Source organism: Parasteatoda tepidariorum, chromosome 11 (assembly GCF_982258835.1).
Source record: "Parasteatoda tepidariorum strain Cologne lab strain chromosome 11, Ptep-v5.0, whole genome shotgun sequence".
NCBI lineage: Eukaryota > Metazoa > Arthropoda > Arachnida > Araneae > Theridiidae > Parasteatoda > Parasteatoda tepidariorum.
The window spans coordinates 97,161,747-97,305,925 of record NC_141765.1 but is presented as its reverse complement, the minus strand read 5'-3'; the positions used below and the strand labels follow the sequence as shown (position 1 = coordinate 97,305,925).

Here is a 144,179-nt window from a genome sequence, read left to right as displayed (position 1 = left end):
AGTTGAATACTGCCCTTAAACGGAAAAATCCTTGGCCCTAAAAATTATAAGGATTTATATTCTTAAGTACCTAGGGAAGAAAAAGTACCTCCATTGGTAGTTTTTCCTTACTGAAGAACTCTTTGAGATATTACAGAATAAGTCCCTGCTATATATTTCATTGGAAAAAGCGATTCATGAAATGAAACAATGACCGCAGCAACATTTTACAAATATATTGCAAATGCTACTACCCTTGGCTAATTAAAAATGCTATCAAATTCCCTATTTTGCTTGTTTTGGATAGGTATAAATCACATATCTATTTAAAACTGACTAAGTTATGTTCATCAAAGCAAATTTTCTGGTTTAGTTTTCTACCTAATTCAGGGAAATCTCCCGTTAGATCTTAAGAGAATTGTAAAGCAATATGTCGAGAAAATTTTACAGCCATTTTTAAATAAGATTTTTAGGCATCAACTGATGAAGTTAAAATGCTTTTATGAAATGCGATATTTTTCCATTCGATGTAAAAAACGTTGACTTTAACAAATGCATGCAAAACAGACACCTAGAGTTAATGAGCAAGACAACTTATCAACAAAATACATGCTTCGAGAGTAACGATGCACTATTTCTTCAGAAGCTTGAGAAGGAAGTCTCACAAGTTATGTTGCAAATTTTTAAAGGAACATTGACGACGGAAAAGTTTAATCTCCCAAATATCCAATAGCCTGTGCTTTTCTCAATATTAAAGAATTAATTTCAAACAGAACATTTAGTTAATCAAATTTTGGCACTGCAGCTGATACAACTAACATTGATAATGAAAGTATCTTGAAAACTGATTTTGATATAAATCCTCTTGAGGCATTGTTAGTTGCAAAAACAATTGGTTCCATAAGAAAATGGTAAGAGTACTGCTGTAGACCCACTAGATATAAGTCAATGAGAGATGGATTTTACTCTAACTTCGAAACTCCTTTTTCTCATTTATTATCCAGTGAGGAATTCTAGAAATGGTACTGGAAAATCAAAAGAAATTTCGAAGATACATTTACATTGGCCAAAAATTTGGAAAAAAGAGGAAGGTTAAATCAAAGAAAAACTAATCAAAAGGTTAAGGAAGGTTAAAGAAGGTTAAGGAAGGTTAAATCAAAGGTTAAATTAAATCAAACTTCAGAAAAAGAACGAAAATTTAAAGAGATTGAAAGAGCTGAAAAAAAAGTTAAAGCAGAAAATATGACGAAGAGAAAAAAAATACTTAAAGAGATTAAAAAATAGCTTAAAAAAATATGGGGAAAAGAGTAAACAAAAAAGTGATCTAATTATAATAATAATAAAAACATCATCGGATTACGCAACGATAAACATTCATAATTTAGAACGGACTATTAAACTGTGAGGAAAAAAAATGAAAAACATTTTTTTTTTTGAATTATGTATTCAAACACATTTTACTTTCCATTCCATGACTGAAAAAAAAGTAACATTTTCCACGTTAACTGTGATTATAAGTTGTAATTCCAAAAAAAATCTTATTTTTACACATTTGTGTGGCCTATGGATTCCTAACGAGCATCAAACATTCTCTAAATTAAGTGTTCATTCTCTGGAAAATTTAGTGTTTATTCACTGGTAAGAACTGTTCCTTCACTTGGTTATCTTACTACTTATTATTTAAACCACCAAAAGCTTAAAACAATATTATGTAAGCTATCTAAAATTTTTTTACGTAATTTGTATTTAATAACAAATATGTCGCCACCATCATTTAGTTAAAATTACAAATTTTGAAATTTTTATGATTTTTTCTTAAAGGCAAGCTAAGCTTAAGTGTTCCTTCATTCGTTAATTTACCTTATAAGATGTTGAGAAATTTGCGATGTTGTAAGAGATGCTTAAAAATGTTGACTACGTATTTCTATTAATATTTATAAAATATATATTCAAGAAATTGATAAATATATTATTCCAAATCTATGCATACGTATGTATATTATTGAAATTGTATCAGTTATTGAAAAACAAAATCAAAAAGTAAAAAATAATCACATTAAATAAGCACAATCTGGTGTATAATCATATTATATCAGAAGATCATATCATATCCTATTTTATAAAACTAGACATTCCTTGAATAAAGTGTTTTTTATTCAAAATGTTTTATTCAAATTTCTTTACTTAATTGCAAATAAATTATTAAGCGACTAAAAAAGAAATATCCTATTTTATAGTTTGAAATAAATAAAAATAAAAAGATTAGCAAACGATTATTAGCGAAAAAAATATGAATGAAATTTTACACTACGCGCGCGAAATCAAGTTCCTCGCAAGTTTATCACATTTTAATATTAATCGCCCCATTTAATCATTTCTTTATTGTCGCCAAATTATTTCTTTAAAAATAATTAATTTTAACTTTTTTCAGCTTCTAGTAAATAAAAACAGTTGAAACTTTAGATTTGTCAATTGAAAAATATGTAGATTAATATAGTATAAAAAAATTCATAGCTTATAATTCAAAATGTTTTCATCCTCAATTTAATTAAATAATAAAAAATAATTAACAATTATTAAAAATTATTTTTTTCGTGAAATTATCTTTGGGTAAATGAGTTTTATGACTGGGTGAAATTTTCTTTAAATTGCTTTATTAGTTTTGAAAATATGACTAAAAACGTAAAAAGTGAAATTAACATTAAGGGGTACGAACTTTGAATCGCTCTCCTAACCAAACTATGGGGACCATATTTCCCAGATTGCGGCTACCCCCTATATTTTGAAGGTTAAAAATCCAAATATGTGAAAAAAAATGTATGTTTATTCAGAGAAAGTACGTTTTTGTGTCCGATTTCGTAACTTAATTACTAGTTAGCACTATTTAATTAGCATATTTGAGGTCACCCCTAGGAATCATTAAGATTGACACTTAGTTCGTGAAAATCCGATCATTAGAACGAAAGTTATTCAGGGTGATTCGTTTTTTTTTTTTTTTTTGCGGACTGTACATATTAACAACAGATATTAAAATTCAAAAAAAAAATCGCAAGGTACGATCAGACGATTATTGGCAAGCCTTTTTTTCATTTAAGCTAAAAAATCTTCTTTCATTGTGTCTTAAAATAAATAATTAGATTGATGACAATAAAAAACTCTTTACTTGTATCAGGAACTGGATAGTTGTAATATAGCAAATAATATTGATCTTAAAGTATTAATGGTACCATATTTTTAGCAAAATAAACTAATAGTTTCAATAATTTTTAATATATTTTTATTGATGTTATAAAATATAAATCATCATTATAGCAATAAATAAAATATTGTGCTTCATTTAACTTTGAATAAAATGTCCCCAATGACAAAAAAGCTTTTTGACAGTTATTGAGTCCGGGTTTTCGACAGATTTTGTCAAATTTCGAAAGTTAATGACAGGTTTTTGATATGCTATTTCAAAAACAAATTTTTGACGTCAAAGGCCCTGACCTTAATGGTACCCATAAAGACTAAATTCACATTAATAAACATATTTCCCCTGTAAAAAGGTCAAAGAAGTTAGCACTTATGATGTTTTATATTCAAAATATGGAAGTTAAAATAATAATAAATAATTTACAAAAGAAAATAATAATTAAATGAAGTAAAAATAATCACAGGTTACTCATGGACAAAATGGTAGTTGTCAAACTTTTTTTCCAGGTTGAACTGTAGATTAGAATTTATGATTCCTAATTGAAAAAAAAATATCTCTCAAATGATTAAATTCTCTTTTATTTACAACTCAAGAAATATTTATGGGATCTCTCTGGTCCCATATCTTAAAAATAAACTTACCACCTTAATGCATAACAAAATTAAAAGTGAAAAAAAAAAAGAATTAATCGTTATGTCAACGCATGCAATGACGACACATGCGAACTGATTATATATATATATATATATATATATATATATATATATATATATATATATACATATACACGCTGTTTATAAACGCACATTTCTTTCAAGGCATAAGGAAATACAATTATGAAGTTTTTTTTTTATTTCTTTGCGAATTTAAGAAAAACCATTTTGTGAATAGAGTGCAAAAGTTATAATTTAGTCTACTCACTTGAACTCAAAGAAGAACGAAGAAAACTTTTTAAAAAGCTTTATTTCTTTCTTTTTTTTTAAATTTTTCTTACATTTTTTTTTTAAAATTTTTAAGCAAAAAAAATCTTGCCACTACCTTTTTATTTATCTTGATAATTTGGGGTAGATTTACTTAGTAGAGTGGTATGACACGTTTTAGCAATAAATAAATTTTAAAAAAATATATTATTTATTTTTGAAATTTGAGGTCAGGTTTACTTCTCTGTACGTAATCGCAAGTTAACGCACGAAATTAAAGGCAGTACGACTGCCAAATGTTTCTACCAACGCAAACATTGGCAACATTCCATTTTTTATGCATATCTTCATTTATCTCTGTGGACCCCACTTTAATAATCAGAATTTTATGAAATTTTATTTGAGGGGTAGTTTTTGCACACTAAAATCGAATGCAAATGATATTTTGTTCAGAAAATGCGCGTTTTTTCATCAAAATAAGAAACTATGATTACAGTTAACTGTTGTATACAATTTAAAAGATTTTTTTGAGTTATCGTCATAACACTTTGCAGAATGACAATACAGCCACCCTTCAAAAATTTTCAAAATCATTTTTTTTATTGCTGATTTTGAATAAAAATATGTACGCACACATTTACTGTATTTGCATAAGGTATAGAATCGTAATTTTTTGTAGTCGTATACTTTGATTACAATAATCAAAATTACTTGTTACGATTACCTGGAATCACATATTTTGATCCTTTATAATGTTAATTACACGCAATCATTCTTTTATTGTTATTCTTTGGACGCACAATAACTGTTGTAACTAAAATTATGGGGAATTGTAATCTAGATTTCAAGTAATTTATTGCTGTAATCTACCATTGTAATCACGATTACATCTGTAATCAAAAATATGATAAGGTGATTACGAGTAATTGATTGGTAAAATTGTAATAATGAAATCAATATATTTACATTTCGTAAATACATTTTATCTCTACCCTGGCTACTGGGACAGAAGTGTAGTTTGACAGCTATATTTTATGTTGTACTTTGGGTGATTATTCTTAATCTGACAACCCCTAATTGTTTAGATTCGTCACGTGACTCATATATCGTCAATAAAGCTACTTTAAAATTCCATCTTTTTTGATAAATTATAACTATTATTATTGAAATTAAACTTCAAAATTAATTATATCTGCATAGTTATTATTGTTATAACTATTTAAGTCCCGCAGTGGACTGATCGTTAAGACACGGTTCCCAGCAGATCACCGAAGTCAAGCATCACTGACTACGGTCAGTGTGTGGGTGGGTGACCACTTGGATCAGTCTTCGTAGAGACCGAGGGTGAGCGGTATTGGTCCTCGTTAAACTGTGCTACCGTAAAGTGCTCGATTTCGCGCGCAGGTCTATCTTACCTTTATAAAATTTGGGATCGTCGGGCTACCGAAGCGGGGGTGCCATCCCCTCCGCAGAGGATCAAAATTGTGATGGCATGTCTTCGGATCATCCTCCGGGATGTTTCCCAGACCGTCGCCAATAGCTCATTGTGCAGCTCTAGTGCGACGTAAATTAACAACAACAACAATATAACTATTTAAATTGATTATTTTCTAAAATTTTCGAATCTTTAAATTATTTTTTAAAGTGAGTAAGTACATTTAACATTTTACTAGAGTTGAATTTTTTTTAATCCAATATGCATTAAATCTTAAATGAAATGCTCTGTTAGCAAATGCTTTTTCTGTTCAAATGATAACTTTATTTGATCCTTATTTTGATCTTTTTTGAAGTTTATAATTTAAAACTTTTGTGAAAATTGTAGTTAAAATTTGTAGTTATCGTTAAAAACTAAGCAGAAATTTGAGTTCAAAAATTGATCTTTCATGTAATTTCCGGCAAGTTAATAGTTACTGTGTATCTGTTTAGAATTTTTGCAAAATTAATGTAAATTTATACAAACTGATCTTCTAATCTAAGCAAATCTGTAAGAATATTCCTCAATAATTTAGTTTTATAAAAAAAAGATATCTACGCATGCCAACTATTACGCTTTTTGCAAAATATTTTATAGAGCGGTGAACATCTAAAAACCAAAATTTTCAACATTTAATCAACATAAAATCAACATTTTAAGCGCTGCATATGAATTTCTCATTTACATGTATTTTTGCGGAAAATAAGATTAAAAAAATAAATAAAAAATAATGCATTCAAACATAAATAAAACTACCACTAGAATAAATGTTTACAAAAAACGTAAGAACATAGTAGCCCTGTTCATATAATGACCTTTCATAGTTTTCTTGTCCGGTAATTAGAAGGCATCCGAAAATCATATTTCTATCTGTTTAATTAATAAATAATTAAATTTTAGTTTAAGCTTTTTTTCTATCAGTGTAGTATCAAAACTTAACATATCTTTCTTACAGTTTCCTAAATTTAGTTTTTTTTAAGCCCCACTTATTTTCTGTTTGGAATTTTCGCAATCTTCATAAAATCCGAAATTTAGATATTAATGTATTTAGACGTTGAAGAGTCGAAAAGAAATAACATATGAATTTTAGTTGAATCAAATTTATATTAGAAGCTATGAAATATTTGAGGTCCACTTTTTTATTAGTACTCTGAGATTCACTTTTCTTCGAAGAAGAAAGAGATCTCGAAGTAAGTATCTAATTTTTTACGTTAAAAAAGTGAAGGTAAATTTCGCCTTTTCATAAGCTTCTTACAGACGCGATTCAGTAGATCAGCTTGCGAAGGTACAGAGGGCGCACTGTTCTACCCTAAAGTGCTCGACTTCAAATATAGGCTATCAAAAAGAGAGTCGTCTTTTCTGTATAGGATCAAAATTGTGGTTATTTTTCCTAGAATGTTGGCCATTGTGAAGCAACTAAATAAAGTTTTTTTTTTTTAACATTTAAACTAGGATAGTTGGTATGCGTTTCTACAAAAAATTTTAATAAAAGTCTTAAATGAGATTGCATTTAAATCGTGAATTTTCACTTCAATTGTGAAATTCCAGAATTGAAAACAGTTGAAATAATGGGAAAGCTTAAAAGAGACTACAATGAATACGTTTCTCAAAGGAGTGGGAAAATGGAATTGCGGAAGGCAAACTTTTAAACTGACCTCGCATTTTTATCACTTCTTACAGGAAAAAAGCTTGTAGAACTGTTTCATCGTAATGTTTGATTTCAGTGGTTTGTTTCAATGCAACCAAATTTATTCCCCTAAGTTAATTAAAAAAAGATAATGAAAATGAATAAAAAGTTTCATTTGTAATAATTTTCTTAATTCCAATATATTCACCAATAAATTCCTTTGAATATTTAGGTATGTAATATGTTTAGGCGAACTCATACAAGAAGTTTAAATTTACTCTTTTTCTGCAACGGTTTTTCGTAATTTAAATAGAATAATCTCTAAAGCACCTTGCTTGGAAATTTCGATTAAAGTATAAAAATCCAATCATGACTATAAATATAATTTCTATAAATTTGATTTTAGTTTTTATTTCTATGAAATCCTCATATAAATGAAGTGAACAACATGAGACGAGCCTTTTTAAATCCAGTAGCCCATAGTCAAGCACACGTGATTTCAATTTGGAAAGTTTTATTTAAATTTTCATAATGGCTGTTGAAGTTTCGTTTAATGTCTCACAGACGTTGACATTCAATGTTCTGATTTATTACTATTCTATCTGGTTTAATTAAGCATGAAAATATCTGCACGTTTTTGGCTTTTTTGACAGAATATCGCTGATGAATAACTGAGCTCTGGGGTTTTGTTTATGTATGTTGATGGAATGGAAAAGAATGGGATGCTTATTGCTTTTTTGGGGTGTAGATTTGGGATTTGCTAAGTAGTATTTTGGGTTCGAATCCCAGTCGATACGAATTCCGCATCCGGATTGCACCGACCACAGTGCTTACGTAAAATATCCTCAGTGGTAGACGGATCATGGGTTAGAGTCCCCTTTCCGTCAGGCAAACCTTGGGAGGTTCTCATGGTCTTCCTCTCCATGTACCGCAAATGAGGGTTAGCTCCACCATGCATGTTTTGGGTCAGTATGGCAGTTTCTTTTTCTTTCTTTTGTGAACATTTTAATTCAGTAGTTGATTTTAGATGAATTTTTAAATGAAATTAGGTTTAACGTTTAAAAAAAAAACGAAAACTAGATTTGTCAAGTATATTTTTCGAGTTTAGGCAAAGTGCTTCTTCTTTCTTCGTTCGCTAAGGAAAAATAGGAAATAAAATTTCAATTATTTCACAGAGTTCAATATTCATATCTTTTTACTTAATTTTTCAACTCTAGAAAAAAAAATTAAAATAACATGTTTTTGATATTTTTTTAACTTTATTATTTTTCAGACAAATTTACTTTTTTATGATAAATTTTTCTCTCAAATCGATGAAGATTGTTTTGTTTTAATTTCATCAAACAAAGAGTTCTGAATTTTCTGGAATTGAGAATTTTATAAATTTCTGAAGATATTTAACCTCTATATAATAAACGTCGTAGAGTTGTACAAAACTAATGCTTTATGGAGAATTCATTATAAGTCTAACTCTTTAATATTTATAATCATCACTAATAAATACCATTGTTAAAGCTATTAGCTAAATAAACTAAATAACGAATAAGTTAATTAAGTTATATCTAGTAACTAAAAACATACAAAAAAAAGTGCAGCGAATCAAATTCCTATTTAAGTTAGTACTATTTGTAATCTGAAATTGTTTTTACAAAAGAAATTTTTAAAAAAATCGGGTAATTCAAGCAATTAGTAATATTAAAAAATAATGATAAATAAGAATTCATAATATTGTAGACAGAAAAAATAATTATTGAATGGATAAACCAGAAAAAAAAAAGAATTATAGTGAAAATCTTCTTGAATTAAACTCAGTGTTTCGTTGATAAGTAAGTAATATACTTCTAGGAAGCAGTATCATTAACGATGATTTTACTACTATTCAAATTGTGCCTTCAATTCACAAAATTAGCTTTTATTATTTTAAGGGAAAAACATTCTTAAGGTGTACTTCTAATATATAAGTAGCCTTGTACTTTTGAACCCAATCCAGAAAGAAAGGAAACTCCTGGATCCTTCGTGGGGGACGTTTTGTTGAAATTAACTCACATTTGAGTTACAGAGTGGAAAACCACGAAAACCTCTCACGATTAGCCTGACTGCTAGGGGACTCTAACCCATGATCCGTCTACCACTGAGGGTATTTCACTTCAGCGCTGTGGTTTGTGTGAGCCGGATGCGTATCGACTAGCCCTCGCTGGTATTCGAATCACCTCATTTTGAGTCGAGCACTCTATCCTCTCAGCCCTCACGGCTTATGTGCGACAATTTTGTTTTATAATCATCGTTGAACAGCTGACCCAACTTTCATTTACGACTACTAATTTTCTACTCCATAGAGTTGTAATTTTATCCCTCGTCTCGAAGACACGGGAACTGCGGGATAAAATATTGGGAGGAATTCGCTTTAATGTAGGACTCATTGATGGAACTAATTCCAAATTTACTTTAGAAAAACTACCACGGTTAGCCCGATGGCAAAGGGACTCTAACCCACGAACCGTCTATCACTGAAGATACTCTAAGTTAGCACTGTGGTCGGTGCCAGCTGGGTGAAGAATTCCGATATCTCTTGGATTCAAACTCGTTTTACTTCATTGGAAAGCGACGACGCATCGGGTTCATGAGGCAGCAATTGATGATTTCTCATATTCCTGATAATGTCTGTCGAGTACTTTCAATCAAGTTTTAAAGCGTTTGTACAGCAAGGAATGTAGTCAAGGTTGTACTGCGAGGAATGTGCCTTCAACTATAATCAAAACTGATGGAATGTTTTAGAGACCTATCAAACCTCAAAATGAACCAAAACTGGAGAGGATCGAAGCAATTTTATAACAAACTGCAAAAAAAAAAACGGCGAAGTAAATTCTGTAAAGTAACAAATTTCGTAGGGTTAAGTAACAAGCCTTGAAAATAGAAGCCTATTTCTGAAACATGTCGACTGTTATTTTCAGTCTGTATATTTTCTGAAGAGAATGAAGTTTTTTTAATCAAATATCTTTCCGTTTTAGTTTATTTAATCATAATAAAGTTGTATTTATAGTTATTATAATGCATTATCTATAATATTTGTAGAAATGAATTTTATGAAGAAGATGGCTGCTTCCTGTCTGTCAGGATTCAGGTAAATGTTCGATTATAAATTTATTTATTTATTATTCATTAAATTCTTCAATAAATGTATTTATACAAATGGAATGCAGTAAAAGAAAGTAGCTCCACGAAGGAGGATTTAGAAGGGAAGAAATTTAATTTCTACAAACCTTTATAAAGTATTAAAGAAGCTAGTATATTATTTTTCAGATAAGAATATATATTTTTCATAGATGATAACAAAGGACAATTCTTTCTGTGTGTTATACATAAAATAATATGAAGAGTATTTAAAGATGAGGCAATTTGCGGCATCACGATGAGGATAAAGTAAAAGTTCTTGTAAAAAGAGTTGTAAAAATGTATTAAAATTATTTTTTTTTAATGTGATGACGTTTTACTGAATATTTTTTAAAATCATTTTCCTTTCAATGTTGGTTTATGTTCTTGGTTATGTTATGTATATAAGGGACATTCAAATGAAACCCGGTCATTAGTGTAAAGTAACGGGAACAATTTTATTAACTCACAAATGTACTTATACATAGTACACATACTCAAAAATAGTCGCCAAAACTGTTAGCACACATTCATCCCATTGCGACACTAGCTGGTCTATTACATCTTAGAAGAAGCTAGTAGGCTGCTGTCGGATCCAGGCCTGGATCCAGTCACACACCTCGTCGTCCATTTTGAAAAGATATCCTTGAATAGCTTGTTTCAGAGATCCAAAAACATGAAAGACGCACGGTGAAAGGTCTGGACAGTACGGTGGATGTTCCAGCGTTTCCCACCGAAACTCGTTGCTCCTGCTTACTCGCCTGCATGTTCCGTAGTGGACGATAACTTGCATGACCACCTTCTCTTCGACGTGCAACCACACTGTTCGTTTGCAACCTCAAACGTTGCTCATACGTCAGCCTCTCTACCAATAGATGGTGCAGCCATACACGCAGTTACGTGGCGCCCCATTACGTCTAATGCAAAGTTAGACGCATTGGCCAGGTTTCATTTGATCGACTCTCATATATGGTGGAAAATACAATTATATTGTGGAATTTTAGTGTTGGATTGGCTTAAATTAGTTATTATTTTTTTCTTTCATTAATTTACTTCTGTACTTATTAGAAACGAAGAGAAATCAAGATTAGAAACGGTTTACTTATTTTAGTAAGAGTCAGAAATGTTTTCTGAATGTAATATGAAACTACAGAATTTCAGTTAAACAAGCTTACTAATCAGAGTTTCCTTTTTTTCTTTAAATTTGATTATTTATCTTTATCATAAACATCTGAAATTTATTTATATACTCGTAGTTACTTATTAGATTGTAATAGTTATCCGTATTTTCGCATTTAGTGCACACATAACAGTAAAAAATGAAATAAGTATAATAAAATGTCCAAATAAGTATAGAATAAGGCTAAGAATGAAATTCAAGAATCTTCAAATCCATGAATGAGCAAATTAATAAATGAACGAGTCAGTGGATAATGAATCATTAAATTGAAAAAAAAAACAGTTAATCGATGTATCAAAAATAAATTACCATATTAAAAAACGGATAAAGTGAAATAAACCAAAATTGAATGCATCTGATTATCAGTCAGGGGATGAAAGCAAGAAAAGATGAATTAAATTATTAGTAGGAAAATGAAACAGCGAATTACTGAATTAGAGTATTAAAGAAAAAATGAATCAATGAGAAGCGAATGAGTAATCAGTGATTCTTTGAACTTCTAGTCGATTGAACTCTTAGTCGCATTCAGTAATTGATTCAGTATTAGTCGCATTTATTGATTCAGTAATGTGTTGATTCTCTTTCATTTTCGTTTACATATTTATCGATTCAATAATTCACTCACCTGTTAAATCACGCATTCGATGATTAAGTCTCTGATGAATCGATTGTTGATACATGCATTCTCTTATTTATCAATTCATTAAGTCAAAAGTTTGCTAATTTATTGAATCGCTGATAATCATTGATTGACGACTTTATTAATTCTCTGTTTCATAAATTTGCTCATTCATTGTGTCTATGATTGATTCACAAATTTATTGCTTCAGAGATACGAATTAGTGTTTCGTTTATTTTTCTACGCTAAAATTATTAATAAATTTTTATCAACAATTATAAATGCATATTCACAAAATGCGATAGTTCTTAAATATAAGTTTTATTTCTCAAAAAAAAAAAACAAAAAAAAAATTTATTTTATTTTTTTCAAAAAATAATATTTAAATAAAAACATAATGAGAAGCAATCTAGCAAGATGGAGATTATATTTAAAAAGAAAAAATGAAGAATTGCTATTATCTAAATCAGCGTTCGTGAATTCAATAATATCATGAACCACCAAGTTGAGAATACAGTCAAACCTCGCTATAGTGAACACGGTTTATAGTGAATTCCCGGATAAAGTGAACGAAATGTTCGCTCCCCTGCTTTGCTGCACCCGTATAATGTTATTTTTTGTAGATATAGTGAACCAAAGACAGAAGAGAATTTGGATAGTATGCACTTTTTTTCATCTTATTTTCTTCATTTTTTCGCAATAATTTTGAAATGTCTACCTCAAAACAAATACATATACCGATTTTTAAAAACCATCTATAGCATGGAATGTAGCAATACGCATTTTTTCTTGTGTGCTTCATTATTGAATGGGTTCAGCATTCAAAGAAGCCGCCCTCTTCCAATGTTTGGCCCAGTGGCCCCCATCCCCCCCCCAAGCTTTTGGGTGCATTATTGGGCAAATTCTAAATTCCCCCCCCCCAAAAAAAAACTATTCGTTTTATTTAGAGTAAAAATTCCTCCCCCCCAAGCTTTAAGTGGGCGCATCGTGCGCCCACCTTCCCCCCTGATGGGGGCCCCTGGTCTGGCCACAAGTGATTCAAGTCAAAGCCGATGAATTTGCTAAGCGATTGGGTGAGATTACTTTTAAGTGCTCGAATGGCTGGTTTGACAGGTTTAATAAAAAGCGGAATAACATAAATTCTAGAAAAATTATCGGAGAGTCGGGAAGTGTTTCAATATTCGCGATATTGAGAATTGCTCATCAACTAAAGATAACTAAAAAAATTTTTGTACGCAAGACGTATTATTTTTCAGTCATTTTTGTATTTCGTTCTATGTGTCAATAATTTAAATAATGCGTAATAAAAGGGGGGGGGGTTTGGAACCATTAGTTAAAATCGTTTGCGGAATGGTTATAGAGAAGTCCCGGTTATAGTGAACCGAAATTTCTGTCCTTTGAACGCTCACTATAGCGAGGTTCGTCTGTACAAACTTTAATTATTTCATTTTTTTTAATGTAGTGACAGTTATGCAGTTCATCCAGATAAGAGTTTTCGCTCACATCCCAAATGATAACATTGGTTTTCATAAATGAAATATCGTATTTTCGATATTCTGCCCGAACCACATAATGCGGTGATTGTACACTTCACCACAGTATCCGCATATCTCACTTTCCCCCACCCCCGTAATTATAATAATATACAGTTATGAGTTATAGATATTCATTAATTGCGGCTTGAAAAAAAATAGTGGCATTGTTGGCAGTCACATTGTTACCATAGCGACGAAGGAAGTGACTGTGACCTTGAATCGCCAATTTTAACTACAAGAGAGGACCCAAAATCGGATATAAAAAAAATTACAAGAGAGGGCTAGGATAGCCTAGTTCGTAGGATACTGGGCCCATGTCGAAGAGATCGCCGGCCGATGACTCCCCGTGTAGTAAATAGTGACTGATGCCCGTTAAATCTGTCAGGTCACAAAGACCTCCATGTTCCCATTACAAATCAAAAACTCTGGGGGTACTGATCCAGGAGCTCCCTTGTTTTCTAGAATGTGATCAAAATTACAAGGATACAGAATTGAACATTGGTAATCGAAACCCAGAATTAAGTCAGCTGTTCAACGACGATCATAAAATAAAAATGATAGTATTGAGCCGTGGTGGCTCAGGGGATAGAGAGCTCGCCTCCCGATCAGGTAAACCTGGTAGGATACAATTGCTGGTCGATACGAATTCCGCACCCGGCTCTCACCATCCACAGTGCTGATGTGAAATATCCTCAGTGGTAGACGAATCATGGGTTAAAGTCCCCTTGCCGTCAGGCTAACCGAAATAAGTTTTCGTGGTTTTCCTCTCCATGTTACGCAAATGTGGGATAGTTGCACCAAAGAGTTCTCTACGAAAGCAAATTTCTCTCAATACTTGATCCAGGAAGATAATCAAAGGTAATTTTTTAGCAACTAATATTTTTCTGGGAATCGGCGATAATTTTATTTCAGTCAAAATTGTCTACGAGTTGTTTAGGAAAATTGGTGTTATATTCGAACATTTGACTTCAGTGATCTGCCTGGGAACCACTGCGGGACATATATATACCAGGAAATAGGAATATTTGGAATAAAATCCAGGGTAAAAGGATTCGACCAACAACCTCTACACTAAAGCTATTTATTCTTATTTCTGCTCCCTTTCAAGATGTTTACTTAATAGGTTGCTGCGCGCTTTTATCTTACCCCTTATAAAATTTGAATTCCAAGGAAAACTAAAAACGTCATAGAAAACAAGTAAGCTAAAAGCGTAAATATTTTCGCACAAACTTTGGAAATTGGTTCTAAACCAATATTTATTTTTACCATTTAAATTTGCTATTAGTTTGGATTTTTAAATTAAAGAATTCAATTAAAATAGAAATGCATTTTTTTTAAAAATAGTATCTACCTATTTCAGGGTACACAATCTTTTTTAAATTCACGGCTACGTGTATTGTTGGTTGACTAATGAAAAGTCGCATACTCGAGTATTTAGGCATGTTGGCGACATTTATTGTAATTTTTATATAAATAATATTGTTTTTGGCGCTAAATTCTTTACATGCGTTGACATAGTTACATATTTGCATATCATTTGACTGTTTCTTTTGCTTGATCTGTTGAATGTGCCTTCTGAATGAATCAATTTAACTTAATTGTAATCGCCCTGTTAATGTTAATTTGTGTGGAAGTTCTGTTAAATACGCCTTTTGAATGAATCGTAACTGGTGTGATAGCCCTTGTGCCGTTCTGCTAGATGTTCCTTGTGGATGAATTGTTAAAGTTGAATTATTATTGCCCCAATGAATTTAATTAATTTGCATGTTTATGCAATTATGTAACTACGTCAATTAAGTCCAACGAAATTAGTTTTAAGCGTTTTCAATTTATTATTAAATTTAATATATTATTATTTCGAGTAGCCGTTTTAATTTAAAACGTCATACTTACTGTTTGATTACTTTTAAGGAAGAGTCTGTAGTAAAAGGTATGTGTACAAAAATTGTATATGGATATCATCAGATCGAAAAAATTATGGATTTTTGTTTTTTTTTAGGTGGATTCTGCACTTTTTATTTTTGAGCTAGTTTTAGTTTCAAATTTATTATAAATGTTCTCCTTTCTTTTGAAGTGATAAATAAGTAATTTGTTATTCTGTAACAAAGTAAACAAGAAATTTACTAAGGTAGAAATTATTAATATAAGAGATAAAAATTTAAATAATTCATTAAGTAGCTTAAGACAGTGGTTAATATTCAAGGACCTTGATCTTTTATTTATTTATTTTCTTAATAAATTTGCGTTTATTGTGTAATACTTAAATTTTGTTCATCTGAAATGTTCTGAGCATTGTTATTTCTCAGAATTCCGATTGCTATTTTTAATAGAAATTTTATCTTTAATTCTTTGTTTTGTAACTTTCATGCTAAGATATTAAGTTTGCAATGTTCATTCTAAACCAGTGTTTCTTAACCTTTTTGGTATAATGGACCCTTTTTCAATGGACCCCTGTGAAAAAAATTACTGCAAAAACCATCAATTATTTTTACTTTACTTTATTTTCAATTGAAATAAAATTCGAAGGCTACTTTGTGTTTTTAAAAATGTTAAACTTTTATATGGTTTGCGATTGTGGCTCCTCATATTGTGGAGGATATCTGGCATATCTAAGAGAAAAGAGCGAAGGGACGGCTCATAAAAAATGAGGGGTTGATAGAGGATTATAAAAATAGCAAATCGGATGTAATCAAGGGATTGCCCCGGATGGTTCACATGCAATTTCATATGCGCTATCACACATGCAATTCTAGGTTGGTTTTTTTTTTTAAATCACAATTTTTGGTTTAAAACTTGTGTTTTCAATCAAAATTATTTCCTGCTTGAATTATGGAACACACTGTAGTAAAACAGTATTACTCTTGTAATAGCAACAAAATCTGCATAAACGTGTAGCTGACTAGAAGCATATCTGCTATACTTTAAATTCCAGAGATTTTAAATTTTCTCTCCTTTTTAATTGTGTTTAGTTCTGAAAACTAAAGCTCTTTTGTTATTTGCAGTGATAGGGAGCGAACGGATTGGAGTTCATCAAGCGGTGGCTGTGATTGAGGTCCTGGACTCAAAGCTCTCCTGGTAATATAGGGATGACCGCTAGCACGTTCTATGGGTGTTGTGCCTGACCTCTTGCAGCAGCATGCTTCGAACACGTCTGATCATCAGTCTTAACCACAGCATAGGCTTTAAGACTCAACAATATCAGATGAGGTATTACTTGTGATTTTTATAACTGTTGTGTTACTAAAATTGTAGTAAGACTTAATTATTGTGAACAAGTTTTTTTTTTTTACACTTTTAGCTTTTTAAGATAACTGTGTGTGAAACCATCACAGTGAAAGCTATCAAAAACCTTAAGAATTGCTTTTATGTATTGGTATAACATTAATATTGATATTTTAAATAGCTAAACTTATGAAAAAAAGTGTATTGAAAAATTCCTCTTTTGTTACAGTTAAGAATTCAAATTATATAAAACAAAATTTTCACCATTATTATGCACTATTATCTAAAATAACCAGTGTATATAAATAAACTTTAAGTATTGGTCATAGTATAATAAACAAAAGTTCTTCTGAAAACTCTTTTTATAAAATTACTGACTAAAATTTATATTTTAACACAGATTTTTTAAATTAAAGTAAGAGTTAATTTTGAACTATAATCTCAATTTAAACGTAATTGTTAACTATATTACTATATTTAAGTGTGTATATATTTTAAACTTTAAAATGCATGCATGAGTTAATATTTAATATAATATATATATGGTAACTAATAAAGTTCTTGCTGTCTTTTCTTTGCCATTGAGTGAAAAGTAAATTGGTGTGTAAAGTGGACAAAAATCCTGTCGGTTCAGAGTAGGAATATTGGTTGTTATAAAAGCAGGTACACCATACACTGCTTATCACTAGCTGCATGAAAACTCCGAATATGTCAAGTGTCAGGGGGTAGTGCTGTGAATAAGCACACTGTATGGCATTGGTTTCAAAAATTAAGGTCTATTTAGAAGAAATTTGGGTCCATTAACAAACCCTTAACAAAATATTTTAACTTAAAAGTGGACCCTTCACAGATTTGTTTATCTTCATTATTGTTTTGCTAATCGAATGAACCTTTCCCAGGAAGCGGGGAGGGGGGGGGGAGAAAGACAAATGCAAAGGAACTAAGTATAGACTAAATACCAAATATTTGTGTGTTGCATTTCTAATTTAGTAGCAGCAATAGCTGTTTATTTTTGAAAATTTAATTTGTTTTTATTATTATTTTACAGTGTTGAGCATAATCTTGTATCCATTTACAATTTAAAAACTCACTGTAAAGGATTTTTGCAATAACAGGACCCTATTTGCACAAATTCATAAAAGCAGGACCCTGGTTGAAAGAATGTGACTTAACATTTATTTTTTATTCACAAATTACGATTAATTTTTTCACAATTTTACAAAAACGAACCTTTTACAAAATGTCTGGACAGACCCCTGGAAACATCTAGTTGATTTGTTACTTGATACATTTATTGCACTTAAAATATTCTTATTTGTTTTTAAAGCATAATATTTTTTTTTTCCTTCTGTTTCCCCATTTCTTTAATGTCACCCCTGCAAAATATTAGTTAGAATTAAGAAATTCGTTTTTCCTATTGTGACTTGTATAACTGGTTCATTCAATATATATTTTAAGTAAGATATTCTAGTGACTGAAACATTAATAATTTTTAAAGTTAATTATCAGAAAATATACCCACATGTGCTATTAATATGTGATTTTTTTTTTTTTTAAATAAAATATTCGCTTAAATTTTATGTGTTTCTAGAGAGAGTTTGAGAGAGTTATGCTTTTTAAGTAGGAATTATGATAATTTTGTTTGTTTGCTTTTAGAATTTATAAGTAACATATTTTAAATGGAACAACATAATATAATATTCTAGTTTTAAGTCTCATTAAAATTTTTGTGTATGGTTATCTTTTTTAATAGTAATTAGTTATGTTATTGGAAAGAGAAATTACCAAGTTTTTAGCATTCACTATAACATATGTAACTACATATATATTCATTACATAACTTTTGTTGAAAATATTTAGTTTTTATTTTAACTGAAATGAAAAGTAATATTACTTATGTATAAATTTGACTTTTGCTTTAAATATTCTAAAGAAATCAGTATAATAAAAGTATCTTAATTTTCATTGCAGATATATCAGGAAATAAGTGTTAAAATTTTTTTTATATGTTATTGCAATTGCACTAAATGTTAAAATAAAATCACCACTTTTTTTAAAATAAGTATTGGCTTTGTTTGTTGTGCTAATTTTAAATAATACAGCATGAATTAATATTTATAGTTTCTTGATGCTTGCTTTTTATATTGCTTTATTGTCTGTTGACCTCTTAGTTTTATTTTTTTAATTGAATAACTTTATTCTTTTATGTAACAGTATAGGCAAGCTGTTGAAAAGGCCCCTCCTCAACTACAACTCAAACAGCGCTCTTTTCTCACATTTGGGTTTGGTGATGGTACTGGTCCCTTTCCATCTCCAAGGAGAGAGAGCCATGTTAGTGACAATGTTACACCAACATCGCGCGAGTCATCTGATGACACTCCAGAAATAAGAAAGCACGATTCAACTCTGATATTCTATGTGCTGCCTTATGGAGTGAGAATCGAGCACTTTTTTAAAAATATTTTCTCTGTCTCTTTTTTGATACGTGATTATTTAGCAAAGTAAATTATGTAAATATTATTCCTGAAACCTAAATTCTGTTACAGGGATCCTATAAAGTGCTTATTAGTTCTTATTTTACTCCTCATAATGTGTTCATTTCCTTTTGAAAACAAAATCCTTTTTCTCAAACATCAAAAGTTTATATCCAAATTACCTGATTTAGTTTTAGTGCTAGATTAGTGATAAAATTAGGTGTGAGTTTTTTTAAAAAAAACGTGATACATTTAGAACAAGACTGAATACATTATAGCCCTTTATATTGACTTACGTTTGTATGTACTTGCATATTTTAACTGCTGGCTTTTTTACAAAGAAAAAGACTATAATTGTTTTAAAAATTTTTGGATGGCATTGTTTTGTATATTTTAAAAACTAGGCTTTTAACCATTGATATTTTTCATATAGATTTTATGAGTTTATCTTCGTTAATAATTTCATTATTATTTTCATTAATAGTTATCAAATTAAATTGTTATTTTAAAATATGATTGTTTTTTCAACCTTCTTAAATAAATGAGTTCACTTACAACTAAATAATTTCACTTCAAACAGCGGATCTTGCCTTTTCAAGGTAATTCACCAGGCGATGATCGTTTCTGCTACTCGCAAAAGAAATCAAAATAAATAAATAAAAAACTGTAAAAACATGCCATTTGTTTGAAAGTCAAGCATTCAATAGTGAAATATTTTTTTTAATAATGGTGTTTATTTTTAGTGTGAAAAGTAAACAGTAAACCTTACGTTATTAATTTATTAATAAATTATCACTCATTATTATTGCAACACGATGTTTAAATGTTTTATTGTGTATCCTTCTAAGTTTTCTCATGGGTAACGAACAAGGACATTAAATTTTTAATATGGCATAATAAAATTATAAATTATTTTGTAGAAAAAAATTAATTTGTAATTTGCTGATATTAATTGGAATTAAATCAGGTTAACATTTATTAAAATAGATTAAAAGCTGGTTTAAACTCATTGCATTGTGTAATTTACTTATTTATTTGTTTGTGCTACTAACTGTGACTTAAGCATCAGGTGGAATTTTTACATTGCTGATAGCAATATTTTATCACACTGTTGCTTGGAATTATAATTTTTTATATTAATTTCTTTTTGAACTTAATTTTGTAGCTAAAATTTATTTTATTGTTTTTTTAATATAAACTGTTGTTACTTAGGAGTAAATCTACTGATTGGTACAGAGAATAGACTCATGCTTCTTGACCGTAGTGGTCAAGGTAAGGTGTACCAGTTAATATTGAGGAGAAAATTTCGGCAAATAGAAGTCCTAGATGGCCAAAATATTTTTGTCACAGTGTCTGGCGAAAAATGTTGAGTACGCGTATATTACCTCTCATGGCTGAGGAGCAAAATATTAAGAACTGATGGAGTGAGTATTAGCTAGTGTATAATCAGTTTAACCCATATTCAAGTTCAGGATTCTTTTTTATATATTCCTTAAAGTTATATTTTAGTTATTAATGAATTATTTTTTATTAGCTTATAGGGAAACTGAAATAGCTTTTAATGCATGTTTTATGATTCAGCTTTTGATTTTAATCAATGTAATTAATTTTTATTTGATTTCATTTATTTTTTATTATTAACGGTCACCAAATATACTTTTAAGCTTATTATGTGTAAATCATTAACAATGATCAATTAATCATTAACAAATTAAACAATGACCTAGTTTGGATGGGTGATCTAGTTTCGCCACTGATGTAGTTTCTGACGCATCAGCTAGGTTAACTGTGACTGTATTGTAACGTGCTGTTTTAGTTTCAGTTTGCTTTTATGTTTGAGCTTGTGTTTGTTTATCTTTGGTATAACGCTTCTTTGCTATGCTTTCGTTATGTTTTAAATAATAAACGTTGTTAAGTTTAATAACGTTGTGTTTCTTTTTAAAATAGAGTTGTTATAGTTCTAGTTTTTTGTTTTTTAACACCCTTCATGGATAAATGTAAATGAAAAAGAACATATTATTTTAACGATGAATGGGAACATCTATATTGTTTCGTTGATTACAAAGGGAAGTGTATTCGTTTGTTGTGTAATAATAGTGTTGCGATTCTCAAGAAAAGTAATGTTGAACGACATTCTAAGACTGTTCATACCAATTTTGATACTGACTATCCAATGAACTCTGAAATTAGAAGAAAAAAAATTATTTCTTTAAAATCTTCAATAACTAACCAGCAAAGTTTTTTTACTAAACCACTGCAACAACATAAAGCAGCAATGATCGCGTCATATAAAATATCGCATTTGCTAGCTAAGAATAAGGAACCATTTACAGATGGAGAATTAGTGAAAGAAGCCATGGTAGAAGCTGCTGATTCACTTTTTGAAGAATTTAGAAATAAAAAGGAAATAGTTTCAGCTATAAACACGTTGCAATTATCAGCACGAACTGTTACTAGAAGAATTGAAGTAATTGCGGAGAATTTGGAGGCAGAATTAGCAAATGATATGGAAAATTGTATTTTCTTTTCGCTACAGATGGATGAAACGACAGACGTGACAAATATATCACAATTAGCAATTTGCGTGAAGATGGTATTTTCTGATTTTACAAAAGAAGAATTCCTTAAAGTTCTGCCATAAAAGGGAAGCACCAGAGGAAAAGATATCTTTTCTACTTTTAAAAAGTATATAACAGACGTTAAATTACCTGTACAAAAGTTATTGTCAATTACAACAGACAGGACACCAGCGATGACTGGTAAGAAAAAAGGATTTATTGCCTTATGTAGACAGGATTCCTTATTCCCGAAATTTATTTCTTATCATTGCCTCATACATCAGGAAATGTTATGCGCAAAAACAATCGGTTTTCAACCCGTATTTAGGATAGTAACAAAAATTATTAATTCCATAAGATCGGGAGCTATGCAACACAGATTGTTTAAATTACTTTTAGAAGATGAGGACGTTCAGTTCACAGATCTTCTTTTACATACTGAAGTGAGGTGGCTGAGCAGAGGTAAAATACTTGAGCGGTTTATCATGCTTTTGCCACAAATAAAGGAATTTATTGAATCAAGAGGCGAATTTTACGAGCAATTGGAAAATAAGGATTGTCTAATCGACCTCGGATTTCTGACAGATATAACGGCAAAGTTGAATGAATTAAATTTAAAAATGCAAGAGAAAAATCAGCATATCGCTGACATGATTAGTGCAGTAAATGCATTCTAATGCAAGTTAGTGTTGTTGAAATCCCATCTATTGAAAAAATCATTATCACATTTCCCAAATATAAAAAATGTATTCATATTGTGCAACAACATACAATTGCGAGTCTTTGTTCTCAAATATGAAATATTTGAAATCAAAATACCGAACAAAGCTTAATGACTGACATGTAGATAATTGTTTAAGGACCGGGAACTCTAAATATATCCCCAATTATGAGAAATTAGCTGAAAATATGGACACCCAAGTTTCACACTGAATTATATGTATCATTATGTATGACACCAACAAAATAAAGTTATAAAAATCTGTTTTTTTAATGCCTATTTATACCTGTTGATTATCTGTAAAATATGCGCCCTCGGTGATTTTAAAATTTAGTATTGCGCCCTTAAGGACAAACAGGTTGCCGACCCCTGCCTTAAAAGATATTTCATGTTAAAAGAACTTTAAAGTATTATGTACGTATTCAATTAAGCAGGAAATAAAAAATTAGTTCATGTTAAACAGGGTGCGTAGCATTTTTAAAAAGTGCTTAAAGTTGCTTATTTTTTTGTTTGCGTTTTTTAAACACCCTTAAAGGTGGGTTTTTTTTTACTTCGGGTTTGTAAAAAGTGCATAATTTTCTATATTTTAAAATGAGGTTTTTCTTATGCCTTGTCGATTCTCGTTCTAAATTACAAAAAAAAGCATGATTTTCAAATTTTTCTCTGCAATATTTATCAGAAACTAGTTACTTTATCTTGATTGCGTAATTTTTTCAAAAATTTTCTTGAATTTTATTGTTTGTGAATTTTATTATGATGATTTTGAATTTTTTAAATTAATTTTGATTCTTTTGAATTTTATTATGTTTATAAAGTAAGAACCTTAAACAATAGAAAAAAAATATTTTTATTACTGCACAGATCCTAATTAGAATGCTTAAAAAGTATATAAAAGGTACTTATTTTTTGTTAAAAAATCTGGCTAAGCACCCTGTTAAAAAATTATGTTAAGCATGTTCACATTAACGAGGTACCACTGTGTTTTTTGCTTAAAAAAAACAGCTTGCAGTGTTTATATTTAGACTATTCATTTTAATGACTCACACAGTTATAAATTCTTGAAAAGTGTCTTCTTTTAACAGAAGTATGATTTCTTTGTTTAGTGATGTTAATATTTAAAACTTTATTTTGAATTTTATATTTACATCAATTCTAATTTGTGTAATCTTAAACGATTAATCTTAATCTTAAACCATTTCAAAGCATAACAAATATTATTTATAAACCTGTTAGTAGGTTTTTCCTTAGACTACTTATCACAGCATTGTAATGATGATTAATTCTAATTAAGAGTCCAGTTCTTACCAGTATTTGATTTCTTTATTTTATAATTTTAAGAACTTTATGAGTAATATATCACTACTATACCAAAGAGTGACTGTTTTTATAATTTTTTTCCAGTCGAATTCGAAAGAATAAAGTTCCTTGTGATCGCCTTGAAAGAAAGCATGGAAGCACCAATACCGTATCACAAATTTATGGCCTTCAAGTCTTTTGCAGACTTAGCTCACCGGCCTGCTCTAATAGATATGACGATTGAAGAGGGTGTTTGGCTCAAATAAGTGTGCGGTTCTACTGAAGATTTTCATGCTGTAGATTTGGATTCTGGTGCTGTCTATGATATTTATATACCCGCTCATGTGAGTAAATTATTTTGATATCCTTCTGAGTTTTAATGAATTTTTTTGTAACTATTGTTTGAGTTTTCTGTGGGTCTCTAAACTATGATCTGGTGATAGATCTTCATATCTATTATTTAGTTCTCAAGCATGTGGTTATCAAGATGTCATTGAATTGTGTTTTTGTTTTTTTTGTCTTTGTTTTCTTAGTAGTTTACCTTATTCTTTTTCTGATGTAACTAGAGTAAAAGAATAGTTAAGTGAGTAAAGTTTGTATTCTTTTTGTTAGAGTACTAGACTACATGCTATTTTTACTAGACTAATAGTTTTAATATAATATTTAGCCACAGGAATCTGTTTCTGTGTTCTTGAAGATCACTTTAGTTCATATCTTGACATTTTGTGGCTGATTGTCATGATGTACATAATAACGTGGAAGATATTTATTATAAATTATACGAAATTAGTCTTAAAAACTTACAATAAGTGGCATACTGCAACACAAATATCCCTCACTCCATGGTTTGTTTGAAAATTTGTGCATAGTTTAAAATTACAGAGTTATAAGAGATAAGCTGACACGCATGCTCTACAACTTTAAAGCTTAGAAAAATATCAGTACCAGAGTTTCAAATGAGTTTGAAAACTTTATTGCCTGTAATATAATAACAAATTTTCAAAGTGAAGACCTTTGCATTTAATGCAGAGTTGTATGCAGGTCACTGAATTTTATATGTATGCATGGTGCAGTTTACCTAATATTTTGCCCCATTCCTTATACAAGTATCTTTTTAGACGTGCCAAAATTTTGAGGTGTCACACAAATTCTTATCACCAAGATAAATCATAGGAAAAATTCATTGGAGTTAATTTCCTCGGATTTGATGACAATTTTCAATCTGTAAGAGATTCAAGGAAATGTAAATTTTATGCATAAAGTTTTGTATTTTATTTTTGCTGATAGTTTACACTTGAATAAATAAATTTTTATTTTACATAAAATTAACTTTTTTTAAATCTTTTATTTAGTTTACTTCAAAGCTCTTTTCTTTAAATTAAATGATAGTTTTACATTTTAGAAGCCTTATAGTCACTGTTAAACATTTTCTGCATCTATTTCCACTTCATTAAGCACCTTGATGATTTCTTAATTGAATAATAATATTTCCGTTGATCTTTTTCTTGCGCCCCTTTTGGATAGTTTCGCAATCGGGTATGTTTTAAATATGAATACATTATTTAGCTTTTAGTTTATGTTTCATGCGCTCTAATCCTAATTTTTGATGCAGATAAAAATATCATTGCTGCTTGCTTTTTATATATTTCTTCTCACGTTCCTGAACTGGCCACCGCATTCTCCACATTTGACATGCTTGTATTTCTTCATGTGGGGTCAAATATAAAACAAGTAACCTGTACAATCAATAGTCTTGAAGCATCTAAAGATCTGGTTGCCAGTGAAAATGTGCTGACTGTTTTTGCTAATGAACACCAATTCATGCGCCACTTCTTTGAATCTTGTTGATACTCGCTCTATTAAGTAATTCTATAATTTGATTGTAGACTGGTTGCAAGCTATTAGGAACTGTTAATAAATCTGTTAATATTAGGAACTGTTAATAAATCTTTTATCTAACTTGTTTTTCAATTACTTGGGAGTAATACTGCATTACATGCTAGCACTTTTAACACTGCATTTGAGCATATATTGTACATTCCTATACAAAATCAGTTTATTTAGGTCACCTCTAGCTGCCTTCACATTTTTGACGTATAGTTTTGAACCACCCTGTAATCTTATGACTTCCCCTAAATAAACTGATAATTTTCTGATCAAATACTAGTTTTATTACCAAAAAGTTATTCTTGATAGAGAACTTTGCGAATTAGCTAAAAATAAGCTTTAGTTCTTATATTTAAAGAGCTGACTCAGTTATTCAATAATTTAATCAACTTGGGGTGTAAATATGTATCCTTTGACTAAAAAGTAATGAAATGTGGATTTTGAAGTAGAATAAGAATGGAAACTTCATTAAGTGTTGCAATTTATTTTGCCACATTTTTCTACTACAACCCTAATCTATACAATTGTAAAGCTATTTGTTGTAAAACTCTTTAAGTATAAACCTCTAATATAGATAGTTCAGCTTTGACCTTTTTCTGGGAGAAGGGGTGGCTGTGGGATGTGTTTTATTGTTTTATGCAACACTTTCTCATAAGGGTAGAAAATGTTTTCTACATTTCCCACTTACTTTCAAATATCAATTATAAATTTGGGTATACATCTACTGTTTTCTTTCCTGCTTTTTTTGTAGTTAATTTAAATTTTGTAAATTTTTTTGTTTAAAAAAATATTTTAAAGTTATTTTTCAAAGATAATTTCTTTATTGCTATTTTAATTTAACGAATAGCAATTTTGATTATGCATAAAAATATACAGTAATCATAACCGTCAAAGTAAATTATCTCAAATTGAAATAAATATCGAAGTAAAATATTTTAAATGAACTCAAATAAATAATATTTTTTGAGTTTCTATTCTATTTTTGGTATAAATATGGTGCTTATTGGATTTTTAAAATTTTGAATATAATTGTTGCAGACAAGAAGAAATTATTTTTCTATGAATTTTAATAAAGATATTTATTTTGTAGGAAAAATTCATGTATATATTTATAGTTTTTAGCTCTAACTTCATTCATGATTTCAAAGATTGCAGATTTTGAAATTGTAATTTATAATTCTGTATTTTTTATGCTTTTTTTGTAATGAAATCATAAATGGTATTTTTTTTTCTTCCTAATCTTTTTTCTTTTGTGACAATTTTCGTGTTCCTCCCCTCTCATTATGCTAGATTCAATTTAATTTTAAGTTAGTTTTTATGAAGTCTAATAATATCTCGTTGGTTTATCTTCATTAGATCGATTCATAAATTCATTTCATTCATAAAATACATTAAAGGTTACTAACATTAAAATTTCATAAATCTATTACCTGAATTTTAAAAAAAAAAATTCTATTATAGTTTCTACATAGTTTCTGTAAGATGCATTCATTTATGAAATTTGGTACAAAAAGAAAATGACATGATGTTTTGAATATGAATATTTTATATGAATCATTTGCAACTGAAGCACAATAATTGAAATATTCATGTATTACTTGTTGGGGAGCTATTTTAAAAGAAAATTCTTTGGAAATCAAAGCACATATTTGATTCGAACTAAGAGATTGGAGGAATAAGGTTCTGAGTGATATGTTATAAATAAATTTAGAAACTGGCTAAAGCATTTTTTGAGTTAGTGATTTAAATTATGATATATGCTATTTAGAAAATAAAATTAAATTAAAAATGTTGTATTAATTTTTGTCAATGATTAACCAAGTTATTGTAGTTAATAGTTTTTTTATGTATCACACAATTTATTTAATATAATATTGTAAATAAGATTAAAGGAATTTATTTGATTAAATAATTTTCAATAGTAACGACCATTCTTACAGAAAAGAACAGATCAATCGAATTAGCCAAGAATTATAGTAGAATTATCTTCGTTTCCCCCTCTTGTTTTTATTGTTATTATCATTAATAGTGAAAACATAAAACTGGCAAATAAAGTGGTAAAAACTATTTATCATTGATTGAAGTGACGTATTTTCATAAGTTGAAAAGATTTAACAATTCTAAAGATAAAAAATACATTCAAATAGTTATATTTGTAGTTAAATTGTCTTTTCGTGCATCAAAAATTATTTAAATTTCTTCTATTTTTACTCAGACTTATTGTAGAACAGAGACAAATTGTTTAAAATTTGTTTTAATATAAATATGTTAAAAAACAGCTTGTAAAATTTTTTTGATAGAAATTAAAGGTGAAATGCTTAATAAACGTACTAAAATTGCAAATATTAATTGTAATGTATTAAATAGTTATTATTATAGGTACTGATAATTATAGCTATTAAAACTTTTGTATGTTATTGTAAACTAAGACTTGATTCTTTAAATTTTGCTTTTGCAGAAATTGTTGTGAATGAGGGATTGATATAACAGCAAAAAAGAAAAAGCTGTTTCTATTATTTTTTCCATTCATTAATTTTTTTAAACATAAATGTACCTGTAGACATTGAAATATTATTTATTGAGATTCTGCATTGATAAACTTCAAAACAAAAAGATTGACAAAGTGTTACATGGTGCAAATGAATGAATGCTTGAAGGTGCATAAGTTATAATAACATAGGATAGGCTGATAATTTATTATAGAAAACGATATGTGAAATGTTATTTGTTTAATTTTTTATGCTGAATCTAATAAAACCACTGAAAAAGGATTTCTGCACTTATAAAGTGATACAAAAGCACAAGAGTCCCTCTCTGGTGGCCCTTGTATTATCCCTAAATACGATAGTCAAAGAAGTAGTGAACGGTGTTTAAGAAAAACAGTGACAGTATAAAATTGTTTCATTCTCGTCACCATTTTTTTACGAACAGAGACTACCTTTTCAAATTTCCACCCCCAGTCGCAGAAAGATACCCCTACAGACCTAGATGTCTTGTCGATCCCTCTTGAAAAGGTTAGTAAATAAGTATGATATAATAAGCAGTTAATGTTGTAGTAAACAATACACAAAAATCGTAAGGAAGTTTGGAATTGAAGTAGCTCCCTGATTAAGTGTTTTCATGATTTGTATTTCATTGCAATTATGTTAAATAATCTGAAATGTTTGCTAGTGTGCATGTATGCATAGAGAATAATAAATGTCAGTTAATATATACTTTTTAAAATTCTGGTTTTAATATACGAAGTTCCTATGTTTAATCCCTGTATTCTTGGGTTATTTAAGGTTTTATCAAACTTCATAAAATATAATTAAGATCTGTTTTATAATCAAAAATTGCATTCATAATGTTTTTTCTTCAAAAATTGTCTTTAAAAGCCTTAAAATACTAACATTAAACACTAAATTTTGAAGCATTCTGCTGCAGTGGTAACAAAAAACTTTTTTAATAGGAAATTGAAACTAATTTGGAATACATGTGATTTTTCATATGAAATATATATTAAAATGAACTAATTTGGTTTTTTAAATGTGTGTGACAATTAAAAAGAATTGTTAGTATCATTGAAACATTTATTGGGTCCTAAATTAGAAAGGCATTTATACAAGTATTTTTTTTATTATTATTATTCTATTTTTATATACTTGCTGCATCTTACACATTGGTATTGTATTATTGTTTTATTTTATATTATTTATTTATTTTTTGCTGATGGGCCTTTTTTTACACAATATATTTTCTGCTAGATTGTGCAGAATCTTTTTTTTTCTGTGTATGATTTTTTATAGATATAATTAATTGTTTTGTAATTTTATGTCAGAATTTCTCTTGTTTTAAGTACCTTTATTTATATATATATATATATATATATATATATATATATATATATATATATATATATATATATATATATATATATATATATATATATATATATATATATATATATATAGTCTGCTCCTTTGTTTAGTTTATTTTAATCATTGTCCAAAGCATTTCAAAAGTTTTTAATGTTCTTGTTTATATTTCTTTTAGTCTCAGGGCTCCATTACACCTCACACTATAGTCACTCTTCCCAATTCCAAAGGCTTGCAACTTCTTCTTTGTTATGATAGTGAGTATAATTTCAATGCTTAAAATTTATAACTGAACATAAATTGTTTTACATTTGATTCCAGCTATTTACTGCTCATTTTAAGAATTTATCAAATTTTTTTAAGAAAAAAGTATCTTCTAACTGTATAAATTGTTATTGTTAGAGATTTAAAATTACTGATTATAGTTTTATTGTAATTATTGCTAATCATATGTTGCATTATCAGTTTAAAAATGTACCCGAACAACTAGTTCTCCATTATTTCGAAGACTTCCTGTTTTCTATAATTTTTGTGTAGGTTAATTTGGTTAAAAATGATGGTTTTCTTAATTTTGATAATTTTTCACACAATGCGACAAAATGTGCTATGTCGAGCAGATACTAAAAAGTAACTGAATATTTAATATGTGTTTGAGTTTAATCTGTGCATTTTACATCACACATATTAAAGTTTAGTATTTCTTTCAAATATTTCATTGTACATTAAATTGTTCTGCAGAGTCTTCATTATTATAAAATCAGAACTTTTTGAAATTTGCAGTTTCATTTCTTTGAATGTATTGAACCTGCTGTCAGCACAGTTTCAGCTGAAACTGAAGAAATGCAAGGCACTGCATTCCTTTAGGAAAACTTTGGAAAGATCCCACCACTAAATTCTGTATGCATGCCACATTTGTTGTATTTCGGACAACCTGTATAGAATAAGTTGTTTGTGATGAATTATGAAAGTTTTTTCTTTTTTTAACAATTTTGTATATATCTATACGTATATTGAACCATTAATATTAACATTAAATGTACTTATACAAATATACTTATTACAAATATATGTAAATGTTCTTATTCTTGTTTTTTATAAAGAGACAATTTTTATGTTCAGACTATTTTTTAAAAAAGGTCAATTTTTATTAAAACATATTTATTAACATACTCTTTCTTAAATATTTAATTAAAATAATGAATTTCATGAAAAATTAAATAAACTGATAAAATTAAAATAAAACTTTTTTAATCTGCAATTTATTAAAAAGATTAAATTGTTGAGCTGTTTGTTTTGGATACAGCTAAAAAACATATATAAGAAAAAAAACATAATTTGATAGACATATTTTACAAAATTGGATATTGCTCAAAATCAGTGTTAAACATTTTACAAAATAGGTGTTTAAGCACAATGATTCTTTTCAATATTAAGGATGGAACCGAAAATTCTGACATAAAACTAAACCAATTTGGATTACACTCAATTAATTTTAAACATTAACAGTGATGGAACATGTGCCAAAAAATGTAAAAAGTGGTGTTCAGTAAGAAAGAAAAAAAGTAACTTAAAGGGAATAAAAATTATTTTTATTTATTTCTTTTAATTTATTATTTACTTTTAATGTTTATTAGTTTTTTATTTTAAATATATATCATTGATAATGTTAATATATTGTAGTAGTTATAAATGAAAAGTTAAATTGAGAATTTGTTTAATGCTTTAAGTTTCCATCATATTTTGGTATTATAGGCACATGTCTTATCACTGCACTAGGAATAATCCTTATGCATTAAGATTTTGGACTGCTAGGTTAGGTTGACTAGGATCGTTTGAAAAGTTGCAAATGTAACTTTTCAGATGATCTCAGTGAGTTAAAAAATAAAATCAAATATATTTTTTGAAAACCTTTTAATTTCTCAAAGCTTGAAGTCTGAGGTTCAGAAAATCACTCAACTATTTTGAGAATTTGTAAAAGTCTGTTGAATAATTACTTACAATTAAAATTACATATGTAGAGATTTATGCATTATGAAATTATTTTAGTTCCAGGTAATTCTTTTGAAAAATAATTATAACAGTAGTATAAAAATCGGAATTAAATGCTTGTCTTCTTTGACACTCACATTAAGTTGTTTAAATGCCTATTTTCTTTGAAATATGTTGTCCATTTTTTTTTTGTTGAAAATATCCATTTCGAGCTTTTTCTTCTTTGTTAGCAAAATTCCACCTGACTGTTTATCAGAAAAATTTAGATTTCTCAAGATCCTTCTTTTTATTTCTATTTAAGAATTACAACTTTTTTAAGAGTTGAACAGAAAAAAAGCTTTCTGTTCCAAACATCCTTAAAAATGTTAGTAGTTTGTAATTAAACATCTTCTTTGCTTTCTAGCAATAAAAACATGCAAATACAAAGTATTACATAAATTAGTTTGATTCTTAAATGTTTTAAGATGTTTAAAAAATTGTTGGAATGGAAAATTTACTCAGAACATTCAAGAAGGTGTTGATAGTTTTTATTGTTTTACAAAATTTTTTAAATAATTATATTTTAAAGTGGTATTAACTATATTTAGTAATTGTAACGAGATCAGTGCTTGTTTTCACTTTAACTTTTTTGTTATATTTAAAGAACTCAACATACTTATCTTTCAAAACTTAAGGCATCTCCATTTTTTTTAAAAATTTGCTATGTATTTTTCTTTCTCTTATCTTTTACTGTATTTTGAAATATTTTTTAAGATAATGATTTTTAGCAGAATTTTTTCCATCCTATTTTTTGAGTAGTTTAGGTACTGAAATTATTTATTATGAGTAAAAATAATTTGTTTATTTTTATTTCTAGATGGAGGAGTTTATGTAAATTCTTGTGAGAAAGTTAATATACTAATTATTAAGTGCTAACCATTAATTAAGTTATGAATCAAACACAAAAATGTATTTTCTCTGCATTAACATATATGTTTTTTTGCATCTTTGGATTCTTAACCTTTCAAATATAGGAGGTAACTGGAAACTGGCAGGGTTGCCACTCCACAGGAAGAACAGGGAAAACTTGGAAAATACAGGAAATTTAAAAATCACCTAAAATAGCAGGGAATTTTTATTTTTTCTTTATAAACTGGGAAAATGCAGGGAATTTTTTTTCTTATTTTTGGGTCATTCCATGTCAGTTCATCCAGCCATGGCACCCACCATCTCAGATTTTGATGAAAATTTGTACACTTATAGAATTTTTGATGCTGATTTCAAAAATATCAATTATATTTAAATCAGTTAAGGGGTTTAAAAGTTATAAGCATTTATATTTTTGCCAAAATGGCACATTTGCCGCCATTTTGATTCATACATCAAAGGCTATTAATGATTGTAACTCACCTTATATTTGTCATAGAGCAATAATTTTTTTAAACACATTTGTTTGCAAATAATTATCTTACTTATTTAGTAAATGGATCTGTTTTGCAGTTTTTTGATCAACAGAGTTGAGTAACTTCAGGAGCTGATTTCTGGCAACTCGCCCCCTTCAATTTCAAAAATATTTTAGGCAAAGATAGTTGAAAGTGCAAACTAGCATCTGATATAAAAATTTTGATGGGTGGTTCACTCACTTTTTTTAAAAAATTATTTTTCTTATGAATTATATGCATTAAAAGTACTGGTAGTTTGAAGATTTATAGTCCTTAATTGTAATTGTAACTTGAGTATAATAAAATTATGTAAAAAAATTTGAATGGTAGATTATGATGTAAAACAAAGTGATCATTTATTAAATTATATTTTTTCTTCTTTCTTTGAGCCCCCCCCCCCCCCTTCAGAAAAGAAAAGAAGAAAGGAAAAAATTTGAGAATGAACAAGACAAACGCAATTTCTGCATCACAAACACAATTTCTGGCCAGGGATTGCTGAAATTTTCAATTTAGCTCTATATGTTTTAGCTTGATCTGCACTTATGACATGAAGGGAGACTTTCTTGGTCTTATTGGAAGGAGAATTAAATAAGTCGCAAGAATTAAATAAGTCACAATTTCTGGCCAGGGATTGCTGAAATTTTAAATTTAGCTCTATATGTTTTAGCTTGCATAGTAGTATTATTGCGTCTAGTAACACTTATGACATGAAGGGAGACTTTCTTGGTCTTATTGGAAGGAGAATTAAATAAGTCGCAAGGTTTTTTGTTTTTTTTTATGTATATATATAAATATTTCATTCTGATACTAGATGTGCTCCTCATGTATGAGGCATATAGTTGAACTTTCCTTAAAATTTAAAATGCTCTTTAATAAAATAAGTTCTATGTTCTCAAAAGAAAGTTTCAAAATCTTCTGTGAGTTTAAACTGCATTTAAAATCTTTCAAAGATAATCCAGTACTACATAATACTTGGGTTTCCATAATAAAACTCTTCTTTAAATACCAAATTGATACAAATAAAATTTTTGAAAACTTATTTCTATTCTGTTCTAAATTAATGGAAATACCATTTTATTGGTTTGAAAGAAAATAAATTTTACATGAGACTCAATTCTGATTGGAACAAACAGAAATGTTCTGGCAAATGATACATTCTGATTAGTCAAATTTCTTTTTTGGGAAGGTAGGGATGGAGTGTGTCAATAGTTTTTAGTATTTTTTTTTCTATTCAGACGTTTTTTTTTTTTTTTTTTTTCTAAATTTGGTTGTATCTAATTATAATAAAAGTCTTACAGAATAAAAAAGGCCTGCAAGTGTTAGTGATGAAATAAGAGCATACAAATTATCAGATAGTTGGTGATTTAAAATCATTTCAATATAATTAAAATAAATAGAAAATAAATATTTTGAGCTTTATCAACGTTTTAACTGAAATGTTTTAGGAGTATCTCATTACCATAACAATCATTGTGACCAGGGTTGGGGTTTTGGACGTCCTAAACTGGTTTTGGACAGGACACGTGGGTTAAACTGTCCTAAACTGGATAAAACTGTCTTAAAGTGTTCTAACCCTTGAACTTTGGTAAACGGTAAAAAATCTATAGGTGTAACCATTGTACACATTATAATTACATGAATCAATAAATATTTTATATTTTTTATACAATTTACTTTAACTTATTAAAGGAAAATAATATAATATAATAAGAAAAGGTTTATAATTTTTGAAGCTCCACAATTCATTGAGCAACAAAAGTCAATACCTAACCCATTACAGGATGATAAAAAAGACATCTATTTTAAAAAAAATTGTTTTTAAATATGAATATATTAGTTTAAATTGGAAGTACAAAATAACTGCAAAATGTATTAACAGTTTTGAAGGGCATAACATCAGTTTCAGTTACTGACACTGGTGATGTATCACCACTATGCTAAAAGAATTGAGCATGAATGAAATAAAAGTATTCTTGAATAGTACTATAGATAAATAAACCTGTTTATGAGTAACCAAGCACTTAGTCCCTAATAGCTTAACCTGTATGGCAAAGGTCAAACTTCAGTTATGTACTATTGAATGAGCGGACCAATTGAACTTGATTACTGATTAATCTTCCTTTGTTTATTGTTTAAATTGAAGAGTCAAACAATATTAATAAAACATTATATTTTTAAAGACAAATATTCTCTAGTAGATTTATTATCAATATGTTATTAGTTCTATGTTTATTTTACCTTCTAAATATTGTACAGATAAAATTGTGACATAATTTGAGTAAAAGGGTTTTGGACAGGATGGTTTAAACCGTGAATTAATCCATTCTGTTCTAAACCTTGCCAACCCTGGTTGTGACAAATAAAAGAATAAAATTAACTATAAATATTCAGAATTTGGTCTTGAATTACATTTTAGAATCAAACAAAATGTTTGAATTAAAATAAAGTGTACAATGATTTTCTCACTGATATTATTCAACATCATAAATTCTGATTTTCTCCTTCCATAAAGATCAAAGTTAGTTCAAGTTTTTATTATTGGTATTACCCTCTACTCTTTTAGAGAAACTTTTATTTATCTTTTTTTAGATTCTGATCACTCATTTATCAAAGCTATATGATTCTGGATAATTTTATTTACAAAAAAGGTGAAATTCTGTTCATTCTCAAATTTTTTCGTTTTCTTTTTTGAAGGGGAGGGGGCTCAAATAAAGAAGAAAAAAATGATTTAATAAATTATTACTTTATTTTACATATTTTTCTACCATTCTCATTTATTATACTCTAGTTACAATTACAATTAAGGACTACGAATCATCAAACTACCAATACTTTTAACGCATAATAATTCATCAGAAAAATATTTTTTTTTAAAAGTAAGTGAACCGCCCATCAAACTTTTTATATCAGATGTTAGTTTGCACTTTCAACTATCTTTGCCTGAAATATTTTTTAAATTGAAGGGGGCGAGTTGTCAGAAATCAGCTCCTGAAGTTACTCAACTCCGTTGATCAAAAAACTGCAAAACAGACCCATTTACTAAATAATTAAGATAATTATTTGCAAACAAATGTGTTTAAATGACAGATTATTTTATTCTGAACAAAATAAAAAAAATTTATTGCTCTATGACAGTTATAAGGTGAGTTACAATCATTAATACCCTTTGATGTATGAATCAAAATGGCGGCAAATGTGCCATTTTGGCAGAAATATAAATGCTTATAACTTTTAAACCCCTTAACTGATTTAAATGTAATTGATATTTTTGAAATCAGAATCAAAAATTCTATAAGTGCACAAATTTTCATCAAAATCTGAGACGGTGGGTGCCATTTTTGTAAAATCCTATATGATTTGACGTGGAATGACCCTTTTATCTTTTAAAAAATGGTGACCACTCAAAGTGTAATCTATGGAATATTTAACCATGATATTTCAGCTGTACTAAACTATTTCATATACTATAGCATTATTTAGGTATGCTCAGCTATTTTGCCAGCAATTAAAACTAATAAATATAGTTTACCTAATATAGCTCACACAAGAGTGCAGTAATTGTTGTTTCCTCTTAATATATTGCATATATGTACAGGGAAAATACGGGGAATTTTTTTTCCTTCCAGATTTGAGTGGCAACCTTGTCCGGAAAATAGGGTCCCCATAATTTGGCCAGGAGAGCGTTCCAAAGTTTGGACCCCTTAATGTTAATTTCACTTTTTGTGTTTTTAATCAATTTTCAAAAATACTAAGGAAATTTTTAAAAAAATTGCACCCACTCATAAAACCTGTTTACTCAAACATAATTTCATGCAAAAAAAAAATTTTAATAGTTTATTATTTTTCTTATTTAATTGTAGATGAAAATTTTTTATACCATATATTAATCTATTTTTTTCAAGAAAAATAAAATAGAGATCAAATTATTAAAGTAAAAATTTTGATATCAATATTTTTAAGTAGTAGTTCTATTAAGCAATTTTCATAGAATCTTAAAAACAATTACAATTTACTAATGTTCTAAATTCAGAAAAAACATTGTGAAAATACTTATTTTGATATTCTCTGTAAGTTTTTATGATTCTGTTACAAATTAATGTTGTACCTAAATTTTCAGGCATGAGTTTGAATCATTCAAAAGCAATGAAAATGAATTATCTGCATCTTCAGAGGTAGTTGGTGTGATAGTGACTAGCAAGAGGCAAATTCGATTGCAAAGATGATGCTGGAAATCAGTATGACTTTATATCCCGTTACTTTACACCGTGGTTGGGAGTAACTGAGGACCCAGTTACTGGTATTTATCTTATCTTAATTATTTGACGTTAAATTTACAATTATGCAAAATGAAATAAAAAGTTGAGATTTTGAAATTTTTGCTTTTTTGATGATATATAGCCAGGCCTCAGTTGATCTATTTTTCTTTTAAAATAAATAATCTCAAGAAACAGAAGCTAGAAAATATATTTCATAATGAAAAACAAAAAACTTCATTACCTTTAAATATGAAATAAGAAAAGTTGAAATTATTTTAGTACTCTTGTTACCAGCCTTTAGATAAATCAGATAAAGTCCCATATCTATCTGTTTTGTCTCTTGTCGACCGTAAATTTTTTTAGTCTTTCACTATTATTTATGAATTTCTTTTTTGGACACTTAGCATTTATTCCTTTTATGAGTAAGTCACAACACACTGAATTAAATGTTTGAGAAAGTAAGAGAGTAGATGACAGGGCGACATATAAGGTTGGTTTTTTCTGTAATAGTGCAAATTATTCAATTTTTCACTAATTTTGGCTGCTGAGGGCCATTGTTTTCATTTCCGGTCATTGTTATTTTTAGTTGTATAACATATATTATTGCTTCTATTACTACTTGGATTTATTATAAAATGTGTAATCACAGAAGCTATTAAAGTTTTTTCATTTCATTTTTTATGTCTTTTGTTTGTTTGTTCCGTTTTTGTATGAGTATGCAATGCTATTTAACTTTAACCCAGTGTAGTTGATTTTTCCAAATTCCTTTTTTGAAATAATACAACTGTAAATGTTACAAGTATGCCGATGACAAGTATTGGTTGCATTTACTGTATTTTGTATTTACTATCTGTATAATGATTTGCAACCACAAACCAACAAAGGGGAAGGTTTTGTTAAATGTTGGTTGTCATAAAGATGGAAGCATAGGAATTTTATCTAGAGAAACATATTATGGGTAATTTTTCAAACAGTTTGGGTGCTGAAGGATTAAAAAGAATTCTTTTTGAAGTGAAGGATCTGAGGTCTGGTTATTTAAAGATAATAATTTGTAATATTTTATTTATTTGCTTGATCTTTTTATAAGAGAATTTATCTTTTCATCATAAATTTAAGAGTCCTATTTTTTTCCTGAATTTTTTTTAACCCTTGTTGAACAGCCTACTCAATTTTGGGTTTAGGACTACTAATGTTCAACTCCTTAGCCTTGTAATTTTGAACCCAACCCAGAAGACAAGGGAACTCCTGGATCAAATATTGTGAAAAATTTGCTTTTCTGGAGGACTTTTTGATGGAGCTAACCCATATTTGCGTTACATGGAGAGTAAAACCTCCCACGTTTAACCTGATGGAAAGGGGACTATATCCCATGATTCATCTGCCACTCAGTATATTTTGCGTCAGCATTGTGGTCGGTACAAGCCGAATGCGGAATTTGAATCGACCAGCCATTGCCAGGATTCGATCCTGGTGTACCTCATTGGAAGGCGAACGCTCTATCCCCTCCCTGAGCTATCATACCTTGCATAAAAAATTTTGAGATATTTTTTGTGAAATATGAATATAAACTTCTATTTTGCATCTTTGGTATGTTTTATTACTAAAGAATTAAAATGATGTTGCTAGAAAAATAATATTAACTGAAAGGCAAATAATTAGTTTTCTTTTCAAAAAGATGCATGATTTTAGTTTCGTTAATTCTTTTTTTTTAACCCTGAAGTTTTACTTTCTTTTAGAATAAGAATCATTTTTACTTTTATTCACTTTATCAATTGTTCTAGAGTTGGCTCCAGTTCCAACTTGTTCTGATTGATACTTTATTGCAATCATGGTAAGAAAGTAAGGAAATATAATCACTGGTACAATGAACAAGTAACTTCAGGGATGAGATTCTTCCGCGGAAATTTTTTTGAACAAGTTAAAATATTTTATGAGGAATTTAATTTTCCTAAGAGCGAAAGCATTGAAGTCCTCATTCCTTACTCTGAAGTTTCTCAAAAAATCATTTCCTTGGGATAAAACTGGTTGACCTTTATACAGAGATGAGAATTTTTCGCTTTTGCCTTTCGAATTTCAGCCTTTTTATCAAAAACTCTGATTCTTTAAAAGTTTCGTTTTTTTTTAAAAAAATAAATATTCGGCCTTTTTTTTTTTTTTTTTTTTTTGAAAATTCAATCGTTAAAATAAAATAATCATATTTATTTACGATTTTCAAAGATAAACAAAAAATTCAAACTACATCCTAGCTGCTAACCCACCCTTCCGTATTTTTACTTATTTTAGCTATTTTCTCTTCACAGAAAATAAGATTTTCCGTATTTTTATTCGTCCGCCGGATAGCTCGTATTTTTGCAATTCAGACGTCATGACCCTGTTGTGAAAGCAAACAAAAAAAAAAAAAAATGAAATAATGGAGGTGGATTTGGGGTGAAAATATTTAATTGCTCATTCACTTAATCTTGTAAATTTTTATTTATTATGTCTAAACAAAAACAATACAAACAAGCCTTTTAGAAATCCCAAGTCCAGTCTCTCGCGATTTTAATATCAATCATCGATTTCGTATTTACCTGATTTAAAAGTTGCGCTATGCGATTCTTATTTATGCTATTCAAACATCGCACATTATGATTCTTAGTTACGAGATTTAAAAATCCAATATCGCGTTTTGCATTTATGCATTTTTAAAATCGCTATTTTATTATCAAACATCGATTTTCGTATTTGCCTGATTTAAAAGTTGAACGTTGCGAGTCTTATTCAGGCGATTTAAATATCGTACATTGCGATTCTTATTTACGAGATTTAAAAATCCAATATAGCGATTTGTATTTACGCTCTTTTAAAACCCTATGTAGCGATTCGTATTCATGTGAGCTTAAAATCCTATGTCGTGACTCGTTTTTGCGGTTGTAATATCAAACATCGATTTTCGTATTTATACGAAATCCAATCCAATAAAGTAATTTGTATTTATGCTTCTTAAAACCCTATGTAGCGATTGGTATTCATGCGAGCTTAGAATTCTATGTCGTGATACGTTTTTGCGGTTGTAAAATCAAACATTGATTTTCGTACTTAAACGTGTTTTAAAAATTAGACATTGTGATTTGTATTTCTGCATACTTTAAAATTCTATATAGAGTTTCATATTCACGTGATTTAAAAGCCTCATATCGGGATTCATATTGTCTCAATTTAAAAATAAGGCATGTGATTAATATTTATATATTCATACAATTTTAAAATTAATCATCAGGATTTATAATCACATGGTTTACAAGTTTAAAGATCTCACTCTTTTTGTCAAATTTTTGTGTATATATATATATATATATATATATATATATATATATATATATATATATATATATATTATATATATATTCATTCTTGGATTTCCTCTTTTTTACTTTCTGACTACTCTCATCCTTGTAAAATATATTACTACCTAATTCATACACAGTTTCAATGGTCTACTTGCTTGTCTCTATTTGAATTTTTATTTTAAATTAATAGTGTGAATGTTAAATAGTGTTTTCATCATAGATAGGATAATATAGTGTTTTCATCATAGAAAAAAAATGGGTGAGAATTTCTCACCCTTTCTCAAAAACAGGGTGAGATTTCTAAAAACTAAAAAAACACAAAAACTCTTGAAAAAAAAATCATTTCTTTAATTATAATACATTTTTAACGTCTTCTATTTTTAAAGCATTGAATATTTTTGATAAAGCATTGAATATTTGAATATTACATGAAGAAACCTAACCTATGGTAAACACGTGGTTGCAGAGAAATGTGTTCTGAAAAGAGTTCTGTGGTTGTGTTTTGTTGTTCGAAAAGGTTCTGAACAATACTGGTAAATAGGGAAGCTAAATAACGGGGCAGATGTTGAAAATAATGAAAGATCCAGGAAGATAAGTGAAACGGATTTTATTCTAAATGGCGTAATTCTGAGCTTTTTCCAAAATGCCAGAAATTCGCGAATTTTGAAATTGATGTAGAGAATGCTGGAATTTCTCGCGGTAATAATTTTTTAATGCGAGAAAAGAAAAAAATATGCGAGATTCTCGCTTTGTAGTGGAAACACTGTAATGATACAGTAGAGAACCAATTATCCGGGATGCTCGGGACCATCGCTATCCCGGATATCTGAATTTCCCGGTTTTCTGGATCGACCAAAAAGTGTCGTTAATCGATGTTTTATCGAACCCGAAGTACAAGGAAAAAGTGTACTGCATAAAGTAAGAGAAAAAAGAAAGGTACTCCTAACTTTAAAAAGAAAAAAAAATGGTAGAAATATAACATTTAAAAGAACAAAAAAATTTGCAAGTTTAGACAAGTAAATCAAGTTTAATAAATACAAAATTCTCATATTTATTTTTTAAAAATAATTACAATTCCTAAATTAAATAATATAAACAAAACCAATGATTAAATAACGCAATATATTTCATACCTAATTATACGGGGGAACAATAAAATAAAAGGAAAACTTATTAATCTAAATAAAAACACTTGAAAATTATCGAACCGAAACGATAGTTAAAAAAGGCACTAGCATAAATATTAAAACCCGAAACAAGGCAAGATCAACGGAATTCAAAAAAAAAAAAAAAAAAAAAAAAACCTAATGATAAAATTTATGAATAAAAAGAATTAATTTATTGAGTGCGAAATTTATCGCGAAAAGAAAAAAAAATCAAACGTAGTGGAATCAGAAAAACAAAACTGCAATCTGCTTCATAAAATAATCCTATGTTTAAAATAATAAACAATTCTCCTTTTATTTTATTTTTTTGTTGATAAAAACAAGATTTTTAATTACAGCAGATGTGATTCCACACCAAGAAAAACTTGTAATTGATACCGCACTTCCAAAGAATAAGAATTTATTCAAAAGAAAAAGATTTTATTTTTATTAGTCGATGTCAAATAAATATATTTTTCTCTTTTCTTTTTCTGTTCACTGATATGCATGCAATGCATTTTCCCCACCCCCCTCGTAAATCAAGCAGAAAACGAAATCAGCATGCCACACCCTTGAGTTTGATTGACGGCCTAAAGGAAAAAATAAAACATTCCTCCCTTCCCTGCCTTCAAGGTCACGGAGGAAATGACGCTTCTCTGGGTAAACGGGGAAAAAAATCTTCCCCTTCCTTACATTTTCCTCTACTCAACTTCAAGGATGAGTCAAATTTGCGCTTTTTTCGTTCTAGTTTAAAATGGCGGGAAATTCGAGCAAAATTTTTCCCGGTTTTCTGGTTTCCCGGTTATCTGGATACCGGATAAATGGTTCTCTACTGTATAATATAGAATATGGACAGTAATAGAATATGGAATTGTCAAATGGAACTTCATTCCTAACAATGAAGAAATATTCTATTTTGCACTATATGCTATTTTTTATTATTTCGAATCATATAACTAAAACAGCTTACCATTCGTTAACAATGATTGCTGGTCAGGGAGGCCATTGATTATTTATTTTATGATGGTTGGATTTATGATGATGGTCTCGGGCCATCATTAGTTTTGAGCCCTGGTTGTAATTTTTTCAATTAAATATATCTTTCTGTTAATCTTAAATTGTTGACAATAACTTAGAATGTTAAAGACTTTTACCTTTTTGCCTTGTATAAGTGGAAACTCTGTTGCTTTGTCTCCAGTTCAAGTTCAGATTATTTTAAATTCTATGGTATTAATTGTTTTAATTAAAAATTAAAAATAAATTAATCATATTTTCATGTTTTAATCAAATGTTTTGGCCTTTTATTAAAATTAAATTTCTTTTCAGGTTCTGCTCATTCAGTGCTTGCTCCATATTGGTCTAAAACTCTACAACATAATTCTTTTTGTGGTATGTAAAATATGTATTTGTAGAATTTTTTTTCTTTAGTCTAATTATTGGGGTGCACCACCTGCGATCCGCTGACTGTTGATGTGCGGCCTGCAAGAGCTTCTGAACGCAATAAAAAGTTTCTTTTAATTTGGTTTTTGCTTAAACATTATGATTTTTCTTTAATTAAAATATTTAATTCAAATTTATATTACTCAATAAAATGCATATACTTTTTGATCTTTCATTCTTTAAGCTTCTTTTTGGTTAGAATTTGTATTTCCCCCTCCAATATTTATGTATGCATATTTATTTGATACATTAATTATTGTGAAAAATAGAAAAAGTTTTTTTTTTAAAAAGTATTAGTTTTTTTTTTAGTTTTAAATAAATTAAAATCGTTAAAAGTATTTAATTTTCTGCAAATATGTTATTAAGTTTACTGATAAAACTATTTAGTGCTTCATAATGCTTAGATTAAAATCATTATATTTGCATCTGACATGACTAAATATGCGTGCGGCCCTTTGTTATCTACCTGCCGTGCAAGTGGTCCTTCACTTAAAAAGGTTGGGCACCCCTACCTTATTTTCCTGTTAAAGAAAAAAACATTTGTGGAGTAAAATTTCTTTATATGTAACATAACTTTTATAAGGGTAAGCTAAGTAAGCAAGATCCAAGCTAGAGTACATCATGAATGTGCAAAAATAGTGTTTTATCCCTGTTAGGATGTTTGTATGTTATTTATAAAAGTTTAACCCTGTTCATAATTGTTACTTCAAAAAATATAGAATTTATCCAGTACTGATTCATTGAATATTTTTTTTTATTCACTTTGTATGAAAATAGTTATTCAGCTAGCATACATATTGGAATGTGTGATTTTTCATTCCTAAATGCTTTACATTTTTGCTACAGGTACAGTTTTTCATTTTTTTATAGAGGCAAACTTTGGGAAATTACAAAAGTTCATAAAAGATTACATTTATTTTAAAGCTAAGAAGGTCAAATTTTATAAATTTGTCAAAAATTGTCCTTATCATTCTTTGTCATAAATCATGTATAATTTTGAAAAATATAGTTTTTGAGAGTTGTTTTAAAGTTAATAATGACGTGCCTCTAAAAAAATCAGAAAAAAATAAAATGTGGTAAATTTTTTTCCTATAAATGTGAACAAAGTCTGAATTTATTTCAATTTTTCAGATTTAGAATTATTATTTTATTTTTATTTAGTATTTCAGTGTCTTAATTCGTAAATAATGTTTAGGTCATAACATACTGTTAAAATTAGGGATTTAAAAACTTAAAATAAGTAACTTCGGGCATAAATAGTTTGAAAACGAACAATTTAGTATCATGGATGATAATTATTGCGAAAAAATGGTAATGATGGATTCATGTTCGAAATCTAACATCTTAAATATACTAAGGAATAAAGGACAAAAAAATGCCAGAATGTATTTTAAGTTTAACATTGAAATGTGCATGTTTTTTTACGCATGCATCCTTTACTGATATATTTTGCTTAAAAACCCTGAAGGTATTTGCTTGATAAAATGTTGACTATGATGCACAGAACAAACCATTAGAAATTAATTTCCTATGTGAAGATTTTACCCTATCTGCTAAGTATGTTTTTTTCCCCCCTTACTTTGCGTTTTATACCCTCTTTTTTCATGGGTCAATGTAAATTTTTTATGATCTTACAAAAATAGATATACTTTATTTGCATAGAAGTACATGATAAAGTAACTCTCTTTGGTAATTTGGCACTGAAGCAATTTTCTTTCATTTTAAATTTAATCAAGTAATGGTTTATATTAGGTTTAATATTAGGTTTATAATATAAGGATATTAGGTTTAAAATAAAAACATGCGTAACAGTTAAAATGCCTCTTGGCATTCTTTGTTTTTTTGTTAGTCCAAGGCAAGGAATTTGGTTTTGTTACATTAACAGTGTTTTTTAAAGCTCTTTCACAAAGAAGATTAAAAAGTTGACCACCGCCTTACAATCTAAGAGAATTTATAATTATATGCACTTGTGAAGACAAAATTCAGGTGTGGTTGGAAGTTGTATGGTATAATTGACTAATTGAAGATAGTGATGAAAAACAGGATAATGAAAGTTGAAGATGTAAACTGGATCATAAATTATAATAAAACTTGTATTTAGTAGTTATTTGTAGAGCTCAAGATTCAAAATTTATATTCTATCAATAAGACTTTAAGCTAAATAAATTTTGCATAATATAATATTAATAAGGGCAGGCTATAGGGAATAAATCTCCCATGACCTACCTAATCAAAAGCCAAATTTAAAAGTAGTTGAATTGTTCCCCACAGACAGTTAGAATCATGAGAAGAGATCCAGAGTTGGTGGTTTATCAAAAAATAACATAGCTGAAAATAAAGCCAACCCCCCATGATCAATATTAGGTTTGAAAAATACCTTGGTAATCCCAAATTGCCAACAAGACTGTGAGAATTAGTATAACCGTGTAATTTAAACATATTTGAAGTAAGAAATTTAGGAATGAAGAGTTATAAATAATAAAAAAAAATTGATTAGGCGCAACGGTAAATTAATGAATCTACATTAGTATTGAAATAAAAAGTTAGTCGTTACATTGATCAATGAGAAAAGAATAAAATATTTTATATTCGCCATTATAAAAATTAACTAATTGATTTAATTTAATTATAATTTGATTAAGAATGAGTAAAAAAACAAGTTTAAGAAATTAAAGAAATTTTAAAAGTTATGAAATATGTGATGCCCATTGTGGCCTCACAACACTATCTTGCTCTAGTGAGTTATCCTGACTTAGAATGAGAGAAAAATTTGAATATTTTAAAAGTTATTCAGCTTTTTTAAAACTTAGTGAGATTTTTATGAATGAAAATTATTTGAATCAAAGACTTATTCTTAGCCCAGATAATGTAGCATTGTTCAAATATTAAAATATAAAACCGTTTTCACAAAAATGCGTCTCTACTTCTTATTGATGTTTTACATCGTTTTCAGAACTAGCATGGATAATAATATTGGCTGAAGATAGGTCAAACATGACCGGGGCTCCCGTGGGCCTATTACAATTATTTTATAAAATTCTACTTTTAAGTGAAACTTTTTTATGTTTCCATTCTCGTTCAATGTTTTTGCTAACAAAGTCTAATTTTTGACATAGCAAAAATAAAAAAAAATAAGTTCTCTGATAAAGAATCGCATGATATAAATAAAATATGAGATGAATTTCCATTGAAATTTACCTAATATACCTGGAAAAGTCAGGGAATTTTTTATGAAATTCAGTGGGAACTAGGATGTCCTAACAGTTGTTGCAAACTCACAGCAGTTATAAAAATAGCTTGTTATTCAGAAAAAAAAGAGTTTTATTTCATTTGACGACAGAGTCTTTTAAAAATACCCTAAAACTTAATCAGGGCTGATTGTGCTCCGGAAAAAATCTGGATTTCCGGATATTTCTCTAACCGTGATTCGGAAGTTTCCGGAGATCGAAGGTTCAGATGTTTCAAAAAATCATTGATCACAAAAGTTTTCAGAAATCAAATTTTCAAAGGTGGAACTTAAAAACGCAGTTTACTTTATTTGTTTGTAAGGAGAGCTACTTTATAAGCTTATATTCAAGATTAATATTCATTTTTTATCAGTAAATAGTTATTATAATCATAAACTCAAGAAAGAAAGACATATTTGTAAATTTCAATTACTTCTCTAAGTCATCATAGGTATGTGTAAAATTTTAAATATATTTTATGTAAACTAAATTAAGTATAACTTAAGTAAACTAAGTACAAAAACACCTTGATTAAATTTTTTTCTAATGTTTCGATTTAAAATTTTTTTTTTTTTTTACTCTAGAAATTTTCCGGAATTTTGACTTGGGCTCACAATTACCCCTGTGGTCAATGACTTTTTAAGATGAATACAAAAAATTATTTATCGCTAACGGTTACAAATTATTGTAGCGATTTTAAAAAATAAAATGATACAAAATGCAAAGGTATTAAAAATACTTAAGTACATTTTTAATCAATTTCCATTTAACATTAAATAAAATATTAAAATTCAAAATTATCATACAAAAAACGGCCAAAATTTTAGCATCTAAAATTGTGTATACAATTCAATGTACTAAATTTAAATTAAGATTGTGAAATAAATAAAAATTACATTGTATTATTCTATTTTCATTTCTGTCATTAGGAATCTCAAGCTGTCATTACAATTGTTATACAAATTTTAAGATGTATGCGCTTAAGATGTATTTTCATATGTTTACAAATTTTACGATGAATGGTAATAGTATAGTTTAAGATGTATGGACAATTTTTTTATTTTACCCTGCTGCATAGCTGCCAACTCTACTGGATCTACCAGCAGACTACTGGATTTTGCCATTTTCTTCTGGCTTTTCTCCTGATTTTTGTACATTTTAGATCTATAATTGAGTTTTCAAAAAATCGCCCATTAAAATAGAGATTTTACTCAATTTATTGCTGGGTTGAATATTTTAAAAAGTATTACTAATACATAATGAAATGGACCTGGCAGGAATCAGTTTAGGGCTTTTCTTTTTCTTTGCTCTAAAAATTTGTTTCTTTTTTTCAGAACTCCCTTTTTAAATTAAATCTTTTAACTATCAATAATTATTTACTTGTCTACTACTATTTAAAATTATAAAAAAATTTCGAATTCATTTAATGCCAATCATAAAGAAAAAATATTGCAGACCACTTATAGACATTATGGTAATAAAGTTTTTGTATTTTGATGACAATAAAAATCCCTAAAATTCCCTATATGTAAAATATTTAGTATATTATGCAGCAGTTACCATGAAATTTATAATATTTCTTATCCATCTTGATTGCTGTTCTGCAGGAAACAAATATTGTTACTGTTGTAAAAACTTTTCTATATTTTGTACAAAGACTTATCTAATATAAACTAATCAAGAACAAAAATTTTCAATAATGTTAAAATCAACTCATAAAGGGTCAGGATGGTAATGACAGCAATAAAAATAGTTCAACTTACTTTATTCAATATACCTAAACAGGATTGCTAAATATTTCCATACAAATATTCTTTTTTCGTTCTAAATCAGCTGCTACTGAAACTGTTGAAAAGGCTAGGAAGTCAAACTCAGTGCAAAAATATTTTTAAAATGCAGTGAAACATAAGGAAAAGACTTAAAATTTTTAATATTTGTGGTAATCATATTTTTTTTTCCTTCATGATCAATTTTAATTTTTATTTAAAGAATGGATAGAGCATGAAAGACCTTTTAGTATTTATATTTATCCTGATTAAAGGAAGGTAGCATGTAGCTCTGTAAAGTGCATGCAAATGACGAATAAATACAAACAGAAATTAGATGAAAATACTTTCTTCTGTGTCTTCTGTTAACAGGACATTAAATAGCACAATTCCAGAAAAGCCATTCCCAATTTTTTTTTTGGCTATGAAGCCCTAAATGATTAAATAGTCCGCTAATAATTAGGGTAAAAAACTTTATTTTTATTTTGAACTTTTAATATTTAAAAGGAGAAAAAAAAAATTTTCATCGTTTTATATTTAATAATCTTAATTTAGGTTTTACTCGTATGTTTAACAGTTGAATATACACTGTCTTAGAGATGAATCTAGTCTAATTGAAGATTTGTTTTTATATTGCTATTAAAAACTGTTTTTAAATGTTGAAAATAGTTATTAGGGAAACATATTTCTTTATTAAAAAAAAAATCTGTTATTTTATTTTGATTTGAAAGGCGCAATGTTAAATACTATTGCAAATTCTTATAAATGCATGTTTTTTTTCATACTTTTATAAAATTGTTGTTAGAAAAATTAGATATTTTTTTTAAAATTTTCATTTCCCATTTTTTGGCATATTACTTTAAATATAATTACAGATTTCAAAAACTGTTCAAAAAGTCTCAACTGTCAAAACTCTTTCACGGAACCCCTAACAACATTTGGAAACCGTTGTTCTAGAGTGTGATCCATATATATATATTTGAATTTGCAAATTATTTTTAATGTATTTTAAGATATTTTAATTGAACTCCAGCCAACTGAATCCATGAATTGTATCATTAAGAATGAGCCATAATTACGTTATTAAATAATATTAATTAATTAAAATAACTTTCATCTTGAATCGAAACAAAGATATCTCACTTGTACAATAGCCACCCTTGTACATGAAAATATTCATTTTTATTTTATTTTATTTATTTATTTATTTATTTCAAATGATTGACTGTGAACAATTTTGGTTATGGATAACTTGAACTGAGATCCTAAAGTATTTGTACTCAGTTAAAACTTTACATAGTACTGCCCTGATATCTTGTGTCTGGTCATTCTAGACTAGCTCTCTGTCAATTTACATAAAGGAAAGTCTGGCATTTCAATATTGAACAAAATTAGTCATGAAATGTCATGATTTTAACTATTTAAAAGAAAAAAATCATGGAAAGTTCATAGATTTAGGTGGCCAAAAAATCGTATTTTTTAAAACGGAATCCCCCTTCCCCAATTTCACAGATTTCCTATGCTCCAAATATCTGAATTAGTAACAAAATCCCCACTCACAGTCAGATTTCAATAAGATTTAAAATGTTTTTTTTTCCTTTCCTGTTCTTTATTAAATTATGGTGTTCTTTGAAAAAATGAAAGAAAGAACAACATTTCTAGAAGGAATTATCTTTTAAACTCCAGTGATTCAGAAGGGCTTAAGGATTTTGAACTATAATTTCTTTTTAATAAAAAATAATTAGGAAAGAATAAAATTATTACTTGAGAGTGGTTATAAATGAAATATTTTTCGACTCTTGCGCAGTGATACTGAGATTTTTTGGTTTAGGTATTGTTACAGAAATCTACCTATTAAATTTTAGACCTATTAAAATTTTTTTAAATGATTTAAGTCTTAAAGAAATATTCAATGCTAATAGTTTTAAATTTAGTGTTTTCAATGTAAAGTTTAACTTTTTCTCTCTTATAATTTTAGCTTCGTCTGGGCTGCTGGATAATGCAAATGGAAAATGACATTCTGGTAGAATACGAGGGCCCGTAAGTTCAATCCTGACAGAAAACAAAACAACTGATGTGTATATGCTGTTAGATTCTCTTTAAATCTGCCGGAGCTGAAAGTCCTCTTGTTGTTGTGCAGAAGTTTGAAGATCTCTGTGTGATTCATCCCTGCTGTGTGTTTGTGTGGTTACTGTTGCTGACAATTTTATAAAATCTTTCAATAAAGCAGATTCATCAGTTTATTGCTCTGATATATAGTTGCTCATAAACAAAAAAATGCAATTGAGGGGAAAAGAACTGCATGAAATAAATTACTGTAAAATTTTGTAATTCTTTTTATTAGAAAATAATAATGAAAATGATAACACATAGTCCAACTGTTGCTTTTTGCAATAAAAATTATTTTATTTAATGTCAAATATGTGTTCTTAAGGATTATATGTTTATGTTAAACAATGACGGTAAGAATATATTGCTTTTATAGTTGAGTGAAGTTTATATTGTGTTTTGTTTTAAAATAAAATAATTAAATTGTGAAATAATGTTTGTCATGATTTGGTTTGATTCATTTTTTTTATTCTTAACTACTGCATTGGGTAATTTATGCAGCAACTTTATAATAAATCTTCAAAATTTTAGAAAATGGGGTAGGCAGATATGTGTTCATTAATAAAACTTAATAAGATATAATGTTGGAAATTTTTTTATAGTCATGATAGTAATGTTTAAGTATTTTGAAATTAGATGAAGTTAAAATTCGGTTTCTTTAAAATTTAATTTTAACATCATTGTTAAACATTAACTCCAGCTTATGAGCATTTATACTACTAGCATTGTATTTTTCACTTAATTTTGAATTATTTAGTTCAAATTTAAGATAAGAAGTGAATATTTTTATGATGTTTAAAATAATGATAATAGTAAAAATTTCTTTGGCTTAATTTTTAAAATTTAGCTGAACATTTATTTACATTATTGTTAAAGCAAAAAATTTAAACCAACGTAGAGTAGAATCTTGTTTGTTTAAGTTTTCATCAGTAAGGTTCTTTGCAAAGCAAGTTTTTAAATGCATAATATAGTTTTTTTTTTATGGCTAATTGATCAATACCAGAAAATTGACTCTAGCATCTGCTTAATTTTTTTAAATTTATTTTCTGAAAATCTCTGTTTAAAATGTTTACATATTACACCTGCTTTTTTCTAAACCTATTTATGTCATAACGCATAATCTATAATCAGCGAAATAAAAGCAATGGAATTGTTTCAAACAAAAATCTGAATTTTTTTTAATTTGAATTTTCAAACAAAAATCTGAAATTTTTTATAGCAACGTTCTCAAAAGAGTAATGGATTGTAATCAAATTTTGATCATTCCAGCTGAAAGCAACTTTTAAAAAATAATGTAAAAAATTTTATTATATTTTCGTCTCATTCTTGTATGCAAGTATATGTTAGTGCAAATTTAATTTAGATAAAACATAATATTTACTGACAGTTTTGAAATTAAATTGTTATGTAAATTTTTTGCAAAAATTGTTGGTTTAGTACATAACACCTTTAAATAATTATCGAATTGATGAAAATTTCTGAAGTGCCCATAAAAGTTATTTTTACATTATAAAAAAAATAATTCCAATTTTCATAGTATTAGTTGCTTTCCTGGTTTCTCTCCGTGGAAAAATTTCTAGGTTGCGTTTGGTTTTTGTTTCAGGTGTTTTGTTAAATAAAATTTCAGATACTGAAAGAATAAAGCTACGTAAGTATTTCTACATTTAATTTCTGTAAAAGAAGAAGGGGCAGAAAATGTGTAAATTTGTTGAAGTAAGTAATTTGAATATTTTTAAATTTTGTTCTTTATTGTGTCAATTATTACAAGAAATGACCACTTAAAAACTGAACAATTTTATTTTAATATTATAAGAAGAAAAAAATTTTAAGTTTAAATTTGCACTCAGTTCAAATGTAAATATATAACTTTATAATTATGTAGTGAGGTTTTTATTACATAATTTCAGAATATAAAAAATTAATGTTAATTGTGAGATTAAAAATGGCTTAAGTTACAGCTTTTATAAACAAGTTTTACAAACTAACAAATTCAATTAAATTTTGATAAGAAAGGCTCATTTCTAAAAAAAAAATTAGGAATACATTTTTAAATTAATGATTTTAAAATTATTAATGATACAAAATTCATCAAAAGACCCATTGTATGAAGAAAAGGAAAAAAATAGCAATAAAAGTTGCAATATAGTATTTCTTAATTAAATTTGAAATATTTAAAAAAAATCAGCTGAACATAAGATATACTTTGGAGTAAGAAGGAGGAAAATGGATGGTTAGCAGAATTCGCTACAATTATTTTATTTATTATTTCTGTATCGCTAAGAAAATAATTCATGGAATGACATTATAAAACTATTGTTCTATGCTTTACTGCTTCACAGCAATACAGAAAATTAAGTATAAAATTATATCTCCCAATTATTCTACTACCCAAGGGCGCCGGCAGCGGGGTGCAAGAGGGTGTGCTTGCACCCCCTAGCTTTTTTTTTTTTTTTTTAAACACTTAAAGAGATACAGAAAAACAATTTTGTTATAAAAATGTTTTATTAAAAATATTTTTATTTAAAAGTAAATAATTAAGTAATTATTGATACGTAACAGTTAAAAAATTTTTTTAATCAAACAAGAATTGAAATCGTCTTGTTTGCTGTCCAAACCTGTTTATAACTTTTTCAACAAATTCTGAGTCATCTTTGATTCTTTTCTTATGCACACTGAACATGCACAAACTTGGCAGATATCTAAGCTATATATTTAAATTTCATTTAATGAAATATAAATAATATTATATTTTCTATTAGTTATTTAGTTTAACAAAGGTGTATAACACAAACTGACTTATCACAACTGTAAAACTTCATCAACACAATAAATACCAATGTTAAGCGTGCACAAACAAACACGTTAGTATACGAAACTACTGTTTGTAGTTATTTGTGTTTCAAACTCAGTAGCTAAGCCAGCGCCATCAATACAGTTTTTCGCGGCAAAATTTGCAAGTACAAGAAATTCGTACTTTTATTTTAAATATCTTGTTAACAAAGAAGAAATGTATCTTGAAAAAAATTAACAGATTAAAGTATATGTAATAACAGAATGTTTTAATTTTTTTGGGGGGGGATAGTTTGTTAGAGGGTTGCATCCCTTTTTATATTATTCTGCCGGATCCCTTACTACTACCTCTTACTTACTCCAAAAAATAAAAAGCGACGCAAGATAATATCAGAAAATTTATATTCTAATATTATATAGCATCAAAACTAATGAAAAATAATATGGCGAACGCTAGATAATATTAGTTCGCATAGAATCTAATATTATAAGGCAGAGCAAACAGCGACCTCTTGTATCTTTCTAATATTAGAAGTTGTACAAGATAACGTTAGATTTTACCGATTTTTCTGATATTAACCAATATTAGGTGCTACTTGGGTTGTGATGTCAAACTTTTATCGTTGGCTTCAATTCTAGAAGTCACAGTTTTTCGCCATAAGCTTACAGCCTCAAAATTATTTTTCATATCTGGACATAAAATATCACTAACTTGGAGCATACATTGTTTAACAAACTCCCCATCACCTAGAGATTTATTATTTTTAGCAACATTGTATGTTACAATACAACTTGCATGCGTAGCTGCTTCTTGGACGGAGTTTATCTTCGAAAAAATTTTGTCCGCCTGATACTTCTCCAAGAAGACTTGTTTTGTCGTCTTTCACATTCAGATATTGCTTCGTAATTGGCATTCTTCTGCTTGACTGTAATATGCCGGTCAATGTTGTATTCGTTAAAAACTGCTACATCTTCATTGCAGACAAGAGATACTGGTTTATCTTTTGCAACTGTAGAAAAATATTTCCAAGTTCACTCATCATTGAACTCACAGCACTCTGAATCAACTTTGCGGTTTTTCACAGCCATTTTGGAGTTAAAAATGTTTGCAAATAACTCAAACAAGCACTATTGTTTATATATTTAATAATTTCACCATTATTAACAATAACGTTATATGTGTTCAATCTTTCCACGTGTAATTAATAGTGTTAGAACTCGCGACGGGAGTTGTTGTAGTTAATTTACGTCGCACTAGAGCTGTACGATGGGCTATTGGCGACGGTCTGGGAAACACCCCTGAGGATAATCTGAAGACATGCCATCACAATTTTGATCCTCTGCAGAAGGGATGGTACCCCCGCTTCGGTAGCTCGACGACCTGCACGCGAAGTCGAGCACTATACGGTAGAACAGTTTAACGAGTTAACATACCGCACACCGTCGGTCCCTACGCAGACTGATCAATTGGAGCTTTAACTGCGCAGTCTGCCACATCTGAAATGCGATTCACATATATTAGATACCGTATGTTTGCTCTTCTATAAAGACAAAAAAATTCAAAAAATTTTCCTATTTTTTTAAGTTTATTTTAAATTATATTATTTTTTTAATGTGTTTTTCGATATTCAGGAGGGTCCTGAATATTCCCCGAAGAGAGTTTTTATTGGCCAATTAGGGGGGGTCACAGTGGGCCCCTAAAAGTATATTGCGAAGATGAGAGGAGAGAGCTTTTGACGCGAAACTGTGGTAGGCTTCACGTATCACCGTGGACTGGAAGGTAGGCAACCACACCAGCAAGTTCGCTGCTGGAGGGAGGGGTCCTGGGTGCGAATCCCAAGGACGGACAATTTTTCAATAAATTTTCTTTCTTTTTTTTTGTTTATTTTAAATTATATTATTACATTTTATTCGCTTTAAAATATTGAAAAGAAGTTAAAAAAATAATATAATTAAAATGAATAAATAAATTCAATTTATCCGAAATTTGTCCGATTATTAGCTATTATTCGCTCTTTCCCAAAGAAAAAATAGTTTTTTTTTTATATACAGAACACTTGATACAGGTTAAAATATCAAAAAATATATTTAAAAAAATAATGTAAAGAAAAGAAAAAATTTGAATATCGACTCTCGCAGGGTTTCGAAGCCATGGCCTCCGGGACAACAAATCTAACTTGTCACACAGCTTTACCAACTGCGCCATGATTCATATGCCTGCCCCGCCAATATTTAGCTTAAAACACCTCCTCCCGGATAGTAAACAAAACTTATTTTGGCAGATTGTGGGCCCACTAATTGGTATATAAAAAAATCCTTCGGTACAATTGTTTCATACATTAAATTCTAATTTTGGGCGGAGTTTGAAATTTATAAGTTAATATTATAGGGAGTTATGGGGTGTGATGTGTGCATGCCTAATGATATGACTTCTGTCCCTTTTTCAGCCTTTATTCACTGTTTAACAAAGAAAAATATTTCTTTTCACATATAGAAGACTTTATTCGCTTTTAAATATTGAAAAGAAGTTAAAAATATAATATAAATTAAAATAAATAATTAAATAAAAATTATCCGAAATGTATCCGTTTATTAGCTATTATTCGCTATCTCCCAAAGAAAAAAATTTTTTTTTATATACAGAACACTTGATACAGGTTAAAATATCAAAAAATATATTAAAAAAAATAATGTAAAGAAAAGAAAAAATTTGAATATCGACACTCGCAGGGTTTCGAACCCATGGCCTCCGGGACAACAAATCTAACTTGCCTCACAGCTTTACCAACTGCGCCATGATTCATATGCTTGCCCCGCCAATATTCAGCTTAAAACACCTCCTCCTTGATAGTAAACAAAACTTATTTTGGCAGATTGTGGGCCCACTAATTGGTATATAAAAAAATCCTTCGGTACAATTGTTTCATACATTAAATTCTAATTTTGGGCGGAGTTTCTAATTTATAGGTTAATATTATAGGGAGTTACGGGGTGTGATGTGTGCTTGCCTAATGATATGACTTCTGCCCCTTTTTCAGCCTTTATTCACTGTTTAACAAAGAAAAATATTTCTTTTCACTTATAGAAGACTTTATTCGCTTTTAAATATTGAAAAGAAGTTAAAAATATAATATAAATTAAAATAAATAAATAAATAAAAATTATCCGAATTGTATCCGTTTATTAGCTATTATTCGCTATTTCCCAAAGAAAAAATTGTTTTTTTTTTATATACAGAACACTTGATACAGGCTAAAATATCAAAAAATATATTAAAAAAAATAATATAAAGAAAAGAAAAATTTGAATATCGACCCTCGCAGGGTTTCGAACCCATGGCCCCCGGGACAACAAATCTAACTTGCCACGCAGCTTTACCAACTGCGCCATGCTTCACATGCCTACTCCGCGAATATTTAGCTTAAAACGCCTTATCCCGGTTAGTAAACAAAACTTATTTTGGCCCATTCTGGGCCCACTAATTAGTCTTTAAAAAAATCCTTCGGTAAAATTGTTCGATATATTAAATTCTAATTTTGGGAGGAGTTTGAAATTTATAAGTTAATATTATAGGGAGTTACGGGGTGTGATGTGTGCCTCACCTCTTGATATGACTTCTGTCAATTTTTCAGCCATTATTCACTCTTTAGCAAAGACAAAGATATCTTTCCTCATATAGAACACTTAATTTGCTTTAAAATATTGAAAAGAAGTTAAAAAAATAATATAAATTAAAATAAATAAATAAATAAAATTTATCCGTTTATTAGCTATTATACGCTATTTCCCAACGAAAAAATAGTTTTTTTTTATATACAGAACACTTGATACGGGTTAAAATATCAAAAAATAAATTTAAAAAAATAATGTAAAGAAAAGAATAAATTTGAATATCGACGCTCGCAGGGTTTCGAACCCATGGCCTCCGGGACAGCAAATCTAACTTGCCACACAGCTTTACCAACTGCGCCATGATTCATATGCCTGCGCAGCCAATATTTAGCTTAAAATACCTCCTCCCGGATAGTAAACAAAACTTATTTTGGCAGATTGTGGACCCACTAATTGGTATATAAAAAAATCCTTCGGTACAATTGTTTCATACATTAAATTCTAATTTTGGGCGGAGTTTGAAATTTATAAGTTAATATTATAGGGAGTTATGGGGTGTGATGTGTGCGTGCCTAATGATATGACTTCTGTCCCTTTTTCAGCCTTTATTCACTGTTTAACAAAGAAAAATATTTCTTTTCACTTATAGAAGACTTTATTCGCTTTTAAATATTGAAAAGAAGTTAAAAATATAATATAAATTAAAATAAATAAATAAATAAAAATTATCCGAAATGTATCCGTTTATTAGCTATTATTCGCTATTTCCCAAAGAAAAAAATTTTTTTTTATATACAGAACACTTGATACAGGTTAAAATATCAAAAAATATAATTAAAAAAATAATGTAAAGAAAAGAATAAATCTGAATATCGACGCTTGCAGGGTTTCGAACCCATGGCCTCCGGGACACCAAATCTAACTTGCCACACAGCTTTACTAACTGCGCCATGATTCATATGCCTGCCCCGCCAATATTTAGCTTAAAACACCTCCTCCCGGATAGTAAACAAAACTTATTTTGGCAGATTGTGGGCCCACTAATTAGTATATAAAAAACTCCTTCGGTACAGTTGTTTCATACATTAAATTCTAATTTTGGGCGGAGTTTCTAATTTATAGGTTAATATTATAGGGAGTTACGGGGTGTGATGTGTGCTTGCCTAATGATATGACTTCTGCCCCTTTTTCAGCCTTTATTCACTGTTTAACAAAGAAAAATATTTCTTTTCACTTATAGAAGACTTTATTCGCTTTTAAATATTGAAAAGAAGTTAAAAATATTATATAAATTAAAATAAATAAATAAATAAAAATTATCCGAAATGTATCCGTTTATTAGCTATTATTCGCTATTTCCCAAAGAAAAATTTTTTTTTTATATACAGAACACTTGATACAGGTTAAAATATCAAAAAATATATTAAAAAAATAATATAAAGAAAAGAAAAATTTGAATATCGACCCTCGCAGGGTTTCGAATCCATGGCCCCCGGGACAACAAATCTAACTTGCCACGCAGCTTTACCAACTGCGCCATGCTTCACATGCCTACTCCGCGAATATTTAGCTTAAAACGCCTTATCCCGGTTAGTAAACAAAACTTATTTTGGCCCATTGTGGGCCCACTAATTAGTCTTTAAAAAAATCCTTCGGTAAAATTGTTCGATATATTAAATTCTAATTTTGGGCGGAGTTTGAAATTTATAAGTTAATATTATAGGGAGTTATGGGGTGTGATGTGTGCGTGCCTAATGATATGACTTCTGTCCCGTTTCCAGCCTTTATTCGCTCTTTAACAAAGAAAAATATTTTTTTCACATATAGAAGACTTTATTCGCTTTAAAATATTGAAAAGAAGTTAAAAAAATAATATAAATTAAAATAAATAAATAAATAAAATGTATCCGTTTATTAGCTATTATTCGCTATTTCCCAAAGAAAAAATTTTTTTTTATATACAGAACACTTGATACAGGTTAAAATATCAAAAAATATATTTAAAAAAATAATGTAAAGAAAAGAAAAAATTTGAATATCGACACTCGCAGGGTTTCGAAGCCATGGCCTCCGGGACAACAAATCTAACTTGCCACACAGCTTTACCAACTGCGCCATGATTCATATGCCTGCGCAGCCAATATTTAGCTTAAAACACCTCCTCCCGGATAGTAAACAAAACTTATTTTGGCAGATTGTGGGCCCACTAATTGGTATATAAAATAATCCTTCGGTACAATTGTTTCATACATTAAATTCTAATTTTGGGCGGAGTTTCTAATTTATAGGTTAATATTATAGGGAGTTACGGGGTGTGATGTGTGCTTGCCTAATGATATGACTTCTGCCCCTTTTTCAGCCTTTATTCACTGTTTAACAAAGAAAAATATTTCTTTTCACTTATAGAAGACTTTATTCGCTTTTAAATATTGAAAAGAAGTTAAAAATATAATATAAATTAAAATAAAGAAATAAATAAAAATTATCCGAAATGTATCCGTTTATTAGCTATTATTCGCTATTTCCCAAAGAAAAAAATTTTTTTTTATATACAGAACACTTGATACAGGTTAAAATATCAAAAAATATATTAAAAAAATAATATAAAGAAAAGAAAAATTTGAATATCGACCCTCGCAGGGTTTCGAATCCATGGCCCCCGGGACAACAAATCTAACTTGCCACGCAGCTTTACCAACTGCGCCATGCTTCACATGCCTACTCCGCGAATATTTAGCTTAAAACGCCTTATCCCGGTTAGTAAACAAAACTTATTTTGGCCCATTGTGGGCCCACTAATTAGTCTTTAAAAAAATCCTTCGGTAAAATTGTTCGATATATTAAATTCTAATTTTGGGCGGAGTTTGAAATTTATAAGTTAATATTATAGGGAGTTATGGGGTGTGATGTGTGCGTGCCTAATGATATGACTTCTGTCCCGTTTCCAGCCTTTATTCGCTCTTTAACAAAGAAAAATATTTTTTTCACATATAGAAGACTTTATTCGCTTTAAAATATTGAAAAGAAGTTAAAAAAATAATATAAATTAAAATAAATAAATAAATAAAATGTATCCGTTTATTAGCTATTATTCGCTATTTCCCAAAGAAATTTTTTTTTTATATATACAGAACACTTGATACAGGTTAAAATATCAAAAAATTTATTTAAAAAAATAATGTAAAGAAAAGATAAAATTTGAATATCGACACTCGCTGGGTTTCGAACCCAAGGCCTCCGGGACAACAAATCTAACTTGCCACACAGCTTTACCAACTGCGCCATGATTCATATGCCTGCGCAGCCAATATTTAGCTTAAAACACCTCCTCCCGGATAGTAAACAAAACTTATTTTGGCAGATTGTGGGCCCACTAATTGGTATATAAAAAAATCCTTCGGTACAATTGTTTCATACATTAAATTCTAATTTTGGGCGGAGTTTCTTATTTATAGGTTAATATTATAGGGAGTTACGGGGTGTGATGTGTGCTTGCCTAATGATATGACTTCTGCCCCTTTTTCAGCCTTTATTCACTGTTTAACAAAAAAAAATATTTCTTTTCACTTATAGAAGACTTTATTCGCTTTTAAATATTGAAAAGAAGTTAAAAAATATAATATAAATTAAGATAAATAAATAAATAAAAATTATCTGAAATGTATCCGTTTATTAGCTATTATTCGCTATTTCCCAAAGAAAAAAATTTTTTTTTATATACAGAACACTTGATACAGGTTAAAATATCAAAAAATATAATTAAAAAAATAATGTAAAGAAAAGTATAATTTTGAATATCGACGCTCGCAGGGTTTCGAACCCATGGCCTCCGGGACACCAAATCTAACTTGCCACACAGCTTTACTAACTGCGCCATGATTCATATGCTTGCCCCGCCAATATTTAGCTTAAAACACCTCCTCCCGGATAGTAAACAAAACTTATTTTGGCAGATTGTGGGCCCACTAATTAGTATATAAAAAACTCCTTCGGTACAGTTGTTTCATACATTAAATTCTAATTTTGGGCGGAGTTTCTAATTTATAGGTTAATATTATAGGGAGTTACGGGGTGTGATGTGTGCTTGCCTAATGATATGACTTCTGGCCCTTTTTCAGCCTTTATTCACTGTTTAACAAAGAAAAATATTTCTTTTCACTTATAGAAGACTTTATTCGCTTTTAAATATTGAAAAGAAGTTAAAAATATTATATAAATTAAAATAAATAAATAAATAAAAATTATCCGAAATGTATCCGTTTATTAGCTATTATTCGCTATTTCCCAAAGAAAAAAATTTTTTTTTATATACAGAACACTTGATACAGGTTAAAATATCAAAAAATATATTAAAAAAATAATATAAAGAAAAGAAAAATTTGAATATCGACCCTCGCAGGGTTTCGAATCCATGGCCCCCGGGACAACAAATCTAACTTGCCGAGCAGCTTTACCAACTGCGCCATGCTTCACATGCCTACTCCGCGAATATTTAGCTTAAAACGCCTTATCCCGGTTAGTAAACAAAACTTATTTTGGCCCATTGTGGGCCCACTAATTAGTCTTTAAAAAAATCCTTCGGTAAAATTGTTCGATATATTAAATTCTAATTTTGGGCGGAGTTTGAAATTTATAAGTTAATATTATAGGGAGTTATGGGGTGTGATGTGTGCGTGCCTAATGATATGACTTCTGTCCCGTTTCCAGCCTTTATTCGCTCTTTAACAAAGAAAAATATTTTTTTCACATATAGAAGACTTTATTCGCTTTAAAATATTGAAAAGAAGTTAAAAAAATAATATAAATTAAAATAAATAAATAAATAAAATGTATCCGTTTATTAGCTATTATTCGCTATTTCCCAAAGAAAAATTTTTTTTTTATATACAGAACACTTGATACAGATTAAAATATCAAAAAATATATTTAAAAAAATAATGTAAAGAAAAGAAAAAATTTGAATATCGACACTCGCAGGGTTTCGAAGCCATGGCCTCCGGGACAACAAATCTAACTTGCCACACAGCTTTACCAACTGCGCCATGCTTCACATGCCTACTCCGCGAATATTTAGCTTAAAACGCCTTATCCCGGTTAGTAAACAAAACTTATTTTGGCCCATTGTGGGCCCACTAATTAGTCTTTAAAAAAATCCTTCGGTAAAATTGTTCGATATATTAAATTCTAATTTTGGGCGGAGTTTGAAATTTATAAGTTAATATTATAGGGAGTTATGGGGTGTGATGTGTGCGTGCCTAATGATATGACTTCTGTCCCGTTTCCAGCCTTTATTCGCTCTTTAACAAAGAAAAATATTTTTTTCACATATAGAAGACTTTATTCGCTTTAAAATATTGAAAAGAAGTTAAAAAAATAATATAAATTAAAATAAATAAATAAATAAAATGTATCCGTTTATTAGCTATTATTCGCTATTTCCCAAAGAAAAAATTTTTTTTTATATACAGAACACTTGATACAGATTAAAATATCAAAAAATATATTTAAAAAAATAATGTAAAGAAAAGAAAAAATTTGAATATCGACACTCGCAGGGTTTCGAAGCCATGGCCTCCGGGACACCAAATCTAACTTGCCACACAGCTTTACCAACTGCGCCATGATTCATATGCTTGCCCCGCCAATATTTAGCTTAAAACACCTCCTCCTTGATAGTAAACAAAACTTATTTTGGCAGATTGTGGGCCCACTAATTGGTATATAAAAAAATCCTTCGGTACAATTGTTTCATACATTAAATTCTAATTTTGGGCGGAGTTTCTAATTTATAGGTTAATATTATAGGGAGTTACGGGGTGTGATGTGTGCTTGCCTAATGATATGACTTCCGCCCCTTTTTCAGCCTTTATTCACTGTTTAACAAAGAAAAATATTTCTTTTCACTTATAGAAGACTTTATTCGCTTTTAAATATTGAAAAGAAGTTAAAAATATAATATAAATTAAAATAAATAAATAAATAAAAATTATCCGAATTGTATCCGTTTATTAGCTATTATTCGCTATTTCCCAAAGAAAAAATTGTTTTTTTTTTATATACAGAACACTTGATACAGGCTAAAATATCAAAAAATATATTAAAAAAAATAATATAAAGAAAAGAAAAATTTGATTATCGACCCTCGCAGGGTTTCGAACCCATGCCCCCCGGGACAACAAATCTAACTTGCCACGCAGCTTTACCAACTGCGCCATGCTTCACATGCCTACTCCGCGAATATTTAGCTTAAAACGCCTTATCCCGGTTAGTAAACAAAACTTATTTTGGCCCATTCTGGGCCCACTAATTAGTCTTTAAAAAAATCCTTCGGTAAAATTGTTCGATATATTAAATTCTAATTTTGGGAGGAGTTTGAAATTTATAAGTTAATATTATAGGGAGTTACGGGGTGTGATGTGTGCCTCACCTCTTGATATGACTTCTGTCAATTTTTCAGCCATTATTCACTCTTTAGCAAAGACAAAGATATCTTTCCTCATATAGAACACTTAATTTGCTTTAAAATATTGAAAAGAAGTTAAAAAAATAATATAAATTAAAATAAATAAATAAATAAAATTTATCCGTTTATTAGCTATTATACGCTATTTCCCAACGAAAAAATAGTTTTTTTTTATATACAGAACACTTGATACGGGTTAAAATATCAAAAAATAAATTTAAAAAAATAATGTAAAGAAAAGAATAAATTTGAATATCGACGCTCGCAGGGTTTCGAAACCATGGCCTCCGGGACAGCAAATCTAACTTGCCACTCAGCTTTACCAACTGCGCCATGATTCATATGCCTGCGCAGCCAATATTTAGCTTAAAATACCTCCTCCCGGATAGTAAACAAAACTTATTTTGGCAGATTGTGGACCCACTAATTGGTATATAAAAAAATCCTTCGGTACAATTGTTTCATACATTAAATTCTAATTTTGGGCGGAGTTTGAAATTTATAAGTTAATATTATAGGGAGTTATGGGGTGTGATGTGTGCGTGCCTAATGATATGACTTCTGTCCCTTTTTCAGCCTTTATTCACTGTTTAACAAAGAAAAATATTTCTTTTCACTTATAGAAGACTTTATTCGCTTTTAAATATTGAAAAGAAGTTAAAAATATAATATAAATTAAAATAAATAAATAAATAAAAATTATCCGAAATGTATCCGTTTATTAGCTATTATTCGCTATTTCCCAAAGAAAAAATTTTTTTTTTATATACAGAACACTTGATACAGGTTAAAATATCAAAAAATATAATTAAAAAAATAATGTAAAGAAAAGAATAAATTTGAATATCGACGCTCGCAGGGTTTCGAACCCATGGCCTCCGGGACACCAAATCTAACTTGCCACACAGCTTTACTAACTGCGCCATGATTCATATGCCTGCCCCGCCAATATTTAGCTTAAAACACCTCCTCCCGGATAGTAAACAAAACTTATTTTGGCAGATTGTGGGCCCACTAATTAGTATATAAAAAACTCCTTCGGTACAGTTGTTTCATACATTAAATTCTAATTTTGGGCGGAGTTTCTAATTTATAGGTTAATATTATAGGGAGTTACGGGGTGTGATGTGTGCTTGCCTAATGATATGACTTCTGCCCCTTTTTCAGCCTTTATTCACTGTTTAACAAAGAAAAATATTTCTTTTCACTTATAGAAGACTTTATTCGCTTTTAAATATTGAAAAGAAGTTAAAAATATTATATAAATTAAAATAAATAAATAAATAAAAATTATCCGAAATGTATCCGTTTATTAGCTATTATTCGCTATTTCCCAAAGAAAAAATTTTTTTTTTATATACAGAACACTTGATACAGGTTAAAATATCAAAAAATATATTAAAAAAATAATATAAAGAAAAGAAAAATTTGAATATCGACCCTCGCAGGGTTTCGAATCCATGGCCCCCGGGACAACAAATCTAACTTGCCACGCAGCTTTACCAACTGCGCCATGCTTCACATGCCTACTCCGCGAATATTTAGCTTAAAACGCCTTATCCCGGTTAGTAAACAAAACTTATTTTGGCCCATTGTGGGCCCACTAATTAGTCTTTAAAAAAATCCTTCGGTAAAATTGTTCGATATATTAAATTCTAATTTTGGGCGGAGTTTGAAATTTATAAGTTAATATTATAGGGAGTTATGGGGTGTGATGTGTGCGTGCCTAATGATATGACTTCTGTCCCGTTTCCAGCCTTTATTCGCTCTTTAACAAAGAAAAATATTTTTTTCACATATAGAAGACTTTATTCGCTTTAAAATATTGAAAAGAAGTTAAAAAAATAATATAAATTAAAATAAATAAATAAATAAAATGTATCCGTTTATTAGCTATTATTCGCTATTTCCCAAAGAAAAAATTTTTTTTTATATACAGAACACTTGATACAGATTAAAATATCAAAAAATATATTTAAAAAAATAATGTAAAGAAAAGAAAAAATTTGAATATCGACACTCGCAGGGTTTCGAAGCCATGGCCTCCGGGACAACAAATCTAACTTGCCACACAGCTTTACCAACTGCGCCATGATTCATATGCCTGCGCAGCCAATATTTAGCTTAAAACACCTCCTCCCGGATAGTAAGCAAAACGTATTTTGGCAGATTTTGGGCCCACTAATTGGTATATAGAAAAATCCTTCGATCCAATTGTTTCATACATTAAATTCTAATTTTGGGCGGAGTATCTAATTTATAGGTTAATATTACAGGGAGTTACGGGGTGTGATGTGTGCGTGCCTAATGATAGGACTTCTGTCCCTTTTTCAGCCTTTATTCACTGTTTAACAAAGAAAAATATTTCTTTTCACATATAGAAGACTTTATTCGCTTTTAAATATTGAAAAGAAGTTAAAAATATAATATAAATTAAAATAAATAATTAAATAAAAATTATCCGAAATGTATTCGTTTATTAGCTATTATTCGCTATCTCCCAAAGAAAAAAATTTTTTTTTATATACAGAACACTTGATACAGGTTAAAATATCAAAAAATATATTAAAAAAAATAATGTAAAGAAAAGAAAAAATTTGAATATCGACACTCGCAGGGTTTCGAACCCATGGCCTCCGGGACAACAAATCTAACTTGCCACACAGCTTTACCAACTGCGCCATGATTCATATGCTTGCCCCGCCAATATTTAGCTTAAAACACCTCCTCCTTGATAGTAAACAAAACTTATTTTGGCAGATTGTGGGCCCACTAATTGGTATATAAAAAAATCCTTCGGTACAATTGTTTCATACATTAAATTCTAATTTTGGGCGGAGTTTCTAATTTATAGGTTAATATTATAGGGAGTTACGGGGTGTGATGTGTGCTTGCCTAATGATATGACTTCCGCCCCTTTTTCAGCCTTTATTCACTGTTTAACAAAGAAAAATATTTCTTTTCACTTATAGAAGACTTTATTCGCTTTTAAATATTGAAAAGAAGTTAAAAATATAATATAAATTAAAATAAATAAATAAATAAAAATTATCCGAATTGTATCCGTTTATTAGCTATTATTCGCTATTTCCCAAAGAAAAAATTGTTTTTTTTTTATATACAGAACACTTGATACAGGCTAAAATATCAAAAAATATATTAAAAAAAATAATATAAAGAAAAGAAAAATTTGATTATCGACCCTCGCAGGGTTTCGAACCCATGCCCCCCGGGACAACAAATCTAACTTGCCACGCAGCTTTACCAACTGCGCCATGCTTCACATGCCTACTCCGCGAATATTTAGCTTAAAACGCCTTATCCCGGTTAGTAAACAAAACTTATTTTGGCCCATTGTGGGCCCACTAATTAGTCTTTAAAAAAATCCTTCGGTAAAATTGTTCGATATATTAAATTCTAATTTTGGGCGGAGTTTGAAATTTATAAGTTAATATTATAGGGAGTTATGGGGTGTGATGTGTGCGTGCCTAATGATATGACTTCTGTCCCGTTTCCAGCCTTTATTCGCTCTTTAACAAAGAAAAATATTTTTTTCACATATAGAAGACTTTATTCGCTTTAAAATATTGAAAAGAAGTTAAAAAAATAATATAAATTAAAATAAATAAATAAATAAAATGTATCCGTTTATTAGCTATTATTCGCTATTTCCCAAAGAAATTTTTTTTTATATATACAGAACACTTGATACAGGTTAAAATATCAAAAAATTTATTTAAAAAAATAATGTAAAGAAAAGATAAAATTTGAATATCGACACTTGCTGGGTTTCGAACCCAAGGCCTCCGGGACAACAAATCTAACTTGCCACACAGCTTTACCAACTGCGCCATGATTCATATGCCTGCGCAGCCAATATTTAGCTTAAAACACTTCCTCCCGGATAGTAAACAAAACTTATTTTGGCAGATTGTGGGCCCACTAATTGGTATATAAAAAAATCCTTCGGTACAATTGTTTCATACATTAAATTCTAATTTTGGGCGGAGTTTGAAATTTATAAGTTAATATTATAGGGAGTTATGGGGTGTGATGTGTGCATGCCTAATGATATGACTTCTGTCCCTTTTTCAGCCTTTATTCACTGTTTAACAAAGAAAAATATTTCTTTTCACTTATAGAAGACTTTATTCGCTTTTAAATATTGAAAAGAAGTTAAAAATATAATATAAATTAAAATAAATAAATAAATAAAAATTATCCGAAATGTATCCGTTTATTAGCTATTATTCGCTATTTCCCAAAGAAATTTTTTTTTTATATACAGAACACTTGATACAGGTAAAAATATCAAAAAATATAATTAAAAAAATAATGTAAAGAAAAGAATAAATTTTAATATCGACACTCGCAGGGTTTCGAACCCATGGCCCCCGGGACAACAAATCTAACTTGCCACGCAGCTTTACCAACTGCGCCATGCTTCACATGCCTACTCCGCGAATATTTAGCTTAAAACGCCTTATCCCGGTTAGTAAACAAAACTTATTTTGGCCCATTGTGGGCCCACTAATTAGTCTTTAAAAAAATCCTTCGGTAAAATTGTTCGATATATTAAATTCTAATTTTGGGCGGAGTTTGAAATTTATAAGTTAATATTATAGGGAGTTATGGGGTGTGATGTGTGCGTGCCTAATGATATGACTTCTGTCCCGTTTCCAGCCTTTATTCGCTCTTTAACAAAGAAAAATATTTTTTTCACATATAGAAGACTTTATTCGCTTTAAAATATTGAAAAGAAGTTAAAAAAATAATATAAATTAAAATAAATAAATAAATAAAATGTATCCGTTTATTAGCTATTATTCGCTATTTCCCAAAGAAATTTTTTTTTATATATACAGAACACTTGATACAGGTTAAAATATCAAAAAATTTATTTAAAAAAATAATGTAAAGAAAAGATAAAATTTGAATATCGACACTTGCTGGGTTTCGAACCCAAGGCCTCCGGGACAACAAATCTAACTTGCCACACAGCTTTACCAACTGCGCCATGATTCATATGCCTGCGCAGCCAATATTTAGCTTAAAACACTTCCTCCCGGATAGTAAACAAAACTTATTTTGGCAGATTGTGGGCCCACTAATTGGTATATAAAAAAATCCTTCGGTACAATTGTTTCATACATTAAATTCTAATTTTGGGCGGAGTTTGAAATTTATAAGTTAATATTATAGGGAGTTATGGGGTGTGATGTGTGCATGCCTAATGATATGACTTCTGTCCCTTTTTCAGCCTTTATTCACTGTTTAACAAAGAAAAATATTTCTTTTCACTTATAGAAGACTTTATTCGCTTTTAAATATTGAAAAGAAGTTAAAAATATAATATAAATTAAAATAAATAAATAAATAAAAATTATCCGAAATGTATCCGTTTATTAGCTATTATTCGCTATTTCCCAAAGAAATTTTTTTTTTATATACAGAACACTTGATACAGGTAAAAATATCAAAAAATATAATTAAAAAAATAATGTAAAGAAAAGAATAAATTTTAATATCGACACTCGCAGGGTTTCGAACCCATGGCCCCCGGGACAACAAATCTAACTTGCCACGCAGCTTTACCAACTGCGCCATGCTTCACATGCCTACTCCGCGAATATTTAGCTTAAAACGCCTTATCCCGGTTAGTAAACAAAACTTATTTTGGCCCATTGTGGGCCCACTAATTAGTCTTTAAAAAAATCCTTCGGTAAAATTGTTCGATATATTAAATTCTAATTTTGGGCGGAGTTTGAAATTTATAAGTTAATATTATAGGGAGTTATGGGGTGTGATGTGTGCGTGCCTAATGATATGACTTCTGTCCCGTTTCCAGCCTTTATTCGCTCTTTAACAAAGAAAAATATTTTTTTCACATATAGAAGACTTTATTCGCTTTAAAATATTGAAAAGAAGTTAAAAAAATAATATAAATTAAAATAAATAAATAAATAAAATGTATCCGTTTATTAGCTATTATTCGCTATTTCCCAAAGAAAAAATTTTTTTTTATATACAGAACACTTGATACAGATTAAAATATCAAAAAATATATTTAAAAAAATAATGTAAAGAAAAGAAAAAATTTGAATATCGACACTCGCAGGGTTTCGAAGCCATGGCCTCCGGGACAACAAATCTAACTTGCCACACAGCTTTACCAACTGCGCCATGATTCATATGCCTGCGCAGCCAATATTTAGCTTAAAACACCTCCTCCCGGATAGTAAGCAAAACGTATTTTGGCAGATTTTGGGCCCACTAATTGGTATATAGAAAAATCCTTCGATCCAATTGTTTCATACATTAAATTCTAATTTTGGGCGGAGTATCTAATTTATAGGTTAATATTACAGGGAGTTACGGGGTGTGATGTGTGCGTGCCTAATGATAGGACTTCTGTCCCTTTTTCAGCCTTTATTCACTGTTTAACAAAGAAAAATATTTCTTTTCACATATAGAAGACTTTATTCGCTTTTAAATATTGAAAAGAAGTTAAAAATATAATATAAATTAAAATAAATAATTAAATAAAAATTATCCGAAATGTATCCGTTTATTAGCTATTATTCGCTATCTCCCAAAGAAAAAAATTTTTTTTTATATACAGAACACTTGATACAGGTTAAAATATCAAAAAATATATTAAAAAAAATAATGTAAAGAAAAGAAAAAACTTGAATATCGACACTCGCAGGGTTTCGAACCCATGGCCTCCGGGACAACAAATCTAACTTGCCACACAGCTTTACCACCTGCGCCATGATTCATATGCTTGCCCCGCCAATATTTAGCTTAAAACACCTCCTCCTTGATAGTAAACAAAACTTATTTTGGCAGATTGTGGGCCCACTAATTGGTATATAAAAAAATCCTTCGGTACAATTGTTTCATACATTAAATTCTAATTTTGGGCGGAGTTTCTAATTTATAGGTTAATATTATAGGGAGTTACGGGGTGTGATGTGTGCTTGCCTAATGATATGACTTCCGCCCCTTTTTCAGCCTTTATTCACTGTTTAACAAAGAAAAATATTTCTTTTCACTTATAGAAGACTTTATTCGCTTTTAAATATTGAAAAGAAGTTAAAAATATAATATAAATTAAAATAAATAAATAAATAAAAATTATCCGAATTGTATCCGTTTATTAGCTATTATTCGCTATTTCCCAAAGAAAAAATTGTTTTTTTTTTATATACAGAACACTTGATACAGGCTAAAATATCAAAAAATATATTAAAAAAAATAATATAAAGAAAAGAAAAATTTGATTATCGACCCTCGCAGGGTTTCGAACCCATGCCCCCCGGGACAACAAATCTAACTTGCCACGCAGCTTTACCAACTGCGCCATGCTTCACATGCCTACTCCGCGAATATTTAGCTTAAAACACCTTATCCCGGTTAGTAAACAAAACTTATTTTGGCCCATTGTGGGCCCACTAATTAGTCTTTAAAAAAAATCCTTCGGTAAAATTGTTCGATATATTAAATTCTAATTTTGGGCGGAGTTTGAAATTTATAAGTTAATATTATAGGGAGTTATGGGGTGTGATGTGTGCGTGCCTAATGATATGACTTCTGTCCCGTTTCCAGCCTTTATTCGCTCTTTAACAAAGAAAAATATTTTTTTCACATATAGAAGACTTTATTCGCTTTAAAATATTGAAAAGAAGTTAAAAAAATAATATAAATTAAAATAAATAAATAAATAAAATGTATCCGTTTATTAGCTATTATTCGCTATTTCCCAAAGAAATTTTTTTTTATATATACAGAACACTTGATACAGGTTAAAATATCAAAAAATTTATTTAAAAAAATAATGTAAAGAAAAGATAAAATTTGAATATCGACACTTGCTGGGTTTCGAACCCAAGGCCTCCGGGACAACAAATCTAACTTGCCACACAGCTTTACCAACTGCGCCATGCTTCACATGCCTACTCCGCGAATATTTAGCTTAAAACGCCTTATCCCGGTTAGTAAACAAAACTTATTTTGGCCCATTGTGGGCCCACTAATTAGTCTTTAAAAAAATCCTTCGGTAAAATTGTTCGATATATTAAATTCTAATTTTGGGCGGAGTTTGAAATTTATAAGTTAATATTATAGGGAGTTATGGGGTGTGATGTGTGCGTGCCTAATGATATGACTTCTGTCCCGTTTCCAGCCTTTATTCGCTCTTTAACAAAGAAAAATATTTTTTTCACATATAGAAGACTTTATTCGCTTTAAAATATTGAAAAGAAGTTAAAAAAATAATATAAATTAAAATAAATAAATAAATAAAATGTATCCGTTTATTAGCTATTATTCGCTATTTCCCAAAGAAAAAATTTTTTTTTATATACAGAACACTTGATACAGATTAAAATATCAAAAAATATATTTAAAAAAATAATGTAAAGAAAAGAAAAAATTTGAATATCGACACTCGCAGGGTTTCGAAGCCATGGCCTCCGGGACAACAAATCTAACTTGCCACACAGCTTTACCAACTGCGCCATGATTTATATGCCTGCGCAGCCAATATTTAGCTTAAAACACCTCCTCCCGGATAGTAAGCAAAACGTATTTTGGCAGATTTTGGGCCCACTAATTGGTATATAGAAAAATCCTTCGATCCAATTGTTTCATACATTAAATTCTAATTTTGGGCGGAGTATCTAATTTATAGGTTAATATTACAGGGAGTTACGGGGTGTGATGTGTGCGTGCCTAATGATAGGACTTCTGTCCCTTTTTCAGCCTTTATTCACTGTTTAACAAAGAAAAATATTTCTTTTCACATATAGAAGACTTTATTCGCTTTTAAATATTGAAAAGAAGTTAAAAATATAATATAAATTAAAATAAATAATTAAATAAAAATTATCCGAAATGTATCCGTTTATTAGCTATTATTCGCTATCTCCCAAAGAAAAAAATTTTTTTTTATATACAGAACACTTGATACAGGTTAAAATATCAAAAAATATATTAAAAAAAATAATGTAAAGAAAAGAAAAAACTTGAATATCGACACTCGCAGGGTTTCGAACCCATGGCCTCCGGGACAACAAATCTAACTTGCCACACAGCTTTACCAACTGCGCCATGATTCATATGCTTGCCCCGCCAATATTTAGCTTAAAACACCTCCTCCTTGATAGTAAACAAAACTTATTTTGGCAGATTGTGGGCCCACTAATTGGTATATAAAAAAATCCTTCGGTACAATTGTTTCATACATTAAATTCTAATTTTGGGCGGAGTTTCTAATTTATAGGTTAATATTATAGGGAGTTACGGGGTGTGATGTGTGCTTGCCTAATGATATGACTTCCGCCCCTTTTTCAGCCTTTATTCACTGTTTAACAAAGAAAAATATTTCTTTTCACTTATAGAAGACTTTATTCGCTTTTAAATATTGAAAAGAAGTTAAAAATATAATATAAATTAAAATAAATAAATAAATAAAAATTATCCGAATTGTATCCGTTTATTAGCTATTATTCGCTATTTCCCAAAGAAAAAATTGTTTTTTTTTTATATACAGAACACTTGATACAGGCTAAAATATCAAAAAATATATTAAAAAAAATAATATAAAGAAAAGAAAAATTTGATTATCGACCCTCGCAGGGTTTCGAACCCATGCCCCCCGGGACAACAAATCTAACTTGCCACGCAGCTTTACCAACTGCGCCATGCTTCACATGCCTACTCCGCGAATATTTAGCTTAAAACACCTTATCCCGGTTAGTAAACAAAACTTATTTTGGCCCATTGTGGGCCCACTAATTAGTCTTTAAAAAAAATCCTTCGGTAAAATTGTTCGATATATTAAATTCTAATTTTGGGCGGAGTTTGAAATTTATAAGTTAATATTATAGGGAGTTATGGGGTGTGATGTGTGCGTGCCTAATGATATGACTTCTGTCCCGTTTCCAGCCTTTATTCGCTCTTTAACAAAGAAAAATATTTTTTTCACATATAGAAGACTTTATTCGCTTTAAAATATTGAAAAGAAGTTAAAAAAATAATATAAATTAAAATAAATAAATAAATAAAATGTATCCGTTTATTAGCTATTATTCGCTATTTCCCAAAGAAATTTTTTTTTATATATACAGAACACTTGATACAGGTTAAAATATCAAAAAATTTATTTAAAAAAATAATGTAAAGAAAAGATAAAATTTGAATATCGACACTTGCTGGGTTTCGAACCCAAGGCCTCCGGGACAACAAATCTAACTTGCCACACAGCTTTACCAACTGCGCCATGATTCATATGCCTGCGCAGCCAATATTTAGCTTAAAACACTTCCTCCCGGATAGTAAACAAAACTTATTTTGGCAGATTGTGGGCCCACTAATTGGTATATAAAAAAATCCTTCGGTACAATTGTTTCATACATTAAATTCTAATTTTGGGCGGAGTTTGAAATTTATAAGTTAATATTATAGGGAGTTATGGGGTGTGATGTGTGCATGCCTAATGATATGACTTCTGTCCCTTTTTCAGCCTTTATTCACTGTTTAACAAAGAAAAATATTTCTTTTCACTTATAGAAGACTTTATTCGCTTTTAAATATTGAAAAGAAGTTAAAAATATAATATAAATTAAAATAAATAAATAAATAAAAATTATCCGAAATGTATCCGTTTATTAGCTATTATTCGCTATTTCCCAAAGAAATTTTTTTTTTATATACAGAACACTTGATACAGGTAAAAATATCAAAAAATATAATTAAAAAAATAATGTAAAGAAAAGAATAAATTTTAATATCGACACTCGCAGGGTTTCGAACCCATGGCCTCCGGGACAACAAATCTAACTTGCCACACAGCTTTACCAACTGCGCCATGATTCATATGCCTGCCCCGCCAATATTTAGCTTAAAACACCTCCTCCCGGATAGTAAACAAAACTTATTTTGGCAGATTGTGGGCCCACTAATTGGTATATAAAAAAATCCTTCGGTACAATTGTTTCATACATTAAATTCTAATTTTGGGCGGAGTTTCTTATTTATAGGTTAATATTATAGGGAGTTACGGGGTGTGATGTGTGCTTGCCTAATGATATGACTTCTGCCCCTTTTTCAGCCTTTATTCACTGTTTAACAAAAAAAAATATTTCTTTTCACTTATAGAAGACTTTATTCGCTTTTAAATATTGAAAAGAAGTTAAAAAATATAATATAAATTAAGATAAATAAATAAATAAAAATTATCTGAAATGTATCCGTTTATTAGCTATTATTCGCTATTTCCCAAAGAAAAAAATTTTTTTTTATATACAGAACACTTGATACAGGTTAAAATATCAAAAAATATAATTAAAAAAATAATGTAAAGAAAAGAATAATTTTGAATATCGACGCTCGCAGGGTTTCGAACCCATGGCCTCCGGGACACCAAATCTAACTTGCCACACAGCTTTACTAACTGCGCCATGATTCATATGCCTGCCCCGCCAATATTTAGCTTAAAACGCCTTATCCCGGTTAGTAAACAAAACTTATTTTGGCCCATTGTGGGCCCACTAATTAGTCTTTAAAAAAATCCTTCGGTAAAATTGTTCGATATATTAAATTCTAATTTTGGGCGGAGTTTGAAATTTATAAGTTAATATTATAGGGAGTTATGGGGTGTGATGTGTGCGTGCCTAATGATATGACTTCTGTCCCGTTTCCAGCCTTTATTCGCTCTTTAACAAAGAAAAATATTTTTTTCACATATAGAAGACTTTATTCGCTTTAAAATATTGAAAAGAAGTTAAAAAAATAATATAAATTAAAATAAATAAATAAATAAAATGTATCCGTTTATTAGCTATTATTCGCTATTTCCCAAAGAAAAAAATTTTTTTTATATACAGAACACTTGATACAGGTTAAAATATCAAAAAATATATTTAAAAAAATAATGTAAAGAAAAGAAAAAATTTGAATATCGACACTCGCAGGGTTTCGAAGCCATGGCCTCCGGGACAACAAATCTAACTTGCCACACAGCTTTACCAACTGCGCCATGATTCATATGCCTGCCCCGCCAATATTTAGCTTAAAACACCTCCTCCCGGATAGTAAACAAAACTTATTTTGGCAGATTGTGGGCCCACTAATTGGTATATAAAATAATCCTTCGGTACAATTGTTTCATACATTAAATTCTAATTTTGGGCGGAGTTTCTAATTTATAGGTTAATATTATAGGGAGTTACGGGGTGTGATGTGTGCTTGCCTAATGATATGACTTCTGCCCCTTTTTCAGCCTTTATTCACTGTTTAACAAAGAAAAATATTTCTTTTCACTTATAGAAGACTTTATTCGCTTTTAAATATTGAAAAGAAGTTAAAAATATAATATAAATTAAAATAAAGAAATAAATAAAAATTATCCGAAATGTATCCGTTTATTAGCTATTATTTGCTATTTCCCAAAGAAAAAAAATTTTTTTTATATACAGAACACTTGATACAGGTTAAAATATCAAAAAATATATTAAAAAAATAATATAAGAAAAGAAAAATTTGAATATCGACCCTCGCAGGGTTTCGAATCCATGGCCCCCGGGACAACAAATCTAACTTGCCACGCAGCTTTACCAACTGCGCCATGCTTCACATGCCTACTCCGCGAATATTTAGCTTAAAACGCCTTATCCCGGTTAGTAAACAAAACTTATTTTGGCCCATTGTGGGCCCACTAATTAGTCTTTAAAAAAATCCTTCGGTAAAATTGTTCGATATATTAAATTCTAATTTTGGGCGGAGTTTGAAATTTATAAGTTAATATTATAGGGAGTTATGGGGTGTGATGTGTGCGTGCCTAATGATATGACTTCTGTCCCGTTTCCAGCCTTTATTCGCTCTTTAACAAAGAAAAATATTTTTTTCACATATAGAAGACTTTATTCGCTTTAAAATATTGAAAAGAAGTTAAAAAAATAATATAAATTAAAATAAATAAATAAATAAAATGTATCCGTTTATTAGCTATTATTCGCTATTTCCCAAAGAAAATTTTTTTTTATATATACAGAACACTTGATACAGGTTAAAATATCAAAAAATTTATTTAAAAAAATAATGTAAAGAAAAGATAAAATTTGAATATCGACACTCGCTGGGTTTCGAACCCAAGGCCTCCGGGACAACAAATCTAACTTGCCACACAGCTTTACCAACTGCGCCATGATTCATATGCCTGCGCAGCCAATATTTAGCTTAAAACACCTCCTCCCGGATAGTAAACAAAACTTATTTTGGCAGATTGTGGGCCCACTAATTGGTATATAAAAAAATCCTTCGGTACAATTGTTTCATACATTAAATTCTAATTTTGGGCGGAGTTTGAAATTTATAAGTTAATATTATAGGGAGTTATGGGGTGTGATGTGTGCATGCCTAATGATATGACTTCTGTCCCTTTTTCAGTCTTTATTCACTGTTTAACAAAGAAAAATATTTCTTTTCACTTATAGAAGACTTTATTCGCTTTTAAATATTGAAAAGAAGTTAAAAAATATAATATAAATTAAGATAAATAAATAAATAAAAATTATCTGAAATGTATCCGCTTATTAGCTATTATTCGCTATTTCCCAAAGAAAAAAAATTTTTTTTATATACAGAACACTTGATACAGGTTAAAATATCAAAAAATAAATTAAAAAAAATAATGTAAAGAAAAGAAAAAATTTGAATATCGACACTCGCAGGGTTTCGAACACATGGCCTCCGGGACAACAAATCTAACTTGCCACACAGCTTTACCAACTGCGCCATGATTCATATGCCTGCCCAGCCAATAATTAGCTTAAAACACCTCCTCCCGGATAGTAAGCAAAACTTATTTTGGCAGATTGTGGGCTCACTAATTGGTATATAAAAAAATCCTTCGGTCCAATTGTTTCATACATTAAATTCTAATTTTGGGCGGAGTATCTAATTTATAGGTTAATATTACAGGGAGTTACGGGGTGTGATGTGTGCGTGCCTAATGATAGGATTTCTGTCCCTTTTTCAGCCTTTATTCACTGTTTAACAAAGAAAAATATTTCTTTTCACATATAGAAGACTTTATTCGCTTTTAAATATTGAAAAGAAGTTAAAAATATAATATAAATTAAAATAAATAAATAAATAAAAATTATCCGAAATGTATCCGTTTATTAGCTATTATTCGCTATTTCCCAAAGAAAAAAATTTTTTTTTATATACAGAACACTTGATACAAGTTAAAATATCAAAAAATATATTTAAAAAAATAATGTAAAGAAAAGAAAAAATTTGAATATCGACACTCGCAGGGTTTCGAACACATGGCCTCCGGGACAACAAATCTAACTTGCCACACAGCTTTACCAACTGCGCCATGATTCATATGCTTGCCCCGCCAATATTTAGCTTAAAACACCTCCTCCTTGATAGTAAACAAAACTTATTTTGGCAGATTGTGGGCCCACTAATTGGTATATAAAAAAATCCTTCGGTACAATTGTTTCATACATTAAATTCTAATTTTGGGCGGAGTTTCTAATTTATAGGTTAATATTATAGGGAGTTACGGGGTGTGATGTGTGCTTGCCTAATGATATGACTTCCGCCCCTTTTTCAACCTTTATTCACTGTTTAACAAAGAAAAATATTTCTTTTCACTTATAGAAGACTTTATTCGCTTTTAAATATTGAAAAGAAGTTAAAAATATAATATAAATTAAAATAAATAAATAAATAAAAATTATCCGAATTGTATCCGTTTATTAGCTATTATTCGCTATTTCCCAAAGAAAAAATTGTTTTTTTTTATATACAGAACACTTGATACAGGTTAAAATATCAAAAAATATATTAAAAAAAATAATATAAAGAAAAGAAAAATTTGAATATCGACCCTCGCCGGGTTTCGAACCCATGGCCCCCGGGACAACAAATCTAACTTGCCACGCAGCTTTACCAACTGCGCCATGCTTCACATGCCTACTCCGCGAATATTTAGCTTAAAACGCCTTATCCCGGTTAGTAAACAAAACTTATTTTGGCCCATTGTGGGCCCACTAATTAGTCTTTAAAAAAATCCTTCGGTAAAATTGTTCGATATATAAAATTCTAATTTTGGGAGGAGTTTGAAATTTATAAGTTAATATTATAGGGAGTTACGGGGTGTGATGTGTGCCTCACCTCTTGATATGACTTCTGTCAATTTTTCAGCCATTATTCACTCTTTAGCAAAGACAAAGATTTCTTTCCTCATATAGAACACTTAATTTGCTTTGAAATATGGAAAAGAAGTTAAAAAAATAATATAAATTAAAATAAATAAATAAATAAAATTTATCCGTTTATTAGCTATTATACGCTATTTCCCAATGAAAAAATAGTTTTTTTTTTATATACAGAACACTTGATACGGGTTAAAATATCAAAAAATAAATTTAAAAAAATAATGTAAAGAAAAGAAAAAATTTGAATATCGACACTAGCTGGGTTTCGAACCCATGGCCTCCGGGACAGCAAATCTAACTTGCCACACAGCTTTACCAAATGCGCCATGATTCATATGCCTGCGCAGCCAATATTTAGCTTAGAACACCTCCTCCCGGATAGTAAACAAAACTTATTTTGGCAGATTGTGGACCCACTAATTGGTATATAAAAAAATCCTTCGGTACAATTGTTTCATACATTAAATTCAAATTTTGGGCGGAGTTTGAAATTTATAAGTTAATATTATAGGGAGTTTCGGGGTGTGATGTGTGCGTGCCTAATGATATGATTTCTGTCCCTTTTTCAGCCTTTATTCACTGTTTAACAAAGAAAAATATTTATTTTCACTTATAGAAGACTTTATTCGCTTTTAAATATTGAAAAGAAGTTAAAAATATAATATAAATTAAAATAAATAAATAAATAAAAATTATCCGAAATGTATCCCTTTATTAGCTATTATTCGCTATTTCCCAAAGAAAAAATTTTTTTTTTATATACAGAACACTTGATACAGGTTAAAATATCAAAAAATATAATTAAAAAAATAATGTAAAGAAAAGAATAAATTTGAATACCGACGCTCGCAGGGTTTCGAACCCATGGCCTCCGGGACACCAAATCTAACTTGCCACACAGCTTTACCAACTGCGTCATGATTCATATGCCTGCCCCGCCAATATTTAGCTTAAAACACCTCCTCCCGGATAGTAAACAAAACTTATTTTGGCAGATTGTGGGCCCACTAATTAGTATATAAAAAAATCCTTCGGTACAGTTGTTTCATACATTAAATTCTAATTTTGGGCGGAGTTTCTAATTTATAGGTTAATATTATAGGGAGTTACGGGGTGTGATGTGTGCTTGCCTAATGATATGACTTCTGCCCCTTTTTCAGCCTTTATTCACTGTTTAACAAAGAAAAATATTTCTTTTCACTTATAGAAGACTTTATTCGCTTTTAAATATTGAAAAGAAGTTAAAAATATAATATAAATTAAAATAAATAAATAAATAAAAATTATCCGAAATGTATCCGTTTATTAGCTATTATTCGCGATTTCCCAAAGAAACATTTTTTTTTTATATACAGAACACTTGATACAGGTAAAAATATCAAAAAATATATTAAAAAAATAATATAAAGAAAAGAAAATTTTGAATATCGACCCTCGCAGGGTTTCGAATCCATGGCCCCCGGGACAACAAATCTAACTTGCCACGCAGCTTTACCAACTGCGCCATGCTTCACATGCCTACTCCGCGAATATTTAGCTTAAAACGCCTTATCCCGGTTAGTAAACAAAACTTATTTTGGCCCATTGTGGGCCCACTAATTAGTCTTTAAAAAAATCCTTCGGTAAAATTGTTCGATATATTAAATTCTAATTTTGGGCGGAGTTTGAAATTTATAAGTTAATATTATAGGGAGTTATGGGGTGTGATGTGTGCGTGCCTAATGATATGACTTCTGTCCCGTTTCCAGCCTTTATTCGCTCTTTAACAAAGAAAAATATTTTTTTCACATATAGAAGACTTTATTCGCTTTAAAATATTGAAAAGAAGTTAAAAAAATAATATAAATTAAAATAAATAAATAAATAAAATGTATCCGTTTATTAGCTATTATTCGCTATTTCCCAAAGAAAAAAATTTTTTTTATATACAGAACACTTGATACAGGTTAAAATATCAAAAAATATATTTAAAAAAATAATGTAAAGAAAAGAAAAAATTTGAATATCGACACTAGCTGGGTTTCGATCCCATGGCCTCCGGGACAGCAAATCTAACTTGCCACACAGCTTTACCAACTGCGCCATGATTCATATGCCTGCGCAGCCAATATTTAGATTAAAACACCTCCTCCCGGATAGTAAACAAAACTTATTTTGGCAGATTGTGGACCCACTAATTGGTATATAAAAAAATCCTTCGGTACAATTGTTTCATACATTAAATTCTAATTTTGGGCGGAGTTTGAAATTTATAAGTAAATATTATAGGGAGTTATGGGGTGTGATGTGTGCGTGCCTAATGATATGACTTCTGCCCCTTTTTCAGCCTTTATTCACTGTTTAACAAAGAAAAATATTTCTTTTCACTTATAGAAGACTTTATTCGCTTTTAAATATTGAAAAGAAGTTAAAAATATAATATAAATTTAAATAAATAAATAAATAAACATTTTCCGAAATGTATCCGTTTATTAGCTATTATTCGCTATTTCAAAAAGAAAAAAAATTTTTTTTATATACAGAACACTTGATACAGGTTAAAATATCAAAAAATATATTAAAAAAATAATATAAAGAAAAGAAAAATTTGAATATCGACCCTCGCAGGGTTTCGAATTTATGGCCCCCGGGACAACAAATCTAACTTGCCACGCAGCTTTACCAACTGCGCCATGCTTCACATGCCTACTCCGCGAATATTTAGCTTAAAACGCCTTATCCCGGTTAGTAAACAAAACTTATTTTGGCCCATTGTGGGCCCACTAATTAGTCTTTAAAAAAATCCTTCGGTAAAATTGTTCGATATATTAAATTCTAATTTTGGGCGGAGTTTGAAATTTATAAGTTAATATTATAGGGAGTTATGGGGTGTGATGTGTGCGTGCCTAATGATATGACTTCTGTCCCGTTTCCAGCCTTTATTCGCTCTTTAACAAAGAAAAATATTTTTTTCACATATAGAAGACTTTATTCGCTTTAAAATATTGAAAAGAAGTTAAAAAAATAATATAAATTAAAATAAATAAATAAATAAAATGTATCCGTTTATTAGCTATTATTCGCTATTTCCCAAAGAAAACATTTTTTTTTATATACAGAACACTTGATACAGGTTAAAATATCAAAAAATTTATTTAAAAAAATAATGTAAAGAAAAGAAAAAATTTGAATATCGACACTCGCAGGGTTTCGAAGCCATGGCCTCCGGGACAACAAATCTAACTTGCCACACAGCTTTACCAACTGCGCCATGATTCATATGCCTGCCCCGCCAATATTTAGCTTAAAACACCTCCTCCCGGATAGTAAACAAAATTTATTTTGGCAGATTGTGGGCCCACTAATTGGTATATAAAAAAATCCTTCGGTACAATTGTTTCGTACATTAAATTCTAATTTTGGGCGGAGTATCTAATTTATAGGTTAATATTACAGGGAGTTACGGGATGTGATGTGTACGTGCCTAATGATAGGACTTCTGTCCCTTTTTCAGCCTTTATTCACTGTTTAAGAAAGAAAAATATTTCTTTTCACTTATAGAAGACTTTATTCGCTTTTAAATATTGAAAAGAAGTTAAAAAATATAATATAAATTAAGATAAATAAATAAATAAAAATTATCTGAAATGTATCCGTTTATTAGCTATTATTCGCTATTTCCCAAAGAAAATTTTTTTTTTTATATACAGAACACTTGATACAGGTTAAAATATCAAAAAATAAATTAAAAAAAATAATGTAAAGAAAAGAAAAAATTTGAATATCGACACTCGCAGGGTTTCGAAGCCATGGCCTCCGGGACAACAAATCTAACTTGCCACACAGCTTTACCAACTGCGCCATGATTCATATGCCTGCCCAGCCAATATTTAGCTTAAAACACCTCCTCCCGGATAGTAAGCAAAACTTATTTTGACAGATTGTGGGCTCACTAATTGGTATATAAAAAAATCCTTCGGTCCAATTGTTTCATACATTAAATTCTAATTTTGGGCGGAGTATCTAATTTATAGGTTAATATTACAGGGAGTTACGGGGTGTGATGTGTGTGTGCCTAATGATAGGACTTCTGTCCCTTTTTCAGCCTTTATTCACTGTTTAACAAAGAAAAATATTTCTTTTTACATATAGAAGACTTTATTCGCTTTTAAATATTGAAAAGAAGTTAAAAATGTAATATAAATTAAAATAAATAAATAAATAAAAATTATCCGAAATGTATCCGTTTATTAGCTATTATTCGCTATTTCCCAAAGAAAAAAATTTTTTTTTATATACAGAACACTTGATACAGGTTAAAATATCAAAAAATATATTTAAAAAAATAATGTAAAGAAAAGAAAAAATTTGAATATCGACACTCGCAGGGTTTCGAACCCATGGCCTCCGGGACAACAAATCTAACTTGCCACACAGCTTTACCAACTGCGCCATGATTCATGTGCTTGCCCCGCCAATATTTAGCTTAAAACACCTCCTCCTTGATAGTAAACAAAACTTATTTTGGCAGATTGTGGGCCCACTAATTGGTATATAAAAAAATCCTTCGGTACAATTGTTTCATACATTAAATTCTAATTTTGGGCGGAGTTTGAAATTTATAAGTTAATATTATAGGGAGTTATGGGGTGTGATGTGTGCATGCCTAATGATATGACTTCTGTCCCTTTTTCAGCCTTTATTCACTTTTTAACAAAGAAAAATATTTCTTTTCACATATAGAAGACTTTATTCGCCTTTAAATATTGAAAAGAAGTTAAAAATATAATATAAATTAAAATAAATAAATAAATAAAAATTATCCGAATTGTATCCGTTTATTAGCTATTATTCGCTATTTCCCAAAGAAAAAATTGTTTTTTTTTTATATACAGAACACTTGATACAGGTTAAAATATCAAAAAATATATTTAAAAAAATAATATAAAGAAAAGAAAAATTTAAATATCGACCCTCGCCGGGTTTCGAACCCATGGCCCCCGGGACAACAAATCTAACTTGCCACGCAGCTTTACCAACTGCGCCATGCTTCACATGCCTACTCCGCGAATATTTAGCTTAAAACGCCTTATCCCGGTTAGTAAACAAAACTTATTTTGGCCCATTGTAAGCCCACTAATTAGTCTTTAAAAAAATCCTTCGGTAAAATTGTTCGATATATTAAATTCTAATTTTGGGAGGAGTTTGAAATTTATAAGTTAATATTATAGGGAGTTACGGGGTGTGATGTGTGCCTCACCTCTTGATATGACTTCTGTCAATTTTTCAGCCATTATTCACTCTTTAGCAAAGACAAAGATTTCTTTCCTCATATAGAACACTTAATTTGCTTTAAAATATTGAAAAGAAGTTAAAAAAATAATATAAATTAAAATAAATAAATAAATAAAATTTATCCGTTTATTAGCTATTATACGCTATTTCCCAATGAAAAAATAGTTTTTTTTTATATACAGAACACTTGATACGGGTTAAAATATCAAAAAATAAATTTAAAAAAATAATGTAAAGAAAAGAAAAAATTTGAATATCGACGCTCGCAGGGTTTCGAACCCATGGCCTCCGGGACAGCAAATCTAACTTGCCACACAGCTTTACCAACTGCGCCATGATTCATATGCCTGCGCAGCCAATATTTAGCTTAAAACACCTCCTCCCGGATAGTAAACAAAACTTATTTTGGCAGATTGTGGACCCACTAATTGGTATATAAAAAAATCCTTCGGTACAATTGTTTCATACATTAAATTCTAATTTTGGGCGGAGTTTGAAATTTATAAGTTAATATTATAGGGAGTTATGGGGTGTGATGTGTGCGTGCCTAATGATATGACTTCTGTCCCTTTTTCAGCCTTTATTCACTGTTTAACAAAGAAAAATATTTCTTTTAACTTATAGAAGACTTTATTCGCTTTTAAATATTGAAAAGAAGTTAAAAATATAATATAAATTAAAATAAATAAATAAATAAAAATTATCCGAAATGTATCCGTTTATTAGCTATTATTCGCTATTTCCCAAAGAAAAAAATTTTTTTTTATATACAGAACACTTGATACAGGTTAAAATATCAAAAAATATAATTAAAAAAATAATGTAAAAAAAAGAATAAACTTGAATATCGACGCTCGCAGGGTTTCGAACCCATGCCCTCCGGGACACCAAATCTAACTTGCCACACAGCTTTACCAACTGCGCCATGATTCATATGCCTGCCCCGCCAATATTTAGCTTAAAACACCTCCTCCCGGATAGTAAACAAAACTTATTTTGGCAGATTGTGGGCCCACTAATTGGTATATAAAAAAATCCTTCGGTACAATTGTTTCATACATTAAATTCTAATTTTGGGCGGAGTTTCTAATTTATAGGTTAATATTATAGGGAGTTACGGGGTGTGATGTGTGCGTGCCTAATGATATGACTTCTGTCCCTTTTTCAGCCTTTATTCACTGTTTAACAAAGAAAAATATTTTTTTCACATATCGAAGACTTTATTCGCTTTAAAATATTGAAAAGAAGTTAAAAAAAATAATATAAATTAAAATAAATAAATAAATAAAATTTATCCGTTTATTAGCTATTATACGCTATTTCCCAATGAAAAAATAGTTTTTTTTTATATACAGAACACTTGATATGGGTTAAAATATCAAAAAATAAATTTAAAAAAATAATGTAAAGAAAATAAAAAATTTGAATATTGACCCTCGCAGGGTTTCGAACCCATGGCCTCCGGGACAAAAAAATCTAACTTGCCACACATCTTTACCAACTGCGCCATGATTCATATGCCTGCCCAGCCAATATTTAGCTTAAAACACCTCCTCCCGGATAGTAAACAAAACTTATTTTGGCAGATTGTGGGCCCACTAATTGGTATATAAAAAAATCCTTCGGTACAATTGTTTCATACATTAAATTCTAATTTTGGGCGGAGTTTGAAATTTATAAGTTAATATTATAGGGAGTTGTGGGGTTTTATAATATAAATTAAAATAAATAAATAAATAAAATTTAACCGAAATTTATCCGATTATTAGCTATTATTCGCCATTTCCCAAAGAAGAAATAATTTTTTTTTATATACAGAACACTTGATTCACATTAAAATATCGAAAAATATATTAAAAAAAATAATATATAAAAAAAGAAAAAATTTGAAGTAGTTGCTTTATACAGCGCATGTGCGGAAAAAAATTTAAAGAAAAATTATCAAGGTGCATCTAAAAGAAGATGAATGTCCCAAGAAAAATTCTGGAGCTTAGGGTGAAACCGGATAGCTGATTTTCAATCCAGCGGCCTTTGATGACTTTCTTTCCTTTTTAGATATTTTTCTCTTGTCTGTTGTTGTTACCAATTATATTTCAAGTTTTTATTTCGTTTTAAATTTTTTACCTGAATTGAAATACAAATCCAAGAAAAATTCTCTTTTATTTAATGTTTTTTTATTGCACACTTAATCTAATTTTCCTCAATTTTGTGGTTGGCATCGTTGCTATTATCATCCGTCCTTAGCAATTGTCCCGAAGTGCATTTTAGAACACATACTATTTAAATATTACCAAAAATAGTACGCTAAAATTTAAATTAATTAGTAATAAAAAAGAAAATTTCTTCTCAGGTAAGAAAATTTTCAACGTTAAGAATTGTAGGATTGAAAAATTAAACAGTATATCAAGTCTTATGTGTAGAAATCAATAATTTATGAATTTAAAACTGACTGTTCAGTTACTGTGTACAATTTTATGTTCTCAGTTACAAAAATTAAATATCGCACTAACACACCTGAAAAATTTATAACAGGAAAAAAATGCCTAATTAAACCATAAAGAACGATTTATACTGATTAATGAAAAACTAGTTCTTTCTGGGCTTTTTTAATAGATCTAATTTCAAAAATAATAATCTGAGATTTTAGAAAATTATTGAGTGGCAAGTGATATTTTTTAGATTGAAATATGCTTAAGATACAAAAATTATGGCACAAAAAAAACTTTCGTGTATGAATAATAATTTTTTATTTAAAAAATAAAACGTTGCGTGCATGCACCATTAGCCAAATCTAAGGCTCCTATATTATCAGAGCTGACCTATCAAGCAATATTGGAGCAAAAAAGTTCGCAAGTTAACGTTATGTTAGTATTGAGCTTATGTTAGCTCTTTGGAGCAAAAATAGATGATGAGTCGGCCTGTCTAATTCAGGGGCTGTAGCCAAGTCAATGGACAAACCATTAGTTGAACATTAGCTATTTTTTCATGAAATTTGTTATATTTTTATTTTATATACTGAACGCTCAACTCTTTTCCGTCATGAAAACATAGGATCAATCTTAAAGGGAATAATTATACATTTTCAAAAAGTCGAATTGAATAAAATTAGTGAAAAATATCCTGAACATTTATAAATCGCAAAATGTTATTTTAAAAGCATTTATTTTATTTTTTATCTTGAATTAAGCTTTAGTTGCTTTTTTTTCTGTAGTGATGCCAATCTTTAGGGTAGATATAAAAAAAATTATGAAAATTTTTAGTTTGATGTAATGAATATGAAAAAAACAATTTTCGAATCAAAATATATTTTCAGAAAATAAAGAAATGTTTTCAAAATTAAGGGAGCGAGAAGTATGATTCAAAAATGTTAAAGATTTTAACAAGCCAGTAATACTTAAAAAAATTTGCATTTTCTTTTCCTTCAGAAATTTTAATTTTAGTTTAGACACCCCTTTTGACTTTTCCTTAGACCAAGTGTAAATGTTTGGAAACTTAGAGTTAAAAGAAAGGTTTTAAATGCGTTTGTAGAAGTACGTTAAATAAAAGAAAGTGAAATAAAAGAAAGTTAAATAAAAGAATAATAGTTTAAAACCACTCTTTTTGTATTATTTGTAGAAAAGTCTTTCACTGCATTCGAATGCAGTGAAAATTGTGAGCAGAATCCTGTTCACAATTTTTAGATTTTGAGTTTCAATAGTTTTCTACATTTTTTGTAATAATTATATTTGCGAATTTTTTTGTATTAATGTTCTAAACAAGTCATGGAGTGACTCTTCAAAGGTATTTCCCTCTTCAAAGAAAAGATAAATTACAATTTAATTGTATTATCAAAAAATTAATTTTCATTATTAAAAAATAAAAAGTAATAATTTATGTCATTTTCTTTAATCTTCTAGCTTCATTAATCTTTAGGTCAGCGAAGTCTCGCTACTATACTCCAAACCACCGTATTTTGACAGGGCTGTCAGAAAGCACGCGAACCTATGAACCAAAAAGTCCAAACTGTGATGGCAAGTCTGAAAAACTTTCAATACATATTTTCTCTTCCGTTTTTAATACTTCTCCATACCCAAGTGTTTTATTTCAGCCTTTCTAGTTAAAGGATTTCATTTACCAGGTTATGCTTCAAATCTCTGTCTCCCTTTCGCGAATTTTTCTTAAACAGTGAGAATGTCCCTTGAGGTTAAACAACGGGTGAGCTAGATGCTTTAGGCATTTCAATTAAAACTTAAGATTAAAGAACTCATGTAACAGAAATAGAAGGTCAGAAACGTCGTAATCAAAACAAACTGAATACAAATTTGGCAGAAAATTTAATTTTTTGTTTTTTCAATCAGCTTCGAGAAATGAGATTAAAATTTTCTATTTTTATAAGTCTATGAAGAATGGACCTCATTTAAGAAATCTATCGTCTCTTGGGAATTCCCTTAAAGAACATTAAGCAGTATGCTTTTGATGAAGCTATATGCTTGGTTAGTTTTATTTCCACCCACTAAATGTTTAAATTAGTCATGGAACTAATTTAATCTTTGAGTGGTATACCATGCTTATTGTATTTTCTACTTCAAATCGTATTTTGATATATAGGTTTTATATAGGTTTTATAATTTTGTATGAAACTTTAATAATACAAGTATAGTTATTTTAAAAAAGAAATGTAAAAAAACTACATTTCCTGTTATTATATTAAATTGTAATTTATTTAAATTCAAATATGTTTATGTAGGAACAGATTGCTAAACAATTCTATTTGGCTATTTTTACTATCGCCCATTTCATTCAATTTATTTCGGTTTTATTCATTTTTTTTTCTATGTCCTGGAAAAAATAAGCTTTTGCCAGTAAATATTCGTAACCATTACCAATCCAAAATTTCTTGACAATCTGGAATAAAAATCTTTGTTTACTATATTTTCCCTTTTTCTCAAGAAAGACCCACTTTCATCTTGGTTTTTGAGCCCACATTTTTTGTTGAAAGTTTTTTGCTTTGGTAAATTCTTTTACCCTTTATAGTTGAAACCATTAGTTTTGTCATATCTTGTATACTACTAACAGCTATGTAATTGATTAAATTGTTCTCAGTTAAAAATTCTTGCAAATAAAAGTTTATTCAGCTAACTTTATTTTTGTTGAAAGAGACAAATTTTTGATTTTTTAAAACCAAGTTTTATTTGCTAAGTTAAATAATTGAAGTTTATTGTTTTTGTGAAATATGACTAATTTATTGATATATGCCAATAATACTTACTTTTTTGATGATGCTACTGAAATTAAACATAGTTTTTTTTATTTTTTAAAAAATTTCTTTAATGTATGTTTTATAAAATAATTTTTTGATAATCAAATTTACAACATTGAATTACTGTGTTTTATACAATCTACCTCTCTTTTTTAGTAATTTATTAAATAGCACCCTTCTGTGTTTTTCACATTTTTTAATAATTATGAAGCAACAATACTGTGAATTCTGTTTTTCATTTGATTACGTAAACCAAGTTGGAAGATTAGACGAAATAATGATAGGTGGATAGTTGAAAACCCTTAGAATGTAGTAATCATTGATAAAGAAAGGACAGTAGAAAAAAGTGAATTTTTATTTCTGTCTAAAAATACCCTTTTGAAGAACATTTTCTTTTTTTTGGGGGGGGGGGCACACTTTTTTTTTAGATTTAGGTAAAATATACAAAAATTATTTAAAGAAATTATGCGAGAAGAATGAGATAAAAACACATATATTGCTAGTTTTGATGTAATAAACATGTGTTCAGTTATATATTAAGATTATTTTATAGGTAAATAAACCCTTTATGTACTTATTACAGTTTAGGAAATTTTAAATATTGAGTTACTGACCTCTTGGTAGACACTCATTAAGAATTGTATCATTAAGAATTAATCTTCTCTATTATGGAATTATAGAAAAATTATATGATTATAGTCATTACACATTTATAGTCACTGTCCACTGCAATAAAGTTTCTCATTCAAACATTTTATTATTTCACAGGAATGGACACCAGATGAATATATACCAGATTTTTTTTTTACGATCTCAGAAAGCTCTCGTGTATCTGAACGACTTCATCACTGGATTGATTTATTGGTTATAAATGGTCTCTTAAACAAATGGATTTGTTTTTGGTGTGTTGAAAATCGTATTCATTTTCTGTACTGTGATTTTTAAGTAGCTTTTAGACTTATCACTATCCATATAGATTAGTTTTTCAGGTAAAAATTAAAATAAATAATGTGAGAGTACTAATTTTTTTTTATTCCTTATTAATTAAATTATTTATTAATAATTTAAAGTTTAAATTATTCTTTTATAATGGTTTTAATTTAGGTGGAAAAAAAAACATGGTAACGCCAACTTAAAATTTTTTTTTTAAAAAATCTAATATTATGGCAGATATTCTTGCATTTTGTAGGGGGGAAATACACTAATAATTTCCTTTTAAGCAATTTTGTTAATTATCACATTAAAAGAAAATAATAAAAAAGTTGTGAAATCCATAGCAGTAACTACCGAGGGAAAAAAATATTGAAGCGAAATCACGCGAATCGGTTTCTTCGAAAAAGGGTTACTAAATGCGTGTTTTCATTTCAAGATTCAGTTGCTGTAATAAATAATATCAAATTAGTAATATAGGATTTTAAAAACTATGTGAAATCAAAAGTAATAACTAAATAAAAAAATTACTAGAATGAAAATTTCTGCTGAGAAGGAGACCAAAATTATTTACTTCCTAACAGAAAAATCTTTTTTGAAGAACTCGGTATTGCTCTGTGACAATGTTGCCACAGGGGAGAAAAATATCACCCATTAGTATATTTTTAAAATATGTTACATATGTTAAAATACAATCTAGTTAATTCCTACCTGAAAGATTACGTATCTTATGAAACTGAAGCTTTACTTTAAGTTTAAATCATTTAAGCTAGTGTATTTTATTTTTCTTGGCGGAAGAGCTTTTAAAAATCAAAATCAGGTTTAAAATGCTTATAATTAGAGATAGGTTACTTTAATATTTCTAAAATGATTTTCATCCTATGTAATTATTTAGAATTAAAACTTACTATTTATTCCACTTGACATTTTTTTTCCTATTTATACTATGATATAAAACTTATTTAGCATTACTATTTTTGTTTCCAGGGAATGTATGAAAAAATATTTGAGAGAAAGGGGTGATATGGTGCTTGTTATCCTGCATGCTAAAGTTGCTCAAAAATCATATGGCAGTGAAAAAAGGTAAAAATGTTATTATTTTCTTTTATAAATTAAAATTATAGTTAAACCTGTATATCATGAACTTGAATTACATTTGTTTTTCTAACGGTGAAGGGGGGGAGACTCCTTTTGATAGCCAAATATTTTATTTCACAAAATATTTATAAAAGGCTTAAAAGGTTCTTATTTTTTGTTGAAAAATTTGGTTATGTCAGAAAATTTGGCTATGTCAGAAGTATCTGTTTTTTGAGGCAAATACGTGCTTTATAATATTTAAAAGGCCAACACAGTTATTATTTTGGTGAAAATGTTAAACAAATTACCGTTTTCATTCATTAACATATTTTTTTGCTTTCTCTTTGAATTTGTAATGTAGATGTATGACTGTAATTTTATTGCTTTTAAAACTGCTGACGTACAAAATCATGAATTTTTAGGTTTTTTTGCTGTCCCCCATCTGTCTATCTACTTGGAGATGGTTGGAGGAAAAAACAGGAGCAAATAGTTCAAGATGGTGAAAGTGAGCAAGGCTCTCAATTATGCGCTTTCATTGGGATTGGAAATTCTGATCAAGAAATGCAACAGTTAGATTTCAATGGCAAAGCAAGTACTCATTATGTAAAAACTTATGTCTTTTTATTTATTGATTTCCTTTTCTTTTTTAATGTATATTTTATAAAATTTACACCATGCTGCTTTTCATTTTTCTTAAATTTAAGTAAAATTTTTAAAACAAATAGAATGTTGGCACAACTTTTATCAGAACTTAAAAACAAGACAATAAGTCTAGCTGATTCTTAATATAACTTTTTAAATTATTTCAAGTATTGGTGGAGAAAAACTTAACCTTTTTGTTACTAAACAAAAAGTAACAGTTTTCAAATTCAATGTAAATTTATGAATAGAAATTTATAAATTATCAGTATATAGAATTGAAAGATTGTCTGTGTGCTTATTTCATTGCTCATTTAACATTTATTTAACTTAGTATTATTAATGAACATTGATGTTGATCAGGTTCATTCGTGGATCATCTAGTTCAGTAAAATAAATATTTGTGAATTGTATTTATTGAAATATTTAATGAACAGGAAATTTTTTCCTGTGATATTGTGATACTGTGTGTGATAAACTGAAGTGAATAATCCACTCACAGTTAAAGAGGAGTTTAGTGTATAGTAAAATAATTATTATAGGGTAAATTTTGAATGAAAACATTGAATAAGAAAGAGCAAAAAGCACAATTTCTTTATTATCACTATTGTGTAAAAATGTTGTTTCTAATGTCACTTGCCACACGAGCAAGCCTGTTGGGTGAAACCGTGCAAATTTAAGGCAGAGCTGTGTAAAAATTGTTCACATGATTCAAAAACACAAATAATTTTAGCAGAATTGATATCATTATTTTTTTCATTCCATTTAAATTTGAAGAAATCTTTAAGTTAAAAGAAAAATGGTATTGATTTCTATTTCATTTATGCACTGATTTTGCTCTAGATGTTGGAAAATTCTGTTGATTTCATGGTATTTTGGGTAGTTAAAAAATTTTACTTATTTATTATAAACCATGATCTTATTTTGCATTGAATAATTTTGTTAAGTGAATACTGTTCTATTCAAAAGTATCAAGGGGTATTTGTAACGTTGTTAACTGTTTTAATAAATTACATAAAATATTAAACAAATTTGTCTTAGACATTTCAAAGCAGGTTTCTGGAAATTCAGGAATTTAAAATTTTTTTTTTAATGTTTGAAAATAATTCAATTTTTAAAATCATCCTTCACTCTTGTTTTGTATTAAGGGACTTTTGTTTTATAATTTGATTATTTTCTCTAATATATTATATTATTATTATTGGAAAACCATGAAAACCTCTATCGATTAGCCCGACTGCAAAGGGACTCCAAACCATGATCTATCTACCACTGAAGATATTTCAAGTCAGCACTGTGGTCGATTCATGCAAATTTACAGATTTTACTCTCGCTTTTGGACTCTCCACCTACGCTATAGCACTGAACTTCTTATATGAAAAGCTAAAACAACTATTGCTTTTTTATTATTACTTTTATTACTGTTTCTAACTATAATAACTACATCTCTTTTTCAGATAAAATTTATTAACTTCACTATATTCCTAAGTTGAACCCGGTCCAGAAGACAAGGGAACTCCTGGATCAAGTATCTTTTCCTCATCACTTTTTGTGAAACTAACCAGCATTTGTGTTATGTGGAGAGGAAAGTCATGATTTTTTTAAAAAAGAAAGTTGGGACAAGTTATAAGTTATTATTTTTTCAAATTAAGAGCCAAAGCTTCTTTCCAATCTTACGTGAAACTTATTTTAATATCGCGTAAACTTATTTTAATTTAATATACTTTGTTACTACCTGAATAATGCTAAGTAATTGCTATTCTTTTAGTGTGAAAAATCTCAGTTTCATTACAACACGCGAGTTTTAAATAACACATTTAAATAATCACTTTTTAATCTACTGTGTTTTGTCCGTTTTTATTGAAAATTCATGTTATTCTTTAATTTTTGGCAGTTTTTATAATGCAATCCCAGATGATTTTAAAAATTCCGATATTTATTACATCCTGGGAATTATAAATCATACATTCAAATAATTACTCATAGTTACTTATTCGTGCTAATTTTATCGTAAATTAATGCATTTTTTGTTCAATTATTGCGATAATAAATTTTGCTTTTAAGTTTTGCTTTTTGATTAAACTCTATAAATTTTCTTTAATAAAGATATTTAATTTGATTTTATATTACTCATTAAAATACATTTGTATATATATATATATATATTTTTTACTCTTCTTTCAGTGAGCATTACAATTTTTTTCATAGAATTTCTATTCCTTTTCCCCAATATTCAAATATCGATATATTATACTTTTTTTAGTCGAATTAATTACTGATAAATATGGAAAAAAAATTGAAAAAACACAAAAACGGGTACTTAGCTAGTAATAGATAATAAAAAAAATGAATTCATGCTCTATTATGCCTTTAATAAAATAATAAGCAAATTCCTCAAAGAAAATTTAATCAAGAAAAAGAAAATATTTAACAGATCATCATTCGAGGGCACTTTGATAGCTGTAGCAACATTTAAAGTCATATAAGATTGACTCAAACTTGCTGAAAAATTTGGTTATTATTTATTAGATCTGCAGGTTTGTGTGCTCAATTTAGACTGGGAAGATTTCCGTACCATGATCGAATAATCGCTATGTCTTGATCACTTCAGGACTGCGAGAAACTAAAAGAAACGTCGTAAAATGAGACTAACTCGAAGGGTGTAACTCATAGCCACTCCCAAGCAAACATTTACATGTTTTTCTTAATAATTTTTCCCATTAAAATCAATTTGGCTCCTTGGAGATCGTAGTTGGCGTTTTAGATCACGATACGGAAATATCCCCTTTATTTTTATTATACCTTTGTCAAATAGAGAGACAGATAGCTCAATACAGAGAAGTTGGAGCACGGTGGCTCAGGGGATAGAGTTTTTGACTTCTAATACGGTGAACCGGGTTCGAATCCCGACAATGGCTTATTGATTCGAGATCTGCACCCGGCCCGCACCAACCATAGTGCTGATGTAACGTATCCTTAGTAGTAACGTATCCTTAGTAGTAGTAGTTAGATTCAGCTCGTCGTCAGGCAAAACAAAACTGTGGGAGTTTTTCGTGGATTTCCTTTCCATGTAACTCAAATGCGGGTTAGTTCCATCATAAAGTTCTCCACGTAGGCAAATTTCTCCCAATACTAGGCCTAGGTGTTCCCTTGTCTTCTGGATTTGGTTAAAAATCACAAGACTACTGAGTTGGACATGAGTAGTCGTGAACACAAAAAATCGGATCAGTTGTTAAATAAAATAGAATATAGAGAGTGTCATCAGTGGTAGACGGATCATGGGTTCCTTTGCAGTCAGGCTAACTGAGGGAGGTTTTTGCTGTTTTATTCTCCATGCAACTATAATGCGGGTTAGTCTCATAAAAAAAGTCCGCCATGGAGGCAAAATTTCTCCGAATATTTGATCCAGGGGTTCCCTTGTCATCTGTATTGGGTTCAAAATTACAAGACTACAGAGTTGAACATTAGTAGTTGTAAACCCTGAAATTGGATCGGCTGTTCAACGACAGTAATAAAATAAAATACTGAGAAGGACAGTTCGAGGATAAATCCAGGGTAAAAGCGGGATTCAAACACGCAAACTCTACGCTTAGAATTAGATTATTTATTCTAATTTCTGCTCTTTTTTTTAAGATGTTTACCAAATAGTCTGCCGCGCACTGCTATCTTACCTTTCATAAAATTTGAATTCCAAAAAAACTAATAACGGATAGAAAATTAGTAAGCTAAAAGCGTAAAAATATTTTCACACAGTCCTTCGAAACTGATTTAATGTCAACAATTTTTTTTTATTAGCATTTGAATTGCTTTTAGCATTAATTAATTGAAAAAATAACAAAAAGATAATTTTTAAATTAAAAAAATTCGACTAAAATAAAAAAAATTCTTTGAAACTACAAATTTTGGGGTGCACAACCTTTTTTAATACTTACTCTGCATGTTGACTAGTGATAGGTTGCTTGAGTATTTTATGTTATAGTAATTTTTATATAAATATTATATTCAGAAACGAAATTATCTGCAGGGATGGGGCATATATATATATCATAAGATCAAAATAGTACTAGTATTTCAATTTTTGCTTTATTTAGGTCGATATTCCACTTGTTATTTTTGAGCTAGTTTTAGTTTCAAATTTATTATAAGTGCTCTCTTTTATTTTGAAGTTTTATTTGGAGAAAAATTATTGAATTGTGTAGGATATTATAAATGGTGTATACCTGTTTGGTGTGGTATATATATATTATAACGTTCTGTAACGAAGTGAACAAGAAATTTACTCATTAGTAAGAGATAACAAAACTGAAATAATTCATTTGCTAGTTTAAAACAGTGCTTAACATTCGAGGAACCAGTTTATTTGTTTATTTATTTTCTTGATAAATTTGTGTGTATTGTGTAATACTTAGCTCTAATGTTTTTAAACATTACTTCTCAGTATTCCAATTGCTATTTTTAATTGAAATATTATCTTTATTTCATTGTTTTGTAACTGTTACATTAAGATACAAAGTCTACGGTGTTCATTCTAGACCTTAAAAAGGCCATTGGAAACTGGCAAGAGCCCCTAAAAAAGGGCACCCATCATAAAAAAAGCATTATGTACAAATATTTGCTTGACTTTTAAGACACTCAAAATATACAAAGTTTATCACTAAGAAACTTTTTTTTTAGCGCTAATTAGTTTGAATTAAAAAAAATAGTTCCTTAGTTAAATTGATACTTTCTAGAAATTGGTTTTAAAGTGAGCTTATTATCAAATTTCGAAGCTCATAAAAAATATCGATATGGTTTGAGAGTTGATTGGTGTAAAATTTACAGTTTTGCAAAATCCTCAGATTGTTTTTTTTTTTTCATGTTGATAGCTATGCTTATTTATGTACTTAATTTAAAATATTTTTTCTTTCTTATCTAGATGATGAAATTGTTGGATATTCTTGAAATTCTTTTGGAAGCTGAAGATTGCAAGCAAGAAAGAATTGATGGTGGTATCATTGGTAGTCAAAAACTAGAGGCTATCAGCTGATCTAATGGTTAGTTAGTAATTAACAATAAACTTAATTTTTACATACAATTTATGAACTTTGATTAGATTAGAGAGATGATTGTGCTCCTGAAAAAGTACAGATTTTCCCCTTGTATTTTAAAGTTTCCTTCTTGAGGTAAATGCTTAGAAAAAACAACTCACAAGAATTTACAATAGGTAGTTAAAGGCATTTACATTAATTAAACATATTTACATTAATTAAAAAATAACTTAAGCCAATAATTCTCTTTCTTGTGTGTTTTAAAATTTATAATAACTACTGAAACCAAACTTTAAATTTATTAATTGATAATGAACGAGTTCTTATATGACGAGCCTACAATATGAATTTTTAACATGTGGGTCATTTATTAATTTATTTTTGTAACATAATAGACCTGCTAATTGTAACTAAGGTGCTGGTTTTCAGTTTTGCTACCTAAATGTTTCATTTACTACTTACCTTTAACTACCTTGCATTACCTTTTATATTTTTAACATTTTATTATGTAAACACTTTTTAAATGGTATAGTTATATATTGATCAATTATCGTTTGTTAAAAGTTTAAAATCATCCTATCATTAATTTTACTTAGTGTTAAATTCTTCTAGTCTATTTCTTTATAACAGGAATAAGAAAAGTACTATGAGCATTGTTGTAAGTAGGGTGTCAGCACTGTAAAATGCATATTTATCAACTACCTTAATTTAATAGAATATTAAGTCTTATCTATAAAATACGCTACAGCAGATAAGATACTGTAAAATTTGTATTTCACTATTTAGATATTATATTATATAATACCCTGGGTATTTACCCAGGTAAATACTTAAAATTCATAAATACCTGGAACCCTACTATGAGCTCCATGGAATGAAATTCCATCTGGGAATGACGTCACGTTCCAACGGGAATTATTTCCCCCCACCACGAACACCTTGGAAAGAGTTTCTTGGCAAAAAACAACCGGTTTTCTTACCAGCCGATGTCTACCGCCCGGAATCCTGATTCTTGGAGGGAATGGTGAATTTTTGAGAACTAAATACGATATTTCGCCGATGAATGTCTTAATTATTTTCTATTTCATAAGGGAAGATTTCAAAATATCTAAAAGATAAACGTGCCCGAGCCATTTTCAAGACGATTATTAAGAGATGTTTTGTTTCGTGTGAACGAAAAAATACTTTCAGAGTTAACTAAGAAATTACAGCAAACGAAATATAATTATGCTCTTATTATATGATAATTGTTACTATTTTTTATCTTATATTACCTGGGATATATAACTTGACCAATTCCTTTTTTTGAAGTTCCAATCATTTCTTTTTTTAATTTTCTTTCAATGAACTTTTAATTCAGCAGTATTTAACTTCATTCCGAACGATAGTTTTTTATACTATATACAGATAGCAGCAAATTTAAAGGAATTTGTTGCAGGCATGATGTATTATAAAGTAAACAATTTATTTACAATAAGAAATGCGAAAAAGAAAATAGAATAAAAATGCTTCGAAAAATATTTATGAAATATGTACTTATTTCTTCTTTTACTCATTTTAAAATCTTTTATTCTCATTCTTCCATTAAAATATATACTATAAAAGCTGTGGAAGTAGTTCCTTAAACTATAATTTTTAAGTATTTCAAACGTGAAATGATTTTACAAATCACAAAAATTTTGTTTACACAAATCTATAAATTAATTTCTTGTGAACATATTTATTTAACTATCAGTAAAAAACAGTCACTTTAATAATGTAACAAATAAACCAAAGTAATAAGCAAAGTAGTAACTTTAGTCATTCATATTGTTACAAATTTAATTGAAAACTAATGAACTTTTCTGAAATTAAGTTAATTTCTAAGAGACTGATTGGTAAACGTTAATTTTTTGTCTGATAAAATTTGATTTCTTTCTGGCAATTAGTTTTTATTTAAAAACTAGTATAATCAGTAATCTATCTACATGCAGAACTCAGGCACGAAATTTTGAAACTTAATTCATTAAAATATAATCTTTATTTTAAGAGTCGTACTTTTTAAAAATATTTAAAACAAATAGTGAAACGCATTGAAAGATATATCTGAAATATTTATTATGAAAAAATGATTTTATTCTATGAATTATACATGTTAAATATGACAGTTTTTAATTAGTAATAAATTATATGTATAATAAATTAAAGAATATTTCAAAGTATTCGCAGTTTATGTTTTTTTAGTCTAATGAAAACAAAAAACATTATAAAAAGAAAACAATAAATCGTCAAAAATATTATCTAAATAGCAGAAGCTCGTTTCGTTTTAGTCATGCTAATGCTGCCAAACTAAAAAGGAAAATCTAAAGTAAATTGTGTGATTGGTTAAATTTTAGCCACGCCCTGAGAAACGAGTTATCGTGGAATGTCTGATTCCTAGGGAGTGTTCATGGTACGGTATTGAACGTTCATGGAACCAAACTTTCCCAGTTTCAATTTCCAGCCGGGAATCTTCATTCCATTCCCGGTAGCTTATGGTAGGGCCCCTAGGTATTTATGAGTTTTATTGAAACTTTTATGATCATGTTCTTTTGGGTGTTAAAAAAGTATATGTATTTAAGGTACAATTAAGTTTTACTTACATGGTCAGAAATTAATTAGTTCTTAACTAAGAAGAAAAATTCCTTCATAAATGATTAAAATCATTGTATTTTGGTTTTCATTTGAGAATGGCTATGGTTTAATCATCCTGAACTTCACAGTTTGATTCATAATTCCTAATATTTTTGGCTTCTCATCTTAGAAATATATTTTTAAAATGTAAAATATTTTTCAGATTTTAAGTAATTTATTTTAGAAAATTCATCATACAAAAATTTCTCTTTATATGAATACTATGCAATCTAACTCTGATCTATATTTAGTTGTAAAAAAAAAAGTAAAACAAAAAAACTGTTTTTCAATAAACAGCTTGAAAGCTTTTTTGTATAACTCAAACAGAAAATTATTAGAAAATAAGCATTTAATGGCGTATTTTTTAAAATAAAGTATTTATTTAAAAAATAACTTTAAAATTGGTTAAAAAAAAGTCATTAATATTCCTTTTCGGAAAAAGAGATACTTATGCAAATTTTACCATATAAAAATAATTCTAACAAAGTAAATATTTGTAATAGTACTGAAAATTAAATCTATGAACACAGATAATTTTACCATTGTGTAATTATCATTTATTTTTCTTAAATATGGAATATGAATAAATAGGCAGTGTTTTTAAGAGATGGTGGTTATTTTTACAGAAAAGACAAAGAGGGTACATTTATAGGGATCAAAGGGTAGACAGGGCTTCTAAAATTGTTTAAGGAAAACACTGCATAAATCCTACATAGTGATATAAATACATATTAATATAATACATAAATATATACACATCACATGACACCGTCTATAAAATGCCATCCTGGCTTCCATAATTCTATAAACAAACATTGAAGAAAAAGTTATCTTTAAAAACTCATAAAATTTTTGATATTCTCCCTTATGTATCCACAATGCGTATTTTTATTCGCTAAAGAGTTTAATTTAAAGAAATATTTAATTAAAACTTAATGTTATAAATTTAATTAAAAATTCTTAGCAATATTAATAATCAATATTTCACATAAAACTGAAAATTAAATGAAAATGAAACTTATGAAACATTACCTCACTAGCCCAGACAGCAGTGTCAGATGCTTAAATATTTGTTAGTCTAAATTTGTAATTTTTTTGTTTTTTTTTTGTTTCATTAAATGACATTAAGTTTTAAACTCTTAGTTCTATTTACATGTACAAATTCATCAGAGACAACACCTCCCTGTTTAGATATCAAAGTTTAAGTTTTGCACCACTCTGACCTCTTCTGTAAATTTAAGATAGCTGCAAAAACTCACTTTGAACTTAAAATATCGACATTTTGCTTTAAACTGTAACTTCTAAGCTTTTTAAACTATAACTTCTTTCTTCTTAAACTATAACTTAAACAATTAACAGCTTTCCTCTAAATATTTTACTGTTCACTTATTTTAATAGAATGTTTCTATAATTTTTTTTAAAAATTCTAAGTAATAAAGGCTCATAGTTTTACTAGTTCCTTAGTTTTGTGATTAAAGGAGTAAATATGATGTAAGTACTAATTTTTCCAAACATAAAAGTTATTTTAAATTTGTTATTATACATATTTATAATATTATTATATTATTATATTTTATATATAAATGAATGTCTTTGGGCTAAGTCTGTGTGCCAAATGCAATGAAATTTGGCATATATATAATTCAAAGCACTAAGAAGATAATTGTCAGTGTTATAGCATTCTATGACGAATTGTTCAAGCGGGATAGGCAAACAAGGAAATTCTGACTAGTTAAGCAGTACCCATTGTTTTGAATTTAACTTTTGACAGTTCAGTTTTTCAACTATTTTAAATATGACATCAGTAGTGATATTTATTAGCTTACAGATCTATTTGTAAAAAAAGAGTAAGGAGTTTACTGCTAGTACATTGAATTATTTTTTAATTGCTGTAGAATAATCATTCAGAATAAATTTATTCTGGCTAAATTTAATCATGACTAAAATTTCTGTGAATGATGCCCATCACTCAAACCTTTATATGCTATTAGTTTAAGTAAAAGTGAATATTAAATTTAGTTTATGTTTTTTATTCTTCATAACATGAACTACTCATTCCATCAGGGTATGTAAATGTTAAAGTACTTGTCAGGATTTTAGTGATTAGGTTGAAAACTATAAGTATAAAATCTGTCTTCATACTGTACAGTTTATAATAAATTCTGTTATGTACTTGCAACAAACATCTACCCTATTTGGAAATACAAAGCTTATTAAACAAGAACTATTACTAGTTATGTTAATGCAAAAATTGAACAATCAAAAGTTTTTTTTCATATTTTTTAGTTTACATGAATTAAGTACATTCCATTTACCTTTATTTCATTTGGTGATTCTCCTATTGCAGGTTTTATTAAAAAAAAAAAAACATGGGGTTTTCTTTTTATAAAAATGCTAAATTAGATGACTTCTGGTACTTGTATCAGAAACATTACCAACCATATCATCTATTTAGTTGCACTTGAAATTCATGTTTAAGACAGTATTTTTAAAAACTTATTGGAATCACCCTACACTATTGGAAGTAAATTTTGAAATAAATGTTTTTGTTTTATTCACAAAATTAACATTGTAGTTAATTTTTGAAATATTTATCCCTATTCTGCAGTTAACAGAATAAAAATTTTACTATTCTATGTTTCAGTTATTGTTTCCACGTGAAGAGGATGAAATAATAGCACATTCAAAACTTTTAGACAACTTAAAAACTGCACTAAGGATGCAACCAAATAGGTAAAAGTTAAAATCCTTTTTGCACAAGTATTGTATTGATATTTAATGGTATATATAATATAATACCACTAATTAAAATATAATAAGTATTTTAGTGATTAACTAGGGCATCTACAATAAATCCCAAAAGGGTGTTTAACCTCTTTAGTAATTCTGTTCTAAATTTGAAATTTTATGGGTTGTAGCACATTCTTAATTTGCTCCCACATGGATTTAAATTAATTTCATTAAATTTTTTCTGCTTACAATTTATAATTTGTTCTCATATGAAAATGTCTTTTGTGAATACAATAAATACATAGTAAAAGCTTGATTAGCCAGAATGTGTGTGAATTCTGAAAATTATGATTACTTGAGATAAATTAAGGTAAGTAAGGCAAAGATCATGTATATAATATTAAGCATATACATGGACTTTGCCTTACTATTGGACCCCTTTATTTAATTCATAATTTTTTTTAATGTAGCTTGAGATGGAAAAATAACAAAGGACTCAAGTTGAAAGTTTGGCAAAAGCTGGATGTTTATCTGATGATGCTAAAGCTGGAATAACCCCAGCACCTGGAATAGTACCATGTCCTCCACCACCACCTCCATTTCGTATCGGTAAAACAGCTTTTATTTCACATAAATACAATATGTGTTAATGCATTCAATTTCAATATAATATTCTGTTATCACTGTTATCCAGTCAAGACACAAAATTCTGTCACACTTTATAGTTGTTATATGAAAATTTTAAAAGTATTTATTCTTTGAAATGGTTTTATATACAACCATAAGTACATTAGGGAAAATAGGATTGTTTGAAAATATTGAATTTTGTTAGAATGACATGTAAGAAAAAAGACAGTACAGTTTTGAGGTGAAACCTTTGCATATATTAACTAAAACTTTTTCAATTTTCAGGAACTTCCATTATAAAGCAGACAATTTTTAAAATTATGCTCTCTGTCAATCCTACACTTAAATAATATTCCAAGCCAAAATTTCTCTTGGTGATGATGCACATCGGTAACAATCTCTTAACCCCAAGTTGTTGACTATGATATAAAACCACAAATATATTGAGGCATATAAAATTGTTGATAAATATTGAATTTTCTGAAAATGTTAGGTAATAAAAAAAAGAAACAGTTTTAAGGGAAAAATTATTCATTTATTAACTTAGTTTGCCATTCATACAAATAAAGAAAAACCCATTATAAATTTAACAAATGACATAAATTTTAAAACTGTAGTCTCTGGCAATTCTGCACATAAATGACAGTCTTTAGACTTAAAAATTGTTTCTTGGTTGAAAAAACATTCATGTAAAAAGAGATGATTTCAATGAAATCTAAGTCTCCTTCTTAGCTTCATGCAGTTTTATGTGCTTTTATGATTTCTTAGCTGCAAACTTTACTGCATCAAAAAATCAATCCCTGCCCCTTGTTATTCAATGTTAGTGTATAGCTAGGAAATTTTTGCACAATATTACCCAGGAGCTCAATGCTTATAGGGTCAAGTGAATTCTGAACAAATATTTTAGTATGGTAATTTTTCAACTGTTTTTATTTGTAGAAATTTTATTGAATATTATGTTTTTTTGTGTCTTCTTTGATTTATTATTGTGATTATTTTCTGCATGAATAATTTTTTAGGCTCATTAAATGACAAACCTTTAAATTTGTCAAGAGTGATGTCTAAAAATATTCCTCAGCCATCAAATCCTTTGAAATCCTTTAATTGGTGTAAACTACCAGAAGTAAGAAAAACAAACTTGCTTATTAATATACATTTCAAAAAAATAATTCATAAGTGTATAACCAATGTTATTTAAACCGTTTGGGAAAACTGTACAAAGATATTGATTTACAAAAATTTGATAAGACATTTTGTGCTTATCAAAAACAGCAGGTAACATTTTCATAAAAATTAGTAAAATAATTTTTTTCTCTGATTGCATTGGATTTAATGTATAAAATTAAACTTAGATTAAAATTAAAAATATATTCTGTGTTTTTTTCTCAATTTCTTTGTGTTTGTTCATAGGTAATATTCCTTTTAACTCTCTAACTAGTTTCTACTGAACTAGAACTTTAACTAGTTTCTACTGAAATTTATTCTTAGTGCATAACTCTTGAACGATCGTAAATATTGAGATTTTCTGTTTATTTCTAATTTGAAAACTGTGGTGAAATATACGTACACATGTATATGTAGTAAAGAAATAGGAATTACTCTACATTATTGTTAATTTTAAAAGATTATTACGTTTGGTTTGTGAAAATTAGTCATATCAGTTTTTCTTTGAAGCAGCTTTTCTATATTAGTTAGGTTTCAAAATTTAAAAAAAAAAAAATTTAAACACACCCTAATTAACAAGTCTCAACCTTTTCTTTAAAAAAATATCAGTCTCTTTGATCTATCCTTGCATTACAGAAAATTAAAAGCTATTATAAACGTATACATTTATATTATATAAGTGTACATTTTGCATATTTTAAATGAATGCCTATTATGCTTTTCTTAAGTACTTGTTATTAATTTGTAGTGCATTGGTTCAGTTATAGAAGATATACCAGCAGTGGTGACTAAAGCCAAATCAAGAGAACTCTCTGTCATTGATGGTAGGCATGTTCAAAATTGTACAATATTGTTATCAAAATTAAGACTCTCAAATAAAGAAATTTGTAGAACAATTCTTAGTATGGATAATAAGGAACAGTTACCAAAAGATATGGTTGAGCAGATAATTGATCTTTATATATAAGTATGTATATTAAGGGGGAAGAACAGTTTTAGTCAATTTTTCTCAAAAAAGGATACTTGGATCTCCATCTGTTGCATTTTGAGCATTGCTAAGTTTTGACAAAGTAATCATGTGAAAAATAGTCTCTTTCTGAGTGTTATTACACAGTGAAGAAGGACGGTACTATGCTAAAACCCTACCTTTCCACACGCAAAATCCTCTTTCTTTGTATCAGCTTTCTCATTTCGCTTAAACTGTTCTTCCCTCGTAGGTTTCATATGTCATAGGTCAGTCAAAAAATTCAATTATTTGCTATGGATTCTCTGATATTTTCTAATCAGTCTGACTGTTTTTAGGTTTATAACAATAAGCTTCTTTTCTTAAATGTTCTTTTTTAATGTTTCTGCAAATTAAGTTTACTTGGAATTTGAATATTGTAATAATTTTTTGCATTGTAACTAAATAAATAATCAATTTAAATTAATTTCTAATGATTGAGGCCCCTGGTTACCCATCAGCTACTGGTTCTTTTGACCATTGATGCTGTCCTCTTTTTTTTTTAAACACAACATTACCAAAGTAGCAACTAATATTAGATAACATCAGAAAATCAATAAAATCTAACGTTATCTTGCATAACTTCTAATACTAAAAAGATACAAAAAGTCACTGTTTGCATTAGTTTTGATGCTATATGATGTTAGATTTTGTATTCTGATATTATCTTGCATTGCTTTTTATTTTTTGGAGTAAGCCAGAGGAAGATTTGGATGGTAGTAGAATAATTAGGTGAGATAGTTTTAATTAATTTTCTGTATTGCTGTTAAGCAGTAAAACATAGAACAATAGTTTTTATAATGTCATTCCATGTATTATTTACTTAGCAATACAGAAATACTAAATAAAATTATATTAGCGAATCCCATTACCATCCATTTTCCTCCTTCCTACTCCAAAGTATATCTTTTGTTCTTATGTTATATTATGATTTTTTTTTTTAATATTTCAAATTTATTTAAGAAATAATTCTATATCTCAACTTTTATTTTTCATACATTTCTTCATACAACTTTTATTCTTCATACATAATCTTATTCTTCTGCAATGTTTGTAAAACATGCTTTAAAAAAGTCGTAATTTAAGCCATTTGCAATTTGATAATTATCATTCATTATTTAGATTCTGAAACTACATAATAAAAAACCACCCTATATAATTACAAAGTTAAATTTACATTTGAATTAGTTGAAAATTTATCTTAATTTTTTTTTTCTCGTGAAATGTAACTATGTCAGTCATTTCCAAAAATATTAAAATAAAATTATATCTAGAGTTTATAAATTGTTATTTTCGTAATAATTGAGACAATAGATTTTTTTTTTAAAAATTAAAATTATTTTATTGCATTGTTTTCTTACTATAAACTGTTTTTTTAGTGATTGTTCTAGGGAATGTTTTCTTACACTGTGGTAAATTAAAACGGCTTTTTCATTCTAACTTAAAAATTCGCTGTGCTACTTGTCCAGCCATGCACCCTTCAAGAAGTAAGTCTTCAGTACAAAAAAAAAAAAGCTGTATGGTGGCCATTTTGTATAATAACGCACCAGAAGAAATTTTTTTTTTACAGTACATTGCCTGATGCCAAGGATCTTTTTCAGAATGTTGTTTAATTCAGCTATCTCCCTCAAAAAATTTCTCAAGCAATACTGATTTTTTTCACCACTTAAGTTACCTCACTGTAAATTTTAAGTTGCAACTCATATTGCATATATTTTTTTTACTTCATTTTTGCAAGAATTTTAAAACTATTTATAAAGGGCAGAAATTACGTAGCAACCTGTATGTTACTCTTTTTCTTGTAATTTTTTATTTAATATCATTATTCTTGTTTTAAAGCTTTTGAAGTTTATGCCTAGTCATGAGGAAAAAGTCCTTTTGGAGGAACATAGCATAGAAATTGACAATATGGCTAGATCTGATAGATTTTTATTTGAAATAAGCAAGTATGCCTTATTTTTTTCTATTAAGTGATTTTGTTAAAAGCTAAATTTAAGGTATATCTTTTTCTTCTGAAAATAAAAATTTAACTAAATTATTTCTGCAATATTTATAATTGAATTATAATACAATAAAGCTTGAAATATCATAAAAATCCATCTGTTCGCCAAAATGAAATTTTTTTTCTGAAAATTACCAGTCTCATATTGAATTAATTTATCCCGCCATTCCCCAATTTAATATTAAATCCAAAGTGACTTAATATTAAAAAATAATTTCTTTTGGTAGTCTCAGTTAATGATCAAGTTTCTTGTTAAGAAAAACTTTTTTAACTTTTTTGCTGCATTAAACCACCATTTTTTTAAAAGGGCAAAATAAAAAAAAAATTATAGTACAGTAAAGCATATTCTTTATGTCTGTCAGGGGACTGATATATTATCAGTGTATAAACCAACGGACATATAACTTAAAAGGAAACAAAATGCAAATTCACCATTGAAATAAAAATTTTAATAATGACTTGATGGGAGCATTAGTTTTCAACCTAATATTAATGATGTAGAAAACAATCAACATGGTTATTAATATAGTTAACAAAGCACCTGTTACAATTATCTGTCAGTGAAATTGTTTTGTGCTTTTAAAAATTTTTTTGATTTGTAGGAATGTTTCTAAAAACCGTGCTCAGAGATATGAAATTTCAATAATGAAGTTCTTTTTAAAGTTTCTATACAAAGTTTTTTGTGAGTACTGATCTTTTATGCATATCTCATTCTTTTTCAGCGAATAATTTAATCCCTACTCCCTATTCTTAACTACTACTTTTTTATGGGACTTACTTAGTTGAAATTAGGGGGGGGGGGAGGATTCCTTTTGTGAGCCTTGCTTAGAACTTTATGAATCCAGGCGAAATAATTATATACTTCAAAAAAATGAGACATGTAACCAATTGTTTTTTTAACATAAAAAAAAATTAAGATGCATAGATTAAGAATGAACTGGAAATACTATGAAATGACAAATAAATGAAAGAGATAAATAAAAGTTATAATAAAATAACTGATGATAATGGTAATAATAAATGTTAATAAGGGAAAAGGATAAGTGAGGAACATAAAAATAATGCTTTACTGTATATAAAAATAAAGTTTGTAAGAAATACATATTAATCGCTTAAGACAAATGAAAATAATAGCTAAATTTAACTTTTACATCTAAGCAGCTTTTAAAAATAGATCAGAGCAGTTTGGATTTCATCAAAATTTTTTAATAATGAATTTTAAAATTAATTTAAATGAAAAATTTATAGTATCTTGTTTGTATTTTTCAACAAGCAGGAAATTTTTTTATTAAAAATTTGTTATATAAATATTTTAAATGTACAGTTTATTTGAGGGTGATAAAGTATATAAATTGTTTTATTGTGGCTCCTTGCCAAATAAAGTTTTCATTTTGCCATCACAATAAAATTGTATATATTTTTAAAAAAGTGTGACCTTAGATTTTTAAATAGAAAATGCTATTTTTTTAGTTTATTACAATTCACAGGTCCTGTATATATTTCAATCCGAAATCTTCTTTTTTAACTTTTTTAATGTTATTATTAAAGTTATAGTTTATTTAAATTAAATGTACTTGAAATATTTGTAATTATTTAAATCAGTGTTTCCCAAACTTATGACTTTTGTGTACCTTTTTTAAATTTCTCGTAACGCTGTCTACCACTGATAAAAAAATGAATGGATTTTTTTACTATAAAAAAATGCCACTAAAGTTAAAAATCACATCTGGCTGTTGATACCACTAATTATTAACTGTTATCTCTGCAAAAAATAGTCAATAGAAAAATATTTAATCATAAAGTTTCATGGCTAGTTTTATTTTTAAATAAAATGTTTTGAAATTTTCGTTTGTTGCAAGATATTTTGCATAAGAACGTGTACCCCAGGGGTGAAAGCGAGACGGAAAAGAGGAAAGGCTGGTAGAAAAGCCATTTAAGTTATTGCTAGTTTTCGACAGGAGTTTACTTTAAAACTATTCAACAATTTCTTCTTTATCTTGGAAAAGAAGCAGTTTTACTTATATCTTAAAACTATAGAAGAAATATTGATAGTTACAGATATTTTATTTTTCTCAAAAAATGCTAGAATAAAATGTCTTTCGTAGCAGTTTTTGCTCTTTTCCGTCTTACTATAAGGGCTTTCAGCCTTTGTGTACCCCCGCTGAACTGTTCCCGTACCCCTGGGGGTACGCATACCACACTTTGGGAAACACTGATTTAAATTGTCAATTAGTTGTCTTTATTTTAAAATATTTCCGTAGCTTTATGAAACAAAATTGAAAAAGTAGAATCATGTTGAATTAATTAAAATTAAATACTTTTGATTGTTAACTTTGTCATCTGGCAGCAAAAAATTCATATCCTTGCTGACATTAGGGCGGAATTCAGCTAAATTTTCGCAATTACAATGGCTCACTCAAGCCAATCAGAAACCTGTAATTTTGTAAACATATCGCATCTTGCTATACGCAAAAATACAGGCTTTTGATTGACCACATTTTTCCATCGTATTTGCGAAAATTTAACTGAATTCCACACTAGAAAGTCATGAATTAACAAAATATAGATTTTTCTTTTGTGTTCATATTATAGATTTATGAAGGAGTTAACATAAAACTGACTAATTCTACACTGTACACATACTTTGTTAAAAAAAAGTTCATTAATGAAAGAAACCTAAAATAAAGTTTTAATTCGGTTTAGGGAGCCCCTCTGATGTGGGGACCGGGGCAACTGCCCCTCATGCCCCTGCCTTTGTCAGTCTTTGAGTGTTTGACTGAGTAATGCTGTTATTTTTCTAATAAATAAATAGCAATAACTAATTTCATTCACTTTAAATATTTTTCTTTTTCAGAATTATTCACTATGAACAAAGAATTCAAACTTTATTCTACAAATAAATAAATCGCAAGAAAGAGTGAGTGACTCAAAAGCAAAAATAGAGGTATTTTCTTATAATTTATTGTCAAAAAATGAAAAATTTGTATTTAAAATTATTCCCATCATTTTTACAATGGTTTTATTTTTTTTTAAAGAACGTTTTTCTAATTTTAGTGTTCAAAGTTATTTTTTTAATGATAAGGATATTTTTTTTCCATTTGAAGTTATAAAAAAAATTCTTCAACATTAAATATTTTATATTAGGTCATTAACAATACATCTTTTTTATAAAAATATACATAACTTTAATTTTTATACTTGTTGGTGGAATAAGTGAGCATCAGATATAATTCTAATTTTATTCTCAATACTCATTTTTTATGATGTTTAAATTTTCTCATTCAAACCCTGCTTTGGAATAGATATTTTTTAGAATCAGGGCTGATTGTGCTCCGGAAAAAATCCGGATTTCCGGATTTTTCGTTAACAGTGATCCGGAAGTTTCCGGAGATCGAAGGTCCAGACGTTTAAAAAAATCATTGATCACAGAAGTTTCCGGAAATCAAATTTTCAAAGGTGGAACTTAAAAACACAGTTTATTTTATTTGTTTGTAAGGGAGAGCCAGAGGGATACTTTATAAGCTTATTTTCATAATTAATTTTCATTTTTTATCAGTAAATAGTTTTTATAATCATTAACTCAAAAAAGAAAGACATATTTGTAAGTTTTAATTACTTCTCCAGGTCATCATAAGTATGTGTAAATGATATAGGTATGTGAAAATTTTTAAATATATTTTAAGTAAACTAAGAAATATTGAGAAAAAGGAAAAATTTTCTAATTTTTCAATTTAAACTGGGTTTTTTTTTTAAACCCACGAAATTTTCCGGAATTTTGACTTGGGCTCACAATCACCCCTGTAGAATGGAACTAAAAGAAAAATTAGATTCAGATTTTCATAGACATAATATGTCTATATATAAAGTTCTAGCATAAGGTTCATAAGGAGGAAACGAAGTACTATGAAGTTTTTTCAACATTATATCTTATAAAGTTTCATCGTAAGGTTTTGATCAATAACAAATAGTCTATTATAAATTTTCAATTTATGTTTACCAAACTCAAAAATTTGTTAAAAGTCAAGTGGAATATGGTATTATATCTCACTTTGAGCTACCTTCTTAACTTTTATACGTCACTTTGAACATTAGAAAGCCAGAACATTAGAAAAGAAAATTCATTGAACATTAGAAAAGAAAATTCATTAATCTAAAAATAGATTTGCTTTAAAAAATATGCATATGATGTCTAATTTACTGCATATTATAAAATCATTGAAATTTCGCATGTTTCTTGGGCTTAATTTCACTATAAATTGTTTTTGGGGTTACTGAGGCGTTATCATACAGTCGCTTAGACAGAGTAACCCAGGTCAGAGGAAAGATACTGTACAAAGATAACTTTGATTGGGGGTTTAGCACAAGATTGATCACTTTGCCAAAACAAATTTCCCTAACTACTTGGTTGAGAAAACAGTGAAGAGAAACAAAGGTTAGCCACATGATAGCCAGATCTAAACCAGATGGAGATTCATAGTGTTCGATTAATGTCACATGAAGAAAATGAAAGGCTTGATGTACAGCAGGCTGTAGTGCTTAGAAGGTAGAAGTGTTGAAATACCTTATCCTTACGTAATGTATACCTTACTATCCGTACCTTTAGGGAAATATCACATTAACTACTAAGGATGCTTTTGCTTCTTAAGAGAAAACATTTAATAATTTTAAAAACTGATACCAAATTTTTTTTTAATGCAGCCGAACCTCTTGAACTCGAAATGGACAACAAAAAATTTAATATCATAATTATTTATGTTAGCCAGATTTCATCTTATCCGATACATTATGAAAACAATTTATTTCATACTACAGTACAGAACCCGTTATCCGGAAATCAGAAAACCGGAAAACCAAAAAACCGGAACGAAATTCGATAAATTTTCTCACAATTTTTTTTTTTAAATTTTTTTTTTCCTCATAAGATTTTACGATTTTTCTTTCTCTTTTTAAAGATGTTTACCTTACCATCATTTTGGAAATAATCATTAGTGTATTACTTCATCGTTTTTTCTTATTTTTAAGATTATTTCCAAAATTTTTTATTTTTTTTAAGTTGGGTTTAACAATAAAAAAACGGCTTATTGTAGCGATTCAGAAAACCGGAAAAAATCAGTTATCCGGAATAGCAATTGTCCCGACCGTTCCGGATAATCGGTTTCCTACTGTATTAATACATATCGTCTACTACACTTATGTCCCAAACAAATTAAAATAAGCTTAAAAATTTTAATAATTTCATTTAACTATTTTATTTATTTGCCCATCTGCTACTCCTAACAAAGGTGGATAATAGAAATAGCATTCCTCAAAATGAATAATTGACACATTATGCACGTGCTTCTGATCTGTGTTGTGACCTTTCATGTCAGCTTCAAATTTTCATGTTAAATATGCTAAATGCAGTAATAATTGATTGCTGACTAATGGGACCAAGCATATATTTCATATAAAGCGATATTTCACCCTAAGTGATTTCGCATTAGTGAGGTTTGACTGTATTTCTTTTTTTTTTCATATGAAAAAACTTTGATATTTTTACCTTTTTCGTTCATAGGGAAAATGATAAATACAAAGGAATAAAAGATATTGTAATTAACATATTTACAACTAATTTCGTAAGTGCCCTTGGAAATTCTCTTAAGTTCTACTTTAAAACAGAGAATTCCTTTTCTGATTCTAGTTACTGTTTTACCCTCTGCCTGACAATGTATTCGTCATGATGTCTTATTGTAATTGTCGCTTAACTTGATGGTATTTCTTGATTTTATACACTGAGTATCAAAAATATATTATAACTGGCTTTATATATTTACTTATGTATTATATTAAAAACTTATTTTTATTAGTCTGAACTTATTAGTCAGAACAATTTCAAGAAGATTTGTTCCTGACACTGCTGCACCTACCCCATCACTTAGTGGAGAATGGCTGAATAGAAAAAAACAGAAATCTATTCTGATATCTATGAAATTAAAGTAATAGTCATTGTATGTTTCGTTGTAACTCTAGATAAAAAAAAAATTTTAAAATGCGTAGCTGTCAGCTTTCATGAAAAGATTGGAGAATTCAAATTTTTTTTTGAAAATATTACTTCAAATACTATGTTACATTTTAATTCAGTTGAATTTTAGTAAATGTTTTGACTGTGATTTTTTTTATTTAATCCAGCATTCAGATAAATTTTTGAAGCAACAGATTTAAAATTCCACTTAGTGCTGTTGGAATTTTAATATTGTCAGAATTGTGGTTTACTTTGAAACATTTTTAACTCATTTTTGGTTTACTTAAATAACAAGGAAAAGCCCCTATCTACTCCAAAATGTTTCTTTTTATGTCACACACACACACACATATATATATATATATATATATATATATATATATATATATATATATATATATATATATATATATATATATATATATATATATATATATATATATATATATATATATATATATATTTAGTTTTGTGGAGAAAAAAAAGCATCATAAAATTTGCAAAAGTAAACTCCTTGAATTATACTTATATATAGGTATTTTGTGTGAAAAAATATACGAAGGTTGTAAATTAAATAGTGGCAACTTAACCTTGAAACTCACAGAAAGGTCGAGCATGCACAAATAGGCTATGAGAGTGATGAGGTGACGCTGTTGTCGATGTGTAGAGTGCAAAATACAGTCGATCTGCTTAGAAGGGTAGTTGTTGTGTGTCGTTAAAGTGAGGAGTTTCGTTTCCATCGCTCTAAAGCATGTTTTCAAAAGGCTTAATGACGAAAAAGACGAGATGCTTGAACCCATCGTGCTACTGTCCAATACAGTAAAGAATTTGAGACACAAGCTTCCACTTATCCTCAATAGCATTCTGATGCATTTTTGCCATGGGCAACCTCGATTTTAAGTGATGACAGCTGATCTCCTTTTTAAAACATGCTTTAGAGCGATGGAAACGAAACTCTTCACTTTAACAACACACAACAACTACCCTTCTAAGCAGATCGACTGTATTTTGCACTCTACACATCGACAACAGCGCCACCTCACCACTCCCATATCCTATTTGCGCATGCCAGCCCTTCTGTGAGTTTCAAGGTTGTTGCCACTATTTAATTTACAACCCTCGTAAATTTTTCAAAACACATGAAACATTTTTAAACAAGTCTATATATCATAATCTTTATATATCTTCAATTTCATTGAAAATATTTAGAGACATCACTATTGGCTAAAATATATCTAGATTCATAATTGTAAATATTTTATAATTTCAAAAATATATTTCAAACTGTTTCAAAGTACTCAGTCACTTTTTTCAATGATAATATAATAATAATTAAAATAGAAAACTAATGAACTTTTCTGGAATACAATTAATTAACTTTTGAAACAAAACGTATATGTAAATAGCATGTTGATTTCTCTCTGTTTATTAGTTATGGAATAAAAACATGTGTAATGAAATATTCTTGCTGCATTTTATATTTTTTTAAGTGTTAAAATTTATGTATTATTTAAAAAGTTGTACTATTTTTTAAATTTTTTTTTATCAGAAATATTTATTTATGAAAAAAAAGGTTTAAACATGGTAAGATATGCACTAAAAAAAATATGTATACTGTTTTAATATGTATGTATACTGTTTTTAATTTTTATTCAATTTTCGGCTGCTTTAAAATCAGTTCATGTTTTTCGCTAAAATGTTTAGTAACAATGTAAAGTTAATTCCTAATAACAGGTTTGGCTGGAAGTAATTTTGTGTCATTCATCATAAAATTAAATATAACACATTTCTTGGTCTAGTAGCGAAATTTAAAAACTTCTAATAATTTTTTCAATGTTTTTACCAAATTTCTTTATTTACTCTTTTTTTTATATATACTTGAAAAAAATTGCAAATCTTAATTATTTTATTTATTGATTTAAAGAAAGCCAACTAATTGACACTGTCACTGGCAGTAAATGTACATTGATGATGCACAACCATACTATTTTGTTTAAAGAGTGAGAACCCTGAAAAATTACAAATTTAAATTGAAGCTAAATTATTTGTAACATTTATAAGGAGCCAAAATAAAGAAAAATAGGTAAAAACACTGATACAAACCATGTTCTGTGTTACTTAAAAAGAAAGCCAGTCGACACTATTTTACGTTTGAATGAACAAGATATAAGCTGGCTATAATTTAGTTTTTGAAAAACTCTCACCATGTTGGTGTAAGTATTAGTTTCAAATTCAGGGGAAAATTTCCATGTAGGTATGTCAGTATCTACCACAAAATAATCAAGTTTTGGCTCTTTTCCAAACATGCAAGAAAGTAAAAACTTTTTTGAAGGGAACCAATTCTGAGGGTATATTTTTTAAATTTTCGAGTTTCAAATCCCCTTTTGAATTGAAGTTCATGTGTATAGATATCAATACAGAATTACCTTCCTAATTGATTTAATTTTGATGAAAATTAATTTTTTTCAACTCTGCTTCGAAAATCATGCATCATGTATACATTTCAAAAATTTTAAGTGTGTTTCTTATTATATGTTGTCGAATTATATTCTGTTATATTTTTTAAAGATGATTTTTTATGATGAAAACATGTGATTAAAGTATTCTAAAAAAACTTTTTGTTTTATAAGTTAGTGTGTTATTCAAGCTGGTAAAAAATTAAAAATAATTGATTTTGTTTAGTGCACTATATATGCACATATATATCCACATATTGTAGGGCTTATAGTTTTCCTGATATTCTTCATACAAAATATTTTGCTTTCATTTTATACTTTTTGTCCTAATAATCCTGATTTTTGTGTGTGTTCGAAGCATCCCATTTTGTAAGAATACATATGCTGACTTGTAAAAAATAGATTTGAGGAATCGAAAATTTTTGATCTAATATCTTTTTGTTTTGATGCGATCATTAATTGTGCCCTATACTGTTCAGTTCTTGCTGGAAATTGTAAAACTTTCTGTTCTAAGCAAAGTATCTTTAAAATTAAAAATAGTATATTTTGCTTTTCTTCTGCAATAAAATTTGCTTTTATTGCTCTTACGTCGAACAAATCATACTTTGTTTTTATTTTTTTACCTTTTTAAAAATAATCTGGTTTATGTATGATGTTCCAAAATATTTCTTAATTTTTTTTAAAAATAATAAATGTTTTGATTTTTTCATTGGTGCAATACAAAGCCTGGGTATTACTTTGATTAAAGTTTCCTTAAAATCAAATGCGGCTCATTGTCTTCAAAAAACAAAAGGTGAAGATTGTATTTCACAGAAGAAAAAAAAGAGTTGCACTTTCTGTATAATTTGATGTTTTAGAGAAAGGCACCATTTTGTGGCATCCACTTCAGAACTGATCAGAAATTCTTCAAGTTAGATACTTTTGAACTATCGACTATGAACATATAAAGTGCTGTTAAAAGTATATTACAACTCCCCTCCCCCACTAAGACCAGTGCGTTTGACTACACTAAATAGCTACAAAAGGTGGCGCATGTATCTTTTATGAAACAACTATAAATAAATAGTTGTCACTATAAAAGTTCCTATGCTTGTACTTGCATGTAGTAATTCTTATTCCTTATAGTGAAAGCGGATTTTATATTTGCAATATTTTGTAATTTTGAAATTTTGTCTCTGCCATATCTTAATAGTGACCGAATTTGAGCATCTTTTGTAGCAGCACTGTTTAAAAAGCAATGGCAGAAACAGAAAGCACATTTCCATAACTAAGAAATTCAATAACACTTTGACTCTTTATCACAGAGGAATTCATTGTATCAGCAAAACAATGAGTCACATTGAAAGAAACATGGAGAAAGATAACCAACATTGTCAGAGCTATCACTTTTCACTTATGATCGACGAAAAATTCTTACACAAGCTTGTGGTTGTTGATGTTATAGTAAGGAGAAGTGCTTATTTTCCGCATTTGAAAATCGGGAACAATGCTCCCCATTGCAAGTGCAGACATCAATCCATCAGGAAACATTGTGCATGTCTCAGTAAATTACAATTTTTAATGCATTGAAAAATGATCCAGACATCAGATTGAAGATATCACAACATTGAAGTTTTTCAGTGCATCTTTGTATAGCCCTTTTCTAGTAAAAAGGTTTGTAACCACATGGGGTTAAGTTGGGATAGTTAGGAGATAGCCTTTAGTGCAAATTTTTTTTTCCTAATCAAATTTAGTTTCATGCTTTCTTTTCTAAAAGTAAAAATATATATTGATGTATTTTATAAAAAAAATATTTTTTACGGATAGATGTTCTTAGAGTTGTATTGAACATTCAGTTTCAGATTAAAATAAGTTGCTGAACCATCTTACTCACAGGGTTATAATAAAGGAAATTTAAACCATCTGTTGAATTTTACTTTTGATGTTTGAGAAGGTAAGGTAAGCGATCTGGTTCTGGATATAATAAAAATAAGGGATTAAAACATCCAAAATGTAATAAGGAACTCTTGTTGTAAGTCTTCTAATATGATTTTTCAGTAAGAAATTTTCTTGTGTATATTTGAAACAATTTTGAAAGAAAAATTCGAAACCAGCAATTTCCATTTAACTACTTCCTGTTCATTTTTTGCTTAGTATTTTAAACTGGGATTTTGAATTTTACTTACACATCTAAAAATAATTAAAACTATTGGTTCAAACAATTTTATTTTAAATCAGATTTGAAAGAAAAATTCAAAATCTGTGATTTCCATTTACAAGTTATGTGATTCTGAGGTGCTTTGGTGGTATTGTTTTTTTACTTCCTCCTTTAAACTTCAGTTTAGTACTGTATAGCCAATTTTGATTCTATCATCAAATAACAATTATCAATGATTTTTTTATTTTTATTATTGTTAATACTTATTACTTTTTTTATTTTATAACATAAAATATGATATTACCATTTTATACTTTGAATTGGGTATAATATAAAAAAAACACAACTACTTCCACTTCGAAAATTTTAGTAGGAATAACATATACTATCGTGCAATGCTAAATGAATAGAATATAGTGGTTATTGTTTAATATTTTACATGCGCTAATTTAATTTGATTTGAAAACATTGATTTTTTTTTTAAAATATGGATTCTATAGAATGATGTCCGTTAAGTTTAATTGGTTTGATGTCTTACGTTGTCAGAAGAGAAAAAAAACTTTTAATTTAATTAATAAACTGAGTTTTAAATATATGTTTACTAAAAGCATTGAGTTACTTAGATGAAACAACAAAATCAATTATTACAAAGCGAACTTTTCTATTTAATATAATATAATCTGGCGAGCAGCTATTTAAAAGATTGAACATTCCGTTTGTTTATTTGTGGCTTGATGTCAGGCTCGCAGAAAATGCCGTTCACTGGTTAAATTTAGTAGGAATAACACAACCTGTGACGTAGGCGATAGTATACCCAATTGACCAAGGTGAATGGAATGGGTCCATTTGAAAAAATTCACCTATTTCCAAAGTTTTTTTTTTTTTTTACTCAATTTTTTTGTTGAATCTTTACAGTTTAAAATTTACTGTATTGTCTTTTATCAAAATAAAATCAGGTTTAGTAATAATTGAAATTTTATTTCAAATTGACTTAATTTTTATTTATTACAAATCAATTTTTTATTTAAATCTGTTAGTAGTACGCTTCACATTGCTGTACCACAATAATAGCGTTTCTAGATAGCATGTCTGGCCTAACGAGAATTTTTTTAAAAATACAAGTTACTCTCAACGTGTTAATAACAGTTGTCAGCTTTTCAGCTTCATCTAACAAATTTTATTTGTTTCAATGAATTTCATTCTGGTCCGGACTTGTACCCTGATTAACATTGATAATAATTTCTGATTTTTAGAATAGTATTTTCTTTTTTCCAGACTTAAATTTTTATTGGCTACACTTTGGGTGAAGATTTTGACTAGGATCATTAAAGTGTGTATTAATCAGAAGGTAAGCTGTAGAACACCATGTGTGCTTTTTTTAAATTATTTATTATGTATGAAAGTAATGAAACTTTATTTAAAATTATATGTTGCCAATTCGTTGCAAGGGATAATGGAGATTATTCTATGTACCAAAACAATCCAGATAAGCTTGTAGAGTGGTCATTAATTGAAGAAATAGTATGTGCAGATTTTCTGTGAGATAGTCTGTGACATTGGGAAAAGTAATTTTTTTATTTTATTACAGCACATAAATGTATAGTTTTATGTAATTTATATTACATCGAGTAGCCTGCACAAGAAATATTTTCTTAGTTAATTATAGTTAATTTTTTTTTACTAATAACTTCATAAGAAGTTGAAAATTTTGTTTTAAGATATAATTTAATTGTTGTTATGCATCAACAAAGTGCTCAAAAATTTTATCTCTTAATTTAAAATAATATTGTTTAGGTTTTAATTAAAAAGTAACATAATAGATAAAAAAATTTTTTTAAGCAATTGAAAATTTCTGCAATAATTTTTGTCCTTGTACATATCTCAGAATTTTGTATTTCTTCTGCGTTTAGCATGTCATGATGCCATCTTGCCCAATTTGTCTTCACATTTCAACTGCTGCAAAGATGCGTGGACATGTTTATTGCTCTCCCGGCATTCTACATTATTTTGCTTTAACTGATAAATCTTGGCAAAAATGTCCTATTTGTTTTGAAGCAGTGCATAAAATTGATTTAAAAAGGTAGCTTTATTTATTTATATATTATATTGTGAACTTGACAGTTTCGTGATGGTGATTTGAAATTTCAACTAAATATAAATAAAGAATAATTCAATTTGTTACTTTAAATGGTTATTATCTGTTTTTAGGCATATTATTTAATTACTGAAGTATTGTTTCTCATCTTATTTATATATATATATATATATATATATATATATATATATATATATATATATATATATAAAATTCAATGAGTGAAAGTAAAGTTAGTTATATGTTTCCAGTCTTTTAGTGGATTTTATTTATTTTTTCTCTTATAAAAAAAAAGTGAGTTAAGACAAGCAAAAAATTTAAGATAACAATAATTTGTCATTTTTCTTTATATTTCACAACATGTGTTACTGTCTGTATGTATATCTATCCATCTATCTATCTGTGTGTGTTTATATATATATAATATAAAAACTGTTTGTTGGTATTCTTGTTTAAGAAAATGTTTATAAGACTCTTTGCTTCTTATTTCCTACACGGTGAGGGCTTTATTATGTAATAATGAAATATTAATGATTAAATTAAATAAAGTGAGATTATTTCCTATAATTATATATTTTTTAGCAATCATAAGTCTTCAGTATATTTATATGTTTAAAGTATAAAGACTTGTATCTAATTTTTTCTACCCTTTTAAAATTTGGATACCTCCATTCTGTTTTAAAATTTTCAATTTTTACCACATTTACCCCTGTTGAAAGTAAAGACAATTTTAGAAGTCAGAAATTAAAAGTGCTAAGCACATTTTTGTTGCTTTAAATAAACTTTTACTTCTGAAATCTTAAATTCTTAGTTCTTGTCTTATGATAGCTAATTATTTTTAACATATAATATAGCTGTTGGAATGCCTTTGCTTTTTCCTTTATCTTTCAAGGACACAAGTTTAAAGGTATTAAAAAAAATTGAAAATAATTTTTTTAATTTATTCTTTGTGTTTTTTTTTAAGTAGTGTTTCCATAAAACTATGCAAGTTCTGTAACTGTTGGAGATGAAATTAAATTATGCTTAATGAAAAGATAGAAAGGATCACTGGTTTCTTTACCAGTTTCTATTGAAAATGCTCATACAGCTATATTTACTGTCAATGACGATATGTATTTTTTTTTATAAATAATTTTTTACAATAATTTGTTACAATTTAATGTATTTGTTACAATATAATATATTTGTTACAATAATGTTTTACATTTGGTGTTGGGTAATTTGAAATTCTTGCCCTTTTTGATTAGTTATCAACAATCAATTGTATATTTTTTTTTAAAAAAAACTGAACAACTTGTGCAGGAGGGAAGGAGACATGCGGCTGAAATTAGCCTGCTGCGACTTATGTCATTACGCAAGTAATTATAAATATAAAATCAGTATGAAAACGCTCATTGAAATAGTATTTATAAATATCTTCATGCGTAGAAAAAAAAAACTTCGTTAATGGATTGAAAAAGACTGAGAAACTTCTGAGTCACCCCCGCCCCCATCATAAATTCAGTTCGTTATTAGAAAAAGAGAAATACATTAAAAAGTAAAAATGATCATTGAATAAAAATAAAATATTAATAAGTAGTAAATTGCATATTTTTTAAAAAAAAATAAACATTCTATTTTAATATTTTTTAACAATGACTATTATTTCTTAACAATTAATATTATTTCTTAATATTATATCTTTGCAAAATAATGGTTAAAAATGATGAACGGCTGCATTGAATGTAAAAAGAAAACCAGGATTTGCGCAATTAAACGAAGGCATGTTTACATAAGTCAGAGAGATTCTCCATCACTTCAGGATTCATCATGTCAGCGACAGGATGAGTCATGATAAAAGAAACACAGGGGAAAATAATAATCATTGCCACAACTATCACTGTTCACTTGCAATCGAAAATTGCTCTTTATGCAAACTTGCAGTCGTAGATGCCATGATTGAGAGAAGTGGTCTTCGCCAAACTTCTAACCATCGATGTACTATTGTAAGCAGTCAATAAAAGTTTTTCCTCTACTGTTTTTCAAGTTTTTACTGTTTTTTAAGCCTCTACTGGTTTCTTGCATACAACAATGACCCCCCCCCCCTTCAAGAGCGTTGTACTCATTGATTAGAGGAAATCATGCTGTCTACACAAATGTGTTGCTACAAACCTTTAGTAGAAATGACAAAATAGCTCTTCTAAGCTTTGTTTTGTAATTTAAGCTGCAGATTTTCTGTCCAGTCCAGGGGCTCAACGCTTGATGGATGTTAAATTTTATTGATTTCACCTAGTCTCCAAATTTTATTATATTTTAAAAATCTCCCTAAAGTTAGAAAAATGTCTGAAAAAACCCTTAGCATAAGAGATTTTTTTTTCTTATCTCATTATTTGCTTAAGAATATATGTGTGTAATGTAAACTATTAAATAATAATATTTAATTAAGAGAATGTTCTAGGTGATTCCAGAAATTACTTATGACTGGTCAGAAGGAAGTCTTTTCCGTCATTGAAAGAGAGAGAGCTGCTTATGAAATGGACACTCCAGAGGCTTGCTTTATGGAATCTGCCTTTACGGTAAGGTAAAAGTTATGCCAATAATTCAATTATTTTCAACTTATCTGATTTGTTGTTTTTAGTTTAAGTTTAATTTTTAAAATTTATACCTGTGATATTAATATTTCTTGTATTTTTTATGAACTGTAACTGTTAAAAATAATTAATGTTTGAAAAGTTAATGTATTAATGAAAATATTTGAACTGAATATTGTCTCTTGATAAAATCTCATTGAATAATATAATATTTTACTGAGTGTTCAATATCCTTATATTACTTATACATAAAATAAATTTGAAAGAGCATGGAAGCATAAAAGCATGGAGCATAAAAGCATGGATCATATTTCACTTAATGCTTAATATCTTTTTTAAGTGAATTTTGCTCTGATGTTAGTTACATACAATGTGTTCAGAGTTTAATACTAACACTGCCCAGAAAAAGTGAAATTTCATTAAACTTTTGTTTGTGTATAGGGAAGACCATTGTAAATTTTTTGATTAATTGATTTATTGAAAAATTTTACTGTTATTTATTTCACAAGTGTTCATTAAAAGAAGATAACTGTATCCCCACAACCTGTTGATAATATTTGTCAACTTTTATCACTTAAAAATTTAATTTGGTATTTAACATTCTGAAGTTTTTTTTTTTCTTGGCAGCTACTTCATGAAAGGGATATTGCTTTAAACCAGAATGTAGATCAACTTAAGGAGCTCATTTATAGAAGCAATGTATGTGATTTTTTTAAAAAAATATATTGGAACAATGTGTTTGTCTTTTAAAAACAAAATTTTTAATTTGAATATTATTATTTTGATTTGAATATTATTATATTGATTTGAATATGATTATTATTAATTTGAATATTATATTCTTGCAAACTTTATGACTTCTATAGCTATATATTACCTCGGAAACGAATTTCTTCTCTGAACCTTTCTTTTTATTATTTTCCCTTTTTTTGGTGGGCATAATTTCATAAATGCCAACTCTACTGTTATTAACTGCCTTCCAATTTTTATTATCTCGAAAATTTTCCCCTCTTTTATTATTTATTTATATTTTTGTGAAAAAGTTTAAAAAAATCCTCTTAATTTCATCATTAATCTGTTTACGCTCAAAAGAGAGCGCCAGTAAAACTGTCACAAGTTTCATATCAGATAACGCCTGACAGTATCTTTGCAGTTGCTCTCATTGGATGAAATACATTCATGCTTAGTTACATTTCTGCTGACACTGACTTAGTGAGAATATGCTCTTTGAAATAATTTCAAATTGAATGAAAGGAAGCAAAAGTTTGGACTTTTGTCTATATCTGTTTATATGCTTTTTATTATTATTAAGTAATAAAGATTGATTCATATAGAATAATTATTTTATTAATTTTGCAGGCTTTTAAAAAATACAAAAAAAAAACCTTTTAAAATAAAAATTCTAGATTCTTTTCAAAATTTTTACTATCTTATTTGTCTATAAATTAATAATTAAATTATAGCTTCATTTTATTGATTTGAGTTTACAATGCTCGACATTCATTTCTATGATGTAAATTTTTCGGACAATTAAGCTTAAATTTTTTAGTCACTTTTTTTCCCTTATAGCTGCTTGCTTTAAGTAAAGCTATTTCAAGTTTTTATCTTTTTTATAGTTTTCAAATAATATAAGAATGTAATTTATGTGGAAAAATTGTTTATTGAAATTTAATACATTATATACATACTAGTGGGCTGCACCCCCTGCTCGCTGACGCTCGCCAACCCCCGAAAATTGCTACGCAATGTTATATGGTTTGCTCCGCAAACCAAGCTCGCTTCGCTCGCTACTAACTTAGGTACATTGCAAATGCACAAAATTCTAAGAATTCAAAACAATCATTCAAATCCATATAACAACTTTTTTTTCTAAAAAAAATTACATCTTTTTAGTAAGTACTGAGTCCTTAAAATAAATTTGAATTCAAATAAATGACATGTAATTCGTTAAATCTATTAGAAATGTGCTATAGTATAAAATCTTAAGATAAAATTTCTAAAACTGATATCTCTTTAAAAAGATTAAAATTTCGGCTATAATTAAGTTTATTAAAATTTTAAATAAGTGAATTGCAATGGAAAAACCTGCATAAACAAATAAATTCTAGTAAAATAAATAAATTCGTGATATAAATCAAAAATTGTCAAATAAATTCGTAATACATAAATTCGTGAAGAAAAAAAAAACGCTTTCGACAAAAAACTAAAATAGAGATCTATCGACAAAGACTTCTGCCTAGCTTATGCTCTCCCTGGTTATTTCAGTTTCCGTTTTTAAAAGCGCTATATGTTGAGCCATCTTAGCTAGATTTGGCATGTGACATTTTTAGCTGCAATCATTGGTCTATTTTCTAGCGTTGCCATTCGGGGAGTTGTAATGAGGCTTTTTTTTATCGCCGTGTAAGAGAAATATATATATAGATACTAAATCTTTTACTTCATATTGCTATCTTAAAATGCGATTAATATGTCTAAGGTTTTAAGAATGTAAGGTTGGTGGCATGTACATATTTTAATTTTAGTGTCTCTAATTTTAAGCTTAAGATAATTTGTCTAAGGTTAAGATAATTTGTTTACATTTTGTTTAAAAATATTTTTTGCAGTTAATAATACAAAGTTCATTTAGTTCCTCAAAAACATATACGACTTAGGAAAATTAGAATTAGTTTAGGTAACTTGTTAAAATTATCTCTTTAAAAATAAAAATATTTACATTAAATTTTGTATAAGTTTCATATAATTGCATTTTAGGGTAATGTACCAGAGAGAAAACATCTTATTTCAACAAGTTCAACTGAGTCTTATGAAGAATTACATAAAAGTATGCTGTTTTTACCTATCATATAGTGTTAAATATTTGTTACTGTTAATAAAAATATGTTAATGCATATGAAAGAATTAAAATTTTAATATTTCTTTCCATTTTTTCTTAGTTTCTTATAAGATGCAAGTTAATTAATTGCACGTATGAATATTAATTTCCTACTGAAAAATAAGAAAAAGTACAAGTTCTAATATGTTTCATTGTAGACATAATTAATTGATGATTGACATTCAAAGATGGTTATTTGAAGAATTTCTGGAGAAATTGTTTCAGTTGCAGCTGCGATTCAATTTTTTAGAATCCTTTAATTCAATATCGTTTTTACATGCACACATTTTTTTGATGTATCACCAGAAAGTCTAGCGGTAACAGGTTTTTGTGCAGTCCAAAAATCCAGTCATTTCATCTATTTCATGAATTGGGTAACCTCTCATTTAAGGTTTCATTTCAGATAGGAAAAATTATGAGAATATTTTGGCCTGTATTAAAATCATGCTATTCCCAGTTACAGCTTTAAAATTGTTATCTTGTGTACTTAAATTTTCAGTAGATTAAAGAAAAGTTTTCCAAACTTGCTAAATGTTTTCAGTTGACCAGGTACTATATGTCAATAATTAAAACATGTATATGTTAATTATGAAAATTTCTATGTGTTAAAAATTAGTATAAAACAGGTTTTTTTAAAAAATTTCCGGGAAGTATTTGCTGTAAAAAAAGGTGTTAGCATTGAATATGTCATGTTTTTATTTGTTAGTAGTCTAAATGAATTAGCAAATAAAAAGCATCACCAGACATAAACCTATTGTAATCCCATTGAGAAAAATCAAAACAATCTCGTCATTCTCTGAGTTTGAAATAAATGTTATTGTGCGTAAGTTTAAAAAATGAATAAATAAAAAACTGTGGTTTTTAAATATTTGTCCTAAAATAAAAAATTGTTATGGTGAAATTTATTGTTCAGAGCAAGCTTAAATAATGAAATGTCCCTATGTCTGTTATTGCACTTTATTGTCCAATTAAATAAATACAGTACTTAGCTGTGAAATGAAATTCAATGATCCATAATGAATCTCTAATTCATAGGTGAGGTTTTAACTTGTAAGTTACTGAATTGCAGTCACTCTAATTCTATTTTAGGAAGAAAAAAATATTTAAATTACTGAAAATTCCTTTAGTGTTTCAAAATGTCTGAATAGCATGGAATATGTGATGCAAGTATGAATTCTATTTCAGACTGTGAAAGAAAAGGGGTGACATTTTTCTAACGGTATTTATTTATCTATGTTTTACTGCAGTGTTTCCCAAAGTGTGGTACGCGTACCCCCAGGGGTACGGGAACAATTTAGCTGGGGTACATGCTCTTATGCGAAATATCTTGCAACAAATGAAAATTTCAAAATTTTTTTATTTAAAAACGAAGCTATCCATGAAAATTTATGATTACGTATTTTTCTATTGGCTATTTTTTGCAGAGTTAACAGTTAATAATTAGTGGTGTCAACAGCCAGTTGTGATTTTTAACTTTTGTGCATTTCTTATAGTAAAAAATACATTCATTTTTTATTAGGGGTACACAGCGTTACGAAAAATTTAGAAAGGGTACGCAAAAGTCATAAGTTTGGGAAACACTGTTTTACTGCATTATTGTACTATAAAGTTGAAATAATTTCTCTTTTATCTTCAAAGTGTGAAGAATCTTAATAAGTTTTTAAAATATATTTTCCCTTTTTTTTTCTTTCTTGTCATTCTTATTTATTTTGTTAAGCAAACCAAAGTCATTTATTGTTATGTTCATTCTACATATAGATAGTTTGAATTTAAAGTAATCTAAAGTATTGTAACTGTTTCATTCTTTGTTTCATTTAACTTTAGCTGAAGATGGGCAACACATTTGTATTCGCAACATAAATGTAAAGATGTTGTTAAAAGAATATGGCTCCTTGGAATTTGCTCCTGAGACAATTACAACTAAACTTGTTGAAGTTGAAAGAGTCACCATGACTGAAGTAAGTAATCCGCTTGTTTTAAACTTCCTTCTTCTAAGGCTTTTTCGCTGAATAAAATTTTGCACCATATTTCATGCATTCATACGGGTTCTTCGGAAAAGGTTGAGATATCTTTAACATTTGCTGTTAACCTGCAAATTCGATATTGCAGAATTCAATTTTTCTTCTGTCGTCTCAAAAGAGACTATGTCTCAGTTTAAAGGTAAGCTCTATGTTGTTTTCATATTTGAGAATAACAGTCATGAAATACTTTTTGTTAATTTTATTTGCTGCAAAAGGGATACTTTAAGAATTATTTTTAATTATATTATATAATATTAAATTATTATTAGTTAGATAGCTGAAAAAATGTGCGTCATGTTTTGTTTGCCATGATTTTAAACTTTTATGAAAGAAATATGTGTGGCACTTGAATAAATATTGTGGAGTACTTAAGGAAGTATTTTTAATTCTTTCATAAATATTGTGTAGCAATTTGAAATTTCAATTATTATTTTTATTGCAAAGAGTTGTTTGAAAAACAATTTTATTGCTCCAAATCCGATATTGATTTGCTAGAAAGCAAACAGGATAATTTAATTTCTTTCATATCAGAATTTATTTGACTGATGAAAAAACTTATGCTAAGCTTTACTTCCTCTCCTAGACAACAATTAAGTAGTTTGCTTTGCATAAAAGCTACTTTCTTGTTGGTACAAGTTCTTCAGTTTAATTTGTATCTTTTGTTATGTTTTTTATTATTATTAATTAAGTATAAAATCTATGGCTTTAAAAATATTTTTTATTTTTCGCTTTCTTTATAAAGTAATAAAAAATCAATAGAATAAAACTAAAATTTAACTTTTATCAATCAAAAAAGGAAGAAGAAAAATATTTATTAATGTATTTTGTTTTTGTAGGTGTAGTGCCTTTGCTTGCTAACTTATCTCTTTTGTTTGTATTACTACAGGGTTCCCACGGTCCTTAAAATCTTTAAAAATTGCTCAATTTTTATTTTGGAAAATAAGGGCCCTTAAACGAACTTAATTTTGATACATTGTTTTTTAAAGTCCTTAAATTTTCAGCATCAGTATAGTTCATAGGAACAATTTTTTAAATCAAAAAGTCGTTTTTTTATCACTTAGAATTAAACCAACAATCAAGGGTAAAGCATTTTAGAGAGACAAAAAGGAATATGTGTGTGGGGGGGGGGGGCTACAGGCAAGGGGAAGAAAGCATGTCCTTTCTTTAATATATTGGTTTATTCATTAATATATTCTGCCATTTGCCTAGAATGATACTCTGTAAGGAGAGTGAAGAATTCTGAATGAAAAGAATAGTGTGGACAAGGGGGATACTGCTCGTGGAAGAGATAGTGCTTTTTTGGGGTGGGGAGGGCAATTTTAAGATATCTAAGTTGAAGACCCACACTAGCCTTCAAAATTAGCTTTTATTTTTTCGTTACATGTTATTAATTATGAAAATAATTGTTATTTCCTTTTTTTTGTTATGAGAATGCACCAAATTATTTATCTTTACCCCTTTACTATATGTGTGTTCAAATACTTCTCTAAACAAGACTGTTTGTTTTTTGTAATAATTTTTTTTTAACTATCTACTCTTATTTGCATTATTTTCATCAAATTGGCATGTTAATTCCATTCTTCTTTAAAATATTTAAGTTTACTTGGTTTGATCCTAAATATCATGTTTTTAAATGTATTGTATATAAAAAGTAACTATGCTATTTGTTTAATTAAGTTTTTATCTTTTTTTTTAATTTGTATTTAAAAATTATTTAATTTTTTTTAATCATTTCATTATTAAAATACTGTGCTTGGTAACCAGTTTTAATAAAAATTTATTAGGAGCCATTCAGTACCCATACAGCAAATTTCGTCTTAAAGACATCCCAAAACATTCCGAATGCTCCTGGAATTTACATTTGTAATATAAATTTATTAAAGTTTCTTAATTTGCTTAATTCTTTACATATTTCTATAAATTCAGTATGATCAAAATTAATCCTGTTTATGTTTTGTTGGATATATTATTGCAAATAACATTTATTTAAATTTTAAGAGAAATACACTCGATAATCTTAAATAATAGTTAAATTAATAAGAGTTTTGAATTACCTTTTACAGAATTAAATAAAGTAATTGTTATTTTAAAAAATAGTATGAGCCACTCAATATTAAATTTATTTAAATTGCTTTTGCTTGCGATGACGTCCTTATCTTCTTCAGATAGAAAGTCTATGTATTTAAGTTCCAAGTATGCGCAAAACAGTCATTAAAAGCATTGCCGCTTGAAAATAGGTTACTGTACCATCTGAAAGTGTTGCATTCTGTAATGAGAATGGAAGACACTTCTAATAAGCCAATAAGATATCTGGCAACAGTAACCCCATCCATTATAAAACTTGAAGAGGCATCTTTGTTACGTGGGAAACCAGAAGGTTATTCTTCTGGCTCAAATGAATATGCACCAATTGATGTGTTTTGGAAAAACTATTTTGTGAAGAAAGATAATATAGATTGGGAAATATCAAATATCCTCTTTTAACAAAGCTTTTTAATGCTCTTTTGTGCATACCACATATTGATGTTGAAAGAGGTTTTAGTGTGAACAAAAAGCTACTTGACAATGGGGCAAGTTTACATTCGCATAGTGTTAATGGTTTGAGACAAGTTGTGTCACATATTAGCAAAATAGGGAGTTTAAATAACTTTAAAGTTGATAATGATATGATTAAAGTGGCGCTTGCAGCATTTAAAAATTATTCTGCTCGATTAGAGGTTGAGAAAAAAGAATGGGAAAACACTGAAACTGAGGAAAGCAGATTGAAAGCTGCTGAAATTGATTTGCAAAAAAAATTGAAGGCTTCTCATGATCTCTTAGCCACAGCTGAAAAAAGCATTAAAGATGGGTTAAATAATAAAGACGTGTCGATTATAGAAAGCGAACCGATCCTATTATCTGAGACTAAGTCGAGAATAGTAGAATATTTAACAGCATTGGAAGATAGCAAAAAGAAACTTAATTTGTTAATGCAGGGACCTTCAAAAAAGTGCAAAAAATAACATATGTCATTAATGAGCAAAATTAAAAATTCTTGTTATTAAATTCTTATTTTAATTCTTTTAATTAAATATGCCCCAAATCTTTGTTTCACTGCTACAAAATTGCTTTTTTGTTGTTCCAAAGGAGCTCCAAAACCATGTTTTGCCACTTGCACTACTGATTTCGGCTTACCGTTGTTCCATAGCGTATGGAAGCGCCAATCATTTTACCTGTTTGATTAAATATTTGCAGGCACGCATGTGTTTATACTGAACTGGGTTCTGTGGGAATTATTCTTGCACTCTCATTTTCAACTCTGCTGCATTTTGCCAGAGATTCTCAATGTCAGGCTTCATTTTCCACCCTCTGAAATCGAACCGAAAAATCTCCATCTCTTTATGGTGGCTAATGTAATAAAAAAAAGAGTTTTTTTTTTGTCAGGAATTTAATCATAATCATGCAAAGTCTTTGAAAATTATTTAGCATTATGTTAATGCTAAAAATAAAAATATTTTTAATGTAAATGTAAAAATATTTTAAATATTTAAAAATGCTTAAAAATATTTTTTGAGAGCTTAAAAGGTGCTTATTTTTTGTTGTTTGCACTCACACATAAGACATCTTGTATGGATTAGCAGTTCCATTTTGTTGATGTTTATTAATTTTCTTTTCCTATTTTAAAATTATCAATATTTTTTTTAGACTTTAAAAGCCCTTAACTGTGCAAGAGTGTGTTTCTTCCTCTGAAGATGGGAGTAAAAGGTATTTATTTCCTCTCTGTTTCATGCATTGGGAAAAATTCTTTCCTCCAAGCGTAAGTTTAGTTCATTTCATGTGGGATTCACTATTGTGCTAAATAACTTAGAGTTTATTTTGCTTAGGTGACCCCTCAAAGAAGTCAAATCACAATGTACTTCCTACTCATCTGAAAATGTTTGAAAAGGATCCTCTAATCCTGATGTAAACAATTTAGAAATAAATACTGCATTTATTCAAATCTAAACTGCTGTCAAGCCACACTCCAAGTTCTCAACACGTTTTGTTCCACATAAAAAATTGTGTAATCCAGCAAACCGAAGACTCTCCATGTAGTAAATGGTGACTGGTGCATGTTTAATCTGCCGGGTCACAACATCCTCCATGTCCCCATAACATTTTATGCCTCTGGGAGTACTGGATAGGAGATTGATCGTTCTCTCCTTTAGGTCAAAATTATAATCTGTGAATGAATGAAAGATTATAGGAATGGATCCGCTTTAAATAGATGTGACGTATGGGTGTGGCAGAAGTCGAATTCTTGGGCATAGATGGCGCCAATGGAAACATAAACAAGAAAAATCTCACCTTGGTGCCTTAATAGACAACTGCAATAACAAAATATAATTTTTTTTTTAAATTTTTTAAATGCGGACTATTAAGAAGTGAATAATTCATTTGTTTTGCCAGCATTAAAAATTTTCAATTTGTATATGAATCTTTAATTGCTCAAACTGCCAGAATTGTATTCTGAAAATGATTTGTCATCTCCCACTGTGACATCTGATTTCAAACTTGTGCTAGTATTTTTTTACACGATGTCATCTTTTGTGATATACAATGCATTTGTTATGTGAGGTTTTTGTAAAAACAATGTATTATAGTCTAATTGGATACTTTTTCCACCCAACAGATATCCATTCTGAATTTTTGACTTGTAAATTCTAAGCTTCTGTCGAATATATAGGTACTTAACTATGAAGTAGAAAGTTGATATGGTGACCGTGTGGTCTAAATGAAATTGCACTTCTGAACATGAAGTCGCTGCAGCGTAAATACACAGAATTACAGCAACTCTTAAATGCGGAACTTATTTTGACAAAAATATCATTCTTCTATCGACTTTATTCTGCATTTTTAATTTCTCTTCTAAGTATGCTGTTTATTAAAATACAATTCCACAAAATATATGCTCAGAAAGCTCTTAAATCTAAACAATCATAAAATCAAAAAGAATACAAATATCACATCTTTAATCGCCAAAATAAACTATTTATTACTTAACAAAAAGATTGAGTTCAAATTATTTCTCCAATGTTGGCAGGTATGCAATGCAGACTCTGTTTAATAATTATCGCTTTAATTCATTTACTGATGTTTTCTAATCTTGTATTGTATTATTTTAGGAATTGTTTGATAAGACATCTGAAGATTTTACTTTGTTTTTGCAAGATATTCCCAAAGCAAAGCTGATTACATGATTAAGCAAAGCTGATTAGGTGAGTGCTCTATCACTTTTTTTTTAAAACTGCTAATAATTTAATTAAAATTTTGAGAAATAGTTTTCTCTGGTTTATGTATCTTTTAGTCCACAAATTTGAAGAACCCCCAAAATTATTGTCTTCTTAAAACCGAACACTCTGTTTTTATATTTACATTTGCTCAAACCCATTAGCTTTTCCAAACTTTCCTCTATCAAGTGTTACTCAATTACCCTGTGGCAGAATCGTGGTGACAGTGTCGCAGAACGTTACAGAGCTCTTGCAGAATGAGTTTTCTTTTGAAAAAAAAATTCCTTTTCTTTTCTACAACAATTTACATGTAATATTTGAATCCTTCATTTATATAATCACTTTTTGACTTGCTTAATTTATGCTGGTAGTATCATAATTCGATGTCTCGGTGTGTAAATAATGTTTTGTTTGTATTTTCAGCAGATGTTGATATTGATTTTCACTTGGATTTTAAATATTCCTATATATTTCAATATGGAAAATTCGAATTGTGCATTAGAGTATTTACTTTTTAAGGCAATAATTCTATCAAATGTTTGGCAGTTATTACTATTAATTTCACCGTGATTTTTAAATCTGATATTTTTCATACAATATTTATTACAACAGCCTGATCTTGAAACGAAGCATGCATTTGAGGAATCCGATTTGCGTGATTTCGTGACTGATCTTTTTTTTGCAATTATACTTCTACGGATTTTATGATTTCTAATTGTTTTTTTTGTTTTGTTATGATGATTATTTACAGAATGCGAAGAAGGAAATAATTCAACCCCCCCAACAAAATGCGAGAATATAACCCATAATATTAGAATGAATAATTATTCCATGTTCAATTAAAAATTTATATAGTTTTTTTTAAATATAGTTATCCAGTTTTTTTTAAGCACAGCTCTTTCATTTTAAATTAGTAACGTATATGTTTGTTATTATTAAAAGTATCTTGCAGAAAGATATTAGTGCTTGAGAGTTCTGTCAATGCTCAAAAAAGTTCTGCCACGCGGGCTCAATTAGAAAGTAATGCAAAGTTTTCAATACCCGAGGACTCTATGATTGCAGAGTTTTTTTTAATGTTGTATGTTCATTAAAAAAGCAGAAATTTTCTTTTTAAATTCTTGTTTCTTAATAAATTTGTTTCATGCAAAAGGCTTTATTGGGACATTAAAAAAAATTTCTGGGACTGAAAGTCATGAGACACTTGATTTATTTGCAATACTCCACTCTCTCGTTTTGGAATCACTTGTTGCAGTTGAATTTTTTTTTCTGTTCTGTGCAATTTAGTTAAGCAAAATCTCTTGGCAATATAATTTGGAGTTTTTGAAGACACATATTCATAAGTCTGAAGATATGCATTATATTTTTCTTTCTTTCTAAAAATTTTCAAATTAGTTTTAGAGCTATTAAATTAAATTTAATCTTTTATTTCTAAAGAAAACTGATCATGTAAAAATTATTATTTCTTGCAGCCTTGTACTCTTTTGTCTGAAGATAAAATGATCTTTGCCTTTTTTTAAAAAATTCAGAATATTTTAAGAACAACTTATCTTAATATTTCATTTTTTGGGGGGTCTCGATTAAACATTTTTTTATCATAATTTTGTAGTGAGCCACGTTTAGAAACTAAGTACTGATTCAAATATCTTAAAAAGTCTCAAGCAATTTTCTAAGTAATTTTTGTATTTTTTAAATTTGCAAATTTCTTTTCGTAGTCTTGGCTATTATTGCCAGTGTCATTTTTAATAAATCTTGTTGTATCTTACAAAATTAAACTTGTGAAAAAATCCTTATCATTTTTAGCTTTCTTTTAAAAAGTACAAAAATTGCTTGATAATTTTTAAGATATTGAAATCAGATGTTTTTCATTAGTTGCCAAATACAATTCATTAGAAAAATATGAAAAAGATTTTTTTTTTAAATTTTCTGTATGTGCGCAATATAAACAAACTACTTTAAATACTCATATCTTGAGCTTATTGAATTATTTTAAATCAATATTTTTGTAAATAGTTTTAAATTTCTCTAAAAATTTGTTTAATTGTACTGAATATTTTTAAAGTTATAGCAAAAAAACATAAGACAAAGAAATTTGTTTTGTATAATCTCCATAAATATTTAAGCTAGGCTTATAAAATTTTATGCTGTTATTACAAACCACTACCAAAATTAGCAGTAAAAGCTTCTTAATTGATTTTCTTGCATAGGTGTATAAAAATACTTTTTTTTAAAAATTTATTATCAGTTTCTTAAAATTCTGAAAGCTTTAAACTTTGTTGCGAAGTATAAAAAATCTGATGAACTAAAAACTGCTTAAATTACTAAATAATACTCTAAGTATTTCTTGAGAAATTTTAAAAAATATTGTAAGGTAGTGTATATATATATTTCAGAGTCATGACACAATGAACGATTGTATGGTGTCTTTGGCATCTAGATATCTGATGTTCAAGTTGTCTTCTGTGAATAATAGGAGATGGAGACCTGCACAAACCTCAGTTTTATGAAAATTTATCAAAGGTATAAATGAAGATTCTTTGCAAAATTAATATCATGTAACTTTATATTTGCTTTCATTTTTTAAATTTTCTTTCTTTTTTTTCTTTTTATCTTACACCAGTGGTGGTAGCAAAAATCTCTGAAATATGCTTTTAGTGGCGAGACTTTATTTTAATAGTTACTTTGTACTTTTTTATAAAAAAAGGCAAAATTTTAAACCTAAATTGCTTTCAAAGGTATTACCACTTAATAAAAAATATCTTAACTTCTCTGTACTTATGTGAGTGGTTGAAGGTTAATTGTAGTTTTGTAAAATGAATTTTGTTATCTTTCTTTTGGTAATAATACAGTCAATGCTTTCTTGCTGTCTAAATTATTATGTTGTGAGTTTTGAAAAATAATACAACTGAAAACATTCATTTCTCTCGAAATAGTTTTTTTCTTGGAAAAAAAATTATAGTTTTATTTTTTCTATTAATAAAACAGACAATATGTTACAGTGCCTCAATTCGAAAACGAACCAAAGCAAATTCCAAAAGCTACTAATTCTTCCATGCTTTATAATTGGTATAAAATTTGTATGGGCATAAATAACATTATTTTTTATAAAGTTTCATTCTGCTCTTTTAAAATAACCTAACAGTTACTATGTATCATAATTCTGCGAGGAAATATTTCTAGGTTTTCATTATTAAGAATTATGATCTATATACCTTGTGAAGGGTTTTTTTTGAGGAATTTTGTGTTTTGATTATTTTTTATTTATTATTTTTTCCCAGTTTGAAGGACTAGATACATCTGTCTTTACACTCTCAAGAAAATGTTTTATAAGTATTGAAAATGATATCTTCTCAAGCAGCATGCCTCTATTTTGTGTTAAGAAGGAAATTGTGCGCATCATTACAAAGGTTGGTTAGTCCAGGAGTTTTCTTGTCTTCTGGATTTGGTTCAAAATGTACAAGGAAACGTAGTAAAGCATGGATGGTTGTAAACCTGAAATTGGCTTGACTGTTCAATACTGGTTATAAAATAAAATATAAAGTTGTGCTAAAGATAAATATGTTGAGATAATGCTATCTTTAATGAGAGAAGAGGATTGTACCATTCTTTTACTCAGTACTGTACAGGTCTCAGAATCGTAACTCTTAACACTAAATTTTTCAGCAACTGATTATTTGGAGATATAAAAGTGATAAAAATTATGGTTTTGAAACAAATCTAAAATAACTTTTTTTGTACTCCTTGGAACCATTTTGAAAGCAATACAGAAGAGTATAGACTGTGTAGGAGAACAAAAGAACTTAAACTGAAATGCTGTGAGAAAATATTTTTAGTGATTTAAATGCAGTTGTCAAAAAAGGCAATATGTTTTAGTTCTAATTTAGCCAAAAATTAGAACGTTGATTTCAAATATTCGATAAAATTTTATATTTTTTGCAATGAAATGTAAAATTTAAGTGTCATATATTTTTTAATTTTCTATATTTGCCAAGGTATTGATTTTTTTTTCTAAATATATACCTAAATAAATTTTTCTATACATATATAGAATTAAGTAATATGTGCATTGCAGAATTCCACAATTTGTGAACGCTAACTTGTATTGAAATCCTTGTTGTTGTACAGTTATACTGTATTGTTTTTATGCAAATTAAATAAATGCAAAGCATTTTGCTCTTTCATAAATTACGCATCTTTCTTTCTAGGAAAACAAATATTATTATCTTTATTTCAACGCGCATCCTCACTCAAGAAAAGACTTTCTGATCTTTTTCTCTAGAGTTACATTATTCATGCCTGACAAGTCTCCTGTTTTTTTTAACCAAAACTCCTGTATTTTACGACTATCTCCTGTTTACCTGCATATTCTCAGATTTTTCTGTATTTGTTGAAGAAATTTTTAAAAAAATATGGCAATAAAATATTTTTGATGGCAAAAATACTTCTTATTCCTCAACAGATAGTACTAATGCCGGTACTACAGTATAATGATTGTGAATAGTTTAAGTAAAAATATCTTCAGTGGTTGACAGATCATAGGGTAGAGTTCCCTTGCCGTCAAACCGTGGCAGTGTTTTGTGGTTTTCCTCTCCATGTAACGCAAATGCGGGTTAGTTCCATCAAAAAGTCCTCCACAACGACAAATTTCTCCCAATACTTGATCCAAGAGTTCCTTTGTTATATGTGTTATGGTTCAAAATTATAATTCTACGGAGTTTAACGTTAGTAGTCGTAAACCCAAAAAATTGGGTCGACTGTTAGACGACAATTATAAATTAAAATAGTTTGAAGTAATTATTAATAATGCTATAAAAAAGTCTTTTTTAGATTAAAATTTATACACATATTTTTTACCTCGCTAAATGTAACTGCTTTCATTATATCCAATTTGAAATTTATCTTTTTGACTTTGGTTATGCATGATGTAAAACTTTACTAGTAGCCTAAAAAATTTCGCTAGTAAAATCTCAATGATTTCATTTCTCCAATGCTGGCAGGTATGATTATTTCTAATGTAACTTGGTGATTGTTTCATTCACCAAATGTTAGCTAGTTTAGAAAGCTGCATTTTGTTCTTGATACTTAAGAACTATTTTAAATCAATGCTAAATGCTTTATTGCAAACTGTTTTATGCAATCTGTTTTATGCAATGTATTCCTTCATTTAAAAACTCTGATTGGTTATTACTTTTGTATTTTTGATGCTGGCTCTGTACAACTTATATACCAAGCAGCAGAATTTACAGAGTTAATCTGAAGCGCAATCTTCATATTCTTTTATTCAAGAATTCCATTTCTTCATATTCCAAAAATTAGGCATAGTCTAACATATATCAAGCGAAAATTGTACATCAATTAAAAAATGTAGCACTAAGTCATATTTTATGTAAATTTCTGAAATATTGTAAATAAATAAATAAAAAATTCTTAATTTTTTAAAATTTTATTTAATTTGATATCTTTAAAAGAATTAACGAAATGTAATTAAAATTTTCAACATAGTTTTCTGTCTGCTGATTTTAATATTAAAAAAAAAATCTGTGTTTGCTTTAAGAAAATCTTCAGATATGCTTAGAAAATAACTCCTACTCTGACCGCAAATAATTTCATCACTCCCTCCAAAAATAGCATAGTCTCATAGCATAGCATAGTCTCATGCCTCAGTCTGCATAGGGACTGAGGGTGTGCGGTATTGGTCCTCGTTAAACTGTGCTACTGTAAAGTGCTCGGCTTCGCGCGCAGGTCGTCGGGCTACCGAAGCGGGGGTGCCATCCCCTCCGCAGAGGATCAAAATTGTGATGGCATGTCTTCGGATCATCCTCCGGGATGTTTCCCAGACCGTCGCCAATAGCCCATTGTGCAGCTCTAGTGCGACGAAAATTAACAACAACAACCCTCCAAAAATATTACTCTTTTTACTCTTTTTTAATTTTGTAACATAAATTTGAAGCAGCATTAAAGTGCAAGGTATATTGAATTATCAGAAAAATTTATTTGACTTTGGTTTATACTAATGACTTTTTTATACTGTGTAGTATTCTGTCAATTCAGTTTTTTAAATTTAATGAGATACAAACATACGTTTAAGGATGTTTTTTTTTTTTAATTGAAAATTATTCTATATCTTTTTAAAAGGTAGGGAAAACTCATTTCCGTATCTTTCGATCTTTATTTTCACCATTATTGATACTCATTTTCATCATTATTGATTTCTTACTTTTATTCTTGTAAAATTTTACATTTTTAACTATTTCTTTTGAAGCAGAAGAGAGCGAGTATCACAATTGATGAATGAAACATTGCAAACAAGTCGGATGTCAAGATATTGCTTGATGAAGAGATTGTTATAGAAGAATACGACTTTTGAACACAGATTGTTTATTGTGAAATATTTCTATAATGAAGATATTTATTAAATTTTTGATTTCTTTTTAACTTGAATTAAAGTCACTTTATATTAATAACTAAGTGTCAATTTAATTGCAAACGAGAGATAATTTTTTTTTAACATTTAATCTAATTGCAGTTTGTTTATATGAGTGTTATGCAGTGCTCATTTTAATTAATCCTTTTAAGTAAAGAAATACAGTATTTTTATTGTAAAAAAAAGAATACAAAAGTGATGATTTGTGTCTGGATTTAAAAAAAAGAGGATTTTATACCGTGGAGGTTGAAATTTTTGGATGTCGTAAACTGGTTTTTGACAGTATCACTTGAGATTTTCTTCCAAAGCTGTCTTAAAGCCCATAATACTGTAAACAAACAAAATATTTTCTGAATGGATTTCTTGTTAATAAAAAAATAAATATTGTTTCATCTTAGTTTTAAATATTCGTTTAAAAACGACGTTGAATTTTTTAAGAATACATTTATAAATGTACGTTGATACAGATAAATATTTATATAAACACTGATAATCTAAACTTGACTATTACTAAACTTGAGAGCTTATAATAATTTTACTAATATATTATAGGCTCTAACTATCATAAGAAAATATTACTAAAACTCGAGAGCTTATAATAGTTTTGAATAATTAAAAAATAGCAGCTACTTTTTACTGTGCCTCAAAGGAAAAAATCTCTACTGCGCACCTGGAAAGTCATAGATTTCGGTAATGAACAAAATTTGTCATAAAATCTTATGATTTTAACTATTTAAAAAAAAAAAAACATGATACGTCATGGATTTAGGTCGCCGAAAAATTTAATTTTTAAAATAGAATTTTCTCAATTTCACAGTGTTCCAATAAAACGAATATCTAAATTTGTAACAAAATCCCTACTCACAGTCATATTTTATTAAAATATAAAATGTTTTTAACCTGTTCTTTAAAAAGTATAGTGTTCTTTCAAAAAATGAAGGAAAGAACGTCATTTCTAGAGAGAATTAATTTACTTTTAAACTTATGTGATTTCAGAATTTTTTATTTATTTTTTTATTTTATCAATTTAAAATTCTAGTTTAAGCTTTTTAGATAACACTTTTAAGAAGAAATAAAACAACTTTAAATAACAACATATATCTGACTGTATTTAGTTATTTGCTTTTGTATATTTTTTTCCAGCTATTTTATTGCTGCAACTCTTTCTTTGCTCTGTTTTTTAAGCTTAAAATCTATTAATATGAAAATGCAGAGTATAACAGTTTTAGTTATACCTATCATTTCAATTAATGTTATTACAATGCTTTTTCAAATTTATGGTTGTGTTTTTGTCGACGAAAATTGTAACTTCAATTGTAAGTAAAGAAAAATTCTTGGAAAGTCATGGATTTGAAAATCTAAAATGTAGCAGATACCCTGTATTTAAAAAAAAATTTCTGTCTGTTATACCTTTTGCCTTTGTTTTAACTGTAGAGAGTCCCGGTGGCTCAGTGGTAAAGTTGCACTCTTATTCTTAGGTCCAGAGTTCTTGCTTCGGACCAGGCAAGGTTGACACAGCCTTTCATCCATTCAGTGGGTCAATAAAATAGCAGGGAGAACACGAAAAACCTAAAATTTTCAGGGAATTTTATTTTGACTCTAATTGTCAGGGAAAGTTTTAATTTTTTACAAAATACCTGGAAAAATTCTTCAACATACCTGGTAATAGATCAGTCTTAGAATTGTCAGTAACAGTTATCAGTTATCGAGATTCGAGTTAATTTTAGCATCTAGTAGAGTCATTTTATAAAGTATGTCTATATTAAAAGGACTATATTAAAGTATGTCTAAACTGGAATTCCTTTTTTAGAGAAACTTTTCTATATTTCCATTCTCATTCTGTTATATGTTTTTGCTCACATAATCTAATATTTGACATTACAAATAAATAAAAAATTTAAAATTTTCGGATGAAAAATTGCATAGTATGATAAAATATAGTTTGGATTTCCATTGAAATTTACTTAGTATACTTGGAAAAGTCAGGGAATTTTTTCTCTTCAGAAATTGAGTGGGAGGCCTGCTGCAAAATAGGTTTAATTATGTTCAAAAAATAGAAAAAAATCACAAGATAGTATCATTTATGTTAAAAAATAAAAAGTTTTTACTCGCAATAATTAGTTTTTTTCCCCCTCTCTTAAAAAGTTTTTTACTGGAAGACCACAGTTTTTATGTAAACTTTTTAGTTAAATAATTCTGATATCTATTACAGTTATTTGGTGCAAAAATTTAACATTTTAGCCAAACTTGCATGTTTTATTCCTCTTCCAATGATATTGTTTTGGTCACAAAATCTAGTATTTGGCACTACAAATAAAAAGTAAAATCATTTCTGATGAAAAATTTTCACTGATTTTTTATTTTTCACTGAATTTTTCCTGAAATACCTGGAAAAGTCAGGGAATTTTTTTCCTTCTGAAATTGAGTGGGAACCTTGAATGAGTACCAAACATTGGGGATTTCCACACTTGGTTGATCACCCAATATTTGCTCTCGCACTCCAGAGCCTAGAGTCACAAAAACTTGTATGGGCTCAGTAGGCTTTAACCCTTCATAGGCTGCTGCATGTGTAGAATTTAAAATAAAAAACTTTTTATCGCAAGTGTTCAAATGAACTCAAATGTTTTGTACTATGTACATTTTGTGTTTTGTACATTTGCTAATAGTTTAAATAAAGAATTTTTAGTTTGGCTTTACAAGTTATCTTTTTTCATTTTTTTAATATTACTTTAAAATTGTGAAAATAACATTTTCCTTGCTACATTCATCAAGAAAATAAGCAGACTGAATAATGAAAGAATAAAAATAAATGAATCATGCCAAGAGATTTATTTGAAAATTAGCACCAAGCATTGTTCTTCACTGCATTATAGTTCAAGTGTAAGAGCAAAGCATTCTTACAACAGCCCATTGTATGCCAAGAGGGTGATGAAGGTTATGGCTCCGCAATCTCATGACAAACATAGACCTGTCAACTTCTCTGGCTTTTAGTCAGAGATTTTTCTTAAATATTTATAGGGGTAACAGAATTTCTGTTTCAACATTTGAATTAAAAAGATTTTGACCAACACTTTATGTGAATAGTGACAAGGTATATATATATATATAACATAATAAATAAATACAAAAAGAAGAAAAACAGTAAGTTTTATTTGATGCGCTTCAGCTGCAAGTAAATAGAACTCATAAAATAAGTTCAAAATCTGGAGAAAACATGAAAAAAAATTACAGAACAGTGAAAAAAGGGGAAAAAAATAATAATAAAAATCTGAAGGAAAAAATTAAGAAAAATCCGGAAAATGAAAGATATAATCTTTTCATCAGCTCACACGATTATGTCTGCAAAAAGGAGTGCTTTCTAATATTGTATAAATATAGCCAAAGCAAAATATATCAATACAATAGTGTGAATCATATATATTTTTTTTCTCCAGATTTTTATTATTATCTTTTTCCCTATTTTCATTGACCTGTAATTTTCACACTGTATTAAAGGTAAGTAAAGTGTGCCGCGACAAAATTACTGGTTTAGAGTCTTAAGCCTGATGATCAGCTTGCTTGATTCTTTGCGTTGCTCTGATTGCAGTTAGTTTTTATCAATATATTTCCATATCAGGGAACCTATATATATAGCAGGGCTCGAAAAAACTCAAAAATTTTACCAGTCCCCGAGGGCGGCTTGTCCAACAATGTACCCGTCCTCCTTTGAAACTAACCCGTCGCTTCTAAATAAATAAAAATATAATTTTCTCTTATTTATTACAAACATTTATATAAATTGCACAATGAATTAGTAGTTACTAGGATTACATTATACAGTAATAAAAGGAATACTAGGTTACTAATAGGAACCTAGTATTTCTTTTATAAAATAATTTATTTCTGTTATGAAATAATTTATTTCTTTTATGAAATAATTTAAATGTCAAGTTATCTGGAATGTCAATGTATCCGAGGGTACTGCGTTTTTTAAATGAATCAAATATGACGTCTGTCAGTTCCGCAATCAAGCTAATGATTTACAGAGGTTTCTGCACAAAAATCTGAAAGGGGTTTTCCATTTAGGTAGATGCTCATAATTGCGTTTAACGCTTCTTGTTTAGGACCAGTACGTAATGCTTATTTTTTGTAAGTTCATTGCTGAAAAGTCCTTTTCAACCGCTGCAGTACGGGAGACAGAGAAAACATCAATTCCACCATGCTCAGTATGTTGCTGTATTTCTAGATTAGAGGGTCATTTTAGAAGTGAGGCGCTAGACTCTTGTAAGATAACAAAAATTGAAAATGTATCACCACTCATTGAAATGTATAACGGGAAAATGGTCATCCGCGCGGACGTCAGATTCGAGAAATTCGTTGTCCGCGGGGAATTTTTGACCGCCGAGGACGGGAGGTTTTTCGAGCCCTGATATATAGTATAAGTTTTTGTCAGAGAGACTTAGACAGATCTCCGTTAACTGGATACAAAAGTTAATTTTTTTTAAATTTACTGACGTTTTTAATCAAGAATTGAAAACTGGAAAATTTTAAAATTGATCTAGAGGACTATTTAAAATGTAAATTAATTTTCTCTTATTTTCTTTTTTTTTTTTTTTTTTTTTTTTTTTTTGAAAATTTCACATGATTCTTTGCTTAATCTTCATAAATAAAATGAATGATTGATACAGTATTTTAATCAATTAAAAAAAAGAAAACTAATTACAAACGGTGATTATGAAGCAAATATTGAACACTCGAGTGTTTTTATTTTATTATTATTATTATAAAAGATTCACAGTTAAAAGGTTTCTTGGAATGCTGAATATTTTGAAGCAAAATCATAAGAGTCTGAAATAGAAAAATGAAAACCCCAATTACATTTGAAAATTTGTTGTTTTCAAAAAGAGTAGTGTTTGCCAATGTAATTACCTTCTGTCATTTCCGATATTACGAGACTCCTCTACGCCAGTTTCACAGAATGCCTAAAATCAAAATACAAAATCACTATTTTAAAAGCCAAACTGAGAGCAAAAAAAAAAAAAAAAAGACACACGATTGTTCAGTTTATCATTCAGTGAATGATTTTTTTAATCGCCTTATATGAGACACGTTTTATGTAATCATAAATAAAGCTAAACATGGATAAGGACCAAATAATGCTAATCTATATATTAAAAAACTTTTTGCCATTAATTTTCTTTTTTAGATACCTTCACGTTGTTCATTCAAGCCTAGCCTAAAGTATTTATTTTAAATAAAAAATCTGGTGAACAAAGGAATTTATTGTCAGACTATTTTAGAATGAGATAATGCTTTCACTTCATATTAAATGATCAGGGGAGCCGAACAGTTTTAGATGCTGCAGTTCCACACCTGGATAATGACTCTGCTATGGCCTTAGCATTTTTACTATTTATTTATGCGCGCTTTTAAGTTTTAGATTTTAATTTAAAATTTATTTTATAAAATGGACCATGATATTTAAGGAATTTTAGAGAGTATTAGGATTTGTATGTCATAATTATTAAAC

The 144,179-nt window shown here is 28.6% G+C and overlaps 1 protein-coding gene and 1 long non-coding RNA gene across 55 annotated transcripts; both read left to right on the top strand.

Moving 5' to 3' along the window:
• The first annotated feature begins 14,902 nt into the window (after positions 1-14,902).
• Positions 14,903-50,808, top strand: LOC147801947 (uncharacterized). Of its 5 annotated transcripts, XR_015430136.1 has the most exons (10): positions 14,979-15,118; positions 16,683-16,887; positions 19,117-19,335; positions 20,589-20,800; positions 24,057-24,295; positions 29,874-29,952; positions 30,476-30,592; positions 37,223-37,402; positions 43,162-43,224; positions 50,247-50,808. It is a non-coding gene; the product is annotated as an uncharacterized LOC147801947 (long non-coding RNA). The 5 variants fall into 5 exon arrangements; XR_015430133.1 differs by lacking the exon at positions 30,476-30,592 and having other exon boundaries at positions 14,903-15,610; XR_015430135.1 differs by lacking the exon at positions 30,476-30,592 and having other exon boundaries at positions 14,915-15,041.
• Positions 50,809-88,003: 37,195 nt separating this feature from the next.
• On the top strand, positions 88,004-141,362 carry LOC147801946 (E3 ubiquitin-protein ligase RNF10-like). 50 transcript variants are annotated; one of them, XR_015430669.1, is made up of 16 exons: positions 102,523-102,661; positions 103,699-103,802; positions 104,592-104,667; positions 106,686-106,792; positions 109,703-109,792; positions 118,718-118,790; positions 119,353-119,522; positions 121,975-122,092; positions 122,735-122,806; positions 124,859-124,928; positions 126,804-126,937; positions 130,685-130,744; positions 132,145-132,237; positions 134,640-134,766; positions 135,525-135,653; positions 138,512-141,362. XR_015430669.1 is itself a non-coding variant. In XM_087155536.1 (13 exons), exons 8-12 carry the CDS (start codon positions 121,994-121,996, stop codon positions 132,217-132,219), a joined length of 450 nt encoding a protein of 149 aa, XP_087011662.1. In that variant the 5' UTR covers positions 102,523-102,661; positions 103,699-103,802; positions 104,592-104,667; positions 106,686-106,792; positions 109,703-109,792; positions 118,718-118,790; positions 119,353-119,522; positions 121,975-121,993; the 3' UTR covers positions 132,220-132,237; positions 138,512-141,362. The 50 variants fall into 50 exon arrangements, 4 of the variants coding, with proteins under 4 accessions (XP_087011662.1, XP_087011663.1, XP_087011661.1 ...); XR_015430676.1 differs by lacking the exon at positions 138,512-141,362 and adding an exon at positions 130,864-130,942 and having other exon boundaries at positions 135,525-136,431; XR_015430671.1 differs by lacking the exon at positions 135,525-135,653 and having other exon boundaries at positions 106,686-106,788.
• The last annotated feature ends 2,817 nt before the right edge of the window (positions 141,363-144,179 follow it).

Coding starts and splice junctions, on each gene's coding strand:
- LOC147801946 (XM_087155536.1), top strand. CDS start 121,994: ATGACTGGTCAGAAGGAAGTCTTTTCCGTCATTGAAAGAGAGAGAGCT. Junction 122,807..124,858: donor AGCTCATTTATAGAAGCAAT/GTATGTGATTTT, acceptor ATTGCATTTTAG/GGTAATGTACCAGAGAGAAA. Junction 124,929..126,803: donor TTATGAAGAATTACATAAAA/GTATGCTGTTTT, acceptor ATTTAACTTTAG/CTGAAGATGGGCAACACATT.